The sequence below is a fragment of the Cloeon dipterum genome, chromosome 1 (genome assembly GCF_949628265.1).
Source record: "Cloeon dipterum chromosome 1, ieCloDipt1.1, whole genome shotgun sequence".
Lineage (NCBI taxonomy): Eukaryota > Metazoa > Arthropoda > Insecta > Ephemeroptera > Baetidae > Cloeon > Cloeon dipterum.
The window spans coordinates 42,683,574-42,823,285 of record NC_088786.1 but is presented as its reverse complement, the minus strand read 5'-3'; the positions used below and the strand labels follow the sequence as shown (position 1 = coordinate 42,823,285).

At 41.3% G+C, this 139,712-nt stretch overlaps 9 protein-coding genes and 7 long non-coding RNA genes across 18 annotated transcripts; 9 read left to right on the top strand and 7 right to left on the bottom strand.

The window, feature by feature from the left end:
• Positions 1-8,604: 8,604 nt before the first annotated feature.
• On the top strand, positions 8,605-11,609 carry LOC135934214 (uncharacterized). Its single transcript, XR_010574086.1, has 12 exons — positions 8,605-8,699; positions 8,810-8,831; positions 8,890-9,096; positions 9,427-9,674; positions 9,727-9,775; positions 9,834-9,904; positions 9,966-10,059; positions 10,136-10,359; positions 10,763-10,841; positions 10,898-10,947; positions 11,009-11,044; positions 11,130-11,609. It is a non-coding gene; the product is annotated as an uncharacterized LOC135934214 (long non-coding RNA).
• Positions 11,610-11,827: 218 nt separating this feature from the next.
• On the top strand, positions 11,828-12,937 carry LOC135934405 (uncharacterized). Its single transcript, XR_010574114.1, has 5 exons — positions 11,828-12,021; positions 12,079-12,138; positions 12,192-12,225; positions 12,281-12,342; positions 12,405-12,937. It is a non-coding gene; the product is annotated as an uncharacterized LOC135934405 (long non-coding RNA).
• A 430-nt stretch (positions 12,938-13,367) lies between these two features.
• On the top strand, positions 13,368-13,680 carry LOC135939125 (uncharacterized). Its single transcript, XR_010574719.1, has 3 exons — positions 13,368-13,414; positions 13,471-13,526; positions 13,587-13,680. It is a non-coding gene; the product is annotated as an uncharacterized LOC135939125 (long non-coding RNA).
• A 15,303-nt stretch (positions 13,681-28,983) lies between these two features.
• LOC135943593 (uncharacterized) lies at positions 28,984-31,342 on the top strand. Its single transcript, XM_065490225.1, has 8 exons — positions 28,984-29,072; positions 29,303-29,374; positions 29,451-29,525; positions 29,653-29,834; positions 30,166-30,438; positions 30,495-30,654; positions 30,711-30,887; positions 30,944-31,342. The coding sequence occupies exons 1-7, from the start codon at positions 28,984-28,986 to the stop codon at positions 30,802-30,804; spliced, it is 945 nt and encodes a 314-aa protein (XP_065346297.1). The 3' UTR covers positions 30,805-30,887; positions 30,944-31,342.
• A 14,093-nt stretch (positions 31,343-45,435) lies between these two features.
• Positions 45,436-47,852, top strand: LOC135947899 (uncharacterized). 2 transcript variants are annotated; one of them, XR_010575737.1, is made up of 7 exons: positions 45,436-45,695; positions 45,865-46,060; positions 46,202-46,351; positions 46,741-47,025; positions 47,081-47,239; positions 47,297-47,473; positions 47,527-47,852. It is a non-coding gene; the product is annotated as an uncharacterized LOC135947899 (long non-coding RNA). The 2 variants fall into 2 exon arrangements; XR_010575736.1 differs by having other exon boundaries at positions 45,865-46,351.
• Positions 47,853-49,612: 1,760 nt separating this feature from the next.
• LOC135936547 (uncharacterized) lies at positions 49,613-50,180 on the top strand. Its single transcript, XR_010574340.1, has 3 exons — positions 49,613-49,682; positions 49,734-49,769; positions 49,819-50,180. It is a non-coding gene; the product is annotated as an uncharacterized LOC135936547 (long non-coding RNA).
• Positions 50,181-50,255: 75 nt separating this feature from the next.
• On the top strand, positions 50,256-51,004 carry LOC135934670 (uncharacterized). Its single transcript, XR_010574133.1, has 4 exons — positions 50,256-50,397; positions 50,450-50,590; positions 50,648-50,750; positions 50,804-51,004. It is a non-coding gene; the product is annotated as an uncharacterized LOC135934670 (long non-coding RNA).
• Positions 51,005-51,099: 95 nt separating this feature from the next.
• On the top strand, positions 51,100-53,739 carry LOC135947864 (uncharacterized). The gene is made up of 14 exons (XM_065496836.1): positions 51,100-51,168; positions 51,225-51,258; positions 51,310-51,377; positions 51,429-51,815; positions 51,866-51,938; positions 52,004-52,059; positions 52,487-52,522; positions 52,576-52,690; positions 52,743-52,852; positions 52,905-52,973; positions 53,033-53,069; positions 53,123-53,196; positions 53,257-53,359; positions 53,415-53,739. Exons 4-14 carry the CDS (start codon positions 51,744-51,746, stop codon positions 53,660-53,662), a joined length of 993 nt encoding a protein of 330 aa, XP_065352908.1. The 5' UTR covers positions 51,100-51,168; positions 51,225-51,258; positions 51,310-51,377; positions 51,429-51,743; the 3' UTR covers positions 53,663-53,739.
• Positions 53,740-55,414: 1,675 nt separating this feature from the next.
• On the bottom strand, positions 55,415-56,255 carry LOC135948152 (uncharacterized). Its single transcript, XM_065497264.1, has 5 exons — positions 56,205-56,255; positions 55,856-56,155; positions 55,737-55,801; positions 55,646-55,681; positions 55,415-55,594 (listed from the first exon to the last, which is right to left on the bottom strand). Exons 1-5 carry the CDS (start codon positions 56,209-56,211, stop codon positions 55,460-55,462), a joined length of 543 nt encoding a protein of 180 aa, XP_065353336.1. The 5' UTR covers positions 56,212-56,255; the 3' UTR covers positions 55,415-55,459.
• A 2,470-nt stretch (positions 56,256-58,725) lies between these two features.
• On the bottom strand, positions 58,726-61,501 carry LOC135943583 (uncharacterized). Its single transcript, XM_065490215.1, has 16 exons — positions 61,390-61,501; positions 61,088-61,332; positions 60,967-61,032; positions 60,876-60,909; positions 60,755-60,822; positions 60,602-60,704; positions 60,251-60,547; positions 60,136-60,200; positions 60,048-60,083; positions 59,806-59,923; positions 59,644-59,753; positions 59,519-59,593; positions 59,416-59,452; positions 59,277-59,353; positions 59,127-59,226; positions 58,726-59,043 (listed from the first exon to the last, which is right to left on the bottom strand). The coding sequence occupies exons 1-16, from the start codon at positions 61,499-61,501 to the stop codon at positions 58,739-58,741; spliced, it is 1,848 nt and encodes a 615-aa protein (XP_065346287.1). The 3' UTR covers positions 58,726-58,738.
• A 26-nt stretch (positions 61,502-61,527) lies between these two features.
• Positions 61,528-62,388, bottom strand: LOC135943575 (uncharacterized). Its single transcript, XM_065490203.1, has 6 exons — positions 62,366-62,388; positions 62,243-62,304; positions 62,091-62,193; positions 61,761-62,041; positions 61,670-61,703; positions 61,528-61,616 (listed from the first exon to the last, which is right to left on the bottom strand). Exons 3-6 carry the CDS (start codon positions 62,155-62,157, stop codon positions 61,528-61,530), a joined length of 471 nt encoding a protein of 156 aa, XP_065346275.1. The 5' UTR covers positions 62,158-62,193; positions 62,243-62,304; positions 62,366-62,388.
• Positions 62,389-66,137: 3,749 nt separating this feature from the next.
• LOC135944512 (uncharacterized) lies at positions 66,138-73,693 on the bottom strand. 2 transcript variants are annotated; one of them, XM_065491518.1, is made up of 28 exons: positions 72,399-73,693; positions 72,293-72,341; positions 72,113-72,243; positions 71,944-72,055; positions 71,470-71,891; positions 71,367-71,414; positions 70,685-70,712; positions 70,574-70,632; positions 70,425-70,524; positions 70,090-70,373; positions 70,003-70,036; positions 69,884-69,948; positions 69,718-69,832; positions 69,011-69,255; positions 68,889-68,954; positions 68,784-68,832; positions 68,660-68,727; positions 68,494-68,596; positions 68,139-68,435; positions 68,017-68,081; positions 67,924-67,959; positions 67,653-67,770; positions 67,491-67,600; positions 67,368-67,442; positions 67,275-67,311; positions 66,995-67,062; positions 66,845-66,941; positions 66,138-66,695 (listed from the first exon to the last, which is right to left on the bottom strand). In XM_065491518.1, the coding sequence occupies exons 1-28, from the start codon at positions 72,543-72,545 to the stop codon at positions 66,400-66,402; spliced, it is 3,324 nt and encodes a 1,107-aa protein (XP_065347590.1). In that variant the 5' UTR covers positions 72,546-73,693; the 3' UTR covers positions 66,138-66,399. The 2 variants fall into 2 exon arrangements, with proteins under 2 accessions (XP_065347590.1, XP_065347599.1); XM_065491527.1 differs by lacking the exons at positions 66,138-66,695; positions 66,995-67,062 and having other exon boundaries at positions 66,904-66,941.
• Positions 73,694-76,056: 2,363 nt separating this feature from the next.
• LOC135944788 (uncharacterized) lies at positions 76,057-81,618 on the top strand. The gene is made up of 27 exons (XM_065491992.1): positions 76,057-76,091; positions 76,151-76,254; positions 76,311-76,425; positions 76,690-77,015; positions 77,071-77,118; positions 77,176-77,203; positions 77,268-77,329; positions 77,378-77,480; positions 77,529-77,809; positions 77,860-77,893; positions 77,947-78,011; positions 78,065-78,176; positions 78,239-78,483; positions 78,545-78,610; positions 78,674-78,707; positions 78,763-78,830; positions 78,881-78,983; positions 79,038-79,334; positions 79,389-79,453; positions 79,506-79,541; positions 79,661-79,778; positions 79,830-79,939; positions 79,991-80,065; positions 80,131-80,167; positions 80,231-80,307; positions 80,356-80,455; positions 81,131-81,618. The coding sequence occupies exons 4-27, from the start codon at positions 76,875-76,877 to the stop codon at positions 81,412-81,414; spliced, it is 2,589 nt and encodes an 862-aa protein (XP_065348064.1). The 5' UTR covers positions 76,057-76,091; positions 76,151-76,254; positions 76,311-76,425; positions 76,690-76,874; the 3' UTR covers positions 81,415-81,618.
• A 7,089-nt stretch (positions 81,619-88,707) lies between these two features.
• LOC135948153 (uncharacterized) lies at positions 88,708-90,673 on the bottom strand. Its single transcript, XR_010575780.1, has 5 exons — positions 90,378-90,673; positions 89,954-90,044; positions 89,782-89,896; positions 89,100-89,340; positions 88,708-88,895 (listed from the first exon to the last, which is right to left on the bottom strand). It is a non-coding gene; the product is annotated as an uncharacterized LOC135948153 (long non-coding RNA).
• Positions 90,674-91,615: 942 nt separating this feature from the next.
• On the bottom strand, positions 91,616-123,049 carry hwt (heavyweight). The gene is made up of 11 exons (XM_065496712.1): positions 122,951-123,049; positions 122,356-122,640; positions 97,475-97,582; positions 96,635-96,767; positions 95,290-95,678; positions 93,939-94,417; positions 93,714-93,881; positions 93,247-93,659; positions 93,012-93,180; positions 92,840-92,959; positions 91,616-92,344 (listed from the first exon to the last, which is right to left on the bottom strand). Exons 1-11 carry the CDS (start codon positions 123,026-123,028, stop codon positions 92,158-92,160), a joined length of 2,529 nt encoding a protein of 842 aa, XP_065352784.1. The 5' UTR covers positions 123,029-123,049; the 3' UTR covers positions 91,616-92,157.
• Positions 123,050-123,350: 301 nt separating this feature from the next.
• LOC135943570 (galactose-3-O-sulfotransferase 4-like) lies at positions 123,351-125,927 on the bottom strand. Its single transcript, XM_065490190.1, has 7 exons — positions 125,842-125,927; positions 125,624-125,787; positions 125,385-125,509; positions 125,128-125,328; positions 124,296-124,585; positions 123,976-124,137; positions 123,351-123,922 (listed from the first exon to the last, which is right to left on the bottom strand). Exons 1-7 carry the CDS (start codon positions 125,925-125,927, stop codon positions 123,784-123,786), a joined length of 1,167 nt encoding a protein of 388 aa, XP_065346262.1. The 3' UTR covers positions 123,351-123,783.
• Positions 125,928-139,712: the final 13,785 nt, after the last annotated feature.

Here is a 139,712-nt window from a genome sequence, read left to right as displayed (position 1 = left end):
ATTCAAAGACGAAGAATAGTTGGAATACCTGTTTCATGGAAATGTGAGTACGATATCGAAAAGAGTATTTTTCTCGCTTTTAAAATTCTCGAGCATTAACGTCACGATTTCCTTTTCATTTATTAATTGTCACTGACTCTAGAGTCAGCTGTTTTTAATAAAGTGGTTGCAACAATAAAGAGCATACCAAAATACGATTCGGTTTCTCGAGGCTTCCGTTGAAAAAAAAATAAATTAGTTGAGAAAATTTGTTGTGTTTATAAATGTTATTGAATTCCTATTGTTGATTATCTATATAAGACAAATAATACCATTTATTGGTATTTTGTAGATGTTTAAATGCAGTGTGTCAAATGAAATCAGTTTGTCTGCTTTCCACAGTCATAATTTAATCTTAAAGGGTTAAATTCTACATTTCTTTGGCACAAATTCCAGTTCTATTGCGATTTGCCAAAATTGGATTATGGTTCAATTTAAACTAATTTAATTGTGGCTTTTTATTGTCTTCCTATCTCGCTAACCAGATGGTCCGGGTATTTTGTAATGTGACGATTCTTTTCCAGGTACGCCATGGATATTTCGCACTTGCGGCATTCCCACTTTTCATCGTGGATGTTATATACGTGTTTTTTCAGCCGTTGCTCCGTTGAAAATAAATTTGGACAAAACTCGCATTTTTTTAGCTCAGCTGGAAAATGCTTTCCTATGATGTGTTTTTTTAAATCGTCCTTTCTGTACTTAAAGTATTCACAAAAATCGCAATAGTACAGCTTCAGTGGCGTTTCCTCGTGCCCATCGGGCTTTGCTTTACGTACCAATATTTTGACTCCGTCGATGATTTCAATTATGAATACCAAGTCCTCTTCTTGTTGGTTTTCCGAATTTAGTGCTTCAAACCTGTGCCAAATGCGGTGTCGATAAATGTTGCTGACATCCTCTTTTTTGCACACCTTGCAGACTCCCTTACATTTATTTTTGGTCTTTTCTTTCGGGTCTTCCAGTGCTTGAACCTTGTGCTGTTGCAAGGCAGGATTCATTTTTGTACTTTCCTCTCTGACTGCTGATGTGTTTAACTCGGAACTGCCATTTTCTTTCTTCTTCCCATTCCTTCCTTCTTGTTTGGAGGCCGCTCTCTTCCTCTCTTCTCCTGGATCAGTTTCAAGCTTTCTTTTCGTATTTTTTCGAGAAGAACAACTCGCTAAATGTTCCTTGACCACTCCTTCACATAAAAAACTGCTTTAGACTCTGGTTTCAATAAATTCTCTTAAAATTTCTTTTTCAGTCGTATAATTTCCACTGGACACTCACCTGCCGTTTCTTCCTTTTCGTTGCTCCCATCCATCTCTTCGGAATTCCATTTGCCAAACCTAGCCACGAACAGTGGAGCCCAACGTATCACGGGGGAAAAAGTGTGGAAACCGGGCACTAAAAATTTGAAACAACATTTTAAAGCAGCTTGCTTTTAATTTTCAGTAATATTAGAAATATAAACGGCCAAAATAAAAAATACCAAATCGTACAAGCCCCTAATTTACGAAGACGCCAACAGACGGCGTCATTGGCGCGCGTATACTGTAAAAATTAAATTGAATTTTAAGGCACTTCCGCTGCGATTTCAGAATCTTCACTTAATGGGCTTTCTTTTAGCGTTCTGAAAACCAAAATCAATCCAGCCACTCGCCGCATCGAACGTTGGAAATAATTTTATAAATTTCAAATAATAGTTTTTCACGATTCTATGGCAATTTGCTGAACCGATTTCCGTTGTCAGCATGTCAAGAGAAAGCATATATAATGAAGAGCTCACATTGGAAAAATCGAGTCTGAAATCGCAGCGGAAGTTACTTAAAATTAAATTTATTAAGAAAATGTACATTGTCACCGCATCTGTTGGCGGCTTCGATCACTAAAAGGGCTTATTTGACTAAAGTGCGCGTTAAGCATTATATTTTCAAAATTCATATATCAACGCAAAGACCGCCAAGAAAAGTATTAATTTGTCGCTAATTGAAAGAAAAAAACTCACACGCTTGATTTCCAATCCCCGAAACTGCGAATTCTGGACCAATTGTCGGCCTCGCAGGGCGTTCTTCCTGAGCCGGTTTGCTTCCTGCGTCGGAATTGTGTTCATCCGAAGCCCTGCAAGAAAAATGATGTCAGTGACGTGAAAATGACGAAAAATTTTGTATTTTCAAAAGGCTTTAAATTTTGATTTTGAACAACTAAAAACAAGTTTTGTTGGTTTTCCATTGAATTTTGAGCAAATTTGGAAAATTTTCACATTCCTTCAATGACGTCACTGTGACATCACTGTGATATCACTCACGTCACGGTTGCACTCCCGAAGAGACGAGGAATGAAAATGATGTCAAAATGATATCATATTGACATACCCACGGTGACCAAACGTTTTAATATTTTTCCGTTGATATACCAAAGAAATCAATATAATATCTCTAAAATTTTCCAATTTTGGAAAAAATTCAAAAAATTTAAAAATCAAAAAAATATTTTTTGTCATTTTTTCATACTTTTTTAAATTATATTATTGCAAATGGGGCCTACAATTCAGGTGTGCCGGGTCACGATTCGATGTGATGTCAAAGTGATGTCAAAGTGACGTCAAAGTGACGTCAAAGTGACGTCAAAGTGATATCAATATGACATGCTCAGCGTGATGATTTTTTGAAATTCTGGGGATGCGCGTGATATCAATGTGACATCAATGTGATGTCCCAAAAGAATTTGAAACAAAAAAATTTGAAATCTTTGCTGATCGTTAACATTTAAATTAATTAATTAATTTCATAATTTTTTTGTTTCAAATTCTTTTGGGACATCACATTGATGTCACATTGATATCACGCGCATCCCCAGAATTTCAAAAAATCATCACGCTGAGCATGTCATATTGATATCATATTGATATCACTTTGACGTCACTTTGACATCACTTTGACATCACATCGAATCGTGACCCGGCACACCTGAATTGTAGGCCCCATTTGCAATAATATAATTAAAAAAAGTATGAAAAAATGACAAAATTTTTTTTTTAATTTTTAAATTTTTTTAATTTTTCCAAAATTGGAAAATTTTAGAGATATTATATTGATTTCTTTGGTATATCAACGGAAAAATATTAAAACGTTTGGTCACCGTGAGTATGTCAATATGATATCATTTTGACATCATTTTCATTCCTCGTCTCTTCGGAAGTGCAATCGTGACGTGAGTGATATCACAGTGATGTCACAGTGACGTCATTGAAGGAATGGGAAATTTTCCAAATTTGCTCAAAATTCAATGGAAAACCAACAAAACTTGTTTTTAATTGTTCAAAATAAAAATTTAAAGCCTTTTGGAAATACAAAATTTTTCGTCATTTTCACGTCACTGACATCATTTTTCTTGCACTTAAGTGCAATTGTGACGCGAGTGATATCAAAGTGATGTCACAGTGACGTCATTGCAGGGATGGAAAATTTAATGCTTGAATAAGGAAATCAGTAAATATTTTTATTTTATAAAATGGAAAAAACTCCATGTTTTCGATTGGTTGGAAACGCAAATAATTTGCGATGGCTGGGAGATTAAGATTATTAAAATAAAAGTGGCAAGCGTGACGGGGCTACTTTTTCCGCTGACGCTCATAACGGTGGAGATTCCTTACACTCAGAATTATATTGTATGCGATGTATGTGACAATAAAAAATAATTCATATGCGTGTTCTTCGTTCCTAATCAAAAAATTAATTGAATTTTCCAGGAAAAAATATAACTGTGATGTCATATTGATATCACCAGGGTGACGTCAAATTGACGTCACTAAATGTCCGTCACAATGGGATCATATTGACATCATTATGATATCACGACCAAAAAATTTTTCCCAGAAAATTATTTTTATTGCATTTTTAAAACTTGAGGTTGAAAATGCTATTAAAATGATTTAAAGAAAATTTTCTGGGGAAAATTTTTTGGTCAAGATATCACCTCAAGTGACGTCAATATGACGTCATATTGACGTCACTCCAGGTTGGAGCTCGGAATACGGATCCAAAAACTGTCAGTTTTGAAAATGCTATTAAAATAATAGCATTTGGGGAAAATTTTTTGGTCGTGATATCATAATGATATCAATATGATCCAATTGTGACGGACATTAAGTGACGTCAATATGACGTCACCCGGGTGATATCATGTGACATCAATATGACGTCACAGTGATATTTTTTTTCTTGCAGGGAGGTGGCGGATTCTCAACACGCAACCGATGCAAGCTGGAACAATAATATCTCTGGTTAATTTATCTGGAAACAATTAACCCGTTACATAGTGTCTTACATAAAACATTCGAGGCAATCGTCTCCGTTTTTCGCCTCGCGTTCGCCGCATATTTCGCAAAAAATATTTTTTGCTTCCATTGTGGAGAGCCCAATCGGAACGTTCTTCCTTCAAAAGCAGCTCGTCTAAGAATGAACATCTTTGTCAGCAGATATAATGAAGATAAATTCTTGATATTTCTCTAAGGTTTGAAATTTCGACCCGAATTCCAAGAATCGTTCTGATCCAAAATAATTTATGTAGAAAAATTGTATCCTTTTTAACCTTTATTCTAAAGAATGTCATAAATTATGCTTCCTTTTTGTTCCGAGAATGATTGATGGAAATTTTTGTATATCTTTCAGTCAAAATTAATACTTTTTTAAGTAAAAAATAGAAGGCATCCTCGAAAATTAAAATTGTAATCATATTTTCTCAGATTTAAGTTAATTTTTACCGTTTGTAATCGGTGTAAATATTTTATGGTGCGTTCTGTTTAATTCTAATTCTTCAGACATTTAGAAAATTTATTACTTAAATAAATAGAATTTTAATGAATGAAAAGTTAAGGTTACCAAGCCCCTGCAACATTGACCTGTTTTCGGTTCAAAGAGGATATCAAAATAAAAACAGCATTTTCTGGCCTGTTAATGTTTGGCTTTCCTATTTCTCAGAATGATACGAGCGGAATTATCTTGCTTTTTAAGTTTATTAGACACATTTGTTTCTATCGACAATTTACAGGCAAGGAAATCATCCATACCTTTCAGTTACATGACATAAATGCATGTCACGTGACCTTTTTCGATTCTATTGGCAATCATGAATTGTGCTTAAATTTATTCCTTATCGCGTCGTTTGCTGTTAATCAATCTCGATAATTTCGTGGCTTGGGTATTTTTGTTTGTGTTTCCAAAATTTCAAGTAGGCCATGCTTCTTTTTGGAATGCACGAGCGGCATTCCCACTTTTCATCGTGGATGTTATATACGTGATGCTTCAGCAGTCGCTCCGTTGAAAATAACTTTGGACAATGCTTGCATTCGATTGTTTTTGGGCCAGCTTGAAGATGCTTTCCGTGTTTTTTTAAATCTCCTTTTGTGTACGTAAAGTATTCACAAAAATCGCAATAGTACAGCTTCAGTGGCGTTTCCTCGTACCCATCGGGCTTTGCTTTACGTTCCAATGTTTTGACTCCGTCGATGATTTCAATTTTGAATATCAAGTCCCCTTCCTGTTGGTTTTTTGAATTTAGTGCTTCAAACCTGTGCCAATTGCGGTGTCGATAAATGTTGCTGACGTCCTCTTTTTTGCACACCTTGCAGACTCCCTTGTTTCTATATTTATCCTGATTCTCAGTTGCTTTTCTTTTACTGTTTCTGGGTTTTTTCTTCGGCTGCGCTGAATCGGAATTCAGTTTCCTCTTCAGCTTCTTGCCTGAACGCCCACTTGTAGAAGGCTCTGAAATGTCAAAATTTCATAAATATATAATAATAATTACGCCAAAAAATGCTTTGAATTTTTTGTACACATTTTCATACATCAAGTGCCTTTTTGAGGCTTGAAAATTCTTTCTTGACAGAGAAATGCCACGAAAATATGCCTTACCAGGTTCAACGCCGCTATTAGCTAAGTTTTCCCATCCAACTTCTGTGGCGTCTGGAATTTGTGCTGGAATCTCATCAACATTTTGGCTCTCAGAAACTCGTTCTAAAATTTTATTTTCACGTGATTAATAACAAAGTCAAATAAATTACTTAACAGACGAGCTTACCTGGATCAGGACCAACTCGAAAGCAAGATGAACCTGTCGATTCCGAATTTTCTTCCAATTCCTTGCGATTTTCATTGGCGTCCAAGACAATCTCGTTTTCCCGCTTTTTGATCTGTTCGCCTTGCAACTCAGTGTCAAAGCTGCTGAGTGATGCCGAAATTTCTTTCTTCCTCAGCAGATGGTCCTCCGTTTGCTCTTCGGCTGTAATTCAACTCAGGTTAATTAGATACTGAATCGGAAAGCACATTTACCTAAGAATTTCGGATTGGTTCGTTCCGTCTCACTGGCTTCCGGGGCAGAAATGCTTGCGCTGAAAATTTGGAATCCTAATTTTCGGGAAATGGGGATTTGTGGAGAACTAATTTTTACCTTTGACTCGAACCTGAGAAGCAGCAGGCAACGCAGATGCGTTTTTTGCACTTGGCTCCTCTCGGACAATTCATTCCTTGAGTTAAAATCTGCAGGGTTAAGTGGAATAATTGTTGTTCGAGTGAACGCACCAAGTAGTACAATGAAAAAGACGCTCTTTTCTTTCCTTTTTGTACGCTTAGGGGGAGCTTCTCCCTTGAGCTAGGGTTGCGCGCCTTTTTTTAATTCAGGCCGTTACTCCCGCTGTACAAACATGCTTCGTGAACTTAAAATTATATTTTTTTTTCAATTGAACCCATTGTGCAGAGGGTTAATAATAAGTTTTTTCTTAGCTTTGAAGATGAGCCACTTAATTTTTTTAATTTATATAAGAGAATTAATTTACCAGCTAGAGGTCTCAGCCTCGGGATTTAAGTCAACGGCTGGCACGGCTAAGAATATTTGAAACGTGAATTTTGATCATGCTTAACGGCCCGAAGGGGAGGTAGACGCTGTTCTCCTGCACTTCTTAATTTTCACCCTTTTTCCCCGGCGCAGAGACTGGCAGAGACCTCTAGATTCTAGATAATGAAATGGAAAGGAGAGACGCGAGTGCGTGAAAATGAAACGCCAGCAAAAGTCGCAAACACGCAACCGGCAAGACACGAATGTTTTAAATTATTTAATTTTCTGATAATTAATCAAAAGGAATAAGTTAATTAATCACACACGTTTTTTACTTAGAAATTTTCAGCTTTTAAAGATTTAATTGCAGCAAAATGAAGGAAAATCACTTTTAGTTTATAGAAACAAATTTTAAATTTTCATTTCAAGCAGATAATCATTTATTTTTGACAAAAAAATGTTTAATAGCAGCTTTTGGGCAGTTGGCAAATGAAGCGGTGGACGTGTGTGCAGCTGTCGGACTGGCTCTTGACGTAGACGCACACGTTTTTGCCCTTTTTGGCGTCGTTCGGGTATCCGCCGGACCAGAGGGCGCTGTTTTCGGCCAGCACCTCGCCGTCGCCCCACCAGAACTCGCCCGACACGCGCGCGCCGTCCGACGCCGACACGGCCCACACCCACCAGCACGCTTCTGCTATTAATTATTATTTATTAATTGGGGGGGGGGGGAAATTTAAACTCACGGCGTAGCTCGTCAGGAATCCTCTTTCATGCTCGGAATATTGGTGTTTCGTAGTTGAAAAAGTCTAAAAGTTGGATTTTACCGAGCACACCTGTTATTTTTCCAGCATTCCTTGCTATCACCGCGCTACAAAGGGCAAAAATATGGAGCACGGGAAATTCACTTCCGTCGGCGTCGACACACTGGAAAAACGCGTGAAAAAGACGTGCAAAACTGAGCACCGACAAAACATGCATGCAACCTAAAGAAATTTGAAAATTCACAATTAATTTTATTTGATGCCAATGCGCAGGAACTGCTTTTAAATAATTGAGGATTCCAAATGTGCAAAAAATTTTTTAAAAAATTGGGACTTAATGGTGGGGTGCGTTATTTTAATTATTTTGCAATTTCTGAAAACATTTATGAAGTCTCAACCTGCATTGTCTCAATTTAATTAAACTATTTTATTTGAGCATGTTTTTGTTTATTGCTCTTAAGTTTTGAAATTCTGTGACACCGTGGAATTTGGTCGTGTTTCAAATTGACAAATTTTTCAAATAATTTCTACTAACTTGATATTTCAAACTCTGGATCTGATTTTGCGCGCCTGCTGTGACAGCTGGAACTTCCGCAATTGATTTGATGGATGGATGTACGTGCGTCATTCCATATTCCCAGCAGCGTCGGCTTTTAAAGTCACAGAGATTTTTAATGGTCGCTGAATAAAGGGAAAAACCACCACACGCGTCTCTTTGAAGGCAAAATCTTTGAAAAATATTTTAAATGACCCTTTTTTACTCAATTTCTGTTGTTGTCTGAATTGTTTTATTCCAAAGTAAATTACTTGCACTATATTTTAAAATTTTTGCACAAATAATTTTCGATATTTTACGCAGTTACGAACGAGAGCAGAGGCACGGTCGACAGGAAGTGAGAAACGCTATCAATTTTTGCCATTAAAATTGAGAGAGGCGCGAAACACAACTCGTGGCACGAACGTGTCTGCATCCTGTCCAGCCGGTCTGCCGCTCTAATTGCGACATTCTGCTCTGAAATGGACCCGCAATGGACGCGCCATTCTCTGTTGATTGCGCTAACATTTCTAGCCATCTGCATTGAACAGGTATCGAATCCATTTTTCATATATTATAAATAGTAAAATTTAAATAATTCTTTATCATTTTGTAAATTACTGCTTTTTGCTTTCTAAAAATAATTTAACGTGTTTGTCAGGTTGAAATGATCAGGTACAGAGGTTTGTGCATCGCCTCAACGAGCTATGGGGTTGATAATTGCATGAAATTCACATCTAGGTAATCGGAAGATCATCATAAAATGCTGTGGACGAAAGTCCTGCTCGAAATTGCCTCTGAAAAGAGCAAATCGAACAATTAGCACACAATCAACCAAACGGAATTTCATTTCCTCCTCAAAATTTTCGACCGAAAGCTCGGATGAAGGCGTTGAAAACCGTTCTGACGATCCAAAAGCTGAATTACAACCGGAAACAGTGATCATTCGTATGTATATATAGACATCAATTTTTTGTTTGAAAGTGAAAATTTTCAAAGGCAAATAAAAAACAATGGACAGTTTATTTATTTATTGGAACATCTCAATCATTTATTGAATTAAAAAATAAATTTTAATTGATAAATCTGTGCAAAATGACTCATTTATAAATCCGGCAAGCGTTAGGAAACGAATAACTTCAGAAATTATTTTTTTTAAATTAAATAGGAATTTTTTAATTAAGGAAAAAACCAATGCCCTGCGAGCTCTCTTATAGTTATTAGATTTTACTATTCTGGATTTTTCTAGTGACCAATAAAACCTTAATGCTCACGCAGACGAAAGCACGGAAATTTTCATCTCGACACATAATATGGTTGCGACGAACGCTGACAGTTCGATGAGCGTTGAAATAAGCACAATTCCATCATCTACATCTCCTCGTCCTGTAATTTATTTAACCAAATAAGAATTTTTGTCTCTATTGTTTATATTTTTTTGTTCAAATTGGGAAATTGAGGAAACGACGACGCCAGCTGCACGTTGTTTCGCTCCCGCCTGCCCTCAGGAAAATTGCACCAAAAATGTAAAATATATTCATTAACGGACCATTTTAATCTTTCCTGTTTTCACAAAAGGATGCTTTGTTCTCTCGTGGACTTGACAACGTCACCAAGTATCTTACAAGTGCGCGGGCGTTTCTTAAAGATGCGAAAATAAAAACAGTTAATTAAAATATGTACAGATCCTGCGCAGTACGGACTTTGGAAGAGCAGGAATTTCCGTATTTTCATGTTTAGCCATGAATTTCGAACAGTTAATTGTTCCTTAGAAAAATAAAGAAGAAAATAACATTTCGTTTTTATTCTTTTTGCAGTGGAATGACGCGAGAAAGACCTGTTGTTCTATAGGAATGAAGCTTTTGAGCCTGGATTTCGCTTACAAATACTCTGTCTTGTCCCAAATTCTTGGTAAATAATTTAAAGACCGTCACGAAATGCAGTTTATGACAATTATGTGTCAAATCTTTTGACGAAATCATAAAAGGGGATGATAGCGCTGCCCTCGAAGCGAAATTTTGGACTTGGGGCACAGATAACGGTTGCCCCGGAGCATTCGGCTGGTGCGCTGAGAACAAAGTGGTCAGGAATGCGATGTGGGCCAGAAACGAGCCTCGCGTCGGCGGCCACTGCCTCGCAGCGGATGTCAGCAGCAAAAACACGACACTGATGACTGCAGACTGCCGACTGGCTCTGCGATTTATTTGTGAAGTAAGTTCAGCGTTTTATACACACCAGTTGTGTTTCAAGCCTCCAACAGATGGCGCCACCGCGGAAACTTTCGTAATAAATTTAATTTTCCGGCACTTCTGCTGCGATTTCAGACACTATGTGCGTTCTTTCTTTTGACGTGCTGAAAACCAAAATCAGTCCGGCCATTCGCCGTAGAATCGTTGGAAAATATTTTTTATTTCTAACGATAGATTTTCACGATTCTACAGTGATTGGCTGAACCGATTTTGCTTTTCAGCACGTCAAAAGAAAGAAAATTAAGTGGAGAACGCACAGTCAGGGAGGATTGAGTCTGAAATCGCGGCGGAAGGGCCTTTAAAATAAATTTTATTACGAAAATATACGTTGGTGGCCTTATCCAACTGGTGAATTTTGAGAGCAGATCCGGGACACGAGAAATTCTACGAGCAAAGGAGAGGCCATGAAAGACGAGTGCGCAGCCAATTTGAACGTGTCAATCGGTTAAAATCAAAATTTAGCTTGGTTTCAAGCAGACAAATAATTAATTTCAATGCAGATGAGCAGGACAACATTTTCAACAGCTCATCTTTCAGCGCAAGGACCAAGGTTTGACTCGAATAAAAGTCTTAAATCTTCATTGATCGATTTTTTGTTGCATGCATTGCAGTGTTTCTTGCAATGTTTGGGCGAGAGTGGAGGAATTGTAAATATTTACAAAAATACTCATGTTAATTTTTATATAATGCGGGTGAAAAGTTTTCAAATTTGATATAAAATCCATGTTAAAGGTACATAATGGTCGCGTTGTGGACGAGCGCCTGATAAATTTGGCCAAAATCACATCACCCGCCGATGACGTCACACAACTGAACACAAATTTACAAGCTATCGACGAGTGCTCCAAATCCAGCAAGTTTTTAATTACACCGGGGGCTGGGTTGCGAGCTGATTTGGTTTTTCCGCCGGTCAGAAGTCAATATGGCGTCGAAATTTATAGTTGTTTGATTATACGCCCGTTTCGAAGCTGCGCAGTAAACTTGTGCGCATCTCAATCATGCGCAGTATGATGAGATCGCTTCTAAATATCTTTGAGAGGTCAAAACGCATCACTGCGCAAGCGTGACCAAAATCGAAACCTTCTGCGCACTCGTTATTCCCACCAGGGGCTGGATTGCGACCTGTGTTGGTTCCCGCCGGCCAGGAGTCAAAATTTCGTCGAAATAATGGAGGCCAATCAGGAGACAGTCCAGCAGCCAATCGGAAGCGTCGAAAAAGAAGCGTGCCGACCCAATAATTTCGTTCCCGCGTATTTTTGTTACATTTCCATTGGTCTGACGTGCCATCTAACGGTCGATTCGCCAATTACCGGGCTAATCAGCTGTTTGTTCAGAATTAACAACACATAAAGTATTCAATTTTCCCGCCATATCTGACCGTCACGTGAATCCGGCCCCCCGCGGTGTGTATTTCATTTATCACACTGCAGTGCAAAACAAATTTTCAAAACTTAAAATATTTACAAACAAATAATCGAAGAAAATTTATGTTTAAACGTTTTTTCTTCGTGCAGAGGGCATGGACGAGTGTGACACGATAGCCAACGTTTTCCAGTGTGGCCAGGAAAAGGCGCCAAACCTAGTGGCGAACGTGATCACGGCAATAGAATTCAACAGCACAGCAGTTGCGATAAATCAAATCATTATTTTTTTTTAATCTCACGTGACATTTTGTAACTAGGAAAAATCGCCTCTGCAACCAATTCTGGGCGAATGCGTTGATCATAAATGCATAATTCACGTGAGTTAACCAATAAATCAGAAAAAGTTATGAGAAAAATTAAAATCTGTCAGCCTCGCTGGAGCGACGAGTATTTGAACAAAAACAGTAAATTCGCGAAACGAAATTGTAATATTTCTTATTGCAGCTTACTTTTTTATAGCTGCGTTTGGAACTGTTCTGACTATTTGTAACAAGCGCTATTTGCTGGCGGGTTCGGAACGCGTAACAACTGAAACTTTAGTTCAAAAACAGAAATTTGACTAAAAAAATTAAAACACAAAAAGTTTTCATTCGACGGTGCCGGATCTTGGTGTTGCACTTACGGGGTTAAAATAGTTTCGATCGAGACACTGGCGGAACTGCAGTGCATTGTGGACTCACCCCTCGGCAGGTTTTCAAAATTAAACCGATGAACGGTCTAAAATATTTTTTCAGGAGGATTAACTAGACCTGCCGATATATGGACGTCGGCCTCGAGGAAAGGAACGGTCACCGGCTTCCGATGGTGCACGTCCAGAGAGCCGCTGAATTTCTCAATGTGGAAGTGGCACCCGGACATTGAGAAAAACCCAGAAAAGGAAATAATGACGCTGAATATCCAAAACACATTGCAAGATTCTTATTTTTTTGCAAGCTCTGCTGACACTGATGAAGCATTTACTCTTTGCGAACTGTAAATTTAGTAATTTTGGTATACGCACTAATTTGAAACTGCTCATTTTGGTTGTGCTGGCAAAATAAAATTGGGGAAATAAAAAAACGTTCCATTTTCTCCACGACCGACAGTATAGAATTATTTTTAGGGACTTAGGGATTCAAATGAACAAGATGTTTGAAATTTTCCTCAAGTTAATTAGAGCACTACTTGTTTTTAGCGGTTTTAGCGTAGCAGTGAACTTTAGTTGATCTTTTGATAATTGAGATAAACAAACAAGCCAAAAGCGACGAACATCAAGGGAAAGGTCGAGCATATTTTTTTAATTTACGCCTTTTATCTTTGACTTTTCACTTCAAACTCAAGCGATAAAAAGACAGAGAAGCAGCTTTAAATCATCATTTTCCTCCTGCTGCTTTCTTGGTAAGTCCTCTTTGCCCCTTTTTTCGTCTCTAATCTAATTTAAAATTTCTAGAGTTTAAAAATGCGGATTCTCCTAGTTGCTCTGTTTTTGGGAATTGTGTCTGCAGATGCAATTCATTTCACAGGTAAATAAATTCTATATTAAAAGATTTATGTTTTAATTTAAAAAAGCACTCTTGCAGCTGGCAAAAAAAAAACTGCAGTGCGAACCAAATCGTAAACAATAATTCAAATTCCACTCGCCTCGGATAAAATTTGTATTAAAAATCTAGCACTGAATTTGACCACCTTGGCAAACGGCAAGAAATACTTTTTCTCCGCTTTTGAAGTGGGTTTTTATTTTATTTAGAACCTGAAACAGATCAAATTTCAATATAAAATTCGCCAGGTGGATTGGTTTAAAGCGAGAAGCTTCTGCGAAAGCAACAAAATGCACCTGGCAGCGCCGAAGACCGTGGAAGACTCGTACTTTTCTTCGAGAAGGTCACAAGCCGTGAGTTTAAATTTCCCCGAGATAACTCCCCAATTAATATAATTATAATTAATAGCAGAAGCGTGCTGGTGGGTGTGGGCGATGGCGGCGTCGGACGGCGCAAGCTCGTCGGGCGCGTTCTGGTGGGGCGACGGCGAGGTGCTGGCCAAAAGCAGCGTCCTCTGGGTCGACGGAGCACCAGCATTCGTCAACAGGGCGAAAAACGTGTGCGCATTCCTCAAGAGCCAGTCCGACAGCTGCACACACGTCCACCGCTTCATTTGCCAACTGCCCAAAAGCTGCTATTAAACATTTTTTGTTGTCAAAAATAAATGTTTATCTGCTTGAAATGAAAATTTAAAATTGGTTTCTATAAACTAAAAGTGTTTTATCCTTCATTTTGCTGCAATTAAATCTTTAAAAGCTTGAAATTTCTAAGTGAAAAACGTTTGTGATTAATTAACTTATTTCTTTTGATTAATTATCAGAAAATTAAATAATTAAAAATATTCGTGTCTTGCCGGTTGCGTACTTGCGACTTTTGCAGGCGTTTCATTTTCACGCACTCGCGTCTCTCCTTTCCATTTCATTATCTAGAATCTAGAGGTCTCTGCCAGTCTCTGCGCCGGTGAAAAAGGGTGAAAATTAAAAAGTGAAGGAGAGCAACGTCTTCCTCCCCTTCGGGACGCTAAGCATGATCAAAATTCACGTTTCAAATATTCTCAGCCGTGCCAGCCGTTGACTTAAATCCCGCGGCTCAAACCTCTAGCTCCTGTAAATTAATTCTCTTATATAAATTAAAAAAAAATTAAGTGGCTCATCTTCAAAACTAAGAAAAAGTTATTATTAATCGTCTGCAAAATGGATTCAATTCCAAAAAAAAGAATTTTAAAGTTCACGAAGCATGTTTGTACAGCGGGAATAACGGCCTGAATTAAAAAATGGCGCGCAACCCTAGCTCAAGGGAGAAGCTCCCCCTAAGCGTACAAAAAGGAAAGAAAAGAGCGTCTTGTTCATTGTACTTGGTGCGTTCACTCGAGCAACAATTATTCCACTATACTCCAGAAAAAAATTAAATAATGAATTGTCCGAGAGGAGCCAAGTGCAAAAAACGCATCTGCGTTGCCTGCTGCTTCTCAGGTTCGAGTCAAAGGTAAAAATTAGTTCTGCACAAATACCTGTGTCCCAACAATTATAATGAGTCCAAATTTTCAGCGCAAGCATTTCTGCCCCGGAAGCCAGTGAGACGGAACAAACCAATCCGAAATTCTTTGGTAAATGTGCTTTCCGATTCAGTATCTAATTATCCTGAGTTGAATTGCAGCCGAAGAGCAAACGGAGGACCATCTGCTAAGGAAGAAAGAAACTTCGGCATCACTCAGCAACTTTGACACTGAGTTGCAAGGCGAACAGATCAAAAAGCGGGAAAACGAGATTGTCTTGGACGCCAATGAAAATCGCAAGGAATTGGAAGAAAATTCGGAATCGACAGGTTCATCTTGCTTTCGAGTTGGTCCTGATCCAGGTAAGCTCGTCTGTTAAGTAATTTATTTGACTTTGTTATTAATCACGTGAAAATAAAATTTTAGAACGAGTTTCTGAGAGCCAAAATGTTGATGAGATTCCAGCACAAATTCCAGACGCCACAGAAGTTGGATGGGAAAACTTAGCTAATAGCGGTGTTGAACCTGGTGAGGCATATTTTCGTGGCATTTCTCTGTCAAGAAAGAATTTTCAAGCCTCAAAAAAGGCACTTGATGTATGAAAATGTGTACAAAAAATTCAAAGCATTTTTTGGCGTAATTATTATTATTTATTTATGAAATTTTGACATTTCAGAGCCTTCTACAAGTGGGCGTTCAGGCAAGAAGCTGAAGAGGAAACTGAATTCCGATTCAGCGCAGCCGAAGAAAAAACCCAGAAACAGTAAAAGAAAAGCAACTGAGAATCAGGATAAATATAGAAACAAGGGAGTCTGCAAGGTGTGCAAAAAAGAGGACGTCGGCAACATTTATCGACACCGCAATTGGCACAGGTTTGAAGCACTAAATTCAAAAAACCAACAAGAAGAGGACTTGGTATTCATAATTGAAAACATCGACGGAGTCAAAACATTGGTACGTAAAGCAAAGCCCGATGGGTATGAGGAAAAGCCACTGAAGGTGTACTATTGCGATTTTTGTGAATACTTTACGTACAGAAAGGAAGATTTAAAAAAACACATCATGTGTCAGCATTTTCCAGCTGAGCTTAACTCACAAAATTGCGAGTTTTGTCCAAAGTCATTTGCGACGGAGCAACAGCTGAAGCAACACGTAAATCGCATCCACGATGAAAAGTGGGAATGCCGCTCGTGCATTCCAAAAAGAAGCATGGCCTACTTGAAATTTTGGAAACACAAACAAAAATACCCAAGCCACCAAATTATCGAGATTGATTAACAGGAAACGACGCGATAAGGAATAAATTTAAGCACAATTCATGATTGCCAATAGAATCGAAAAAGGTCACGTGACATGCATTTATGTCATGTAACTGAAAGGTATGGATGATTTCCGTGCCTGTAAATTGTCGATAGAAACAAATGTGTCTAATAAACTTATAACGTTGTATTGATTAATTGGCATTTGACGAAATTAACACGTAAATTATTCAAACAGACGAGTGATTTATTTTAATTTTTGTAATTTTCTTTCTCTCTTACTATCTCCCTTTTCTTCAAATTGCGCTTATCTTAATTTTATGTGAGTCAAACGACAAAATTAAAGTCATGTAAAAATCATTTACCGCATGCTGAGAACCCCAATTATTGCGATATTTGGGATACCTCGCAGGCGCATGAGGGGAGTGCAATGCGTTGCACTCACGGTGATTTAATAGTCAGAGGCCCGAAAACCACCAAAAGGCATAGCACGCAAGCTGGTGTGCTATTTGCCAACCAACGATCTTTGTCCGATCGGATTTCTTAACTCCCTTTTGAAATTTCAAACGTAAGTGAGTTTTTATTTGGGCTTCTACCTTATTTATGTGACTTTTGTGCACATTAATTTATCGGGCCATTATCTGACTATTTAATTCGCTACCCTCAGGTGCCCTGCGGGGCCGTTTGGTATTTCTAACACCGACGGCCTGCAGCGCCTTCCTGGGCATCGTACAGGAGAGGTACGGGCATCGCCAATTGTGTCCGCGTGGAACGACCAACCCAATTCCACTCTGCATGCGCCAAACTGACCATACCCTTTGAGCTGTGAGAAGAACGACGACAAGATAGACTTGTGATTAGAGACCCTACCGATAGAAGAATTGTTGAGTAGAATTTTTTGATAAGCGCAATTATTTCAATATCTAAACTTGTTACCCCTTTACTAACCCTTTCCTATTTTTTTATATATTTGTCGCTACACATTATCGCTACGCACATCACCATAGGTTTCGTAATTTGTGTAATAAATCCGACGAATATATTTTCTTTTTATCCAAAGTATTCGCCAATATTATTCATTTTTTTCGCCTTTTCAAAGTGAGCATATTTGTTATTTCCACGGAACCGAGGTCTGCACCGAACCCATCTTCTATTAATTAGGATTAATCTGGATTAGAATCTTGTGTTTTCCTCTGCTATTGGAGGTACAATAGCTGGCATCCCTAAATTCTTTAATAGAGCAAAGTTTGCGATAAACTTAAAAATAAGCAAGATAATTCCGCTCGTATCATTCTGAGAAATAGGAAAGCCAAACATTAACAGTCCAGAAAATGCTGTTTTTATTTTGATATCCTCTTTGAACCGAAAACAGGTCAATGTTGCAGGGGCTTGGTAACCCTAACTTTTCATTCATTAAAATTCTATTTATTTAAGTAATAAATTTTCTAAATGTCTGAAGAATTAGAATTAAACAGAACGCACCATAAAATATTCACACCGATTGAAAACGGTAAAAATCAAATGGCTAGACTTAAATCTTAGAAAATATGATTACAATTTTAATTTTCGAGGATGCCTTCTATTTTTTACTTAAAAAAGTATTAATTTTGACTGAAAGATATAAAAAAATTTCCATCAATCATTCTCGGAACAAAAAGGAAGCATAATTTATGACATTCTTTAGAATAAAGGTTAAAAAGGATACAATTTTTCCATATAAATTATTGTGGATCAGAACGATTCTTGGAATTCGGGTCGAAATTTCAAACCTTAGAGAAATATCAAGAATTTGTCTTCATTATATCTGCTGACAAAGATGTTCATTCTTAGACGAGCTGCTTTTGAAGGAAGAACGTTCCGATTGGGCTCTCCACAATGGAAGCAAAAAAGATTTTTTGCGAAATATGCGGCGAACGCGAGGCGAAAAACGGAGACGATTGCCTCGAATGTTTTATGTAAGACACTATGTAACGGGTTAGTTGTTTCCAGATAAATTAACCAGAGATATTATTGTTCCAGCTTGCATCGGTTGCGTGTTGAGAATCCGCCACCTTCGGATGAACACAATTCTGACGCAGGAAGCACAGCTGCTCAGGAAGAACGCCCTGCGAGGCCGACAGTTGGTCCAGAATTCGCAGTTTCGGGGATTGGAAATCAAGCGTGTGAGTTTTTTTCTTTCAATTAGCGACAAATTAATACTTTTCTTGGCGGTCTTTGCGTTGATATATGAATTTTGAAAATATAATGCTTAACGCGCACTTTAGTCAAATAAGCCCTTTTAGTGATCGAAGCCGCCAACAGATGCGGTGACAATGTACATTTTCTTAATAAATTTAATTTTAAGTAACTTCCGCTGCGATTTCAGACTCGATTTTTCCAATGTGAGCCCTTCATTAAATATGCTTTCTCGTCTTGACATGCTGACAACGGAAATCGGTTCAGCAAATTGCCATAGAATCGTGAAAAACTATTATTTGAAATTTATAAAATCATTTCCAACGTTCTCGATGCGGCGAGTGGCTGGATTGATTTTGGTTTTCAGAACGCTAAAAGAAAGCCCATTAAGTGAAGATTCTGAAATCGCAGCGGAAGTGCCTTAAAATTCAATTTAATTTTTAAAGTATACGCGCGCCAATGACGCCATCTGTTGGCGTCTTCGTAAATTAGGGGCTTGTACGATTCGATATTTTAAGTTTCGTTTTTCGTGGTTTTAAATAACATTAAAATGGTCTCGTTTTAGTGCTGACCGCCGTTTATATTTCTAATATTACTGAAAATGAAAAGCAGCTGCTTTAAAATGTTGTTTCAAATTTTTAGTGCCCGGTTTCCACACTTTTTCCCCCGTGATTCGTTGGGCTCCACTGTTCGTGACTAGGTTTGGCAAATGGAATTCCGAAGAGATGGATGGGAGCAACGAAAAGGAAGAAACGGCAGGTGAGTGTCCAGTGGAAATTATACGACTGAAAAAGAAATTTTAAGAGAATTTATCGAAATCAGAGTCTAAAGCAGTTTTTTATGTGAAGGAGTGGTCAAGGAACATTTAGCGAGTTGTTCTTCTCGAAAAAATACGAAAAGAAAGCTTGAAACTGATCCAGCAGGAGAAGAGAGGAAGAGAGCGGCCTCCAAACAAGAAGGAAGGAATGGGAAGAAGAAAGAAAATGGCGGTTCCGAGGTAAACACATCAGCAGTCAGAGAGGAAAGTACAAAAATGAATCCTCCCTTGCAACAGCACAAGGTTCAAGCACTGGAAGACCCGAAAGAAAAGACCAAAAATAGTGACAAGGGAGTCTGCAAGGTGTGCAAAAAAGAGGACGTCAGCAACATTTATCGACACCGCAATTGGCACAGGTTTAAAGCACTAAATTCGGAAAACCAACAGGAAGGGGACTTGATATTCAAAATTGAAAACATCGACGAAGTGAGAACGTTGGTACGTGTACCAAAGCCCGATGGGTACGAGGAAACGCCACTGAAGCTGTACTATTGCGATTTTTGTGAATACTTTAAGTACAGAAAGGACGATTTAAAAAAACACATCATAGGAAAGCATTTTCCAGCTGAGCTAAAAAAATGCGAGTTTTGTCCAAAGTTATTTTCAACGGAGCAACGGCTGAAAAAACACGTATATAACATCCACGTTGAAAAGTGGGAATGCCGCGAGTGCGAAGTAACCATGGCGTACAAGGAAAAGCATCGTCACATTACAAAAAACCCGGACCATCTGGTTAGCGAGATAGGAAGACAATATAAAGCCACAATTAAATGAGTTTAAATTGAACCATAATCCAATTTTGGCAAATCGCAATAGAACTGGAATTTGTGCCAAGGAAATGTAGAATTTAACCCTTTAAGATTAAATTATGACTGTGGAAAGCAGACAAACTGATTTCATTTGATACACACTGCATTTAAACATCTACAATACCAACAAATGGTATTATTTGTCTTATATAGATAATCAACAATAGGAATTCAATAACATATTTATAAAAACAACAAATTTTCTCAACTAATTTATTTTTTTTCAACTAAAGCCTCGAGAAACCGAATCGTATTTTGGTATGCTCTTTGTTGCTGCAACCACTTTATTAAAAACAGCTGACTCTAGAGTCAGTGACAATAAGTGAAAAGGAAATCTTGACGTTAGTGCTCGAGAATTTTAAAAGCGAGAAAAATTCTCTTTTTCGATGTCGTACTCACATTTACATGAAACAGGTATTCCAACTATTCTTCGTCTTCGAATAATTCCTCTTTTACTTTGAAAATTTGATCAATATCATTTAGGCAGTAGGCAATTAGGAAACCATCTTCTGCTCCAAAAAACTATCATAAATTTAAATTACAGTGTTTCACAATGTGTATAACTTTACATCTGATCGCAAAAATCAGGATTACACAGTGTTTTTTTCCAAACATATTAAAAAGGATATTTGATGCGCTGTACATTTATAAATTTTCGTGTGAAAAGAAAGAAATGAGCCGACGAACTACAATGAATAATTAAATAATTTCTAAAACATATTTTTGACAAATATTTAAGCTTTTTTTCTTAAAATAAAATGTTTTTATAAGGAAGGTGCGATTAGAGGCCAATTTCACACCTCTCTGGCGGTCGCTGACAATAGCTTTGATAACTCAATGTAAATTACCTGCACGCCGAGCCAAAAGCGGAAAAGTCGCTTATCTGCTCGCCGCGTCGCACGCACAACTCTGCCTTTTCTCTGAATTACTTCATTTGCAAACATTTCCTTATCTTTTTTTTTTCATTTTAATCAAATAAGCCTTGATTATAAAAACAAACCTTGACTGGAAAACTAAATGACAATTGTCTCCGGGCGATAAAACAATATTTTTCATCTCGCTTTTTTATGCGAAAATAAATAAATTATTTCACACGCGGCTACGTGTTTGCCAATTTTGCCATCGCACGCCAGTTTCCTATTAATTTTAAAAGAGTGCTGGCGAGCGCTCGTCATTGCAACGCAAGAGAGTCAAATGTGAGCATTTGCTCCGATTCCAACATTGAGAACTTTTATTCTAGTAAAATACGTAATTAATATTCCTTTGAAAACCAGCGCCTGCTGCGAGTGGATTTCTGCAACCGGCGTTGAGTTATTGCTTAGCGAGTTGCATACGTTCTCTTTACCATGCGTTGAAATCGAGATCTCTCTCTCTCAATATTATCCAAAGGCGCTCAGAAAAAGAAAACGCATGCAACCTGCGCCGCAAACAAGTCGAACCGGTTGCATAGTTTCAAGGTTTTATCAGAATGAACGTGCGGTGTTTTCTACTTTCCTCATTTTATTTCACGCCTCCAACTTAAACTATATAAAAGAGGATCAGTTCACACTTTTGCGCAGCTAAGGAGCTTTCCCTTCCTTTTTCCTTTTCCCTTAACCAAAAGTTTGTCGGCGTCCCAGCCATTTTTTCATAGTAAAACGCTTCCTTTATCTTCCCGTGTAAAAACTATGGCGAAAAACGTGAATTTCGGCCCGAAACGCAGCCAGTCAATGCGGGGAGGTGCCGAATGGTGTTTCCTGCAGTCAAAATCTCGATCCGGCCAACAGGACAATTGAGAAAAATATTAAACAAAAGTTGGCTTCTTTTTTTGTCGGATTTTTGGGGGAGTTGCAAGTGCCGGAGGTAACCGCGGAGGCGGCAATGGTTCCAGATTTACGCAGAATTTAATGGCGATTCTAGCCAACATTGATTTCGTCCTGTACGACCCATTGGAGCAGAGCTACGATTTTTTAAATGCAGAAAAACGCGATTTAAATATTTAATTATTAATTTAATGGGCCCAGCGATGCGCCTGCACTTACATTCATTGCTAATTAGAATTTTTCGCGTACAAAGTGCTCAGATAATCAGGGTAAAAGGGTAAAAAAGTTAATAAAGTCGAAACTCCCCTAAGAATAACACACACGGCTTCGTTTTGACCGTGCGCGAGGTCCCTAGCGGCCTTGAAACTCGAGATTCGGTTAGCGTTCGCCGAGACAACACGCTAACGGAGTTGTGACCGGAATTCTGGAGAATTCGGTCACGTGATCAGTCGTTAGTTGGCGCCAGCAGATCATTAAAACGTTCACGCCGGCGAGGCGTGAAGTGTCGAAACGAAAACAATCGCTTAAAAACAGTCGATAATGCATAAAACTGAACGAGCTGGCGAAAACATAAAATTAACGAGTTAGCTGGAAATGTAGAAAAGCATTGCTTGTGTGCGGACCCAAGTTGGGTAATTAAAACGGAATGGCTTGGGTCGAGAAATAAAAAGAGAAACAATGTATCAATATTATGTCTATGTGTGAAAGCATGTGCTTGCAATTAGTAGAGGCGTGGAAGGAGAGAGAGAAACGGGGTGACGACGTGGAAAAAGGACGGACGAAAAGGACAGTTCGGTCGGGTGCGGCCGAGGGTGCAGTTGAGTGAAGTGAAGTGCTACCGAGTGAAGGATTAGAAACTGTTGGTGTCTGGAGCCCAGGAGAAGTCATCATCAAGAGATCCGTTTGGAAATCCATCCCGTGGTCCTCTCTCTCTCTCCTGACGCGACCTCATCGTGTATTATCATCATGTTTGCGAAAATAAAGGTACGTGGTTGTTCCCAATGTTTGTCGTTTCCCTCCCTCACGGGTCTTCCCCGGGCGAGTTGTTAGGGCTTAGATTAAGGGTAGGCAGGTTAGAAGGGTAGAGTTAAGTTTGCGGAGCACAGGTGATGCGGCAGCGTAGCGGAGTGTCCGAGCGGTGAAGAAGAAGGGCGCTGACCGGCGGAAGGCATCCGCCTACTCAGCGAGACGAGGAATGCACCGCGAGCACGGCGACCAGCGAAAGTAAGTCAGGGGCGTTATAATTGAATAATTAACGCCTCACAGGAGTGCGGAAATCTCAGCAGAGGAAAAGAGCTAATTACGACAAACTGACGAAATTCTGAAGTACAAATTTTGTGAGTGCACGGCCCGCATTCAGCGCTTGGTAATTTTGATTGCCACGAACAGCGACCGCGAGCTGTTTCGTGCGATACGGCGTCCCTTTCGTGCCGTGCACTTGACCCTCTGACACAATTCTACGCTTCAATTTGGATAAAAAAATTAATTAATCAACAAGTTGATGGTTTTAATGGCGAAATTTGATTTTGCCGCGGATTTAGGAGCATCATTCGAAAACCAAAACATATTTGTTTGCTGACCAGCATGGACGGTTCCGCGCCGATGAATCCTTTGTCCAACCACATTTTTTTATTTATAATTAAAAAGATTGTTAATTAATTTAATAGGGAAATTATTGCGATGGGCCAAGGTCGAAAATCTCTTGGCTCTGCATTCGCCGAGGGTTTTAAATAATAAAATTAATTTTTTATCCAAGTATATAGTCATGAGATAATTAATAAAGGTGTGGAATGCTAGGAAAACATTATTGAAAACTATAAAAAGTATAGAAAATGTCGAAAACTCTTGCAACTTTTTGTCCTAATTAATTATTCAGACACCATAAAATATCGATTTCTTTTGCGTGTGAAGATTTTGACGCAGAGGAACACGCTGAAGATGTGAATGTGACGAGCGATCGCTGAAAAAACCACATCCCGAGATTAAATAGACCGCGAAAATCTTTATTTTATTCTGCTGGAAGAGCCAGTGACAAAAAGCAGCGTGTTATGCGTGTGTGACACGCACGCTATCGCAGCTTGTGCGGCGGCGGCCATGCCAGTTTTTCCTCCACCTCCTCTGACAATTTTTGAGAAACATTTTTCTATTATGTAGTCCATCTGACAAGTAAGTTTTATGATTAAAAAAATTAAAAGAAGCAAAAAATTGTATTTAAAAATATTGAGACACTTTTTCCAGCGTGAAAATGAAAAATATTTTTTATGATTTGTTTGTTTTTAAATTTCAAAGTTGAAACTAGGCGAAATTTAAAAATCCGATGTTTGCTCGCTGTTTTTCACCCTGAAACAAAAACACTGTGAAATTATTCTCTCCCGAGAGCCAAGAAAAAGCGGGTCTTTAGTAGTCGCAGTTGTGTGTGCGATGCGAGTCGTTCAAATTTTGATAAGGCTCTGTCGCTGTTAAATTCACGATTCACACACTCGCTCGCGGCGGCGGGCTCAATTTTTCGATCAAAAAAGCCGCAACACCAGGGCAAAAATGATCTAAAATCCTTAATTGGTTCCTGAATCATCATTATTTAGTTCGTTATCATCCCCCCGCCCATATCCAGGGTTCGCCAATTTTGCAACGCGCGAAAAGGTGCCACTGGAAAAATTTCACGCTAAAAAGTCAGCAATTTTGGAAAATCACGATGAGAGCTAAAATGTTAATAAAAAAGCTGTTAATTTAAAAGAAGTGAGGAAGGAGGACCAAAATTTATAATCTCTTGCGTGAAATTGGTGAAAATGGCATCCAAAATTATCGGATTTCCTGCAGACGCGAGCATTTTATCTTCGGCCGCTTTTGATGTTTCATAAATGTGATCATGCAAGATCCGACACAACTGCAAAATTGTAAAATTGTTCATATTTGAGTTAAATATTTAATAAGGCATTTAACAAGGCTGCACGCGCGGTCCTTCAGGCGCCTTCCGCCCTGCGGGCAACTGACCTGACCGTCGACACGCGTTGAGCCCTGAGCTCAGGTGGTGTGACCTGACGAAATCGTTGAAGGGCAGCATCCACTAATTTTTTCGCTCGAAATCGCTGAAAATGCATCAAAAACCGGCCTGGGTGCGGTTTTAAGGTCGGGGTACCCTGAAAAAGGTCGTCACGGTATGCCAGGTCGAAGCCCCATCAAAGACCTGTCCGACGAGGGATCTTGGTTGAAGATCGGATTAGCGGCCGAATTTCAACAAAAATAAAACCATTTTCAAATCTCCACGAGCGCAAAACCGAAAAAAACTCAAAAATTAATTTTAGCAAAGCCTCAAAGATGAAACTCGAAATTTGGGTTTATTTTAACTCCCCCGATGTGATTCAGTGGCTAAAAGAGAAAGAAATTTGCCAGGAGTGCCCGTTTACGCTGCTCGTTGATGTTGAGAGTGGAAAAATTTTTGGAAAAAAATCGCCATAATTCGTCTTTGAGCCACATAATTTTCAAACTCGGTTTCGCATTATTTTTCGTCAATTAAAAGAGGATAGGGCACTAATTGTGGCAGAATTAAAATTAAAGTAAATGATTTTCCATGTTATCCTTATTTTTAAAAGTCTCTCCTTCCTTCAGCCCTGAGGTGGCCGCACGAGTAAAACTTTTGTCAGGAAAGCCTTAAAATAGGCCAAATTAATTTTTGGAATTTGAAATTAATCTCGAAATCTCTTTAATCTAATGTTAGAGTGGAGGGATGGTTATTCTCAAGGGGAGTTTCGATTTTATCCAATTCTTTAGCCTTTCACCCCGACTATCTGCGGCGCTAATACCGTGCAAAGGCAGCACATTGTGTGTGTGCACTTTTGAATGAGAGCGAGCGGTGTGCCGGCGGGCCCGTACGGGCGCCGCAAAAACTTGGTGCGTCCAAACCGCGTTTTTCCGCCTTAAAAAAGTAATAACGCTGCGCTGCTGATATGGGCCGTATGTAGGGTAGAAAAGCAAAACCTTCTCAGACTCGGTAGGAAATTTATTCACAAATTCTACCCCCGTGAACGCCCGCAGCTCCCGAATTTCGAGCAAGAAGACAAATTTTCTTAATTCACCTACGGGCTGGATCGAGTATTATAGGCTTCAAGACACTTTATTTCGCACCGAGAGGCGTCCATTGACCGGATTTCAAGCTAAAATTGGCGGATTTGGTGAATATTTAATCCGGGAAGATAAGGAAGTGGTTTAATCACCCCTTGCAGGGCCACACGAAAAAACCGATCCACGTTTAAAACAAAATAAGTTATTTCACGCATGTGCGGCACACAAATTGCTGTGCAATTTTCCGCCTATGTTGAAAAGAAACCGCACGTACCGAAGAAAAATTGTGTGCTGCTATCTGACACGAGGTCATTGCTTTCCCATATTTCTATTTTATTTCTCTCTTCATGGAAGCGATAAAAAAGTTTTTATCGTTTCCACTCTACGGAAAAAGAGGACAACTAATGGCCTGGTGAAATAGCACTTCAATTTTTATCAAGACGGAAACAGGCCGTGATAAAATATTATTTCTTGTGGAATGACGTTTGTAGGTTTATCAATGCGGAAAAGAGAAAATTTCCAACGCGGACGAACGTGATTCGTCGAAATTTTCTTGCTATCTATTCAGTGCCTTCTTCTGTGAATATAAAAAGGGCAGAAAAGCGTTGAGTGGCACATACTGTCATTGGCACGATGCCCTCGACTAATTGTAAGGTGCTTCTGCTTTGTCAGCTGCTCGTCTCAGGTATGCGACTTTTATACTTACTCAGGCTTGGAATCGTTCTTTTTTCCCTATTTATTCTCTCAGCATTGAGAACGAACCACAAATTTTTTTACTCTTTCGTGCTTGATGTTTAAGGTGACGAGAAAATTGCTAGTGAACAACTATGTTTGATATACATTACGATCGATCAATAATACTGGTACCGATGTAATCGATCTATTGTAGTCGGGCACCCAGGGGAGAGTGCACAACACAATCAGGGAAATAAGCACCCCTCACGGAGGGGAGTGCTCTCTCTCTTTCTCTCCTTCTGATCACCTCCCTCCACTCTCCCCTTTGGGCGCCCAACAATAATTACTTGGACTACTTCAGTACCAGTATTGTCGTCAGATAAATCGCCGACACTGTTGAAAGGCGCTTGATATTTTTAAAATCCTTACCCCTAGCGAATCGATTGATTATCTATTGTTTCAGTTGGCTGGGGCCAGTCGATTGTTGACGTCAGCCCCTCAGAGTTTCCCTACGTCGTGAGTGTGCTCAATTAAATTCTCCGTCATATATGAGCTCACAAGCTTTAATTTCAGGTGAAGGTATCTGTTCTAGGAGCGTCCTACCCTTATACCGAAGCAGCAGCAGTCATAAGCAACAAATACGTCCTAGGCTCAATAGTCGTAGCCTCTCAATCCCGTGAATAAATACAATTTTAAAATTATTCGCGCGATGCTATTGACAATTTTTCCAGAGCATCGAACTTGACAGTCACGGAACAATCTGGAGTGGTTCGGCCTGTAGCCAGGGTGTATCCCATTGTGGGCGGTCTCGTGGCTTTTCTGAAAGTGTGCAAGGATTTTGAAGGGGCGACCATGCCGTTGACAAACTCCAGCTTCAACGACCTTTCTGCTGATGTCAATAGTACCGGACTTCTGCTCTTCTACAATGCGTCGTCGGTTAGTTTTGTCCTTTGCACGAAACCTCCTTTTTAATCTTTTTTTCTCTTGAAGCACGTCTTGAGAAAATTGCCTGCCTCCGCGATGAGCGATGCAAGCTGCCCTTTATCCACGGGAGGTTTTTTTCTTTGCATGTACCAGGATCCCACTCCAGGATTTTGCTCGGTGAGTTCTTTCTTGCTTTATATAATCCTCTGCGGACGAAGACTGACATTCATTTCCATTATCTGCAGTTTGTGAGTGATGTAGCAGAAACCTACTACAATCTGGCGCTAATTTCTTTTGGAACTCAAGTTCAAGGATTTTCGGTGGATATAAATTGTGATTTCGCGACTGGCACTATGAACGATACTTGGGCGTTTCTTAACTACGGCTTCCTCTACCCATATATCATTGCTGCAATTCCCTAGGTTGACATTAAATAATTTCTTTTGAAACTCTGTGGAATTTCATGCAATAAAGAAATCAACCCTCAACCTTTCAACACTCGTCTTTTATTTAAGTTGAAACGTATTTACAAATTCCTGTTTTTTTCCATCGAATAAAATTTAATTTTGCTTGTCAATTTAATTTGTCATTGAGATAAAAAAAATGAGCGACGAGAGACAGATGAACTTGCTGGCGGCGTTCAAACTGCTTCACCCTGGCAGACCTGAAAAAGCTGGTCGTCAAGTTTTAATAAAATAAAATTTTGCTACGGACGGCCTGCTGTCAGCTCGCTTTATATTTGTTCATTGCCAGGAGCAGCGACTGCGATAAGGCACTTGACGCTCTGACATATATTTCATGCTTTATTTTAAATTATATTAATTCAAATTGGTGGTTTTAAAGGTGAGATTCGATTTTCACGCGGAATCTGGAGCAATTAACCACCGAGTGCAGAACAGTTGCACTTGACCCTAGGAGACGAATTGCTTTAAAAAGTTCATTTCAATTCCACCTGACCAAAGGCGCAGGTTGCAGAGAGTCAAAGCAGAGCTCAATTTCATCCAGGAGAATTTGTAATAAAAAATATTATTTAATTTTTAATGCTTCATAACATAATAAATGTGCATGGTTCGATTCTGCGCGGTTTTTATATATAATTTTCACGTCAAATCCTCATTTCCTCTCGTCTTCTTTGAAAATTACGCCATCGACACGCAACTGCTGCCACCACATGCATTACAAAAACGTGGTTTTCGCGCCCAAAGTGATCGAATTGAGAGACGTCCAAGCAGCTTATAACTCTGGCAGTTGCTACGCGAGGGCACTCGGGCACTGCACCTCCGTGACCGCTTTGCTTTTTGATACCGGTTAGCAAATTATTAGAATATCCCCGAATAAAACCTCTTTTTACTAAAAATGATCATCAATCGCATTTATAAAGCAATAAATAGTAATTTTTTGAAATTTATGGTATTTTTAGTTTCAGTTTTTTAATTAACTGAATTTTTTACATGTTTTTAAACCGGTTTGTTTGGCCAACCAACCGGCACCTGGCACCTGGCACCTGATGATGACACAAACAAACACAAACGTCAAAAGGTAAACAAGCTGATTGAGCCGGCGGCCGTGTTTTTCTCGCGAATTGCGCACATTTGGCACGTTTTTCGCGTTTTGAAGACGATTGGCGGGGATGCAGCGGCTGTTGCACTCGTCGGCGCCGCTGTCGGCGCCGCCAAACAAGGCCTCGCTCGGCAAGCTGCGGAAAAAGAGCGGCGACACGTTCAGATAGTGCATAAAGGCGCTCAAGAACTGCGGAAACCACGTCGCCAAGGTACCGAAAAAAACCTGCAGAGGTGTAAAGGGTCCTCCGACCCTGCAGGGTGCACCTCCGAGGGAAATATTTTTTTAGTAGCAAATTTTTGAGAACCTTTAAATTTTTACCATAGGTTCCTAGCTGTCTCTCAGGGCATTCAATTTTTCCTCAAAATAGTTACTATTTGACCTTTCAGGTGGTATCGTGAGGACTGCGAAGAAATTGCTGCCGATGGCCGTCGGTCAGCGAATTCCCCTGGTACCACCAGGTCTCTTAAGAATCTCAAAGGTGCGTTTTACCCTGACCCTAAATTTGCGTTATTAATTTTTCAAAATAAAACTCAGGTTTGACTGGTGGGCCGTGGAAAGAATTTTGGCAGGGTGCAGGAGGTGCTGTCGTCCCAGGTCGACATCGGAAAGGTTTGAAAATTTTATTAAAAATCAATTTTCGGCTCTCTAAGTAATCGAAAACCGGTGTTAAATTGGTAAATAAAGAGCTTTTTGAAACTAAATATATAAATCGATTCTAAAAAAATATTTTTGGCAGGTACCTGTTGCGTGAGGAGCTTGCAGACCTGACGAAGGTTGGCAGAAGCAGGAGGTGCGGAGTAAATGGTACCCTGAGCAGCGACTCGCAGGTGAAGGCGGAGCAGCAGCACCGCGCGGCGGCTCCACCTCGTCCTCCGAGAGGTCGCCTTCGAGCGTTGAGCGGCCGCAAGTCGCGCTCTCGTAAGGTTATTTTTATTAAAATGTTTATTCATTAAGCAAACGCACGAAAATAAAATGCACAATCTGATTTTTAGCTGTAATTTGGGATCTTCTCATGAAAAATTGTAAAACGGCAAAATTAATTTAAAATTAAGAAATAGCCAAATAATGTGCTTGAAAACGAAAATAATTTGCATTTTGTTAACATAGATAATAGATATTTTACCCGAATCAAGGATAAATTTGCTTCAATACATTTTTTCCAGTCTGTTCTAGGCCAGAAACTCTAAATTTATTTCGATTTTACGCAATTCTGCGTATTTCTATGCAATTTTAAAAAATCTGCTTTCAGGTGGACCCTGTGAGCATCCACCTAATGTCTGCGGCGCCGGCTGGCATGCACACATACCTCCGGCGACGGCGCCGTTTCTCGCCAAGTGGCGCCGCGCCCACGAGCAGCTTGCGGGCCCGCCCGGCGCACCAAGCGGCCCACGTCGCTACTGCTGGCCGCCGGCGGCCAACAGGCCCAAGTACTCGAGCACCGAGTCGATGGCCACGAGCAGCAGCATGTCCAAATGTCCAGCATTGACTCGCCGCGCAGCTCCACCACCACCTCCGCTAGCAGGTTTTTTTATTTTTAAGAATAAAAATGCTTGGTATTCAACATTTTTTATTTTGCAGACGCAGCGACTCGCTCAGCTCGCACTCGTCCGGCCGACTCTGGCGGCGACCTCCGGAGGGCCGTGACTGGGCGGTGTCCACCCCTCGGCCTGCTCTCCAACGAACTGCCCATTTCGGACAAGTCGCACGAGCCAGCCTCCGAAACCTCGGACAATAACAGGTGAGTTTTTGAGAAATTAATTTCGGCGGAGATTTGAACGCTGGGTTTTTTTGCAGAAAGTGGCAGAAAAGGCGTCGCCGGAGGGGAGGAAGCGGCCGCGACGCCGGTGGCGACACACGAGCTGCCGTGGGACATGCCGAAAGACAGTAAAAATTGAACGTGAACCTGGGCTGCTCCGCCCTGAGCGCCAGGGGCGACGACGTCGACGTCAGCATCCCCCTCGAGCGGCAAGGGTGAGCTAGCCTTTCGGCTTACTCTAAATTTTTGTCACATTTTGCGTGTGACTCAGGTGGCCATCACGCGCGTCGAGGCTGAGGTCGAACTGCGACTGCACCCTGAGGGCAGCTAACTCGTCAGGAACGGCGACCAATCCCGATTAAGGCAATTGTTTAATCAGTAAATAATGGCCTCCATTATTCGGGCGAGATGCTGGCCAAAAAAGGTGTCCTCTGGTCCGGCGGAGACCCCAACGACGGCGAAAAAGGGCAAAAACGTGTGCGTCCACGTCAAGAACCAGGCCGACGAGAAGCTGAGGGACGAGAGCTGACGCTCCGACAACCACCGCTTCATTTGTTAACTGCCTCAATACTTTTAGGCTAAAATCAACAATAAAATCGATAATATCTCACGATAATTACTGTTATTCATTTTTTTGTTTTAAAATAAATGTTTTATTTGTTTAAATAATCTACAAGATGCGTGTATTATTTTTTTCTCTAAACACTTAATTATTTATTTGCTCTGAAAGCAGGCCAAGTGCTCGAGTAAAATTGATTAAATTCGCTGATTAGATAAATAAAAAGCTTTCCAGGTCTCGCCGGTTGCATAGTTGCGACTTTTGCAGGCGCACGGCAGCGGCGTCAAAGTGGACGGCAGCTGCACCCCAACGACACCCTCGAGTCGCCACCCTTCCTCCGACCCGATGTCCACTCGGCCCTCCCTCCTCAGGTGCCGCGCTTCAACCACCTCTGCAGCTCTGCAAATATATTAAAAAGTTGTCCATTTTTGGGATTTTAGAATGGAGTTTTTATATAAGTTTGCATTGGATTCTTCCTGGATTTGGCGGACCTTATGACAGGATAGGCTTCGGCATTCTTGAAAATATCCATGCGTCGCCAGGTCGCCACCCCAGTTCGTCTGGATGCTTGACAGATTCCAGTGTCCCTCTCAATATCAGGAACCAAATTTTAAGTTTTTTTTTTTCAAATACAAAGCTCGATAGTTTAAATATCCGTTTGTGTTAATTCAATTGAATATTATTGAAATTATCGTTTCAGCCAGGAAAAGCTAAGACCAAAGCAGAAAAATTAGAGGAGATAGCAAGATTTTTAATTAATTTATTTTCAAATGTTGCCAAATGAATTCTTATACTCTGCAAAGAAAGAGTTAATACTAAAATTAAAATGTGGCAGCGGCCTGCTCTCAGCGCTTGATGCTCGCTTTTTGTTTTTTCATTGGTACACCGCAGCGACCGCGAGCTGTTTGCTGCGATAATAAAAGGCGTCTCTTTCCTACTGTGCAATCGACCGCCTCTTACACAGATTTTACGCCTCAATTTAAATAATAAATTAATAAACAAATTGGTGGTTTTATTAGCGAGATTAGATTTCCCCGGGGAATTAGGAGCGTCCACTATTCCACCGAAGTGTTTTCATCTTTCATAAGAATGCACGTGTTTCGAAAAATGCTTAAAATTGCAGAAAAACCCGCAAAAGACATGCAGTTGTTTTTTCCGGAAAAATGTGGGTTTTTGCGAACCCTGCCCATGTCGCGATATCACGAATTAAATTAATATTTTGCTACTCACCAAGAAGCAGCAATATTAAATTAAATGGCCACGCTGAGCAAAAGCGATCATCTGTCGATCGCCCTTGCACTCGCTGACGCCGTTTTCTCCACATTAAAAGATTATGAAAATTCATCTTAATTTCAAGCAGATTCCCTAAACAAGCTGTCAATTTAAAAGAATAGTGAGAAAGAAGGAGGAAAATTTATAATCTCTTGCGTGGAATTAGTGAAAATATTCAGATTTCCTGCAGACGCGCGAGCATTTTTTCATCTTCGGCCAGATGATTTGTCATAAACTCGATCGTGCAAGATCTGCCAGCACGGCGAGCGTAAAATCTTTCATAATTTGAGTTGAATATTTAATAAAGAATTTATTAACAAGCGGTTGGCGCGGCGCGCGCCGCGACGGCTGCCCGCGCTGTCCTTCAGGCGCCTTCCGCCCTGCGGGCAACTCACCTGACCGTCGAGACGATCGCGCCACACGCGTTGGGTCCTGAGATCAGGTGGTGGGACCTGACGAAATCGTGCAATCAAATCGAGCACATCAAAATCCGGTCTTTGGGGCGGAACTCAGGTCGAGTGCCCTGAAAAAGGTCGTCAGGGTATGCCAGGTCGAAGCCCCATCCGAGACCTGTCCGATGAGGGGTCGTGGACGACGATCGGATCAGCGGTTGAATTTAAATAAAAATAAAATCATTTTTAGAACATTTCGACTTTTTCGAAAAATCGGTGGAAAAATTTGTAGTAATTCGAAATATGATCCGATTTTGGAAAACCTTACACGGAAGAATGTGCCCCATCTAGGGGCATCGATTGGTGCTGAAATCAGTGCCGTCCTGACCTCAGGGCTCCAAAAACTAAAGTTTTAAATGTCACATTTCGCGTTTGTTCGACTTAAAAAATTAATAACTTTGTTTCAATGGGTCGCAAAGTAAAATAAATAGAGTCGCCGTGAAATTGTGCGTCTGTTTTTCATAAATTTGCTGCTCCATGCTGGAGGTGCGCACCTGGCCCTGGCGCGAAAGGTTCGACTTGCGGCCGCTCGACACCGACGCCCGCGTGGAGTCGCGGTGCTGCTGCTCCACCTGCGAGTCACTTCCCAGGTCGTCCTTTTCGCCGCACCTTGCTACAAAATACCGGTTTAAAAAGTCGCTGAATAGAATATTTTCAGTTTCATTAGCAACTGAAACCAAGAATCACTAAAATTTATAAAAATTATAATTGTTTTATTGCTTTTAATGCTTAATCAGGGCGAAAATAGGTTTATTTCGCGAGTTTTGGATCATCTTGATTGCCGGTATTCAAAGCAAAGCTTCTGCTGCGGTGAAACAAGTGCTGGCCTCGCGTAGCAACTGCCACAGTTTTCTGCTGCTTGGAAAGAACTCCAGGACGCCTCAAAATTCGATCATTTTAGGCGCGAAAACCACGTTTTCTCTGTGGGAAGGAAACGGGAAGGAATTGGCCAGCAGGTCGGCGCGCGGCGCCCGAATGTGTGCTCATTTACGCTGCTTGTGTGTGTGTGTGCGCGCCGAGAGTGCCAAAACCGACCATTGAAAATAAATCGCCGTAATTCGCCAATGGGCCGGAAAATTCTCAAACTCGGTTTCGGATCATTGTTTGTCAATTAGAAGAGGATAGGATAGTAATAGTGGCTGGATTAAAATTAGAACTAAATTAATATTTCCCATTTTCATTTTAAGGGAGTTTCGATTTTTTTGCAGTTTTTCAAGCTTCCAACCTGAATTTCAGCGGCGCAAAAAACGTAAAAATTAGGCATTTTTGTAGCTTTTTGGATGCAATTTCATTTGAGAGTAAGCGCCGGCTCGGCGGGCCCCGTGAAAAAAAATCTATTACTGTCCGAACCGCGTTTTTTGGCATTTAAAAATTAATAACTTGGCTCCTATTGGTCGTAGAGTCAAAACCGAATGTTCGCTGCACTCGCCATTAAATCTCGCGTCTTTTAGGCACCATCGCCGTGGCTTCCAATGCCCTCTAAATTCGCGCAGAATGTCACATTCTCTTTTGAATTTTTTCTAAATTATCCTATGGACTGGAGGTCGATTTTGACTGCTGGAAACTTGATTAGGCTCCAAGATTGGCCGGGTTTCGAGCCAAAAATCCCATTTTTATAAAGAGGAGAATTAGGAGCAATGCCCAAAGCCCCTTGCAGAGGCCCCAAAAGGTCCAAGGGGTTGCGATGACCGATTCAATAATGACGATTGAGAACGAATGAATTGTTTGAAACCATTTTTGGCCTCTTGCTGCAGCTGCCGTGTTTCTGATGGACAAATTTTGCTGCCGCCGCGAGTCGTGAGTGTGTGAGTTTAAACGCGACACGCACGCCTTATCAAATTTATTGCGAGTCGCATCGCACACACATGACACTTTTTTCTTGGCGAATTTTTCTTACAGTTTGCATAATTAACAACGTGCAAAACCTACCGACGGGAAATTCACCGACTAATTCAAGTGTTCGACAGACACAAACGAAAAGAGGATTTTTATTTTAAGGTTTAATGGTTCCTAATGCAACGATCCCAAAATACAAATCCGTTTGTTGGAGGGAATATTAACGAGAAAGAAAAGTCATTGCGTTCGTAATTAATTTTAATAATAACGTAGAGCACCTTGAGATTAAGAATTAATAAGGTTTTCATATCGGGGTAAAACCATCTGATTTTAAAATTCGCATTGGAAATTTTTCAAACACACAGAACACGAATGTACATTTTTATTATCGCAGCTCAAAAGGTATTTAAAAATTTGTAATATATACGATCAATTTAATTTTAATAAAACTTTCCTAATAAAAATGCTTTTATAAAATTGTCGGAGGAGGTGGAGCAAAAACACGCATGGCCGCCGCGCATCCTGATTGGCTGACCAAAACACGTGGGCCACGGTGGCTTTCAGAGCAGAATAGAAAACAAATTTTCACGCGTGGTTTAATATTTATTCTTTGGATTTGTTGTTAAAGCAAGCTCTACTTTGATTATTGACATGGCCAAAATGATGTTCAGCGTGTTGCTCTGCTTCAAACTCCTCACGAGGACTCTTATACTCGAGAAAATAATTCAAATTTTCTTTTTAAACCCCTTGGAGAATTCAGCGGGATTTCCTATTCAATTAATTAATTGTCTAGGGTGCGTGCGCATTACTTGCTGCTTTGCACCTTTCCAGCATGCGTGATTTGGCTTCACCGAACGAATGTCTAGCGTTTCAAAAAAAGGCCTCGGTGCGGAGGCAAGTGGCCCTTGAGTGCAAGGCTGGGTCCCTGTGCGGCAAGGTGCGCCTATTCAATCCGTTCGCGGTAATATTCGCACGAGGGTGTGAGCATTCGTGGCAGTGCAGTAAGCGCCCTTCCCGCTCCGAGAGGACAGGGATACAAAAAATTAATAAATAAAATGTTGTTGTGGACGGCCTGCATTATTAAAAGCGCTAAATGCTCAATTTATATTTTTGATTGGCACGAACAGCGGCCGCGCCAGCTGCTAGCTGCGATAAGGCGTCGCTTTCGTGCCGTGCACTTGACCCTCTGACACACATTTTATTTTACTCTGCACTTTAAACAATATTTAAACAAATTGGCGTTTTTAATGGTGGAAACGCGGATTCTAAAGCATTTTCTCCGAAGCCAGAACATATTTGTTGCTGACCACCATCGCCGGTTCAGTGCGTGTAGAATTAAGAAGATTGTTAATTAATTGAATAGGGAAATAACGATTGGTCGAAAGCCGCCGGGCTGCATTCCACGAGGGTTTTAAATTGGAAAATTAATTATTTCGAGTGTGAACTCCTCAGAAAATTAATAAAGATGTGAAATGCGGGGAAAAGATTAAAAAATAATAATTAAAGAAAATGTAACGAGCGCCAAAAAGGTTAAAGCTTTTAGTCCTAAATAAATATTTAAGTCAGTGAATTATGCGAGGGCAAATCCGAAGAATAAATAGACCGCGAAAATCCGTTTTCTATTCTGCTGCAAGAGCCAGTGCGGACCACGTGACAAGGCCAGCCAATCAGGTCGCGCGGCGGCCATGCGTGTTTTTCCTCCCGCAGCACCTCCGACAATTTTATAAAAGCTCACTGCTTCAAACATTTGTTTATTAGGAAAATTTTGTAACAATTAAATCGGATCATGAAGCGAAGTAATTATCGTAATTATAATTAAACATTTTGAGATACTTTTTGAGCTGCGAAAATAAAAATATCCATTCGTGTTCTGTGATTGAAAAATTTGCAAAGATCCAAACTAAACGAATTTTCAGGGCATTGGAAGCCACGGCGATGGTTCCTAAAAGACGCGAAATTTAATGGCGAGTGCAACGAACATTCGGTTTTGACTCTACGACCAATAGCAGCCGAGTTATAAATTTTTAAATGCCGAAAAACGCGGTTCGGACGGTAATAGATTTTTTTTCACGGGGCCCGCCGAGCCGGCGCTTACTCTCAAATGAAATTGCATCCAAAATGGTACAAATGAAGAATTTTTACGTTTTTGGCGCTGCTGATATTCAGGTTGGAAGGGTGAAAAACTGAAAATAATCGAAACTCCCTTAAAATGAACATGGGAAATATTAATTTAGTTATTTTTAGTTTTAATTTTAATTCGGCCACGATTACTATCCTATCCTCTTCTAATTGACGAACAATGATCCGAAACCGAGTTTGAGAATTTTCCGGCCCATTGGCGAATTACGGCGATTTATTTTCAATGGTCGGTTTTGGCACTCTCGGCGCGCACACACACAAGCAGCGTAAAAGAGCACACATTCGGGCGCCGCCGACCTCCTGACCAATTTCTTCTCGTTTCAGCGATTGATTATCACCGGGGGAGATTAAACAAAGTCAAATCTCGAGTTTTATCTTTGAGACTTTGCTAAAATTAATTTTAAGCGTTTTTTCGGTTTTGCGCTCGCAAAAATGGTTTTATTTTTGTCAAAATTCGGCCGCTTGGCCGATCGACGACCACGAACCCTCATCGGACAGGTCTTTGATGGGGCTTCGACTCGGCATACCCTGACGACCTTGTTCAGGGTACCCTGACCTGATTTACTGCCCGTAGTGCGTTTTTAAATGCAGTTTCGGCAGTTTCGTGCAAAATGGTCGATATACTTTTTCACCCTCACCTGTCACTCATCATCCGTCAGGTCACACGACCTGAAACCGGATAATGTCGGTTTATGCCGTCACTTCTTTTTGACAAATTTGTTTACCACGCCGCAATAATTCAACGAGTTGGTTGAAATGAGCACTGCCTGAGACGACCTTTACCAGGGTAGCCCACCCTGATATCGGTCCCGGAGCCACTTTTCGAGATTTTTCCGTCGCCACGCCGACCACTTTGACGGATTCCGAACTTTCGGCTTTTTTCAACACGATTCTCGCAAAAGCAGATTGGCTCGATGGACGCCGCACCCAAAGGGTCCACTTGCGCTTGATAATAAGATTTATTCAATTTTTTCTTAACAGGCACAAAATTCTGTGCCAATTACCAATGCCGACTCGCACGCGTTGAAATTTCCACTACGCATGCAGTTGTGCCTCGGCCTTTTCACCTATTTTATTTTTGTCCTATCTGAATATTGATAACAATCCTCGCTTTTTTATCATAAAAAGCAGGCCGAACTGCGTTTGAATATTTTTTTTCCATATTTTACGTCAGAAGCGGGGACGATAAAATTTAACGAGCTCCGTAGAGTTATCAATTTAAAAAATAAAAGAGAAAAGTGTTCGAACGCGGACGAACGTGATTCGTCCACGATTTATTTGCTATCTATTCAGTGCCTTGTCTGTGAATATAAAAAGGGCAGAAAAGCGTCGATTGGCACTGTCAGTGACACGATGGCGTTGGCTGCGCTTCTCCTTAGCGGCCTGCTCGTCTCAGGTACGACTTCCTCACTCTCTAGGTTGCATTCGAGCTTTTTTCCCCCATTTATCCTCTCAGCATTGAGAACGAACCTCAAATTTTCCTATACTGTTTCGTCTTAGATGCTTTGAATCACCAGGGCATTAAGGCTTGACATGTTTGAAAAATCCTTAACCTTCACGAAAGCTTCAAATTGTAGTAAGAATTAAGTTGATCGTGTAATTAACCTGTTGTTTCAGTTGTTTGGAGTCAGTCGGTGATTACTGATGCCGGACCCAATGAATTCCCCTACGTCGTGAGTGTCCTCGACTCAATTCTTTACCAAACTTGAACATCCAAGCTTTAATTTCAGGTGAAGATTAATCATCAAGGTTCGGGTTACCCTTACACCGAAGCTGCAGCAGTTGTCAGCAAGAGATACATACTGGCCTCAGGAAACATAAGAAATTTCTCGTGAATATAAATATAATTTTAAAATCAATCGCTCGACGTAACTGACCATTTATTTTGCAGACCATCAAATTTGGGTGTGACGGATCAATCAGGAAAGGTTCGGCCCGTAGCAAAGGTTCTAGCCTTTTTGAGCGATGCCATGGCTTATGTGAAAGTGTGTGACAAATTTAAAGGGGCAACCCTGCCGATGACGGCCTCCAGCTTCAACGACCTTTCTGCTGACGTGAATAGCACCGGTTTTTTGCTCTTCTACAATGCGTCATCGGTTAGTTTTACCTTTTTACATTGAAACCTCCTGTTTACTCGTTTTATTAAGCACGTCTTGAGAAAATTGCCTGCCTCCGCGAAGAGTAATGCAAACTGCTTTTATTCCTTCGGAGGTGCATTTGTTTGCCAGTACCAGGACTCCACTCCCGGTTACTGTTCAGTGAGTTCTCCTACTATCTATATCTCTATACCGAAGACTGAATGATTTATTCCGTTATTTGCAGTTTTATTCGGATTCAACGCCCACCTACACCAATAGGGCGTTAATTGCATTTGGAAGCCAGGTTCAGGCACAACTGTATACCATTTTTTGTAACACCACGATTGGCCAAATGTCTGATACATGGTACTTTCTTAACTTCGATTTCTACCGCCAATCAATCATTGCTGCAATTCCCGAGATTGACATTAAATAATTTCTGACGAAACTCTGTGCAATTTCATGAAATAAAGAAATCAATTCTCAACCTTGCAAGACTCGTTTCTTTCATTAAAAGTGCAACACATTTACAAATTCCTGTCTGAGATGAGTTTTTTTTCTTAGAAATGTTTTTTTTTGCGAATTAAATGTAGTTTTGCTTGGGTGTCATTATTATTCTTGGAAAGGTCAATACAATAAATACATTGAATAAAAAAAATGTAATAGCAAGAAATGGCGAACAGTACTAGCATTAAAAGCAATAAAACAAAATATTATTAATAAATTTGAGTGATTCTTGGTTTCAATTGCTAATAAAACTGCCAACTTGTTAAACCGGGACGACCTGGGAAGTGACTCGCAGGTGGCGCAGCAGCAGCAGCACCGCGACTCCACGGGCGTCGGTATGTCGAGCGGCCGCAAGTCGAGCCTTTCGCGCCAGGGCCAGGTGCGCACCTCCAGCGGCTACTCCAGCCACATTTTCCATTTTTTTAAATTTAGCATGGAGCAGTTAATTTATGTAAAAAAGACGCAGAATTTCACGGCGACTCTAATTTTTTACTTTGCGACGCATAGCAACCGAGGGATTAATTTTGTAAGTTCAAAAAACGCGAAATGTGACGTGTTAAAACTTTTTTTCGGGGCCCAGGTGGGGCCCTGTGGTCCTGACGGTGCTGATTGTAGCACTAGACGATGTCCCTAGATGGGGCACATCCAGCCGTGTTCAGTTTTCCAAAATCAGACTTTATTTCCAATTGTTTTCGAAAATGTCGAAATTTTCTTAAAAATTATTTTATTTTATTTAAATTCGGCCGCTCGTTTGATCGTGAACCACGGCCCCTCATCAGACAGGTATCGCGGACGGGGCATCGACCTGGCATATCATAACGACCTTTTTCAGGGTACCCCGACCTGAGATCCTCTCCGAAGCCGGTTTTTTACGCTTTTTCAGTAAATTCGAGCATATTTGGTGATACTCGGCGAAGATTCTCACATTGATACCTTTTATTGTTGCAAAATGCGTAATGTATTAATTATTCCTCTGATAACACGCGCCTGCAGCAATTGGAAGTATGCAACCGGCGTTTTTTTTTTGCTTTGCAAGTTGCTTATTCTCACAGGTTAAAATGAAGACCTCAATCTATGCCTGAAGATAACTCGTATAAAACGACGTAATTTCGATTCCCACTTTCCTTGTCCCTATATTTTTTGATAAATGCGCCGCGCGTGCAGCGACTGTGAAATAGCGAGTGCAGCAAAAAATCCTGTTCCAACGTGAGAGTGTTGATTGCCACGAACAGCGGCCGCGAGCTGTTTCGTGCGCGATAAGGCGTCCCTTTTGTGCAGTAAACTTGACCCCGTGACACACATTTTACGCTTCACTTTAAATAATATTTAGACAAATCCGCGGATTCTGGAGCATATTCACCGAAGCCAGAACGCATATTTGTTGCTGACCAACATCGCCGGTTCCGTTACACCTTTGTCCAGTCACTTGGGTTTTTTCCACGAGGGTTTTAAATAAGAAAATTTTTCAAGTGCACACAGTTCTCAGAAAATTAAGAAAGGTGTAAAATGCGAGTAGAACATTAAAAAAAATGTAAAAAAAGTTCCGAAAAGCTCACAACTTTTTGTCCTAAATAACTATTTAAGTCAGTGAATTATACGAGAGCTTGCTAAGAACAAATCCAAAGAATAAATAACAAATCACGCTTGAAAATCTGTTTTCTATTCTGCTGTAAGAGCCGGTGCGGACCACGTGACATTGCTTTTTTGTCAGCCGATCAGGTTGTGCGGCGTTTTTTAAAAGTCCATCTGACGGAATAATTTTAATAAAAAAAATTAAATCGGATAGCGAAGCGATAAAATTCTATTTAACTAATTTGAGGTACACATTTTGAGCTGCCAAAATAGAAATGCTCATTGGTCCATTGGTGTTGTGTGCTTGAATAATTTCCAAAAATCAGATGCTCTCACCCCGACATGAAAACCTTATTAATTCTTAATCTCAAGGTGTTCTACGTAACAATTTTTCTTTCTCGTAAATATTCCCTCCTACAAATGGTTTTGTAAATGGATTTGTAAGTTGGATTTGAAACCATTAAACCACAAAATAAAAATCCCCTTTTCATTTGTGTCTGTCAAATATTTGGAATAGTCGATGATGGCTACAAGTTGTTAATTCTGCAAACTGTAAGAAAAATACGCCAAGAAAAAAGTGTCATGTGTGTGCGATGCGACTCGCGGTAAATTTGATAAGGCGTGCGTGTCGCGTTTAAACTCACACAAAATTTGTCGATCAAAAACACGGCAGCTGCAGCAAATGGCCAAAAATGGTTTCAAACCGTTAATAAGTTCTCAACAATCGTCATTATTGAATTGGTTAACAGCACCCATTTGCGCGAATTTTCAGAGCATTGAAAGCCACGGCGATGGTGCTTAAAAGACGCGAAATTTTAAGGCGAGTGCAACGAACTTTGGGTTTTGAATCTACGACCAATAGGAGCCAAGTTGTTAATTTTTAAAGGCCGAAAAACGTGGTTCGGACATTAATAATTTTTTTCGTGGGGTCCCGATGGGAACACCGATCTACCACTTACTCTCAAATCAAATGGCATCCAAAAAGCTACAACTGCCGAATTTTTCACGTTATTGGCGCCGCTGATATTCAGGTTGGAAGCGTGAAAAACTGCAAAAAACCGAAACTCCCATAAGAATTACACGGGAAAAATTAATTCAGTAATTTTTTTACTTTTAGTTTTAATTCGGCCACGATTACTAGCTTATCCTCTTTTAATTGTCAAACAATGATCCGAAACCGAGTTTGAGAATTTTCCGGCCCATTGGCGAATTACGGCGATTTATTTTCAATGGTCGGTTTTGGCGCTCTCGGCGCGCACACACACAAGCAGCGTAAAAGAGCACACATTCGGGCGCCGCCGACCTCCTGACCAATTTCTTCCCGTTTTAGCGATTGATTCACACCGGGGGAGATTAAACAAAGTCAAATCTCGAGTTTTTTTATCCTTGAGACTTTGCTAAAATTAATTTTAAGCGTTTTTTTTCTGATTTGCACTCGCAAAAATGGTTTTATTTTTGTCAAAATTCGGCCGCTTGGCCGATCGACGACCACGAACCCTCATCGGACAGGTCTTTGATGGGGCTTCGACTCGACATACCCTGACGACCTGGTTCAGGGTGCCCTGACCTGATTTACTGCCCGTAGTGCGTTTTTAAATGCATTTTCAGCAAAATTTTCTAGTCCGAATTAAAATTTGAGATTTTGGTCAGTCAACGCGCAGTGAATTTTATTTTTGAGAGGTCGAGTAGGGGTGAGAGGGGCGAATGATATTCAATGGCAAGACGTTGATTTAGAAGGTGGTGATTGTGGTGCGCGCGAAAGGTGGCACTCTCGGCTTCGCTCAGGTCGCGGCGGTGCGAGTCAGAGAAGCGGCGCGACGCCACTGCTGCCACCTCTCGCACGCCGACCACAACACTGCAACACGAGTCCAAAATCCGCACGGCACTCGCTCTTTCTCCGACCTACTGAAAAATATAGGTCAGTGTGACAAAACCAGTAGAAGAGGGTGAGTTTTCATCAAAGGCGGCTTTGAGGGCAGCAGCTGCCGGAGGACGAGTAGAATTTGGGAGAAATGAAAAAAGGTCCAAATCACCCGCTCTCTCATTGCGTGTCCTCATCACCCACTTGTTAAATTTCACTTGCAGTCAACATTTCCGGAAACAGCGCGTTTTATTTCATTTAGAAATTTCCCAAGTGTTCCTGAAAATTGGTCCGATAATCTCTGACTAAAATTTAAGAGGAAAATGTTAAAGAGTGGACGCTAAATTATTCCATGTTTAACAATTCAAAAGAAAAAAACCGGAGTCAATATTATATATATATGCGTTTAGTAAAATAGTTAATTAAAATAAATAAATAATAATATTTAAACCGCCCCGCCGCACGCCTGAAGCACTCGTTCGAACCGCGCGCCGCCCGCGAGGTGTGCACGGGAGCGGGCCGTGCTGCTGCCGCCTTTCACACGCCGGCGAGCGCAAATACTTAAAAATCGAAATAAAAAATTCAAGCGAAGCCACAACGACGAATCTCAAGATTTGAGTTTGTGTCAACGCGCCCGGTGCTCAGAATTTGATATAGCGGGATTATAATGCCCAGAGGGTCGGTGGCGCCCTGTGCCCATTTTCTCAATTCGTGTGCATAAGGTTAACATATGGGAGAAATCGGCGGAACGGCCCGCGATAATTACGCGATATTTAGGAAGCATTCAACAATTTTGTAATAAAAAAAAAATCGAAAAATCCGAAAAAAGTCGACGCGCCGGTGTGCAAGTTGCCGACTTCAGCGCACAAATGAGCATTTGCGGAACTCATTCAGCGAAGCCGAAAAGAAGCGTTTGCACCGGCAAAAACACGTAATAGCAGCCCTGAGGAAGGTCGGTGGCGGGCGAGGGTGAAAAATCGGTGCCAAGTACCGCCGACCGTGCTTGAAAGTGCAGAAAAAAGCACGAAAATCACGCTTCTGTAGTGATCTCAGGTCGGGGAACCCTGAAAAATGTCGTCAGGGTATTTCTCATGAAAGCCGAGCTAAATACCTATCTGAGGTCCAGGATAGCACGAGCGGTCGAAATTTGCGGAAAATAAAACCATTGCCGGCCGTGGACTCGTCGCAAGGGACCGATCAAAAACCCGAAAAAAATAATTTTAATTTTTCGATGGGTTTTAAAAATCCCAAATTTGGTACGCAGACGCGTGTTTGTCGTCCTGGTTTGGTGGATCAGGCATATCCGACTAAAATATTGGTCACGGTGGAAACAAATTCCGAAAATTGTGATTGTTTTGAAAATTTGGCGAAAAAAATTCACTTTATTTCCAAAAATGGTCAAATTTTGAAAAAACACACTCGGGCAGACACTTACCTACACGAAAGACGAATCCGCGGTGCCAAAGCATCGCCGCACAATAATGAGAGCTCATCTCCGCGTGTCGATTTGCCTTTCGCCTCCATTCACGAAATTAATTCTCAGATTGTGCACCGCGAGAGAGTCGAGGAACCGCATTCGAGTGTCGCAATAAAATGCATTTCTTTATTTCCGTATTTTCAACCTTCCTCCACCACTGTTTCAACGAGCATTCAATTTGCGTTATCTGCCGCTGGCCGTTGATAGAAAAATAAACGGCATAGTGAGTGTCGGTCGGTCAATTTCCTCTGCTGCATTGCGTTAAAAAAGGAATTGCCCTCTTTAGTAATAAAGTCAATTAATAAATTGACTCGATTCCAAAAATAATAAAATTATTGTGGCTTATAGCGCTTGAATGCTCATTTTTATTGTTGATTGCCAGCCACCACAGCGACCGCGAGGTGTTTGCTGCGCGTTAACTTTTGTGCTTTGCACTTGACGACTTGACCCTACGAGACGAATTTCGTGCTTCCCTTTAAAAAGTTCATTTCAGTTCCACCTGACCAAAGGCGCAGGTTGCAGAGAGTCAAAGCAGAGCCCAATTTCATTCAGGGAAATTTGTAAAAATTATTATTAATTTTTTAACGATTCATAACATAAAAAATGTTGCACATTGTTCGATCCTGCACGGTTTTTATAATTAATCCTCACTTCCTCTCGTCTCCTTTGAAAATTAGGCCGTCGACACGCAACTGCCGCACCTATTCCAAGGAAGCAACGTGGTTTTCGCGCCCAAAGTGATCGAATTGAGAGACGTCAGAGCGGCGCGGTTGCTACGCGAGGGCAGCACCTCCTTTGCTTTTTCATACCGGTTAACAATTCGATAAAATTTCCACGAAATAAACCTCTTTTTACCAAAAACGTCCATTTAAAGCAAATAAATGGTATTTTTTTTATTAAAATTTTAGTTTTTTTTCAGTTTTAGAATAAACTTAAATTTGTTATTTGACATTTATTTAAACCGGTTTGTTTAACCGACCAACCGGCACCTGGCACCTGGCACCTGATGATGACACAAACAAACACAAACGTCAAAAGGTAAACAAGCTGATTGAGCCGGCGGCCGTGTTTTTCTCGCGAATTGCGCACATTTGTCACGTTTTTCGCGTTTTGCAGACGATTGGCGGGGATGCAGCGGCTGTTGCACTCGTCGGCGCCGCTGTCGGCGCCGCCAGACAAGGCCACGCCCGGCAAGCTGCGGAAAAAGAGCGGCGACACGTTCATATAGTGCATAAAAGCCCTCAGGAACTGCGGAAACCACGTAGCCAAGGTAAAAAAAAACTGCATAGGTGTAAAGGGCCCTCTAACCCTTCAGGGCGCGCCTTCAAGGGAAATATTTTTTATCACCGAAATTTTGAGAACCTTTAAATTTTTTACCAGGCTCCTGTCCCTCAGGGTATTCAATTTTTCCTCAAAATAATTACTATTTGACCTTTCAGGTGGTACCGTGAGACCGTGAGGCGCCAGGTCTACTTAGAATCTCAAAGGTGCCTTTTACCCTGACCCTGAATTTCCAGATTAAAGTTTTTAAATAAAATTCTGGTTCGACTGGAGGGCCGTGGAAAGTATTAGCGGAGGGTGCAGGTGGTGCTGTCGGCCCAGGTCCAGTCCCAGTCCCAGGTCGACGTCGGGAAGGTTTTAAAGTTTTATTAAAAAACCAGCAAAACCAATTTTCGGCTCTCCAAGTAATCAAAAACCGGTGTTAAATTGGAAAATAAAGAGCTTTTTGAAACAAAATTTAAAATATCGACCCTGAAAAAAATATTTTTTTTGCAGACCCTGTAGCGTGAGGAGCTCTCTGAGCTGACGAGGGTTGCCGATTATTGGCAGAAGCAGGAGGCGCTGAGAAAATGATACCCTGGGCAGGGAATCGCAGGTGGAGCAGCAGCACCGCCACTCCACCTTCGAGCGTTGAGTCGCACTCTCGTAAGTTAATTTATTAAAAATTGTGCTGATTAAAATTACGCACGACAGCAAAAGGCACGATCTGATTTTTAACTGTAATTTGTGATCTTATTGCTTCAAACAGGTGAATTACCTGCATTATTCACTGTAAAATGATTATCAACAATTATGTAATATTTGATGTGATCGCGAAAATAGCAAAATTAATTTCAAAAAACACCAATCTCAAAAATAAAATTCAGAATTTTGTGAACATAGATAATCGATATTCTACCCGAATCATGGATAAATTTGCTTCAATGCATGTCCAGTCTATTTGTAGGCCCAAAAAATCTATAAAAATGGGGATTTATTTCAATTATACGCAATTCTACGTGTTTCCATGCATTTTTAAAAAAATCCGCTTTCAGGTGGACCCTGTGAGCATCCACCTAATGTCTGCGGCGCCGGCTGGCATGCACACATACCTCCGGCGACGGCGCCGTTTCTCGCCAAGTGGCGCCGTGCCCACGAGCAACTTGCGGGCGCCCGCCCGGCGCACCAAGCGGCCCACGTCGCTACTGGTGGCCGCCGGCGGCCACCAGGCCCAAGTACTCGAGCGCCGAGTCGATGGCCACGAGCAGCAGCAGCAGCAGCATTGTCCAATTGTCCAGCCCCGACTCGCCGCGCAGCTGCACCACCAGTTCCACGAGCGTGTATTTTTTTATTTTCAGGAAGAAAAGTGCTTGGTATTAAATATTTATTTTGCAGACGCAGCGACTCGCTGAGCTCGCACTCGTCCGGCCGACTCTGGCGGCGACCTTCGTAGGGCCGTGAGCGGCCGGTGCCCGCCCCTCGGCCTGCTCTCCAACAAACTGCACATTTCGGACAAGTCGCACGAGCCAGCCTCCGAACCTCGGACAGTAACAGGTGAGTTTTTGAGAAATTAATTTCGGCGGAGATTTGAACGCTGGGTTTTTTTTGCAGAAAGTGGCAGAAAAGGCGTCGCCGGAGGGGAGGAAGCGGCCGCGACGCCGGTGGCGACACACGAGCTGCCGTGGGACATGCTGAAAGACAGTAAAAATTGAACGTGAACCTGGGCTGCTCCGCCCTGAGCGCCAGGGGCGTCGACGTCGACGTCAGCATCCCCCTCGAGCGGCAAGGGTGAGCCTTTCGGTTTGACTCTAAATTTTTGTCACATTTTGCGTGCGGCTCAGGTGGTTGCATGGCGCCATCACGCGCGTCGAGGCTGAACTGCGACTGCACCCTGAGGGCAGCTACCTCGTCAGGCACAGCGACCAACCCCGATTAAGGCAATTATTTAATCAGTAAATGACGCCTTTTATTATTCGGGCGAGTTGCTGGCCAAAAACAGCGCTCTCTGGTCCGGCGGAGACCCCAACGACGGCGAAAAAAGGGCAAAACCTTGTGCGTCCACGTCGAGTACCAGTCCGACGAGAAGCTGCTGCTCCGACACCCACCGCTTCGTTTGCCAACTGCCTCTCAATCCTGTTATTAAAATAAATGTTTTATTTGTTTAAATAATCTACAAGATGCGTGTATCATTTTTTTCTCTAAACACTTAATTATTTATTTGCTCTGAAAGCAGGCCAATTGCTCTAGTAAAATTGATTAAATTCGCTGATTAGATAAATAAAAAAAGCTTTGCGTGTCTTGCCGGTTGCATAGTTGCGACTTTTGCAGGCGCACGGCAGCGGCACGTCGTCAAAGTGGACGGCAGCTGCACCCCAACGGCACCCTCGAGCCGCCACCCTTCCCCACATTTCCATTTAACTACTCTGCTCTTGGTGGAAGTGATAAAAAGGTTTGTATCGTGCATGTGCTTCGTCCTTCAGGAAAATAATTTCCTGGTGAAATGACGTCGGCAGCAGGTGAAATTTATCTTAGATTTAAAAATAAAACGAGAGCCGAGAGAGACGTTCAAAAGAAGCAGCTAAGCTACATCCCAAAAAATCTGAAAGTGTTAAGCTAGCCAATGGACTCGCCGATCCCAAAAATAAAATCAGAACGCGTAATATATGCAGGTGTGGCCACTCGGCTCAAAAATTGAGTTACAAGCCAAACAGACTGTCAAATTAATATTAACAAAATCGATGCAATTTTTCTGCGGCATATTTAAAGAGCAAAATATCAGCATTGCCAGCTTTGTCAGCTGCTCGTCTCACTCACAATTCACAATCAGGTATGAATTACTCACTCGAGGTTGGATTCGTGCTTTTTCCCTATTTTTTCTCTCAGCATTGAGTACGAACCGCAAATTTCCTTACTCTTTCGTCTTAGATGTTTTAACTGGCGAGAAAATCACTAGTGCGTTCAGTCTTTTATTATTTTTTTTTTTTGCAATCCTGGGTCACATAAATTTCTGCCAGTTTCAATCAGTCGGGAAATATTTTATTTACAGGGGAGAAAAATATTATTTTCGTAGACACAATAATTTATTTTATATCTCAATAATTTAGATATTTTATAAAATTCGTTTGAAAACACGCGCCTGCAGAAAGTGGAAGCATGCAACCGGCGTAGATTTAATGCTTTGCGAGGTGCATATTCTCAGGTAAAAGATAACACTATTGTGTTTGTAGAAAATATTTCCAACGGGCGGAAATACACACTGCAAAAACAGGAAAAAATAGGCTGTTGGTTACTTTTCCAGATTTTCATCCATCCTAGCCAGAATAACTACCTTCGCCGCTTCCGTGTGTCTATGAAACCTGTGAAATTTCGTATTACAATTTTCCTGTCAGTTGGATTAACTTCCAAAAATGCTGAAAGTGATTTTAAATTTAATTAAAATTTTCTATTATGACTTTTAATGAGTGTTTGGTGTCTTCAGAGGTTGTATATCGATTTACTATCGGAGTAACCCATTAAAAGTTTGATTTGCACCTGAAAAAAAAAACAGCAAAAATCCGTTTCTTGAAGAATCGTCGACGCTGATTGGCTGACAACGCGCATGTCACATTCTCTAGCGCAATTCTAAGCTGTTGACAAGCGCGTTGCGTCAGCCAATCAGCGTCGACGATTATTTTTCGTGTTTTTATTTGCAATTAAATCAACTTCAAATGTGTTTCTGCGATGTTAAATCGATAAAAGCACAAGTAGTACGATAAATAGCACACATGACGTCAAAAAATGATTTCTGATTTGAAAATGACCAGTCTTTTCAGGATGTAACTTTTCGTGCAGTTTCGCGTGCTGGGCTTCATATATCACGTGCGCTACTTCCTGTTGCGGTTGCGAGTTTTCAAACAGTTTCGCGCTGTGTGATTGCAACAGCAGTAAATTGACTGCACGATATATTATGGACGTTGTCAGGATCTATCTCCTCTTTTGCGCAGCTCTTTTCCACTGCGTATTTCAATAATTTTCCAATTTTTAGGACACTGATTATTCTTTTCTTTAGACGTACTATTCAGGTGTCGCAGGGAAACACGCAAAAGTATGGAAATAGAGTGTAGTTTTTTTTCTTTGATAATTTTTTGTTTTAGAAAATATCCGTAAGAGGCGGCGTTCCAAACGACAGTGGACACCAGGCTAACAGTAAATTTATAAAAATGTCTTTCTTAAATGCTTTAAAAATTTATAGCTCGAAAATTGCGGATGACGAAATGGAATAAAAAAAGGCGGAATTTGATAATCAAGTGCTGTGGTGGCAACTCGTGTTTGGACCCACCAGACAAAATAACCAAATATCGACAGAATAAAACCACAACACAAATAACTCGAAAGCCAGGCCCTATCTCGACTAAATCGGCAGAGACCTTAAAAGAAATAGCCGAAACAAATTTGAAGAACGCGCCGACTGAAGCCTCTGGCCAAATCACGAATGGCAATGATCAAACTCTGGAGGATCAAGGTTTGACTAGGTATTATTAATAATCGAGATCTAATTTGATAAAAATGCAGCTGAAACTGCTTCTGCAATTTCTGAGGCGACTGCTCGAATAATTGCTGACGAAAGTACAGTGACATCAACAATTGAGCCAACAACAACAACAACAACAGCTAGTACTACAGAAGCTGCGCCAACCTTTTTCTGCAACTGCCCCACCCAATGCGATTTATCGGTGAAGAAATAAACTATTTGACAAGCCTTCTCATGGCAATTTGTTTAAATAGGAGAGCACGAAAAGAAGAGAATTGTTAACAAGTATTAGAATTAATATTGAAATTTAATTAAATCTTGAAAATATAGACCCGGAATCGTTTGGAGAGTGGAGAAGCCTGGGAAAATATTCCTACTTGCTTGGAAATGAAGCTGTTTGATAACAATTTTTTTTTTGTAAATTACAATTTGTACTAAAGAAAAATCTAAAGGTGTTGTGGGAGAAAATTTGGCCGAAATGTTGTGCTTTGGGAATGAAGCCGATTAGTTTTGAATCAGTCCAGAAACTGCAATCAGTTGGAGAGTTCTTCAAAGGTTTTTATTCTCCTCTTACATCGCAATTGATCTCATTTCAAATTCTAATAAAGACTGGACTTTCAACACTAAATTTTGGACCAGTGGGACGTTCACCGAATGCAACGGCACTGCTCTGTCGCCGTCTTTAATTTGGTGTTCGATTCCGAGCAATAATTTCGCCAAAGAAATGTGGCACCCGAATGGAAATCAAAAGGATTCACCTGGAACCTGCGTCAGCGCGACGGCAGAGGCGGGAAATCAATTTTTATTGAGGCGTGAAGCGTGTGCGAAGCGGTTTGCTTACGCGTGCGAGGTGTGTTCTGATAGACGGAACACTTTTATAAAATTCATTTCAATTTATTGTCAGGCTGGGATGGAAAATCCAGGGCTGTTGCTTGAAAACGGATGTCCGTCGCAACAGAACTGCGTCAAAAACGTTTGATTTGTCTCTAGTGAAACGTTTGACGTGTTACACTAAATTCTCGTTTTCAGTCGGCAATATATACTGGCATCGATTTGATTCAAGGTTTGATAAGAAGAATTAAAGTTCCCAATATTTATAAAAATTAAATTTCAGAGCCAAGTTCGGTGAAAGGTACTTTCCTCGAGAGTTGCGGCAGAATTTTTTATTTTTCGAGATTGAAAGTGAAGTTAAGAAAATTTAAGATATTTTAAACCTTCAGGTAATTCTCACAGAAAACCTGGTCAAATGCGAGGAGTTACTGCTGCAGTATCGGAATGGATTTGGCCAGTTTCCCACTGGCAGTGAGGAGTGATTGTTTGGCCAGCCTCTACCAAAGCAAGTCAAATTTAAAATGAGGGAAAATATTATTTTTAATTAAATCACTAGCATTTCCTTCTCGCCTGAATGGAAGATACTGGACTTCTGGCCGATCAACCAAAATATCCGGCAAGCTTTACTGGTGCTCGGAGGAATCGTACATTTACCCCAGAGAAGTGATTTGGGAGGCTGGATTCCCGAAGATCGAACACGGTTGCGTTTCAACGGCGATGAACCAGAGCAGCGGAAAATTGGAGCTGAAAACCGCCGATTGCGAGCAGGAGCAGCAGTTTATGTGCTCGGTTCGTTGATCAATAAAGTGCTGGTTTTTATAAATTTATATTATTTTTAGGCTTATCATAAACATCATACACGCGCTGTACAAATTTGGTGGGACTGCCTCAAATCTTTCGGACTTAAGACAGGTATTTTTTTAACTTATTCCATATTTTCAATTTAACTGTTTTAAATTGTGTTATTTATTAAATAGATGATGAAGACGCGCTGCTCAATGTTTTTGGGCCGCCTCCAAGCTCGACATTGTTGGTGAGAACTCTGCTTCACCTTAAAGACCGTCTTTGACCGAGTTTCCGAGCCCACCAATCGATTTTTAAGGGTCGAATTAGGTAAAGGGGATGTTTTTTCCGATCAGAACGTCCAGCGATTTTTTTCCCGCCAAAACAATATGAATGCGAGAAGTGCGCATGCGTCAGAGCTGACAAAGAAGGGATTCGTCCAGGTGGTCTCTCTGCAAGTGCTCAGACCGGCTGCTCTAACGCATGCGCACTTCTCATAAAAACGTTCATATTTTTTTAGCGGGAAAAAAATTATTCATTCACGCTGCACTTTTGGGACGGTAAAAATGTCCATTTTACTTAATTCGACCCTCAGGAATCGATCGGTGGGCTCAGAAACTTCGTCACAGGCGGTCTTTAATAGTTTTAAACAGACATCATAATACATATTTTTACAGTGCTATGGAAGATGCATGGGCCAGAAATATCAGAAGGTTTTTTTTTATACAATTAATTTTCAAAATTGCTCATTGGATCTTTTTTGCAGATTCTAGACAACACGGTAAACACTCAGAGCGTGCTGAGATATTTGGAGGATCAAATCAAAGACGAGAAAGTGTTGCAGGACGCTTACAAACTCGTAGAGCAATGCATACATTTCAGTAAGAGAAAAAATTGCAAGAGACCAATGAAATCAATAAATTTATTCCATAGATGAAACGAGGCTTTGTGAATTTACGTACTTGGTTTTGAAGTGCATCATGACGAACGCATACCAGCTTGTGCAGGGTTTGATGGCCAACGCCATCAGTAATTCTGTCATGGTTTGCACGGACTTACCATAAAACGTGAAATTCTAATTTTAATTTGGCTTAGATCCCACCGCCGATTATGTGTCTTCCAAACTACCACTTTTGCAATGAGACCTCCGACTGCGTCGTAAATGTAATGAAAAACATGCCATGATTTTGATGAAATTAACTAAATTAAAACGAAAAAAATAGAATTCACTAACGATCCAGCTAACTGCTTCAGGGAAAAGTAACCAGAATAATTTTTAAACCACATCCCATTATAATAATTTAAATTCTAAGCTGATATCGGAGACTTGGTCACTTTGCCCAGCAACAAAGCGTACTTCATCGGCAAGAGGCTTCCTCTGAACTTTGTCAGGACATTAATTATAATTACAATTCATTAATCTGTCTTGAAATTTATATAATCTCAGCTTTACCAAGACGCGAAATCATACTGCTGCTCCGTCGGGAAGCGTCTTTTGGAGCTTGAAAGCGCCAAAGAGCTGCAAGAAATTTTTCTGTTCGATACCTCCAGTAAGGAATTTAAATTTTGTGACAATTGATAGCATAAAAACTGGATGAAATTTAGTTACAGCATTTAATCGAACTGTAATCGGCCCGATGGCGGAGGACGGAAACGGCGATTTGGTCGCTTGGTGCTCATCCGGCGCTCCGATCCCAAAAGAATTATTTCCAAATGCAACTGTCCCCAAAAATCCATGTTTTAAAATTTCCAACTGCCCCTTTTTAAACATTCAAAACAAATCTGTTCCACCCGTCGCCACGATTGCTTATTATGACTGTTTAACCACTGTCCCATTTTTTATTTGTGAATAGAAAATGTTTCCCACCTTTTTAAATAAATATAATTTGGAAGCTGGTTTCGGAACTTTCGCTCTTAATAAAAATGGTGGGTTGTTAAAAGTTTAGTTTTCTTACAATTATAAACCAAGGATATCTAAATATTTTTGCCAAAAGGCTTGAAAAAGGGTTGTTACTCCGAGCGAAATGACCACTCGACTCCGGGGTTGACACCCATCCGATGGCTGTTTTAAAAAATGCAGAGCTCGTAGGAGATTTAAGCTGAAAATTCAAAATTTCGACTTTTCAATCGTTGCAATCCTCTAAAATTGCTGTACAGCCTCGAAAAATATTCGGATTTTCACAGAGAAAACTCAGCCTAGTAGAACCCCGTGCGGTCCTGTGAAATTGGAACAAATTTCTTCATTTCAGCGGCAACGAGCGTTCATAATTAAAATAAACGCTCCCTGGGCAGAGATAATTGTGGGAGATATGCAACCGGCGCGTCACGCACGCTTGGCAAAAAGCCGAACTGCGTTTTTGGCACTCGATATCATAAACATGTCTTTTATCTCCGTCGCAAGCTTACAAATTATACTTTATTGCTCAAGAAAAATGGGTCGAGTTAATTTTTCTTTTATTTTACAGCAGAAATATTAAATTCTTGTAAGTTTTTGATAAGTCTTAAATTCAGTCGCCACTACTCTCGCTACAGAGAAAAATCAATTCTCTTTTTAACGTAATTATTTACAGATTTTTGAAATAAATGATTTAATAGCTCGCAGCCAATTTATTTTAAAACAAACACGCGTACGTTTCAAAATGCAAACAAAATTAGCGATCACAGTTGCTCGCATATAAACGATTTTAAAGGTGACAACCAATTAGTAAAATTGTAGAACATTTCGTGGATGTTCGCAGTTGGCAGGTTGACCAAGAGCAGTTTGAGAAGGTTCACGTGGAACGTGACGACGCATTCGGTGCACGGATACCTGAATATTCCGGTTGAGTAGCCGTAGATATCCTGAGGCAACATCTTGCGGCTGCGACACCACACCTCGCGCGTCTGGTCGATCGATTCTGTTTCGCCCAAAAGTATGTTGAATGGGGTTTTTTTGTCTGCAAAGGCGAAATTAAAAGTGCCTTAATGTCACCTCCATCTTCGTATTTATTTGACAGCAAAGAATAATTTGTTTACTTGATATTTTCAGGGCCAATTGCAGGTCTGCCAGGGTCGCTGGTTCAAAGAGTTTCATTCCAAGAGCGCAGCAATGATTGAACGCTGCAATCGCATGCTGAACACAGATTATTCAACTCGATCAAAAGGTCGAAAACATATTTGTGAAATCTCCCACCGTGTTGCCAACGGTACCGAAAAAGTAGGTCCTTCCGTTCACAATCACCCTACTGCCGAATTGGTCTGCGTGGAAAATTAATTCGAATTTTGGCTTTTCACATTTTAATCTAATTACCTTTCCCCTGGCTGTTGAAGGTGTTGATGACCGTTGCCTTCAATTTAAATAAAATTATTTAAAGAAATTAAAAAAAATAATGCATACATTCGAAGTACACGGATAGCGATCAGACATCCAGCAACTTCGACGCTTTGGAACACAAGGAAGGGGAGGGGGTTGCTTTAAAAATAATTTTAATCCCAGAAAAAAATAAAATCTTTTGAATACAGCGACCACTGATGACGCGTTGTCACTTTGAGCACTATTATTGGCGATTTTCGCGACCAAATCTGGCTCATTTTTCAGACCGCATTTGTATGTTTCGTAGGCAACCACGCACTCGTCGTCAGATTCTATGAAATCATAATATAATATATTTTTAAATAATTATCAAACTTTTGCTGCTGCATCCGTCATAAGCAGTGAATCCGTGTTCCATCTTGACGGGATCGTCTTCAGCGGCGATTTCTACTTGACGCAGCATTTCAATGCTGCTCACTCCGCCGGATTTAAACTGTTAAAATAATATTAAAAATGGTCCAACGTGGATTTTCCCCTCAAATACCATTCCAACCTCGGTGCCAACGCATTTCAAGAAGCACTACAATTAAAAACTAAATTATATTTAACCAAAATATAAATTTTGTACCGCGCACCTTCAGATTTAACGAGACATTTGCTGAACTTAAACCACTATCGTTCGAAAGCAAGTCAATTTCATCTAAAAAAAAAAATTATCAGCTTTTTTAAATATAAAAATAATTCAAATCTGTACAGCTGCTAATATTCCAAATTTCTGCGCATTCAGATTGGATCTGGAGCTGAGACGAGGCCGCACTTTTCCCAATATCGCACAAAAAATTCTTTTCCGCGGCGCAGTCGGCGGTGGCGAGAAGCGAAGATGCGTTTCTCGCCTCGAGATAAACGCAATTTAGGCCTTTCACCGGGTGTCCCTCCTTCCACCTGAGCTCAGGGTTGACGAAATCGCGGTCTAGGGTGCACCACCTGAAATTTGAGGTGCACCCCAGGTTCGTTCCGGAAAGCCAGTAATCGCCCACGGTCAAAGACGCGAATTCTTCGAATTAAATTTAATTTAAAAATTAAATAAAAGGCTTCCGTTCTACTTGTCATCAGTTTGGAAATGCAATTCAATTTTCCAGACGACTCTATAGGCGTTGAATTCAATCCAATAGCGCAGCACCGATCCCTGGATTTCTTCCAGGACGACTATTATTTGATCAATTATAGATGTGGGTATGGATTTTTAAAATTTTTAACCTTAGTTTTAGTGTAGGTCAAAATACTTCGGCCACAGCCATCGTACCACTCGCCGTATAAGGGGTAATCTATATCGGGACGGGAATGGCTCGGGACTCCCGGAATCTTCCGGTTCCAGGAGCCGTATTAAAAAAAATTAAAAACACCACCGTAAGGTAATTTACCGCTGATTTCGCGGCTGAAAGAATTTAAGAGAAAAACAAAACAAATCCCTATCTTAATATGGATTTATTTTACTTGAAAGAATCTAACAAAAAATAAAATATACAGATACCGTTGCGGAAAATCATTCAATTCACGATCAAAGGTTCTCTTCGGAGTAGTGCTGCCAGATCCAGGACACGATCGCCCGCAACAACAGGTACGAGTTATACCTGGCGCCGAACCCCACCAGGTGACCAAACCGCAGCTGCGAGCCTAAAAAAAAGAGGAAATATTAATTTTCATGGATGCTGGATTTCATTTTTTGTAATTATATTAGATATTTCACGAAAGTTCACTGGTATATAAGCGACGGCGTCGGTAAACCAACAAAAAATAGTCTTCAGGTCACACGACCTGACGAAAGTTGGTGACAGTCAAGGGTAAAAATCATCACCGAGTAGCTCAAAATTACTGAAAAAGCATTGAAAACCAGCCTTGGAGCGGATTTCAGGTCGGGGTACCCTGAAAAAGGTCGTTATGATATGCCAGGTAGAAGCCCCGTCCGATACCTGCCTGATGAGGGTTCGTGGTTGACGATCGGACAGGCGGCCGAATTTAAATAAAAATAAAACCATTTTTAAAACATTTCGACTTTTTCGAAAAATCAGCCGAAAAAAAATCGAAAAATAGACCGATTTTGGAAAACCTTACACGGAAGAATGTGCCCCATCTAGGGGCATCGATTGGTGCTGAAATCAGCGCCGTCCTGACCTCAGGGCTCCAAAAACTAAAGTTTTAAATGTCACATTTCGCGTTTGTTCGACTTAAAAAATTAATAACTTTGCTTCAATGGGTCGCAAAGTAAAATAAATAGAGTCGCCGTGAAATTGTGCGTCTGTTTTTCATAAATTTGCTGCTCCATGCTGGAGGTGCGCACCTGGCCCTGGCGCGAAAGGTTCGACTTGCGGCCGCTCGACACCGACGCCCGCGTGGAGTCGCGGTGCTGCTGCTCCACCTGCGAGTTGCCTCTCAGGTCGTCCTTTTCTGCGCACCTTGCTACAAAATACCGGTTTAAAAAGTCGCTGTATAGAATATTTTCAGTTTCATTAGCAACTGAAACCAAGAATCACTAAAATTTATAAAAATATTAATTGTTTTATTGCTTTTAATGCTTAATCAGGGCGAAAATAGGTTTATTTCGCGAGTTTTGGATCATCTTGATTGCCGGTATTAAAAGCTTCAAAGCAAAGCTTCTGCTGCGGTGAAACAGGTGCTGCCCTCGCGTAGCAACTGCCACAGTTTTCTGATCCTTGGCAAGAACTCCATGAAACCTCTCAATTCGATGATTTTAGACGCGAAAACCACGTTTTCTCTGTGGGAAGGAAACGGGAAGGAATTGGCCAGCAGGTCGGCGCGTGGCGCCCGAATGTGTGCTCTTTTACGCTGCTTGTGTGTGTGCGCGCCGAGAGCGCCAAAACCGACCATTGAAAATAAATCGCCGTAATTCGCCAATGGGCCGGAAAATTCTCAAACTCGGTTTCGGATCATTGTTCGTCAATTAGAAGAGGATAGGCGAGTAATCGTGGCCGAATTAAAATTGGAACTAAAAAAATACTCTATGACTATCACCACAGGGGTGGAGCTGGTCACCCTCGCTGCTGGAAAAGAAACGCGGATGGAGGCAAACTCTGAGAAATTCTCTGTTCAATCATTCACAAAATTTTAGAAATCTCGTACTACTACATAGGGGAAATCTGGAGGATTGACATCAGTTATCACCTGGCTCACAGAAACTGAAAAAAGAAATATATCAGGGAAAACCAAAATTCAACAAAGAATTGTACGTGAGGGGAGCTTGAAGCAAACAAATACGCTGAGGACAACCTTCACCGACGGCATTCTGCTGGCGAATAAATGAATATCTTTTTCCCTCTTGCTGGCATTGAAGGGAGCAACAAGGAAAATGTGATATTTATTATAATACACACAATAACAATCGCACCTTTGCTCAGCTTTGAAACTCTTCGACTCATTTTGTAATGATTAGATTTCTTAAAAGAAACACCGTTCCTATGTTCAATTTAACCATTTTTATTAAAATCAATTCAAAAAATCATCATTACTAATTTAAAAAGAAATATTGAATAAACATTTTTTTAAAAAGAGTGCAAAACTTATCCCAAAACAACCCGAATTGTTATTCATTCCAATTTTACCCTGAAACTTTTTCCATATTTTAATCCATTGGTTCACAAATAAAGCTCTGAAAATGATAGTGTTTATTCGGATACTTTAGCGGATTAATGTAGTAGTCGTGAATGTCCAGTAAGTCCCGTTCATCCGATCTTGAAAACATTTGGATTGTTCCTGCACCTCTATATTCGAAAACGCTGACGATCGACTCGATGCAGGGATACCTGCGGGCCGGATCAGGGCTGAGCATGTCGTCGGTGAGCAGGGTGCGGCTGCGACACCACACCTCGTGCGTCCTGTTGATGAACTCCGTCTCTCCAAGTATCAGTTGGGGTACACCGGTACTCCCTAAAAAACATCGAAGAGCAGAATTAAAAGGGAATAATCAGAAAATGGTTGCCGCATATCTTTGGTATTCAAGATTAATTTACCGGTTATTTTGTCCCTAGCGTTAATATAATCTGCAAGCGTCTGAGGCTCGTAAAGCCTCATGCCGAGTTCACAGCACCGTTTGAATGCCGTCACAGGGTTCTGCAAAATTATCATGTAAAAAATTAAAATTTCATTGCAAATTATCTTACGTGGGATCCATAAGTAAGGTCGTAAATTCCATAGTAATAAGTCTTGCCTGTAATGGTCGTCTTGATCCCTATGTCGTCTTACAAAATCAATGGAAATAAATTAGTTTCGTTAAATTTATAAATCGTCGGGTCTACACACCACTGCCCTGGCTGTTCAGTAAATCGATAGCTGATTGCTGCAGAAATTTTTTTCCGATTTAAATACGATAAATATATTCCCAGAAAAATTTAGCAATGTTTACATTTCTAACGCATGGAAAATTATTCGAGAGCCAACAAGTCCTGCGAATCGGAATGCATGGAGTAGGAGGGTAAATCTATGTGTTTTCCGTTTAGTATTATTAAGTTAAATTAATTTAATTCTGACCACAGGACCGCTGCCTAGGTTATTCGAAACCATGTTCGCAACCAAGTCTGGAGTCTTCTCCAAGCCGCATTTGTAAGTTTCGTACGCAGTCACGCACTCATCGTCCGCATCTTAAAAAATTTTAGTTAAAATTTGGTCGGTTATTAGAAATTAAAAGTTGACTTTTTCCACTGCACTCGTCGAAAGCAACGAATCCCTGCTCCATTTTCTCAGGCTCCTCCATGGACGCGAGTTCCACTTGTCGCAACATGGCGATGGAATTGAATACTCCGACAGCAAACTAAGAATTAATTCAGTAAATCACCTGTACAGCAATAAAAGCTACGGTTTTAAGTTTTCTTTTAAAATCCACCAATTATTTTTGGCATTGAAAACTAATCAGGCTTCAAAAGATGAAAATTTACCAATCCAAAGTTGACTCCAATGCATTTCAAAAAGCACTAAAAAAGTCATTAATCAACTCTTTAATTCAAAATAAGAAAATCAATGCACCTTCAGTTCGATAGAAATGTTCGCAGTCAGAAATGCAGCGGCGTTAGTAAGCAAAGCAAGTTGAGCTAAATAAAAATACCAATAAGCAATTAATAAATAAACTAATGAATTATACCATCAGTGATTTGCCAGGTTTCAAGGCATTCGTTCTGCAAAGCGACCTGGCTGGTGCCCTTTTTGCGCACTTCACAAACGAACTGCTTCTGTTCATCGCAATTCGCGGTGGCTAACACCACCGATCCGTTTCTTGCCTCGACGTAAACGCAGTCCAGTCCTGCCTTCGGGTGTCCCTGCTTCCACCTGATCTCAGGGTCGATGAAATCACGGCCCAGAGAGCACCAACGAAAGTTCGAATCGCAACCTAGGTCGGTTCCAGAAAGCCAGTAGTCGCCAACAGTAAAGCGGGCATATCCTATATTGATCGTTATCAATTGGAATTTATTGGGAAAGCTAAGAAAAATCTTACTTGTGACAAGTTTAGAAAAGCATTTTGTTTTATCTTTGGACTCCAAGGAGGTCAGGGTCAAACCCAAACTGCAGCAAAGGTCCGATGCACTGCCCCAATCCAACTACAGTTTTATATTTATGTTTATTTAATTTATTTCAGTTAAATCAGTACTCTAGTCATATCGTAGAACAAGAAATGGCGTCCGCATCCGTTAAACCAATCACCGTAATAGGGATAATCTGGAAAATACTAATTTTAAGGTCTGCTTGGTAAATATGAGGTTATATCCTACTGAGCAGTTGATTTTCAGGGCCAAACAGGGTGAGCTTGTTGCATAATTTTTATTTTATTAATATTTAGCGTATTACTTATTAAGTTTTTACGTTTCGCTGACACGGCTTTTTTGGGCACGAAGCTACGCATGGTTTTGGAGTTATCAAAATGGGCATCTAGGATTTTCACAAATTAATTACTAAGTTTTTCACTCCTTATATGGTCCCGTACCTTGCAGGCGTAGATGTATTTTCTGGCGCAATTTCGGTCCGTCAGGATAGTAACAGTCGAGTTCAAAACAAAGCGGAAGTGGATGCAGCTTTCGTTTCCATTCTTGTTGTCTGGTTGGCCGCTTTCCCACGTTAGACCCTGGTCGAGGATGGTGGGCCCGTGGGGCTCGCACCACGACCACTCGCCAACCGGAGCCCCTTTCCACTTACCGCTGGTCCAGTAGTTGAAATTCGCTTTCCAGTCGTCTGAATGTGTAATATTATATTTATCGAGTTAATTCTTATAAGATCATTGGTTTATACCTTTAAAAACGACTGTCATGTTTGTGAGGCCTGCTTGCTCCTCTGTATCGTCAATTTTGAGAGTCTGCATTCCCAAAGCGCAGCACTGACGCCAGCTCGCCTCCCAACTCATCTTTATCCAAATAATCTTTATTTTTGTTACAACTTATTAAATGAATTTACTGGTTTGTTTCCCAGGAGGTACGTGTATTTTCCAATATCAGTCCAAATTCCATACGATATTTTGTCTAATATATTAATTAAATTATTGACTGAATAACTTATCAAAGTGTTCTCTTACTCATCAAGTTGCCAGCCGTGTCAAATAAAGAGGTCTGACAGCACAATAATTAAAAGAAATAATTAATCATTTAAAAAATTAGGATATTCACGTTTTTGGTGCACGTCTTAGGACAGTCTACTGCGAACTGGCAGATGTAGGGCAGAAGATCGTCGCAATTCCTATGCACCATCCCCTTCTTCTCAGGGGACGAAACTAAAACAGCCAGACAGCTTTCTAGACTGGAAGGAGGGACGTCCGATGGCATCCAGAAGTTGGACAAAGAGACCAACGCCGAGGACATGATGTGGCCAGTCGAGCACCACTCATACTTTTTTCCGGATTCGCATTTCTCGTCGACATTCGAGCCACCCGTCCAGAACGAACCAACAACTGTTTTTAGTTAATCGATTTCAATTTTAAGACTTTGGTTTAATTTTACCTTCCTTCAAACTGGCAAGACAGCTCAGTTCCTCGAGGGAAGTGACAGCCAAGAGCGACATGTCCATCGCCTTGCAACGCAATCCGGCTTCGTTTCTCGCCACCTTTAAGGGATTAGTGGATATTTAGATTTTTAAGTCTATTTATTCTCACATTAACACTAGAAACGAAATATTTTTTCTTGCACAAGGTTGCGGATAGCACTGAACCCTCCGCTGAAAGTTAATGTCGATTTTTATGTATGAATTGTTAGCCTATTTAAGTTCTATTTTCTACCTGACGAAGGCTTAGATATAGGTTTTTCCTGCGTTTATAATCAATATTGACATTAAAATCATATTTTAGAGGTTTCAATTACCAAAACAAATTCCTCAAAGTCTGTGCACGTCATTGAACAGGATTTGAGCTGAAACCCCAATTAAGTTTCAATTTATATATGAGTCGATTTTTTCGGTTTTTGTCCTACTGTCCTCGAAGTTGTTGTTTGCACCTCGATTATGGCTGAACCAGTCTCCGTTGGAGATGTTCCAGATGTCTTTTTAGTAGTTGGAATTGCAGAAGTATTACTAGTGCTCTTAAAAATGGGTGGAAATTTTGATACAACAACGGGGGTTGGTGAGTTTGAGATGGCCGAGACGATAATTCTTTCGGTTGTAGGGATTTCTTTGATGTCAATCGACTCGGTCCTTTCAAATAAATCCGAGCCTTTACTCGAGATGTCCAACTCTTGATCTTAAATTTAAATTCCAAAGAAAGTCAATTAAAATGCTTCGATTCATTTAATTAGGATCGAATGATCAAACTTTCAAATTTCCCAACGCTACACATTATGAGAACTGCACAGAACATTTACCCGTCATTTCAACGTTGGCATCCGTGAATGATGGCGCAACATTGACGTCATCAGAGCTTCCTGTCAAAGCGACTGTATTGTTCAACGAGGCTGACTGGCTGGCAAGCTAGGAGAACAAAATTGTTGCTAGATTGTTCGAAATGACTGGGAATTTTAACTCACTTTGCTTGATGTCGTTCTTGCCCTTTTGGACTTTGGCAGACATCTTTTGAATCTGCAACACTTGATAATTGCGATCCTCCGCGATGATTTCGGATAATGAACAGCTTCCAAATTTGTTAGATAACATTATTTTTAAAATAATGAAAACCGTTTTTGAGCCTACCAGAAATTTCTTTAACACGTCTTGAATTAGGTTTTTTCCTATTCTGTGAGTGAGCAATGGAAGAAGAATTTAAACGTCTACGCATGAATTTTAAACTCACGAGAGAGATGGCTTCTCCAAAAATGATCAGTAATGAGGAAAATACGACGCACATGAATAGAAAATTCATGTTTTCCGAGCCGACTCTGCAGCTGGACTGCGTCGTACTAATGGGGGAATCACATTTTCATTTACCAGCAACTCGTTTTAATGGTATGGACGAACAAATGCATCCGGTCTTCCTGCCGTCTGAGTGCTCTTTTCCATGATGGCCGCTCGCTGCACTAAATTGTCGATGCGCATCAGCTACAGGCTGCAGGTATTGTTTGATACAAATTTGTGTGCAATTTAAAGGTTTTATATTTTTTTATTTAGATTGCAAAGTAATTGTTTTTGATAAATTTGTAAGATCCAAAAATAATTAAATGAAAATCAACAACTATACAGAGATATAATTTTTCTGTTCGGCACAGTGACAACCTTTTTCAGGGTATCCTGGCCTGTGATAGTGTCCACCGGTTTTTATAGCTTTTTCTTTAGTTTCGAGCTCATTTGACGATACATGGCTACGATTTTTCACCACGTCACCTGTCACCAAACTTCCTCAGGTCACGCCAACTGAGTACAAATTTTATGTGGTTCTTTTCGGCTCCTATGAGTTCCTCAGACTTATTCGATTATGCACTCGCGGAGAACTGCTACGTGCGCACAGGTCGCGCCACCTGAGCTCATTTCCAGTGCTCACAGGCGTCTTTGGGTACTATCTTTACCATTCCTGAAAGATTACCGCACGATTTTATGGCCACTTTCGGCCACCTGACCAGCGCCGACCTCGTGACAATTTTTAGCGATTGAATCATACCGGGGGGAGTTAAAAGAAAGTCAAATCTCGAGTTTGATCACTGGGACTTTGCTAAAATTCAACTTTATATTGATACACGAAACTCCAGAAAAAAATGCATTGCGCTATTCGATTATGTATTCAAAACTGACAGTTAGAAATCAAACAAAATATTGTTGACCGGACCAACACAATAAGATTCACAGAGCATGAGCAACCAAAATAATAATTCATCTCCCTGTGACTGTTACTTGTATGAAAGTACTAGTTTTATGAACTGAGCATTAAATAACCGCAATATTTTTTATGTCAGAAAATACAAACAGAGACAGGTCAGTGTGTTGCAAATTTTTTGGAAGAGGAAATAATAAACAATGGACTGTAGCACACAGGAAGTTACATTTCTGTCAAATTCTTTTTATTTTTTTCCACTATCTGCCTAAACTCTAAAGAAAACAATGCCATATCAGTTTATTTTTTAAATTCGTCCGTAAATCTGCTCACTAAATCATTTCATTAATTGTTTTCTACCATTAAATAGAATATGGCACATTGGTGCACTTTAATACCTGAAATTTATTAAAATATAAGTTAGGTATAAATTTGGGCCACACCAAATATTTATGATTCTGTTTTGTGGTTGGGTTGTGGTTTTATTGGCGAGAGTCGGCTACGATTTCGGTTTTAAAATATATAGTAGAAGCGGTTTCCTTATTGAATATTTCAAATTATAATATTTTTATCTTTTTTCGGATAAAGTTGAGAATTGTGTTGAACGGCGGGTGGTTAGGGGGACGTCTTTTTCTTTTGAGCATGCCCGTGGATTGTCTGAAGAACAACAATCACAAGCAAAGTCCAGAAACAGAAATTCATTGCTTTGCGCAATGATTGCTTTTTCCGAACTAAACTTTATAATATTATTGCTCGGCAGAGAGTGATCATACCTTTTGCGAATCAGTTTCACTGACGTCCCATCCTGTTTCCTCTTTCTGTATAATAATTTTTATCATATTTGCGCTATATAATTCTTCATATTTGAAAATGTGCATGATGGCTAATATTTCAATTTTCAGCACAGGATCATTAAATTTTTATAGAATTATCTGATGTGCATTTTCTACACTTTTAATAAATTAAAATTTACGTATGTTGAAAATTTTTAACATCTTTTAAAAATTCGAAAATTGCACACAAACATATTGTCTTCTTTTTTTTACATGCTTTAGTTTTCAATACCAATTTGGGCTTGATTTTTTTCAATAATGCAGAAAATTGTTGCTGTTTCTCTGCAGCTGACATCCGTTGGCGAAGAATCGTCCCCGTCAGTAGAGTGCGCAGTGCTTTCCAGGCCGTTGGTTACACCGGAAAAAGGCCTCGCTGACGTATATAATTACTCTCGGAAAATTGTCTGGCGTTGCTTTATTGACGTCATTCTTGCAGCTTTCGCAATTTTTATCAAAGAGGGATATTATTTTGTTTCAAATAACTAGCGTGGTTTTTTTCCTTATCCAATCTAGTCGAAATCATAAGAGAATGTTTCGTTGGCCGTTACATAATGAAAATTGCTCACGTATCATACGCTACGAGTCCAACTGTGGTTAGTTTTTTCAACTCTAATGGTTAGAATCCGAGATTTTGAGGCACAAATTTAAGGAAATGTGAAAAATGTGCTACTTTAAGAGTTTATTATGTGTTAATTGCACCACCAAATCTCGGAACACATAACCACTAACGAATGCAAATTTCAAAAACTACCCACCGCTATGGGCTTGTCTCGATCTCCACTTTTGATGCCGAATACCTGACCGGTGAGTTTAACAAACTTAACTCATTTTTCATTAATTTATTTGCGTCAATTTTAATCACGAGGAAAAAACTTTCGTCTGATTAATTTTGACTTGTTGCCAGCAAAAGTGTACGGACATCAACGTATACGCAAAGCCTAAATAAGGTTTGGAAAAGTAATCAATAAAATATATAGCAATTTCAAGCCTCCACCGTGAAATTAACTATTTATTCTCAACATACATATCAGTGTTCAAACATGAAGTTTGTTAAATGTGAAAATTCTTTGACAGGACAGAATATAGCATATTATAATGAAATGTGCAGTCAAATAAATTGATTATTCAATATTACAAACCGAACACATGTATATTGCGTTCCAAAAGAGAAAAATCGATCAAAAGTAGTCAAACATTTTTAGAACAAACAACGTGCGCATCTTGATTGCATTTTAGATTCAATTTTTGCTAAGGTTGCTCGCAGACATACCGCTTAACCTTCGAAACAATATCTGTAAAAGCAGGGTACACTGCTCCAGTGGCTTCTACTTGTCGACCGGTCTTGGGATCAGTTATGTTAAGTCCGCTGGATACAAGATTATACCCATAATAGAATGGGACAATACTGAGGTGTGATGGATTGCACTGGTATCTCAATAGCGGATTGTACATGTCATCTGTCAAAACGGTGCGGCTGCGACACCAAACCTCGTGCGTCTGGTTGATGAATTCGGTATCGCCCACCATAATTAAAGAGTAATAGTCTGCACAAACCAAAGGTGGTGTTTATTAATTTTTGCGTTTACTTTGTAACCAATTGTTTAAAAAAGATGGAATCATTTTTGTAAAAATGAAATATTCGCTCCATGTAATATTTAATAATATTTTAAAGGAAATATCATTCAAACCATACCAAGAGTTGTTGATATTATGTAAATATCGAGTTTTGTCTGAGGTTCCATGAGAAACATTCCAAGCTCGCAGCAGTGAGTGTAGGCATCATGTGGAAGCTAAAATTACAAGAGCGTTTAAATATCAATTGTCAAACATGGTGAATATTTACTGTATCTATTTTTTGTTTGGTATAATAAAATATCCTATCTTCAGTTGTCACCATGCATCCGTAATCATCTATATATATAATGTGGATTTGTAAAACATAATTTTTCATAAGCTTCAAGCATCACTAAAACCACATTTTTGTAAGATCTAATCATTTTCTGAGGTTCGACAGTCGACAAATAGCTGGGGTTAAAATTTTTTCAACTATTTCGACCCTCAGGAATATCGAAAGTAATTTAAAAAAATGGGATTTCAGTGGGATTTTAGATAAGCATAATTACCGCATCTATTCTTATACAATAAGTCGATTGCGGTTTGCTACAATAAAAATAAAATCTATATTAATATGTCCTGAAAACCAACGACGATGTTACGTTTTTTACGCAAGGAAGATTTTTTGAAAGCCAACAACTTCGGCGGGAATAAACACAAGGAGTTGGTGGGTACAGCTTTAAAAAGGAAAAATAAAACCACATATGCCATTTTTTTAATCAGACCATGGTATCGTTATCGTAGTGGTTGGTGATGATTTTTGAGACCAAGTCAGGTGCTTTTTGCTGTCCGCACTTGTAAGTTTCGTAGGCAATCACGCACTCGTCGTCGGAATCTATTCAAAAATTAATTTCTAGCAATTAATTAAAAAAAAAAAGAAAACAAACTGATGCCGCTGCATTGATCGTAAGCCACAAATCCCGTCTCCAGTTCTACAGGATCCTCTTGGGACACGAGTTCGATTTGTCGCAGCGTTGCTAACGCGTCCAATCCCCCAACGCCAAACTTCAGAATAATAATTAAATTGAGGGTTGTTTTTATAAATTTTATATTTTTCTATTAAAATTATTATTTAGATTGTTCTTTTGTGAAGGTGAATTTCAAATAGAAATTAATCAGGAGGGGGATTTAATCCAACTTTTATCTTTCTTTACGTACCAATCCAATTTCCACTCCGACGCATTTCAAGAAGCACTATAAAAATGAGAATTTTTAATCAGGTCATGAAGGGAATATAAATTCCCGGCCAACCTTCAAATTTAGCGTTATAGTTGTCGTGAGAAAAGCGCTGACATTCAATAGCAGATCGATTTGGTCTGCACGATATTAATTTTCCGTTTAGTCATTCACACCAGGATGGTTTTGGGCCATACCAACGGTGATGTCCCAGATATCTGCACATTCGGACTGCATGGCCCTTTGGAAGGTTGCCTTCTTTCTCACTTCGCAGAGAAAACTCTTCTTTTGGGCGCAGTCATCGGTGGCCAGCAACTCGGATCCATTCCTCACTTCGAGATAAACGCAGTCCAGGCCGGGTTTCGGGTGTCCCACCTTCCACTTCACCTCAGGGTTGACCAAGTCCCGGCCCAGGGTGCACCACCGGAAGTTCGAATCACACCCCAGATCAGTTCCGGAGAGCCAGTAGTCTCCAAAGGTCGCCGGAGCGAATTCTCGAGTTGATTGTTTATATTAAGTCTCTATTTCGTCACTATCACATTATTTACTTACTTGAGACTATTCTGGAAAAGCAACTAGACTTCCCAACTGATTCCATTGAGGCCAGGGTCAGACCAATATCACAGCAATGACCACGGGCGGCAATCCAGTCTGCCTTTTGGTTATTTTTTATGTTATTTTTTTTTTTGGTACTCCATAATATTTTTTGATGTCTTACTAATATTGAGGTGTAAGTCAAAAAATTGCGGCCACATCCATCGTACCAGTTTCCATAAGAGAAATAGTCTGGACAACAGTAGAGATCATTAACATCCATTTGAACATAAAAACTATTTACAAACCCCGTAAAGTTTTCGCATTAGTATCCGGCTCTGTGACAAAGAGGTTGTTCTAGAATTCATAAATGCCACATTTATCGATTCATCTTTCATAACATTAGATTTTACATTTATTTCACAGCTCTCTGTTGGGCAGGATGCAACGCAAGGTTTTGGGGTGGTTTGCAATGCACTCTGAATTTTCAATTTATAGTTATATGGTTCCTCTATAAATTTCAAGCTCTGTATACCTTGCACGCGAATATAAATTTATTCGCGCAGTTGCGGTCTGTCATGATGGTGCCCGTCGAATTCAAAGTAAAGCGGAAATGCACGCAGCTCTCGTTGCCTCCTTTATTGTCGGGCTGCGGGGATTCCCAGACAAGACCCTTTGCGAAAACTGTGGGTCCATTGGGCTCGCACCAAGACCACTGGTTCTCAGGTGCACCCTTCCAACTGCCACTGGTCCAATAATTGAAATTTGCGGTCCAGTTGTCTGAAATTTTAAAATATCTCCTAAGAATGTGCGGGGGAGGCTAAGGAATAATGCGAGGGAGGTGCTATCGATTTTAACCACCGTGCGCGCATCATCGAGAAACGATGACAGCTACGAGGCGACGCAAACGAACGGCACCAGCGTCTGCAGCCGCCGCCAGTGCGTAGTGTTTTCGGCCAGCGGGCCTTTTCCTTCAGAGTGGTGCAACCGTGGAACGATCTGCCACCTGAACTCAAAAGAGTGCACCGTGGCCGATTTCCCCTCCCTTTGCAAAAAGCATTTGTGGAAAGTGAATAGCTGTAGTAATTAATCGTTTTGGCTCTATTTTGCCAGCATTGTTCGCCAATTCTGTCCAAAAACGTTATGTGATTTTATATCCAATTATTTTATGTATTAATGACGAGGCAGAATAAACATTAATAAAAAATAAAGTTGTTTGTTTTTAAAGAGATGATTAATAACCTTTATTTGCTCGCCCGGTCATGGCAGTTAGCCCCAACTGCTCAGCTGCGTTGTCGATGTTGAGCGCCTCCATTCCCAAAGCGCAACACTGGCGGTAACTGTCCACCCACGTCATCTATCAGACCAAAAATTAGACTTTGGATTCACGAGAGTCTCGGATACGAACTGGCTTGTTGCCCAAGAGATACGTGTAGGCACCGATGTCAAACCAAATTCCGTACGATTTTTTATCTTCATATGTATTTAGATTTAACTATTGATAATTCTTCTAATTTATTTACATACCTTTCAAAAGTCCTGAGGAGTCAAATAGGGAGTTCTGAAATGGGATAGATATAAACTTAATGAAATGGTATGTTTTCTAGAAAGAACGTTTCGGTTGCAGAGCTTTGGGCAGTCGACGGAATACTGGCAGATGAAGGGCAGGGCGTCGTCGCACTTTCTCTGCACCAGGCCCTGTTTCGAAGAAACTGTGGAAATAGAAACGGCCAAACAACGCTCCGTGGCAGAAGGGATCGTGTTTTTGGGCGGCAACCAAAGTTTTTCCGATTCGATTATTTCTTTCGACATATCGAAGCCCGTCGAGCACCAAGCGTATTTTTTTGCCAAATACAATTGATCATCTTCGTTCGAGCCGCTCGTCCAGAAAGTGTTGGCTTCAATGAGAATATTAGTACTGGTCATATTACTAAAATTTGAGTTAAAACCTTCAAAATTGTTCACGCATTCCAATCCCTCAAGAGAGGTCACTGTCAAAAGGGTCATGTTTAGCGCCTTACACTGTATTGCTGCCTCGTTTCTCGTTGCCTGATTTAGTATTTTAATTTTTTCCAGAATTAGAAATACGAAATCTTACTGTAGAGGTGGAAACAAAATACTCCAGGCCACAATTTGATGTTTTCTTCGTGCCTTTGGCTGAGATGAATTTAAAAATATTCATTATTCGCTATTTCATAAAAAATCTTACTTTGCAGTGCTCCTGGGGTTGGGTTACTCTAAATTATATACACACATTTTAAAATAGCTTGTTTTATGCTGGAGGCTCAAATATGGTAAGGTAGCTGATTTAATCCAAACGAAAATTTTACCTACCTTACCGAAAATTCGCGGAAATGTAATCACAGTTACTTTTTGATCTGAATAAACTAGCGAATTTAGGGAATTTAGCATACCATAGGGACGACTCAATCAGAGAATAAATGTAGTCCTGCCCAAATGATTTTGATTATCGATCATGATCGTCAGAAATAACATCGTTTATAAAAATTGAGTTTTATATGAATATTTCTAGGCCACATATCTATATATCTTCTGAAAACACGTCGATGGTAAAATCCAGGTGCGGGTTTTTTAGCTTCACCTTTTTACACTGTGCAATGCTATCCTTTTATGCCCCCAGCAATGCCATTTTCTTTCAAGGTTACGTTGCCGTGAATCACCCCCAGAATAAACATCGTCATTAAAAATCGATTTTAATTTTGCCATGTCTAGTTGTGGCTTTGCTTGGTTTAGACCAAAATTCACCAATTGTTTTATCAATTTTTTATAATTCGCCATGTTGAGTAAATCAGCCACCTAACCTAATTCGATCCTAAGGAGTCGGTTAATTGTTGATGTGGCACAAAAGAAGAATAAAGAATATTACATACCGCAAGAAAAGTGTTGTAAGCTACACAAGATAAAGTGCGCGGAATTGGCTGTAATTTTCATCCAGTTCAATTTCCATACGGTTAATACAATTTATTTACGTACTGTGGTTGTGGTTGTTGTCATCGGGGATGTAGAAGTTTTCAGTGCCGTGGATGTAGTTGTTTTCAGCGTTGTAGATGTAGTAACTGTCGTCACCGTTGGCATAGTTGTTATCATCACGGGTGTAGTTATTGACGTCAAAGAGGGTGCGGTTTTTGTCATCGCTTGCGAAGTTGTTGAAGATAACGTTGATGATCGTGAAGTTGTTCCATCTTTTGATGGAATCGCATCGATTGCAGTTGTCTTCTGGAAAACCTGCGTGGATGGAAAGGCCGCAATGGTCGAAGTGGATGTCGATTTGGTGCCATATTGCGCCGTTTTGGTTGCTTTCGTCGTGATGTCAGTTTTAAGGTCAGTTATGACCTCACCCGGAACGTCAGTTGGAACTTCTGTCACATCAAGGGGGCTAGGAGTGGAATCGTAACCTGATTTTTCGACCGCTTGAGCATCGATTTTTATTCGCAATTTTCATTTTACTCTCTATAGTGATGGCTTCAGTTGGTTCTGATGCTGATGATTCATCAGCGGAGCTTATTCCTGCTTTGGTTGTCGATTCCAACGTGGATGTTGCTCTTAGTTTGCTATTGGTCTTTGATAAAACGCAATTTTATGATGATTCGAAATTTCTAGTTTAAAGCATATATACCGAGCTGGTTGGAGTTGTCTTTTTTACCGTAACATTTGCATTTGCTAGACATTTTTTAAACCCGCAGCACGTGATGATATAATTTCTTCGAAATTTGTTTTGCCGACGAATTTTGAGGATTTTAATAGGGCCTGAATGAAATTATAGTTACTACTACTTCTTTTTCAAGTTAAAACCTACCATAGTTATGTTTGTTATATGTGATTTTGAAGGTTTTAATTTTCTTTCCCTATAATTCATTTCAATCAAAACCTGATCCCGATAATTTATTAAGAAATGAACTTACATGATTTTTGGCATGCACGATTGTTTGAAGAATCACAATCACAAGCAATGTCCAGAAACCAAAATTCATTGCTACAATGCGCAATGATGGATTGTTCCGAACTAAAGTCCATATAATATTGTGGCTCGGCAGTGTACGTGCGACCATACCTTTCGCAATCAGTTCGAATGACGTCCTATATCCTGTTTCCTTTCTGTTTCTCTGCAGCTGACATCCGTTGGCGAAGAATCGTCCCCGTCAGTAGAGTGCGCAGTGCTTTCCAGGCCGTTGGTTACACCGGAAAAAGGCCTCGCTGACGTATATTACTCTCGGAAAATTGTCTGGCGTTGCTTTATTGACGTCATTCTTGCAGCTTTCGCAATTTTGATCAATGAGGGATATTATTTTGTTTCAAATAACTAGCGCGGTTCTTTTCATTTCCAATCTAGTCGAAATCTCTTTTTTTCTCGTCAAAATGTTTAGGAATTCCTATCCTTACTAAATACTAATAAGCGTGGGTGTGGCGATTTTCGTTTCCTCTGTGACGCGCTTTTTGCTCGCATCTGAAAGGGGGCTAACAGTAAGAGATCGCCTTTTTCACCTCCAAAAACACATGAACCGAATTTGGATTAAAAAACACGCATTCGCGATTGATCTCTTCATGACGAACCGGTTTTTTCGCATTTTCAGTTGCCCGCGGGGCCCCTATGACCACTAATCGGGTCGGTTTTCGCACCGTTCGACGCGGAATTTAGTGAGCATCAATTTTATTTTTATTGTTGCCTTGTCAGACCCACAAGCACGGAGCTATTATTTACTTTTAAGTCCCGAAAACGTGGTTTTTGTCAATTTTTGGGCCGCCATCCACTGACATTTTTTATCGACCTATAATTTGTATTCGCTCGAGACCCGACCAGCAGAACTTAAACGTCAATACACATGAATTTGAAACTCACGAGAGAAATGGCTTCACCAAAAATGATCAGTAATGAGGAAAATACGACGCTCATGAATAGAAAATTAATATTTTCCGAGCCGACTCTGCAGCTGGACTGCGATGTACTGATGGAGAATCATTCGAGTGCGTGTTTTTTTATTCAAATTTGGTTCATGTGTTTTTGGAGGTGAAAAAGGCGATCTCTTAATCCCCGTAAAACTGTCCCTTTCAGATGCGAATAAATAGCGTCGCATGAACCGAAAATCGTCACTCCACGCGTTATAGTTTAGTAAGGAAGGAATTTACACAAAATTGGAAATGAAAAGAACCGCGCATGTTTTTGAACCAAAATAAGAGCCCTCTTTAGTCAAAATGCGAAAGCTGCAATAACGAGGTCAATAAAGCAACGCCAGACATTTTTCTGAAAGTAATAGTATACGCCAGCGAGGCCTTTTTCCGGTGTAACCATCAACGGCCCTGAAAGCACTGCACTGCGCTGACGGGGACGATTCTTTGGCACGGATGTCAGAAGCACTGAGCGAGCAACAATATTCTGAATTATTGAAAAATTCTAGCCCAAATTGGCATTGAAAACTAAAGCCATGGTTATATAAAAGAAAACAACGTGTGCGTGTGATTTTCGAATTTTCAAGATGCATTAATTTCAATTTATTGAAAGCGTGATGCTAAAAATATACAAAACGCAAATCAGATAATTAAAAGGCCTGAAAATTTTAATCATACTCTGAGCTGAAAATTGAAAAATCAGCCATCCCATTTTCAAATAATATAAAGAATTATAGAGCAAATAATTATGATAAAAATTATTATTCAGAAAGAGGAAACAGGATGGGACGTCAGTGAAACTGATTCGCAAAAGGTATGATCACTCTCTGCCGAGCAATAATATTATAAAGTTTAGTTCGGAAAAAGCAATCATTGCGCAAAGCAATGAATTTCTGTTTCTGGACTTTGCTTGTGATTGTTGTTCTTCAGACAATCCGCGGGCATGCTCAAAAGAAAAAGACGTCCCCCTAACCACCCGCCGTTCAACACGATTCTCAACTTTAACAGAAAAAAGGTAAATATTCTAATTTGAATTATTCAATAAGGAAACCGCTTCTACTATAGATTTTAAAACCAAAAACGTAACCGACCCTCACCAAAAAAACCACAACCCAACCACAAAACTGCATCATAAATATTTGGTGTGGCCCAAATTTTTACCTAACTTACATTTAAATAAAATTCAGGTATTTAGTGCAACAATATGCCATGTTCTAGTTCATGACACAAAACAATTAATGAAAAAAATTAGTGTTCATATTTACGGCAGAATTTAAAAAATAAACTGCTGGCATTGTTTTCTTTAGAGTTTAGTCAGATAGTGGAAACATATATTGAATAAAAATTTGACAGAAATGTAACTTCCTGTGTGCTATAGTCCATTGTTTATTATTTCCTCTTCCAAATAATTTTGCAAAACAGTGACCTACCTCTGTTTTAATTTTCTGATATAAAAAACATTGCGGTTATTTAATGCTTAGTTCATAAAACTAGTACTTTCATACAAGTAACAGTCACAGGGAGATGAATTGTTATTTTTGTCGCTCATGCTCTGTGAATCTTATTGTGTTGGTCCGGTCAACAATATTTTGTTTGATTTCTAACTGTCAGTTTTGAATACATAATCGAATAGCGCAATGCATTTTTTTCTGGAGTTTTGTGTATCAATATAAAGTAGAATTTTAGCAAAGTCCCAGTGATCAAACTCGAGATTTGACTTTCTTTTAACTCCCCCCGGTATGATTCAATTGCTAAAAATTGTCACGAGGTCGGCGCTGGTCAGGTGGCTGAAAGTGGCCATAAAATCGTGCGGTAATCTTTCAGGAATGGTAATGATTGTACCCAAAGACGCCTGTGAGCACTGGAAATGAGCTCAGGTGGTGCGACCTGGCGAGGTTGATCGATTGGCAGGAGGCCGCGGAGCCGAACCGCGCCTGTGTGCGCACGTAGCAGTTCTCCGCGAGTGCATAATCGAATAAGTCTGAGGAACTCAAAGGAGCCGAAAAGAACCACATAAAATTTGTACTCAGTTGGCGTGACCTGAGGAAGGTCGGTGACAGGTGACGCGGTGAAAAATCGTATCCATGTCTCGTCAAATGAGCTCGAATCTAAAGAAAAAGCTATAAAAACCGGCGGTGGACACGATCACAGGCCAGGATACCCTGAAAAAGGTTGTCATTGTGCCGAAAAGAAAAATTATATCACTGTATATTTGTTGATTTTAATTTAATTATTTTTGGATCTTACAAATTTATCAAAAACAATTACTTAGCAATCTAAATAAAAAAGATAAAACCGTTAAATTGCACAAAAATTTGTATCAAACAATACCTTCAGCCTGTAGCTGAAGCGCAGTCCTCTCATCAACGATTACATCTCGACAATTTAGGGCAGCGAGCGGCCATCATGGAAAAGAGCACTCAGACGGCAGCAAGACCGGATGCATATGTTCGTCCATACCATTAAAACGAGTTGCTGGTAAATGAAAATGTGATTCCCCATTAGCACGACGCAGTCCAGCTGCAGAGTCGGCTCGGAAAACATGAATTTTCTATTCATGTTCGTCGTATTTTCCTCATTACTGATCATTTTTGGAGAAGCCATCTCTCTCGTGAGTTTAAAATTCATGCGTAGACGTTTAAATTCTTCTTCCATTGCTCACTTACAGAATAGGAAAAAACATAACTCAAGACGTGTTAAAGAAATTTCTGGTAGGCTCAAAAACGGTTTTCATTATTTTAAAAATAATGTTATCTAACAAATTTGGAAGCTGTTCATTATCCGAAATCATCGCGGAGGATCGCAATTATCAAGTGCTGCGGTTTCAAAAGATGTCTGCCGAAGTCCAAGAGGGCCCGAACGACATCGAGCAAAGTGAGTTAAAATCCCCCATCATTTCGAACAACCTAGCAACAGTTTTGTTCTCCTAGCTTGCCAGCCTGCCAGCATCGGTGAACAAAACATTCGTTTCGACAGGAAGTTCTGATGACGTCAATAGTGTTGCGCCAACATTCACGGACCCACACGTGCACACGACGGAGCAGGGTATATTATTTTGAAAAATTTCTGAAGAACAGCGCTTTGCTACAGCTCTCAGAATATTATAGCGTTAGGAATGCTACGGTTTTTTTCCAAACGAGTTTTAACAGATATATTAATATGACGAAAAAATGCTTGGATTATTTGATGTAACATTTTTTGTCTTTTTAAATATTTTATCATTCAATCCTAATGAAATAAATTGAAGAATATTGCTCTTATAATTTCATATTAAAAATGATCGTAAAAATTGAAATTTACATTTTTAAGATCAAGAGTTGGACAGCTCGAGCAAAGGCTCAAACACATCTGAACGGACTGAGTCGAGTGATATCATAGAAATCGTTACCACCGAGAGAATTATCGTCTCGTCAATCACAAACTCGCCAACTTTTCAACCCGTTTTAAAAAATTCTTTGGGCAAATCAGCATCTTCATCTGAATCAACTTCGAAAATGACGACAACTACAAAATCTCCAACGGCAAATGGTTCAGCCAAAGCCGAGGAGCCAACAACCACTTCGACCATCAATAGTGTATCAACAACTACGAGCACAACAACAACAACAACAACAACAACAACAACCATTACGACAGTAGGATAACCTATCGAAAAATTAACTCTTATATTTGAAAATATTTGTTTTTCAGCATAAATCCTGTTCAATGATGTGCTCAGACTATGACAAAAAACTTTTGGTAATTTAAACCTAATCTTCATATGATTTTAAGATTAACTGTCAATCATATATGCAGGGAAAACCAACATCTAAGCCTTCATCAGGTTAAAGATAGAAATCGTTGGGCATATGCGTATAAAATTAATTTAAAAAAAACGTCACTTTCAGCGGAGGGCTCAGTGCTAACCGCGACCTTGTGCAACAAGAAATATTTCGTCTCTAGTGTTAATGTGAGAAAAACAAACTAAAAAATCTTCAAATCCACTAATCCCTTGAAGGTGGCGAGAAACGAAGCCGGATTGCGTTGCAAGGCGATGGACATGTCGCTCTTGGCTGTCACTTCCCTCGAGGAACTGAGCTGTCTTGCCAGTTTGAAAACAGGTTAACTTCAACTAATCTCAAAATAGAATTCGATTTCAAAAGACACAGTTGTTGGTTCGTTCTGGACGAGTGGCTCGAATGTTGACGAAAAATGCGAATCCGGAAAAAAGTATAAGTGGTGTTCGACTGGCCACATCATGTCCTCGGCGCTGGTCTCTTTGTCCAACTTCTGGATGCCATCGGACGTCCCTCCTTCCAGTCTAGAAAGCTGTCTGGCTGTTTTGATTTCATCCCCTGATAAGAAGGGGATGGTGCATAGGAATTGCGACGATCTTCTGCCCTACATCTGCCAGTTCGCAGTAGACTGTCCTAAGACGTGCACCAAAAACGTTCTTTACTTTTAAATAATTTTTACGCTTATAAATAAATACGCTTTCAGACGTCCTTATTTGACACGGCTGGCAACTTGCTGAGTAAAATACAACTTTGATAAGTTATTCAATCAATAATATAATTAATTCTTTAGAAAAAACATCCTACGGAATTTGGATTGATGTAGGCAAATACACGTATCTCTTGGGAAACAAACCAGTAATTATTTTATATCATAAGTTGTAACAAAAATAAAAATTATTTGGATAAAGATGAGTTGGGAGGCGAGCTGGCGTCAGTGTTGTGCTTTGGGAATGCAGACTCTCAAAATCGACGATGTTGAGGAGCAAGCGGGCCTCACAAACATGACAGTCGTTTTTAAAGGTCTACTCCACCTGATCTTAAAAAAAATCAACTCTATAAATATAATAATATTACAAATTAAGACGACTGGAAAGCGAATTTCAACTACTGGACCAGCGGTACGTGGAAAGGGGCTCCGGTGGGCGAGTGGTCGTGGTGCGAGCCCCACGGGCCCACCATCCTCGACCAGGGTCTAACGTGGGAAAGCGGCCAACCAGACAACAAGAACGGAACCGAAAGCTGCATCCACTTCCGCTTTGTTTTGAACTCGACTGTTACTATACTGACGGACCGAAATTGTGCCAGCAAATACATCTACGCCTGCAAGGTACGGGATCATATACATATAAGGATGGAAAAACTTAGTTATTAATTTGTGAAAATCCTAGATGCCCATTTTGATTACTCCAAAACCATGCGTAGCTTCGTGTCCAAAAAAGCCCTGTCAGCGAAACGTAAAAATTCAAATTTAATAAGTAATACGCTAAAAATTAATAAAATAAAAATTATGCAACAAGCTCACCCTGTTTGGCCCTGAAAATCAACTGCTCAGTAGGATATATACCCTCATATTTACCATGCAGTCCTTAAAATTAGTATTTTCCAGATTATCCCTATTACGGTGATTGGTTTAACGGATGCGGACGCCATTTCTTGTTCTACGATATGACTAGAGTACTGATTTAACTGAAATAAATTAAATAAACATAAATATAAAACTGTAGTTGGATTGGGGCAGTGCATCGGACCTTTGCTGCAGTTTGGGTTTGACCCTGACCTCCTTGGAGTCCAAAGATAAAACAAAATGCTTTTCTAAACTTGTCACAAGTAAGATTTTTCTTAGCTTTCCCAATAAATTCCAATTCATAACGATCAATATAGGATATGCCCGCTTTACTGTTGGCGACTACTGGCTTTCTGGAACCGACCTAGGTTGCGATTCGAACTTTCGTTGGTGCTCTCTGGGCCGTGATTTCGTTGACCCTGAGCTCAGGTGGAAGCAGGGACACCCGAAAGCAGGACTGGACTGCGTTTACGTCGAGGCAAGAAACGGATCGGTGGTGTTGGCCACCGCGAATTGCGATGAACAGAAGCTGTTCGTTTGTGAAGTGCGCAAAACGGGCACCAGCCAGGTCGCTTTGCAGAACGAATGCTTGGAAACCTGGCAAATCACTGATGGTATAATTTATAGATTCATTTTATTAAACGGTTTAAAATCTTATTTTACCTTAGCCGAACTTTACTTGCTTACTAACGCCGCTGCATTTCTGACTGCGAACATCTCTTTCGAACTGAAGGTGCATTGATTTTCTTATTTTGAATTAAAGAGTTGATTAATAAATGTTTCAGTGCTTTTTGAAATGCATTGGAGTCAACTTTGGATTGGTAAATTTTCACCATATAAAGCCCCGATTAGTGATCAAAGCCGAAAATATTTTAATGAATTTTTAAACCCATAGATTAATCAACCACTGTATAAATGGATTTACTGAATTAAATCTTAGTTTGGTGTCGGAGGATTGAATTTCATCGCCATGTTGCGACAAGTGGAACTCGCATCCATGGAGGAGCCTGAGAAAATGGAGCGGGGATTCGTTGCTTTCGACGAGTGCAGTGGAAAAAGTTGACATTCATTTTCTAAACTTGCGAAATTATAAGCTTTAATATTTAAAGATGCGGACGATGAGTGCGTGACTGCTTACGAAACTTACAAATGCGGCTTGGAGAAGACTCCAGACTTAGTTTTGAATATGGTTTCGAAAAACCTAGGCAGCGATCCTGTGGTTAGAATCAACTTAATTAATTTTATTAAAAATACAAATTAAATCCCAAAGATCGAACCACCTTCTCCGTGCATTCCGATACGCAGGACTTGTTGGCTTTCGAATAATTTTCCTTGCGTTAGAAAAGTAAACATTGTTAAATTTTTCTGAGAATTTAATCATCGTATTAAAATCGAAAAAAATTTCTGCAGCAATCAGCTATCGATTTACTGAACAGCCAGGGCAAAGGTGCGTGTAGACCCGACGATTTATGAATTTAGCAATATAAAAAACTTTCATTGATTTTACAAGATGATATGGGGATCAAGACAAGTTATGCTGGCAAGGATTATTACGTTGGAAATTTTGATACTGTGAAAGGAAACACCGTAAGATAATTTTCAATGAAATTGTAATTTATTATGACATTTTTGCAGAATCCTGTGACGGCATTCCAGCGTTGCTGTGAACTCGGCATGAGGCTTTTCGAGCCTCAGACTCTTGCAGATATTAGTAACGCAAGGACAAATATTGTTGGTAAAAACACGCCAATTTTTCTCGTAAACAATTTTTTTTAAGATTTTATAAATTTGAAAAAACATTAGAAGTCCAGCCAATTCAGGACGAATTTTTGGCTGGTGCTCGCTTGCAGCAGCTCTTTAACAAAAATAAAAGTGTAAAATCATTTAATTTATTTATTTATAAATAATAGTGTGCAATAATAAAGTACAAATAGTTAGTCACACGATGATCATCAATTCTTTACTGCATTTTCATCTCTCAGGTTTTTCAATTCGCGTGTCAGTTGGTTCCACAGTCCTGGTAATGCGTTCAAGCAAAATATTTACCATTATTTATTGGTTCAATGACATGGTTTAATTGAATCAGTCTTGTACAATATTGGTGCGTTCGCTCAGTGCCAATGACGCCATCAAAATATTTCACATTTATTAAGCAAGATTTTTAAATTTTATCGTCAGGCATGCCGTTCCGAAACTAAAAAAATCACTTAAATTACGCTTATGTATGTTTCAACTCATATATTTTGTAGAACACTCTTTCTAGCAGATTTTTTAGCATCGATCTGACAAGATTTAAATAAAAACTCTCAAATTATGCTTACGTTCAGTTTTTGATTGAATATATTACGAAATAGTGCGGTGACCAATTTCAGAATAATACTATTAAAATTCAATATATAATGATTTTCAGGGCGTTATTTCAACATGATGTTAATTGGAGAGACGGAGTTCATCAACAGGACGCACGAGGTGTGGTGTCGCAGCCGCACCCTGCTCACCGACGACATGCTCAGCCCTGATCCATCCGCTAGGTATCCCTGCGCCGAGTCGATCGCCTCCACGTTCGGCTTTACAGTACCAATAATCGACATGATTTCTAAATTTGACCTGGACATTCACGACTACTACATTAATCCGCAAAAGTATCCGAATAGGGACCAAAATTATGAGACCTTTTTGTGTGAACCAATGTAAAATGTAAATTTTTCTGGATAAAATTGGCATGAGTGATTAGACCAATTCACGTCATTTTGGGAAAGAATTTGTGCTCTTTAAAATGTGTTAAATTTGATTTTTGAAACAAGAATAACAAGATCAGAGAATAATTCTAGAAAATTTCAATTAAAAACTATGTGATCAACTATGTTGAAATTATTTTAATAAAAAGAATTAAATTGGACTGAAGAAGTGCGTTTCTTTAAAATATCTAATCATTGCAAAATAAAAAATTGATACATAAATCACAAGGTGGGCCTCAAATTGAAGCTGACGTCCCCCTGATCACGTGACTCTGGTCACAATCGAGTTCGGACAATTTTACCGTTGGCGAAAGAGTCCGGTGGACTCTATTGCTGCAAAGTGGCCGCAGTTTAGAGATCAGACTTTTCCGCGGCACGAACGATATGCAACTCGCTAGACAATAAATCAACGCCGGCTGCATACTTTCACTCGCTGAAGGCGCTTTTCAAAGGAATATAATATACGACAATTTCGTAAAATGTATTTAAACATAACAAGTAGCCTGCGTTTCTCCAGACGAGTGCTTCGGGCAAGTATCCATCGATGCGGTAAATTGACCAAAAGACTCAAAAAAGATTTTTTTCTAATTTTCCTATAAGCTGGAGGGTGATTTTGACTGCATGACACTTCACGTGGCATCGTCTCGCGTCGATCGGCCGGGTTTGGAGCCGAAATTCGCGATTTTGGCAATATTTTAACCCAGAAAAATAGGGATGTGTTTTACCTAGGCAGCCGCTATGGGACCCCTGGATTTCCCGGACAGCGGGCACGGGCGCTAGATTATTACGTACATAAAGAATAAAGCTGCGTTTCCAGAAAAGCAGACTTATATTTAAAGTTGGAGAAACAGCGAGTGCGTGTGCACCCATGGGTTTTCGCGAATTCTTGCGAACCACATCGATGCAGCCCAACTCCTGCTTCCATTTTTTGCTTTGGACCCGCGAAGTGATCCACCGTGTTGCACAAGCACACCGGCATTCCGCGTCGCAACGACAATTTTCTTCGCTTTTAGAATTTTCCGCACGCACGCAGCAAAGAAGGAAAGGCCTCAAATCGATGCAAAGAAAAATTAAAACTGTTATTTTGTGGTTTTGCCAGCGCTGTCGGTTTGCAATTCTCTTTTTATGACTATTTTGCCCCCTCGGAGAGCTGCAACGAGTACTCGGACGGGATAATGCACCGCTTCATCGGCTTTTTTCTCTCCTATCGCAATTTTTTCGTCAATATTTTTTATGGTCACAGAATCACCTTCCTCGTTTAGCCATTATTTGAGTGTGCAGCGTTTTTTGCCGCTGGCCGTTGATAAAAAAAAACACAGCAGTGAGTGTCGGTCGGTCTCTCGGTTCCTTCTTCTAGCCAGTTGCGTTGCATTCAAAAAAATGAAATGCCTCTTTCGATATCTAATTGGTTTCATGATGGAATCAGCGTTAGCTTAAATGCAGATTATCAAAATAATTAATCAAAAATCGTTAGAATAATTTTAACCCGCAAAAAAGTGATAGAAAGTGTGCAAATTTAAATTAAATTTACCTACGTAATTTTATTTTATTATTTCTAATTAATACTCTGAGTGTGCACGGTAAACGCGTATGTGTGACAATTCTATCTATTTGTCTCGCTTTCAGGGTGTGCGTTGGCTGCATTCGTTAGTTTAAAAGAAAAATGTATCAAAAAATGTTAAAATCGAGAGAATGTTTTAAACTAACTAAAATACGGGGAAAATACTTGGCAAAGGAAGGGATAATTCCTAAAATAATCAGGTATGGACGGTCTGCTCTTAACGCTTGAATGCTCACTTTTTTCATTGCCGCCACAGCGATCGCGCCAGCGAGCTGTTTGGTGCGATAAAAAAGGCGTCGCTTTTGTGTTTGTACACTTGACCCTGTGACACGTATTTTTCGCTTCAATTTAAATAATATCTAAATAAAGTTGATTTAATGGTGAGATTCGAAATTAAAGCATCCACTAAAGCCAGAACATTTTTGTTTTGTTGCTGTTGACCACCAACCTCATGAAACGCAACTGTTTAAATTTAAAATTAAAAAAAAATAATTGATTAGGGAAATTACGATGGATGAAAGTCAGAAAACTCTTGGCTCTAAAACGCTGCACTCTCCAAGAGTTTCAAATAGGAACATTAATTTGTTTTCTCGAATTAACTTAAGAGAAAGGTGTGAAATGAGTCATAAAGCAAGGAAACATTACTAAAAATGGCAATTCTTGGTAAAAATAATTAGAAAATCTCAAACAGTACCAAAATGCTTGCGAAATTTGGCCACAATTCATGATATTTATTCACCAGGATTATCAATTAATTAAGTGTGAAGAGTTTGACGCAGAGGAATGCGTTGAAGATATTTATGACCACGTGAATTTGAACATCTAGAGAAAACATGGACCGTGAAAATCTGTCTTTTTATATTCTGCTGTAAAATGCACTGGTCTGCATGATTTTTTGCGTGTGTGGCAACAAAATGCTATGCTATCTCTTTTTGTCTGGCTATCAGGTTGTGCGGCGGCCATGCGTGTTTTTACACCGCACCGCAACCTCTTACAAATTTTTCAAAGCACTTCGAGCATTGTTTTTTTATATCAGTGCATCTGACAGAAATAGCGAATTCTTTAAATTCCCGCATCGGAAATCGATTTTATTTACTTCAGTTGGTCCAATTAATTATCTTAGACACGTTCCCGTCGAGAAAATCGTGTAAACTAGTTCCCGTGATTTTTAATTGCGACCCTGAGTACAATATTTTAATTTAAAAAATTAAATGAGGGTAATTTTTGAGCAGGGAAAATAAATGATATCCTTATTTAAATTATGTGTTTATATATTTAATTTCCATTAATACGAGCTAGTAACCTTACCCTGACCCCCGTAGGGGTCACGTATGCTAATTAACTCTTTGAGGTCGGAAACCTTGCCCTCGCGCATACGATTAATAAATTTACGACCAATTTTCTTGATATTTTTGGAGCCTCTAAAAGGGGCAAGGTTTTAAAATTCTTCTTCATTTCTGGTGCAAGACGGAGAAAGCGTGATGAGGAGGGCAGAGCGCGGCTTCAGCACTCGGTTCGGGGCGTCGGCCACCTTTTTCTTCGGCACCTGACAATCAGCCATCAGCATCGCCGAGCAGAGCAGAAAAATGAGCAGTCCGATTTTACCCTGACGTTTTTAATTATTTTCCTACATTGGTTCCTACAATGTCAGAGATGGCAAAAAGTGGTTAGTTTAGTGACTCGAAATGCTCATATTGCTCAACGGGCTGGTTCGTACCTTTCCAGCATGCGTGATTTGGCTTCACGGGACAAATGTCTAGCGTTTCAATGCAGTCCTCGGTGCGCCCATGTTATCCGTTCGCGGTGTTATTGGCACTCGGAATTCAGCATTCGTGCTAGTGCAGTGCGCGCCCTTCCCGCTCCTCCGGTCCTCGGACAGAGATAAAAAGAGCAAAAAAAAAAAAACCGGCGATGGTGGTCAGCAACAAATATGTTCTGGTTTCGGAGAAAATGCTTTAGAATCCGCGTTTTTACTATTAAAACCGCCAATTTGTTTAAATATTGTTTAAAGTGCAGAGTAAAATAAAATGTGTGTCAGAGGGTCAAGTGCACGGCATGAAAGCGACGCCTTGTCGCAGCGTAGAGCTCGCGGCCGCCGTGAGGCGGCAATAAAAAATATAAAGTGAGCATTTTAAGCGCTAAAAATTCCGTAAAAATATTTTTATTTATTTTATTTGCGTTTTTTTCATCCCCGTCCGAGGAGGGGCGAGGGCGCGCACTGCACTGGCACGAATATCACCGCGAACGGATAACTTGGGCGCACCACTGAAGCCCTCTGAAGGGCCGCTGGCCGCCGCACCGGGCACTGCATTGAAATCACGCATTGCGAATTTGCAGGGAGACAAATATTTAATTTCTCCGCGGAGAAGCTGCAGAGGAGAGCAGCAGAGAGAGAAGAGCCGACGAGCCGGAAACGGAGACCAACTCGGCGTCAGCCTCTATAGACACACGGAGAATTGCGGAATTTTATTTTTTGATCGAAATATTTTTGTTAAGGAAAATTAGGTGGTTAATCTTGTTTGCTCTTGGGTGCTGATAGGAGAGAAATTGAGTGTCAATGTCAAGGCCGCATATTATTTGTGCTATCGGAGCGGAGGTTGGCTCTTGGCAAGATAAAAAAATGAGTAGTGAAGTGGCTGGGATAAAAAGCAGTGACGAGAGGAGAGACCGCATAGCGCACTGTTTTGATGAACAAATTTAAAGGAAGCAAACAGGCAGCTGTTAATTTACTTATTTTTTTTTTATTTTTGCATCGCTCTTTAGAAAAATCTAAACACCAAGGTTTTTTGGAAGAGGCGGCGAGTCAAACGAAATGGTAAATTAGCTGAATTAATTGTAAACTGAACTGGGATTCGACAGAAGGCGCCGAGAGGTCAATTAATGAAAAGTCCAACTCTGCGGCTGCCGCCTGGCAACAAAAAGCTTTTTGCTGCGGTGAGATTGAATAAGGCTATACTGCGTCCAGCGTCAAATCTTGTCACAAAAGTGGAGAATTCCTTCATTTGTTCTCCATGACCGCGGCACGCCATAGAAATACAGAAATTCTATTAAATTTATTATATTAAAATGGAATTTGTGATCCGTTCATAGAAAAACAAGTAGTGTCACTCGCAGGCCAAGGGAATATTAAAATTATTTATCAATCAAACAATTGCTCAGCTGCAGCAACTGTTTTCTTCATTTTGTGAATTTCCGTCTTGGAAGTAATAAAAATTACGAGCGAGGAACCATAATTCATGCAAAATAGATACGATTTTATAAGTGCAGAACATTTTTTTAACTCTAATTCAGAACTAGAACAGTCGAGGAAAAGCACATTTCCTCTCGAGCCATTAATTAGACCTTTAATGATTTTTATCAATTTTATCTGGCTGCTATTTATTTTTCAATTATAAACTTAGTTTGGATGCAGCAGAAATTATTATTATTGCTGTGACATACGGCATGGTGAACAAATGGTTAAAAAGGCAAAGAGTTGCTGCAAAAGTGCAAAGAGTATTTGCAGCGGAAAATGGAAATTAACAAACTTGTCTAGAAATAGTTGACTATTTTTCCGAAAATAACGGCCTAAAATTGACAGCCATATAAAAATGTGTATATTGAAAGTAATCGGGTTGCGGGCTTCGGAGGCAAGCTAGGACGCCGAGCGAGCACACCTGCCAGCAATTTGAAGGAATCGGCTAATTTCGATGGGCAACGAACCCTTTTAAAAATGGAACTGGTACAAAATAGGCAATCAATGGATCGAAGCTGAAATTGGGAATAGGGAATACGCGACTTATTGCGAGCGAACGCGTGCGTGCGAGGTGCGCACAGCGTGTCATCGATCCACAGCGTTTTGTGAGTGTTCAGGGCGGTCCTGGCGACCTTTGGGGGTCCAGGAACCCTGAGCGACTAAGGCGAGATTAAGCGGTTAGCGGGATTTTGGTGGATTTAGTCGAGAGAGCGAAGTGATTCGCACGCGGGATAGAGCACGCAAGTTGGGCTTGGCGTGGTCCCGCGTGATTCGGTGTCCTCAATTGCAGAAGGCAAGACTGAAAAACTGACTCGATCGATTACGGTACGGTTAAATTGCATTTCTGCTTTAATTTTTTCATAAATTTGCTGCTCCTATATGCTGATATCTATGTTAAAAAAAATAAATTTCATTTCTTGGCTTATGACATATTTTAGCTATTTTTTAAATTTTAGTTTCAAAATCGATGCGTTTTTGTAATTATTTTTGCAGCACATCTCAGTCTTTTAAATCGCGCTGGATCAAATTTGAGATCATTTTGACAGATGAAAATGGAGGATAATTGAGAAAATCACAAATTACCCAAATTACAGCTGAAAATCAGTTTGCGCAGCGTTTCATGTGTACTGCGTTCACTTGATAAATAAAATAATATTAAATTTCTGTATTGTACACCTCACTTACCCATTAGAAAATCTAAATTTTCTATTTTTTTGATCATTTTACCATTTATATTTGACTCGTGCAATGTGAACGTTACATTTGTTTTAAATAAAAAATAATTAATAATTGAGGTACATGAATGCGGATGAGTGTTCCTGAAGGTGGTGTCGTCAGTGCAGCTGGAGTAGCCGCTAGAAGTGCGCACCTGGCCCTTGCGAAAAAGGTACGACTTGCGGCCGCTCGACGGCGACGTCTCGGAGGACGAGGTGGAGTCGCGGTGCACGCGGCGGTGGCGGAAAGATCCCATCTCCTGCCCCACCTCCGAGTCGCTGCCAAGGGTGTCGTACTCAGAGGATGGGCGCAGATGCAGCGTCAGGATCTTCTTCACCTCCGAGTTGGTGCTGCCCAGGTTTTCCGACTCCTCGAGATGTTCACTCGCTGGCAATTTAGCAACACGTATTTGCAACGTCGGTTACATTAATTTGAGTGAATTGTATAAAAAAAAATCAAATAAACGATTTCAACGCCTGCACAACCAGTATTTAGCGCAAGAAATGTGCGTCAGACGTCAGTAACTATAAAAAGCGCGTAATTTTACCCTGGGGAGACATTCAATTTTGAGCACGTTAAATTGTTTTGCCGTGCATTTTCTAATCACTTAGGAATTTTACTGTTCAATAATTCAGAGAATTTTGCTTCTTCATAAATGTAATAAACGATAAAATTAAAACATCGCAGATAAACCAAGCACAGAAAAATGCAATAAATGCCGTCCTATTTTGCTATGTTCACAAAAATTGGCTATTTCTTAATTTCTATTCCTTACTATTTCTAATTAATTATTTTAAAGAATAATACGTTTTGAGGCAATTTTAAATAAAATAGATCAAATTTAAGTTGTAAAATAGGTTTATTCTTCATTTTTTCATGCAGAAGTTTCAACTAATTCAGTCTGAGACCAGTGTGTTGAATTTTAGGTGATTTTTAGGTTGTGGCTCCACCTTTCCTGGCAGAAAGAAGACTTACACTTCCTCCGCTCGAGTGCTGATTTGAATTCTCTAAGTTAACTTTGCAAAAAGATGAAAGACTCTCATTCGTGCAGGGATTCTCTTAATTGTAATACCCAATACTACGAATTCTTAGAAAAAATGTCAAAACTTTAGTTAATTTGCAACCGCGGCTTCAGCGAGAGGCAGTGTTGAAGCAGCGCAGGCGAGATGTTTTTAATTTTTTCATATAATTTAAATGAATAGTGGATTGAAAAGAAAGAAAAGTCGACATTTTGGTCCATCAACGCAGTGAATTTATTTTTGAGTGGTGCATTAGGGTGGGAAGGGGTGAATCACAGAAAATGCTAGACGTTGGTTAGGAAGGTGGTGTCCCTCTGGTGAGGCGACGCGACACTCGGCCTCGCTCGGCTCTCAACTTGTGGCCCAAGTCGGAAAAGCGGCCCGATGCTCACTTCGACGCCACAAAACTGCAACACGAGTCCAAAATTCAGAGCAAAACCACCCAGAAACCAGGCGGGGACTAAAATGACGTTAAAATCCTATCTTGGCACAGGTTATTCAAAGGTTGGTTCTTTCGAAGCAATATTTTTTTTTAAAGAATAGAAAAAATTATTAAGTTTACAAACTAGGTTGGAAACCTTTTAGCTTGAAGTGACTTTGAATGAGCATACCTGAAGGTGGTCTCGTCAGTGTGGCTGCTGGTGCGCACCTGGCCCTTCGGCGAAGGGTCCGACTCTCGGCAGATCGACACCGACGTCTCGGACGACGACGAGTTGGAGTCGCGGTGCTGCTGCTGCTCCACCTGCGAGGTGCTGCCCAGGGTGTCTTTCCTCCGCACTTGCTGCTTCTGCCAATCAGGGTCAACCCTCAGCAGGTCCACGAGCTCCTCACGAAACGGCTTCACTCACCCTTCTGCAAGTAAAAATATTTTTTCAGGGTTGATTTTTCATTTTCGTTTCAAATTGCTTTCTTTGGCAAATTTAACACCTAATAAATCTGTTTTAGGTTAATTAGAAAGATGAAAATCGGTTTGGCCGGAGAAAAACACCCTGGGATTACCTTCAGAAGGTTTCAACACTGTCAGGTTGTTGTGAAAAATTTAATTCACAGTTGAAAACGGTGAAAAATGAGTTTTTTCGCCTCCATGTGAACCAAATCAGCGTTTATAAACCCTCATAAGAGTGGCCCTGAGAGAAATAGAGGTCTGAAATTTGGGAAGAAGGTTAAGCTGCACCCTGATATCGGTTCAAATGAGTTTAAGCCGACTAGGTACTCTGATTTAATTAAAATATTAATTTCAAAAATGCCAAAAGAACATTTTTTCCTAGTATATTCAAATAAAAATACTCTCACCTGAACACTGCCGCCTTTTTGACTTCAACGACCCGATGCTGCGAGCCGTCCCCGTCTCCTCGCCAGTGGAGTTATTCATCCAGCACAAATACTTTCCCTGGTCCTCAAGTCGAACCTGAATTTAAATTTTAAAAAATAAATTGTGGAAATTCAGGGGCAGGGTAAAGCGCACCTTTGAGATGAGAGACCTGCCGCCAGGCCAGAAGGAGCCGCAGTCACCAGCCACCGGCAGCAATAATTGCTCGCGGCTCTCAATGTACCACCTGAAAGGCCAAAAAGGGTCTTTTTAAGGAAAAACTGTAATGCCCTGAGAAATTGGAGGTTGGAACCTGTTAGAATCAGGGTTAATTATAATGGTTCTCAAATTTTCAAATATTTTGAAAGAGGGCCTTTCAATATATGTATGTTTTTACGTGAAACTCAACTAAATTTTAAAATGAAGGTAATAAAAGAATATAATTCAAATTTTTTAAATTCTAAACAAATTGCAGCTTCATATTGAATCATCGCAAAGCCCTGAATCAGTTGGAAGGTGCACCCTGCAGGGTCAAAGGGCCCTTTATACCTCTTCTGGAGCGTTTTGAAGTTTTTTTTACCTTTTGGCGATGTTGTTGTCGCAGTTCTCATTTTCGAGCGCCTTTTAGCACTTGCTCAACGTGTCGCCGCTCTTTTTCCGCCGCTTGCCGAGCATGGCCTTGTCCGGCGGCGCCGACAGCAGCGCCCGCAGCGGTGCAACAGCCGCTGCATCCCCGCCGATCGTCTGCAAAACGCGAAATTCGGGAGAAAAGCACGGCCGCCGGCTCAATCAGCTTGTTGTTTGTTTGTGTTTTTGTTTTTTGTTATCGATCAGGTGGCAGTTAGTCGGTTAATAAAACCGGTTTAAATAAATGTTTAAGGAAAATATTAAGTTTAATCAAAAGATGAAACTAAAAAACACCATGAATTCAAATTAAAAATACGATTCAGTGCTTTAAACGGAAATTTTTGGCAAAAGAGGTTTATTTCGGGATTATTCTATTAGTTTGTTTACCGGTATAAAAAAGCAAAGGCGTTTTAGAGAAGCGGTCATGGAAGTGCTGCCCCTCGTAGCAACTGCCAGAGTTATCTGCTGCCTGCAAGAACTATGGCGTCTCTCATTTCGAACACTCTAGGCGCGAAAACCACGTTTCTTTTCTATGGTAAAAGTGGCGTCGATGTCGATCGCATCATTTAAAAAACAAGGGAAAAGAAGAAGCGACTGTTGCAATTAAGATGATCACAATAAACAACAGCTGAAAATCAGTTTGACTTGCGCGGCCGCTCGACACCGACGTCTCGAACAACGAGGTGAAGCCGCGGTGCTAGCTGCTCCACCTTAGAGTAGGTGTGTTGCCCAGGTTGTCCGACTCCTCGATATGTTCACGTACTCAACACTGAACCACAAGAAATCTGCAAGGATGCTATTTTAGTTAATTAATTAATTAGAGTTTTTAGACTAGTGAATCGTATGAATAAAAAAATAAAATAAAATATTTCAACGCCTGCAAAACCAATTTTTCCCGCCAGCAGTGCTTCAAACGTCAGTAACTGAAATGAAATGCTTAATTTGACTCTGGGGAGGTAACAGTGTAGGTCTCGCTCGAGCAACATCACATTATTGATTTGCCGTGCATTCAGTCACTTAGGAATTTTTATTTTTATTCTTCAATAGTTCAGAGCATTTTCTTTCATCTTTAATGTTTATTTGTAAATAAAATAAAACACGGTTCAATTAATACAGTTCTCTATTTTCCAGTTTGAATTGCACTTATACCATTTAATATTTAATGGATTTGTTGTTAGGGGAGAGGAAATAAAACGACATTTTGCTCGCTGGTTGACGTGTGTGTTGCTATATTAAAAATGCTTCGTCTTCAGTGTACAGTGCGATGTATATATATTCAAAATATTTGGCACCACTGCGCGCGCGCACTCGCCTCAATCTTTTGCCGGGGAAAACGCGACCAGGGAGAGAAATCAGGGGAGGGGAGTGGAGGGGGAGGGCCGCCAACGGAATGAAGAGGGAAGACGATCAACAAATCACAACCGAATCAGTCTCCGATTCGACGCCGCAACAATCGAAAATAACAACAGGGGGCGGGGGCAGGGTTTGGCCAGTGGTGTCTTTTTTGCTTCTCTTTTTTCCTTAAGCCTAGGCAAGAGAGATAGTGGACAACAATTAATTAATTTCGCGATTCTCGGCTGATTGTTTCCGATTTGTACCGAATTTCTGCTCGAAATCCTACAGAGCAACGAGAGAGCGACGAGACGAGAAAAAGAGCTTTGGCAAGAATATATATATCATATCGGAGAGTCACAGCTCGGATGGGGGGCGGGGGGCACAGGGGTAGGGGGTGACTAGAGCAGCTGCTCGATGACGGGGTGGAGCAGACACATGTGCTCGGCGCCGCGGATCGGCAGCCGGTTGACCGAGTAGTAATGCACCATCCGAGGGATGCAGGCGAACGGCTTGCTGAACTGGCCCAAAATGTAGTGCCCGCTGCCCTCCTGCTGGATCCGCATGTGCATGAAACCCCTCGCACTCCTGCAAAAATCAACAGTGAATGAATTAAAATGCGTAGAAGCCAATAGACTTTATGAGAAGTTTATAAAAATCACGTAGAAGAGAATACAAGCCGATGAAAAGGGAGGAAAAAATAAATATTGTTAAAAACGGAAAATTAGTTACAAATATTGCGTGGAATTCTGTAGATGTAGCGTAGAAGAGGCAAATTCAGAGGCATACAATTGCGTAGAACACCTAAAAATCCCGAAAATGCAAATAATTAATTTCAAAAATCATCAAAGCGTTCAAATACCAAACTATTTTTTCCGTAGAATTGAGTAAAAATATCCCAAATCAGTAAAATAAAAAATAGCTCGCGCAGAAATACGTAGAATAAAATATTTTGGAAATAAATTCCGATACGGAACAATTAAAATAAAATTATCCCGTGTAGAATTGCGAGTAGAAGTGCAGTAGATCCCAACAGAAATGCGTAGAATCACATTTAACTCAATTTTCGATTTTCAAACTCACTTGAGCGAGAGGGAAAAGTCCTGTCTCGAGGATTCGCTGTTCCTGACGAGGTAGCTGCCCTCAGGGTGCAGTCGCAGTTCGGCCTCAGCCTCGACGCGCGTGATGGCGCCGTGGAACCACCTGAGTCGCACGAAAAAGGTGACAACGATTGAGAGTAAACCGAAAAACTCACCCTTGCCGCTCGAGGGGGATGCTGACGTCAACGTCGTCGCCCCTGGCGGTCAGGGCGACGCAGCCCAGGTTCAGGTTGAGCCCCGCCGACCTGGCCACGGGCCGGAACGCGGACGGGCCGCCGAGGTCTAGGCTCGGAGGCCGCAGGGGGCCACTCCCACCCGCCGAGTCTGCAATAAACACTCGGTAGAAGGCTTCTAAACCAATGAAATCGTGGAGGGGAGGGTTTTCCTCACCTGTGGCGTCAGTGGCGGGGAGGGAGGGGGCGGGGTTGAGGGCGGACGCGGGTCTGGGCTGGCGGCGGCGCAGTTTGGGCATGTCGAACGGCAGCTGGTCGAGCTTGTGCGAGCTGCCGGCGACGGAGGCGGCGCTGCTTGAGGTGGCGCTGCCGCCGGCGACGCCGAGCGGCGCCACCGGGGCGGCGAGTCGGCGCCGCAGCTTGGGCATGTCGAAGGGGAGGTCGTCGGCGAGGTGGCGGCTCTCGATGGAGATGCCGCTGTCCGAGCCCTGCAGCGCCTCGGCCACCTGCACGCAGGCCACGCCCCTGTTGGCCGCCCCCCGCCGCCGTAGTTTCGGCATGTCCCACGGCAGCTCGTCCGTCGCCACCGGCGTCGCGGCCGCCTCCTCCGGCGACGCCCTCTGCGATTTTCTGCAAAAACCCAGCGTTGAAATCTCCGAAATTTACGGGAAATTTTTCAGAAACCTGTTATTGTCGGAGGTTTCGGAGCCTGGCTCCTGCGACTTGTCCGAAATGGGCGACAGAATGTGCAGTTTATTGGAGAGCAGGCCGAGGGGCGGACACCGGCCGGTCACGGCCCTCCGGAGGTCGCCGCCAGAGTCGGACGAGTGCGAGCTGAGCGAGTCGCTGCGTCTGGAAATTAAAATATTTAATTCCAACGAATTTTCTTCTATTAAAAATAAAAAAAACCTGCTGGCGGAGCTGGTGGTGGAGCGGTTTCCCTCACTGGTGGAGCTGCGCAGCGAGTCGAGGCTGGACATGCTGCTGCTGCTCGTGGCCATCGACTCGGTGCTCGAGTACTTCGGCCTTGTGGCCGCCTGCGCCGGGCCGTGGCCGCCGGCGGCCACCAGCAGCGACGTGGGCCGCTTGGAGCGGCGGACCTGCAAGTCGGGCATGCTGCTCGTGGGCGCGGCGCCGGCCGGCGCCGCCCCTGTCGCCGCCACGGCGTGGAACTTGGCGGGCAGCGGAGCCGTCGACGGAGGCGTGTGCGTTGCGGCCGGCGCCGTGGGTGTCGCGGACACGCGCAGGGCGGCCAGCTCGGCGGCCAAGCGGCCGGGCGCCTCGGCCGCCGCCTCGACGCGGGCCTCCTTGCGGTGGCCCCGCGGCGTCAGGCCGCGCGCCGCGCGACTCAACATCCGTAGCACCGGGTGGTTGCTCACCCGGTCCACCTGGAAGCAGGACATTTTATTTAAAAATGCGTAGAATGTGAATGCATCTAACTAATGATGGTTTATAGGATTAGAATGGATTGGGATATGAATTAAAACACATTTATCCATGAATCGGGCAGATTGAAATTCAGTAGAATTGCGTAGAATTGCATAGAATTGCGTAGAATTGCGTAGAATGGGAATAAATCCTGATATTGACAGTTTTTGATCTAGAATACGCTGGAAAAAGAATTAAAGCAAATCTTTCAATGGTTAAGGTAAATTGTGATTCCGTAGAATTGCGTAGACCTGCCTAGAATTTAGTAGAATGGGATTAAATCCGGATATTGATGGTTTTTAGGACTTGAATTGACTGGGACATGAATGAAAGCAAATTTATTTATGATTCGGTTGACTGAGCTCTGTAGAATTCCGTAGAAATGCGCAGAATGGCCGTTAATTAAGACGCAGAAGGAGTTGAAGATGTTTTGTTAGGTTTCCAAACTTAATATTAAATTTAAACCGCGTAGAATGAAATATAAACTAAAATAAGGATCCTTAGAAATGCGTAGAAATGAGTAAAAAATTCAAAAAGATCTATTCGATTGAATAGACTACTAATAGGTAGGATAAAATTAAAATTAACTACTTATCCTGAACAAAAAAGAAGATGTAAAGCCAAATCACGTATTTAATTGAGAATTGTTTTAACAGTAGTATCGTAAGGTGGAGTCTACGCGTCGAAATAGGCTTAAAAGATACAAAACCGTTGAAAACAAGTAGAAAATCAAGATGATACGAACAATTTTCCTTTAAATAAAAAAAAACATCGTTTTTAAATAGACGTAAGGTCAATTCTACGCGTAGAATTGCGTAGAAAGGGAAAGCACCTCATCGAGTTCATCCTCAGACTTGGAAACGCGGCTGTCGAAGGCCGTCTCGTAGATATGCTTGCGCGCGGCGCGTCCCGTCATGGCGTCGGGCGGCTCAGGGTCGTCGTCGGCGGCGACGGCGGCGCGGCACGGCACGCAGACGCTGCTGCGCGACCTCACGAGCGCGTCGCACGGCATGCTGTGGGGCTGGCGCCGCTGGCGGCGCCCATTCGCGGCGCGCGGCTCGCTCAGCGGCGACTCGACGTCCGCATCGTAGCTCCACGCCGCATCCGGCAACGCCCCTCGACGCTCCTTGTTGCGCTTCGACGCGGAGCCTCGCGCACACGCTGGCGCCGACGCCTTCGACGCTCGTTCCCGCACAGAACAGTACACCTGCTCCTCGCGCTCTGAAAAATATGAGACACGAATTAACATTCTGATAAAAGGGAAATTAATATTTAAAAAAGAGGCGTGGCATGTGCCATCATGCGCGGGAAATACGAAAATTTGACATTCTTTATGAAAGTGGGCCTGTTTAGCGGTTCAATAAAATATTTAAATATTATTTTTCTGTCAGGAGCTCCGTGAAATTCGAATAAATTTTTTCTTTTGAGCCGCAACGAGCGTTCATAATTAAAATAAACGCTCCCCGGGCAGAGATAATCGTGGGAGCGGCGAGTTATGCAACCGGCGCGTCACGCACGCTTGGCAAAAAGCCTAACTGTGTTTTTGGCAGTCGAGATATTCACCAACCCTTTCTCTTATCTCCGTCGGGGTGCTGTCCAAATCATATTTTGCTCAAAAATATTAAATTCAGTCGCGGATTTTAGCGTTTTTGAAGAGGAGGCTGGTTTTTGGCGGCTTAGCGCAGGTGCAACCAACTCAGGCACTCAGCTTAATGGCCGTTCCGCTGATGCTCGGGCACAAAATTTCCCCGCAGTCCGATTTTGCTTTGTTTCCATACGCTTCCAGTGAATATTGCATCTTTTCATTCCTCTCGTTTCGTCCCCGGAGACTCGCCGCGGCCGGCAGCATCAATTTTCGCCAAATCTCATTTTTTTTTCTCCGAGAATCAAAAGAGCGCGAGGGGGATTTTGCGGTAAGTGATTGAAAATGTCGCGACAAGACGTAAACACACGAGACAAGCCGGAAAATGGCTTCTCCCCCTCCCCTCCCCGATCGATCCGAAAAACGTGGCTCTGCATCTGCACCTGAGCTCAGGGTTATTCCATTTAAAAGCCACAGTGAATTGCTTTGAAATTTAAATATTTAATGCAGCGCAGGAATCGGGGTTTAGAAAAGAGCGTCGCGGTGCAGATGAAACGAAAAGCAAGAAAGAAAGGAAAGAAAGAAAGTAGGGCACCTTTGGGCGGTCGGTGAGGTCTGCTGTACTTGTCGGCGTCTGGGCTCGCGTAGACTTTATTGCAGGCCGCCTCGCCCGGCTCCAGGTACGCTTTGCAGTCGCGGGGGTCGCTGTAGCCCGCGAGCACTTGAAGCTGCAATAAAATCAGATTTATTTAAATAGAAAAAGTGAAAAATTGGAGAGCGATTTAATATTAAAATCAGTTTAGCGGCGAGGGTAGCAATGCAGTGGAGCAGAAACGACATTTTCGGCTGGTCTGGTGCCAAGAGCAGAGCAGAGTGCAATTAAACCGCGCGCTCGCAGAATCAATTCTCGGCAGAGGCGAAATTTGCCCAATAACCGCCGAGAATATGGCGGGGAAATTCCTCATGATGGATGCGACGAGACGCCCCACAGCGAGAACCGAAATAAATCACTCGGCTCTTAATCACCGCCGACGTGTGCAGCTTCTTTCGGCTCTAAATCAAAATTGGCTGCCCACACTCCAAACGAGAACGCAATTTACAGGTCTTTCTGTCTAAAGACCGTCTTTGACGAAGTTTCTGAGCCCACCAATCGATTCCTGGGGGGTCGAATTAGGTAAAATCGATATTTTTTTAGTTAAAAAAGTCCTGCACCACGTGAAAACCGTTTTTTCCCGCCAAAAAATGAATTCGTACAAGCGCATGCGTGCTCGCATTCATTTGTTTTAGCGGGAAAAAACGGTTCGCACGTCGCGCTCGACTTTTTGGAGGGAAAAACATCAATTTTACCTAATTCGACACTGAGGAATCGATTGGTGGGCTAATCGTAAGAAAATTCATCAAAGACCATCTCTATCATTTAAATTGTCCAACTCACGTTTTCTCCACTGGGACTGGGCGTCCAATTGGCCAAGCCGGACGCAAAACTGCGGGTGCGTCTGTTGACAAAGTCTACTGGCAGGCTGTATTCATCACAAACCGACACCTGCAACATAAAAATCACAAAATAATGTTTAAGAGCTTTGCACTGCAGGCAGAAACAAATCTTTTGTGTTCAAGTGGTATAAAAGATATATGAGCTTTCTCGCAATTATCGAGCGGCCGCGAAGACGATTGCAAAGCGGCGTGCGGCGATAAAAGTTGCAGCAGACGCTACGCTAGCAAAGATAATAATTTTTGGTCCGCGTGCGCGCATCGTAAAATGTTTTATTCCGCAGTAAAAAGCCATTCGGCGATGAAACAAGTGCAGCACAAAATTGGCTCCTACTTCACTCGATTTTTCGTCCGAACATTAATTTCTGATAACGTGTGACCTTTTAACCTTTTCCCTTGACTGTTAATTTCATTTTCAAGGAGATTCGAGGAAGTTAAAAATTAACAAATTTAATTATTTTTTTAATTTATAGAATTTTTATTTATCTAACGAATAATCTTACACGTCTAAGAAATTTTGAACCTGGTCTCAGGATGTAGATGTACCAACCTGGAAATCTAGAATCTCCTAGGTTCACTAAGGGATGTTTTATCATCGGTCAAAATTGCCATATTGGGAATTTTTTTCATTTGTTTGGCACTTTTCAACACTTAAATTTTAAATTTAAAATTATTAATCGTTTTACAGCTTTAAAATTTTCTGAGTATCATCTCAGGGTATACCTGCGCTACCCTGAAAAGTTTCAAAACTTAGAGATTACTAGGGGATGATTTATAGGGGAGCAAAAATGCCAATTTGACGAAATTGACTAAACACATTTTTAAACCCAGGAGGTCTGAAAACCTATTTCAGGTACAGAACGGACGTTATTAAAGTATTTTAGCGTGATGCGACCGGAAATAATTCGATTAATAAGCGAGAAAGGATTAATTAGGCGGTATGCAGGGCGGAGTTTGACGCCCAATTGGCACGCGACTGGCGCCGCACGCGAATCAGAAAATTAATCCAAAGGTCAATGGTGAGCCGGAGGCGTCGATCCGCGCCGAAAGGTCACCCGCTGGTGTAAACAAAACGCGTAGCGAAGAGCCGCAAACTACAGACGCCGCGGCGCCAACGAACCGATTACGCGCGAGAAGAGATCCATAATCACACGGCGGCGGCGGCGGCGGTGGCGAGCCCAATGCAAACAAACAATAATTATTCGCCGCTGCTGGGCGGTGCCGAGAGCCGCAAAACAAACACCAAACTCTTAAAGGCAGCATTAATTAGTTTCAGGGCGTCACCTGACCCAAATTTAATTAGATTATTCGAATGTTTGGCAGTCAACAGACAACTGACGCCATCTTGGATATTTTTTGTTATTTGTGCCGCCATTTTTCAACATGGCTTCCAAGCGCAAGTGTTTCTTCGCGTCAATTTCAAGTCTTTTGCAGAAAATGACGATATTTAATCTAATTTAAAACTATTTATGAGGTTTTTCTTGATTAAATTGCAAGCCAAACAGAGTTTTTGCAAGAATAGGCGGCTTTAAAAAGGCATTAGTGGGCTTTTAGCATATGAATGTGTGTCGGGCACAAACAAACACACAACCAACTTGAGGCAAGAGGACTAATGGCTTCCGCGCCGATTCAATTATGTCGGCAAAGGAGATTTGTGGCGGCGGATATTGCGACACAAGCCCTGTTTGCTCCTCTTCACGCCAAAATGAAACTGTTTTCTTCGCAATCTCTCCACAAGCAAGATAAAAATACCCGAAAATGTTATTTTAAAGTCTTTTCAGTCTTCAGGTTGTCATCGAGGGTTTCTAATTTAAAAAAAAATTAAAAATCTAGCGCAAAAATAGCAATTTTTTCCGATTTTTCCCATTTTTCACGGATTTGGGGAAAGGGGTTCTTTTGTCGCCGGCAGCTCAAGTGCTCTCGCAATTATCTTCATTGTGAAGGGAAATGAGTGAGAAAAAGTGGAGAAGTCGGAAAGTGCGGCTGAGCATCGATTGCTCCTTGCCGCTCTCACACAAGAGGGTGGAAATTGATGGCCGCCGGGGGAGCGAGTAGCAGCCCCAATCTCGACCCAAACAATCGCTCCTCTCTGCCAAATTAAAAAGCAGCCGCTGTGCAGTACTTATTTTTTAAATATCGTTTTCCCATTAATTTCATCGGAAAGGCATCAAGATTTGTGCGTGTTTTGCCAAAGTCGCTCTCTCGAGGTGACACTTTTCCCTGCAAACTTTTCAAATAAATTCTCGGCCGCCGTTATTTGCGGCCCGGCGAAAGATGCGATTAATTTCCGCTGCGCAAACTTTTGATGTGCATCAAAACTTTGCTCGTAATTATCAAGACACCACTGACGTGAAATATTTCACTTAAATATCCCTTTAACGTATAAATGGCAGGAGGGAGCTCCTAATAATTTAAATATTCAAAATATTTCTGAGCCTGGACAGTTTCAACCTACACGAATCCGTTGCTGATTTTTTTTTCAAATTTGGTAAAATATGATTTTTTCGAATTTTCAGAACCTTTTAAAATTTTTTTTTGTAGCCTGACAGGTTTAAAACTCTCTTAACTTCATCTCAGGATACAGTTGTGTAGCCCTGAGAACTTTCAACCCCAAATTTACACTGGGGGTTGTTTTATTAAGGGTTGAAAATGCCATATTGAGTTAATTTTACTAAAATTGTGATTTTTGGGAATTAATTTAAAAAAATCCTTTCACACGATGGACATGCAACCTTCACAATTTGTTTTCAGGGCTTAGGTGTATGGTCCTGAAAATTTTCAAACCCTTTAATTGTGCAAGATGCTGTTTTATTGGGGATTGAATTATTCAAATTTGGTAGAAAATGAATTTATTTGAAACCTTGCAACTTTCAGAATTTGTTTTCATGACCCTGAAAAATTAGCAACGCCCTGTTTCATAAGACAGGCTTAATAAACACAATTTTTGTCACTTATCAATTTCTTTGCGAGAAAATTCTTTTTAAAAGGAAGTCGGCAAGCAGTGCAAATTGAGTTTACGCGTCGGAAAATGAGCTTTCGGCGCGTTTCTCCTCGGGGCTAATTCAATTTCGCGCGAACTTAGCGAGTTGCGACGAGTCGAGTGACAAAGCTGGGATTTGGTTTGTGCAGATTTTGACCCAGATTATCACGCCGACTGGCTGGCCTAGAGAAGAGACGGCAATGAAAAGCAGCAGCAGCAGCAGCAGCTCCCCTCGCGCGCGTCAAAGCCGGCTTTTTCTTTCCGTCTTTTGCTCTGCTCTGCAGCGCAATTCGCGTCCTCGAATCGTCATCAAAGCGCCGACTCCGCGCGCCTCAAACGCTCTCGGCCCTCAGCAGCAAAGTGCCAATTCCGAACACACTGAAAATTCTAACCACAGAAAGGCGCTGTTTTTTTCCTAAAAAAATAAAAATTTTTTCGATACAAATATTTTTTTAAATAAATAAAATTTATAGCAATATTATTTAATTTAATTTCGGAAAATAAAATAAAAAGCAGATCAGTGCCAAATTCAACCAGCAGACACTTCAAGGGATGATTTTTGGTTTTATTGTGAATTAATTTTGCACACTGTGATTTTCGGCCCGGTGGTTGCGTTTGGCCGGGGATGAAAGAGTGAGCGGCGGGGGTTGCGGCTGGGAACGGGGTTGCTCGCTCTCTCGGAGACGCGCGCGGCGGCGATGACTCATCCCGCCCGCCCGCCCGCCTGCCTGGCCGCTCGGTCGCGCGGTGCCGATCGATCGCGCACGCAGCACCACCACCGCCGCCGGCTGCGCGCGCCCCCAACCGGTTTTTCCCGGTTTTCCACCCTTAACGCAACACCGATACCGAGCGCAATTGCGCAACATTACTTTGCAAAATGTTTTTGGCAAGTTTTGGGCCTCAAAAATCAATCCCTCTTTAAATTTAATGCGAAATAAATTATTTTAAAGTCGAAAACTGTGTTTTTTCTGCTTCTAATACAACAACCCCGAATTAAAATTGTAGGGGTTGGAAAAAAACAGTTTTTATTGGATTATTGGGGGTGATAATTTATTTCTTTAACGAATTTAAATAATTTTAAGTCTGTTCTGATGAGAACAGAATTTTAAATAAGCAATCATGATATTTTTCAATCCCTAAATTATTTTTCAGTCTCTTTTCCAGCCTTGAAATTTAAATTTTTGTAAAAAAGTCGTCCTACTTTATTCAGAGCAGTTTGATAATCCTTTTCCTTTTATTCAAATTTAAACCCGTCAATAAATTACCTGCAAAAACTTTACTTTAGCTTTTTCTCTCATCCGAACTTGTGACTTTTAATCCGCAGGCAGCTCATTGCTATGCAAAGCTTCTTTTTTCTCATCCGCGCCGACAAAAAGTTTCTTGCCGTGACAAAGGGACGTCTCTGCTCTCATTTGCGCTCTTTCATTTTTGCGAGCGTATATATTTGTGAATTTGTGACTTTACAGTCGCAACGGGGGAGCAAAAATGGTCACATAAATCATGTTTTTTTCGTCCCTGGGTGCTATCTCTCGCACCCTCGATTGTCGACGCGCATCGATTTAGCGCGCGGCCCAGCGAATAAACAACTCTCGCCGTGCGCGCCGATGACAGACTTTGGCACCGACAAATTCAATTTATTTATGCAAAACCAACATTCGGTTAGTCATTCCCAGGGTGCAAATTGGCAAATATGGATTCGAATAAATTATTTCATTACAAATATTTGAAATACTACCCCTAAATAATCTATAGGGTTGAATAAAAGTCATCCCCTGAGAAGTAAACCTTCATTACTGATAACAAAAAAATTTGAACAAAATCACCAAACTAGCATTTTCAACCCTTAATAAATCATCCCCAGAGTGTTCTATAGGGTTGATATTTACCATGGTAATAAAATTCCACCCTGACTAAAGGTCTAAATAGTTTTCAAGTCACTCAGATCAACATTCCCGTTTTGAGCCGCTTCTGAAAATTCCAAAAAACGTTTTTGCTACCAAGTTATTTATAGCGGCCATTTTGTTTGTTATTTTTGCAATCGATATCAGGACGGTTTTAATGATCAATTTCCCGGCGTCGAGCGTCAAGGATGATTATATTCGAGGCAGGAGGAAATTGGCAAGTGGGCGAGGGCTTTTCTCTGCACCTCGGATCTCGGTGCCCGGCGGCGAAAATGATTTACGATTCGACGCCGCGTGGATCAAAGTGTCGACGCGACGTACGCTTCTGATTACTCCTCCTGCTGCGGCACACACACACGGACAAAACTCGCACAGTCCGAGACGGCGCATTTTTAAAAATTCATGCCAACAGACACGAGTTGCGAAAAGAGAGTCAGTCCCCTTTGTCTCGCGAAAATCGATTTTTGCATTTTTTTTCCTACCCCTCACCGTAGCACGAGTTGCAGATTTTGTTCTTGTATAATATCGCTGTTTATGTTTGAGGTGATCGGAAAAGCATGATTTGCCGAGGGGAGAGCACTGGAAACACGCGCAAATGGCTTTTAAATCTGACCGCGCTGATCCGTTTGAGCCGAAACCGCAGCTCTCGCTCTCGCGTTTGACAAACACACAACACAATCGCTCTCGCTGTACCGCTGTTTCCGCCGATCGCTACAAAATTCAGACAAGAAAAAAGCAATCGATTCCTGCCCTCGAAAATAATAATTTTTTTTTAATGTAAATAACATTTTTATTTGAATTTTGTTGAGGCGTATTGCGGCGCAGACAGGCTCAAGTTGCGCCTCTTTATCTCAAATCCCGCGAGCACTTTGGCCGGCAAATTTACGAGCACGCACCGCTCACGTCTCGCCGCGCGCGCGGCTGCCTCGCCTCCGGAGACGTGTAAAAACACATCTTTTCCCTTTTTGACATTGTTCCGCACGCGGATTTTTTGTCATCATTCTTCTAGAATTGTTACCAAAGGAAAAATAATGGTTTATTACAGTTAAATCAGGTTAACATTTAAAAATAAAACTCTTCACCGTGAAGGAGGAAAATAAGAAGCTGCGCATCAACAACAAAAGCGGCGGCGGAGGACGGCAGAGAGCGCATCGTTTCCTTTCCTCTCTGCTGATGCTTTTTGTCCGCGCGTTTCCTTAATTATTCTCGGAAGAATGGAAATAATTAAGTGGAGGATGAGGAAGGGGTGCGCCCGCCCGCCCGCCCACCCGGCTGTCACAAACACGCGACCAAATGCAATTATTATTTTTTTCTACATTTTATTCGCAGACACGCAGCAATTCTCTATTTTTTACTTTTATCGGATTATTCGTGCGACTTTGCCGGTTTCTCGCTCTGCAACGAAGCCGGAAAAGCTCGATTGCAACCCTTGCGATGCTAATTAATCAAGCAAAGATCACATCGGCATTCCGATTTAAATAAAAATGCCGTTCAATAATTATTTCTAGGATTTTTTTGCTAAACATTCACAAAAATTCTCATTTTGCAAAAAAATCAGCCAGGGTATTTTTGTTTAATTTGGAGAACAAAATTTTATCCCTAAAAACAGGGCCAGAAATTAGTACCCTGAGGAATTTTTAAATTTAAACGCCTTTGAGCTGCTTGGATCTCATCACGGATTAATTTAGCGGAAAAATGTGTTTCTAATGGAGAATGCGTCCATTTGGCACTTTTCAAAGTCGTTTTGAGCTCGTAAATATATTTTTGCTACACAGCGTGCATTTGAATTTTCCCCTCTTTGAATGGACGATTAAAAGTGAGTGCGGGCTCGCGGTGCAGGGAGAGCGAAAATTACTTTTGCCGACGGCGACAGACGCGAATTGCTAAAAGCATTCCGCTCTCCGCGCGGACAAAAGAATTCTAGTGCGCGACGCATTAAATATCTCGCTCGAAAATTCCCAAATGAATTTTTAAAAAATGACAGAAAAAAATCAATGGCAGAAAAAGGAATCTAGAAAAGGAGGAAGAATCGGGAATGTGGGTCGCGGATTACTTTGATTGATGGCCGAGAGGGAAAAAGAGAGAGAGAGAGAGAGAAGCCTTTGCAAAAGTGCACACGGCTCCGACTCATCCCTCTGCATTTCCCACCCCGTGCCTGCACCGACGCAACAATTTTATCAAAATTAAATTTGCAAAAAGCCTCGGAAAAGCGAAATTCCTTAATGTAAAAAATCTGTCGTTTTAAATTCTTACAATAAGGGCTGTTCCAACCCCTTTAACAAGAAAAAGATTGGTTTTATTTCCGAAATTTTAATTAAAAAATATTCTCAACCCCTAAAATTAAGGGTTGGATAGCCTCGGATGGAATTTAACGACCAAATTTAACTCTTAAACACATTCTTACTGGACTCCTGATGACATAAATAAAATGCATTCGGGCACTGCAACCCTTAAACAAGGGTAGTTTACCCCAAAAAATAAATGCAACCATTTAATAAAGGTCTCTCAACGCCTGACGCGAAAATTTCAGACTTTAAAAATTTTTTAATCAAAACCCAACCCCTAAATAAGGGTTAGGTACCCTCGGAAAAAATCTAGAACGTGGAAATATCCCCCTTTCAACCTCCAAGCAAGGGTTTCCGTACCCCCGAGACCTGGAAAATCGGCTCGCCCGGCACCCTTTGCAAAGGACCTGGGGGTTGCGGACGTGCGAGTCGGGGGTTGCGTACTCACCGCGGTCGGCGGACGGGCAGGCAGGCAGGCAGGACGGACGGGTGCTCGTGCGGCGAGGGCCGAGGCGCGAGTGCCCGGCCGATGCCTCCCGCCGGCGCCGATCGATCGGCGCCACCGCCGCCAACGCGCACCCCCCACCACCGGCTCTGCGCACCCCAAAACAAAAACAGCCCCTCGCACACCACACAGACACATACTCACTCCTCGCCCGAACTGCTCGCGTCTTTCCAAAAGGTGTTTTTATTTTTTAGGGATGAAATTTTCTATTTAATTAAAATCAGTTTTAAAAACGTTTAAAATTTATTTTTAAATTAAAATGGGGGTGATTTGCAAAATTTAAGTATTTTTTAAGAGGATAATCTGAAAACTAAAAATAAATATAAATAAAACAAAAAATACGAGAGCAACGCGTGATCCGTTTAATTAACTTTGAATTTTGTGTCAGGCTGGGTGCAAACTTTGGTTTTGGGGCTGAGTTGGGAGCGCTGGGTGCGAGTGGCGTGCGTTTCAACCCTCGTCACACAAGCGGCAGCACAATTTATTTGCACACACACACGCACGCCGCGTCAGGAACAATCGGACCGCACGCGAAATTAACGCCGTCAATCAAAATGCGCGGGCGGAAATTTCATTCGCAGCTGCAAATTACGCCGGCTTTCTTGTTTTGTTTTGTTTGTTTGATGTGGTTTCGCGGCTAATGCGTCGGTGCATTACCTGCTTTTTTGCTTTAGCCAGACGGAGCGCGGCTCAAGAACAAAAGGGATTTGCGTTGGAAATGGATTAAAAGCCGGTTTTATTGCATTAGGCTCGAGACGCACCACGGACGCGCTGTCTCCTGGGAAGCGAAACTCGAGCAGAACAAAGTCTCCCGAGTGCTCCAGAAAAAAGGAGACTCACAAAAAAACGCCGGCTGTTTTCCGGCATCCGCAGGAATTAAATAAACGAGAATTCGGGGCCGGAGGATAAATTGTTATTGGATGAAGTGACAGCGACGCGTGTAGATGATGAAATTCGGACAGGTGCACACTCAATTTGCGTAATCCGCTCGGACAGCGACGCGCCACGAACGTCTGTTTGCCGCCCGTGATTAATGGATCGTGCCACTCTCTCCACCCCCTGCAACCCCCGACACCAACAATGACCAGATCTCTCAACCCTTCTGTGTTTGTTTACTCCGACAGTTACAAAACAAATTCGATCCTAAAATTAGCAAAAACTTTGGGTTGAAAATTAGGGGTGGATTTTAGGGGTGGAAATGATAATAAGTAACGATTTCCAGGAATAAATTCTGATTATATCGGTTTGAAACTTTTTAATTATTAATTTTACCTGAATTGTATATTTTAAGGGTTAAAACCACCCCTTTGATTTAACTTGTAGGATGTCACAGGTCTGAAAATCACTGAACCTGAGCTCAGGATAGAAGAGAACTAAATTAAAAATCAATTTTGTAAATTTTTCATTTCTAATTTTAGAAAATTTCTCATTTTCAACCCCTAATGGACGCTAAGGGGATGACTTCCGGGAGCAGCTAGTGTTTCCGATTGTCTGCCGGGAAGAAGGAATTCGCAAGGGCGGAATTTGCAGGGGCTAATTCTGGCGTAATTGGCGCAGCACAAAAGCAGATTTCAATTAGGCGGAGAGCACAATTAACCCTTGCTTGCGCTCGCCCCCGTGCAGCACTGGCTCGGAATGCTAATTGCAAACGATGCCACCCCCAGCCACCCCTTTCACCCTCACCTGCCTCACAATGCCGCAATTTGAATATTTGCACGCATCTTCATGCTAGAAAATCTATATTATTCATCCCCTAAAATCATCCCATGTAAATTTTTTACTTCTCAGGCTGTTTAAGGATAAGGAAATACTTTCTCCCGTTTGCAAAAGGTGTTTTGACGGAGGGTCGTAAGCAAATCCATCATTTTCCGCTTCGGGGTGGAAGGGCAGGGGGTGAAAGTGAAGAAAAGGAGGCAAAGAAGTGTCACAGGTGGCTCGGCTCGCAGCGGTTTTTCGCCTGCGTGACTAATCGTTCGTGCTTGGCTCGCCACAAGGACCAATTTACGACTTCAAAGGCCGCCGAATCTCAAAGCGCGGCTCTAAATTACCAAAAAAATAAATAATCCACCCCTGAGAAAATTTCCAAATGGCCGCTAAAATAATTTCTCATCGATTTTTTTTAAGTGCATCCGAATTGCAAAACAGACTCTGCAGGAGGTTGCAATATATTGTTTGGCGTCTCCAGTTTTAACGAACTTAATTGCTGTCGGGGTGATAAGGCACGCACACCCCTAACGATCATCTCGAGGGTTGCAAATTCACCTGGCAGGCGCGGAATTCCATCGTTGTTTCGTCTCTGGTGCAGACGCAGACGCGCAATTTGGCGCCGCGCTAATTAGATGCGGCCCCGCGCTCATTATCATCCCCCTTGCCGCGCGCCCCGACTTTCCTCCTTTCCACCCCGGCTAAGAGCACTCGAAAAACTCCGTTACCCAGCAGCACACACGTGAACGCGCGCGCGTGTGTGTTTGTTTTGTGCAACAACTAGCACAAACCCTCTCCGCAGCGGCCCGCACCCCGCCTCCGCCTACCCTCGCAACAAAATTTAATTACAACTACCTTGTCTTGTCTGCGCCTCCAATTTCTCCACGTTTTCACACAATTTTGTTTAATTGGATAGGGGTGTTTGTTGCTGCAGCGACTAAAACTACCCTAAAATTAGTAATCAAATAATAAAAAAAACATTTTTTTAATTTTTTAGTGTTTTACTAACAGCCGATCAGCGAATCGACCGTTATATGGCACGTCAGGCTGATGGAAATTTTAAAAAATACGCGGGAATGAAACTAGTAGGTCGGCACGCCTCTTTTTCGACGCTTCTGATTGGCCGTTGAACCGTCTCCTTTCATTTCGACGCCATAATGATTTCTGACCGGCGGGAAAACCAGCGCAGATCGCAACCCGGTGGGAATTACGACTGCGCAGAAGGTTTTGATTTGGGTCACGCCTGCGCAGTGATGCGTTTCGGCTTTCCTGTGGGATTACGAAGTGATTTGAACATACTGCGCATGCTTTACATGCGCACAAGTCAACTGCGCAGCTTCAAAATAGGCGTATATTAAAATAATTTTAAAATAGTTTATTTAAGCAACTTGAAAGCGTAACAAAATACGCGGGAACGAAATTATTAGGTCGGCACGCCTCTTTTTCGACGCTTTTGATTGGCCGCTGGAATGTCTCCTGAATGGCCTTCATTATTTCGACGCCATATTGAATTCTGACCTTCGGGAACCAACACAGATCGCAACCCGGACCCCGGTGGTGAAGAGCTAACCGATTTACAAGAAAAAAAAAATCGTTTGTGGCCCGAGTGGCAGTTGTCGCCGCTCGGGGTGAAAATTCGCAAACGCACGCCGGCTCGTGGGACTGGTGAATTATTCACGAGGCGTCGAGCGGGAGCGAAAAAATTCGCGCAGCTGCTGACGTCAGCGCGCGCGCGGCCTGGCGATGGCGATATTTCGCTGCCAGCGCTGAATCGCTCTCGGAGGCTTTCCAAATCCGGTTTTCCGCTAAACGGCGCGCGCCCTCCCACAGCAAATACACTTCTAGATCAAAATAAAACGATGAAGACTGCTGCTTTTTCTCAGAGAAGGAAAATTGATTAATCGATGCTCTTTAAAAAGATAATACTTGCTGCCAAAGTGGCAGGAGAGGAAAGCCGCGTGTATGTCAGAGGTGAAATTCGCAATCAACCCTTTGCCCGGGGATGCGTTAATCGCGTCTCGTGCTGAACGTTTGAAAAGTTTTTGCGGGCAGGAAGCGGAAGTGGTGGCGTGCGAAACGCAACTTGTCAAGACCAGCTTGAGGCGCTGATTGCGCTGTTCGCCGTTCGTGCGAGACAAATAAATAAGAAATCATCGGCGGTGGCACGCGAGCAGCTAATTGATTCTCTAAATAGCAGCTTCTCCCCCGCAGACAACGCAAAATAACGACTCAAAGGGAGAAATTTTAATTTACTTTCCTTATGAGTTTGGTCTAAATCGCAATTTTCATTTAAGAAATATTTTCTGAAGGAAAAATCCTCAACAATTTTCTTCAAAATATGTTTTTTAAAAAATAAAGCAGAAGGAATTCGAAATTGGGAATACCTGTTTCATTGTATATTGTAACTGGGAATCGAAAAAGAGAATTTTTAGATATCAAATGATTAATAGCCATGACATTTCGTGAATTTCCTGTGGCTTTTAATAGTCTCCAGTTTTATTTAAACATTATCAAGAATACCTTCATGTATATAAACAAATGTCATTTGGATATACTTGTCCAAGTGTTCAAAATAAGCAAATGATGGCTTAGATTTTCTTCGGTTTTGAGATTCCGATTAAGTGTCACACTCGACTACTCTTTCCTATCAGACTAAACATAGCAGGATTTTACTTGTAAATTTTGTCTAAATTAAACGTTCTTAATGTGAAAATTTGCCATCTCATTTGGGAAATCCCACTGGAAAATTGGTTTTACCCAACAGAATTCCATACCATTGTCTCGATTGCTCTAAAATTAAAGTTAAAATTCAGGTTCACATATACAAAACTGATCAGCTCAACAGCAGAGTAGGGGAATTGTTCTTAGGATAGTATAGGGGAAGAAGGTGATCGAGAGCACCTCCTGGATAAAGGAGGGAGAACAGTGCTCTCTGTACGACAACGGCTCAAACAGATCGTTTCCTGCGCTTGGGGCAAGAACCTCGTCTGATATTACTTGAAAAAGATTTAAACATTAATCGTTGGCGATTTTAGCTGTCAAGGTTTTTATTGAAAATGCAGAACAATTCATATAGTTGGAGTGAATCATTCTTGTTTAGCCAGCAATATGAGTCATCGGGATCAAACCACAGCCTCCTAGGTGCAGTATTCTTTTTTAGTTTTGTTAGAAACTCGTTGACACATCTTTTGTATGTAGTTGTTGAGGATTTCATCCGTACATTCTCAAGTCCGGAAATTCCTGGAATTGATGATGAAATTCCTCCGAAGGGTAAGAATTCCTGAAGAGCGCAAGAGGCTTAAAATAATATTTTGAATTCCAGACCATCCAGAAGAAACAGAAGTTCATCCCTTGGAAATCAACTTGAGCCAAGTGGAAGGAAAGGGGAACGCAGGTATTATTTTTCAAAAAATTTTATAATTTCAGTTTGTTAAAATATAATCTGTCAAAGAAGGTCAGAGGAAGAGGAAAATAAGTTCCACTCTGGAAGGAAGCAAGAAGGCAAAATACTCGAGAAAAAGTTCTCCTTCAAAGTTGGGGCCAAAGGCAGAAGGGAAGAGACCGGATAGAAGCGGTGAATGCTGCGATTGCAAACAGCATTTCACCTACATTGCAAGACACAAATCAAAGCACCCTGAAGGACTGCGAAAATGCACTGTGCGAGGTTGCAAGAAATATTTCGGCTGCGACAACTCAAGACTCGAGCACGAGCAAAAGGATCATCCTCCAGTTACCATTCGGAACAAATTCTTCTGTTGCGAACATTGTCGCTACTCGTCTGAAGTGAGGAGTCATTTTGAAAACCATCTCTTAAAGATTCACATGGAGAGGAGATTCAAATGCAGTCAAGAAAATTGTGAGAAGAAATTTGCAACTGTTGGACATATGAATAAACATGTCAAAGTCACTCACAGCTACGTCAAATGTCCTTCTTGCCTCAAGCTGAAGACTCTTGGCTCAATTAAAGGACACGTTCGTAAGGGTAAATGCTCCAAATAATTTGAAAGGAAGTAAGAAAGCCCCGCACAGATGGCGCCACAGTATATTTTCGTAATTAATTTAATTTTAATGCACTTCCGCTGCGATCTGAGGCGCAATCTTGCCACTGGGTACTTGATTTAATACTTTTTTGACGTGCTGAAAACCAAAATCAGTCTAGCCATTCGCCGTAGAATCGTCGGAAAAGATTTTTTATTTCAAGAAATAGTTTTTCACGACTCTACGGCGACTGCCTAAACCGATTTTGGTTTTCAGCACGTCAAAAGAAAGAAAATTAAGTGAAATATGCACAATTAACCGGATTGAGTCTTAAATCGCAGTGGAAGTGATTTAAAATTAAATTTATTACCAAAGTATACGGTGGCGCCATCTGTTGGCGGCTTCGATCACTAATTGATCAATTTGACGAGAAGATATAATTAGAATATATTCTGACTGACGCCGCATTTGTATTTTGATAAACAAATGTAAGATCTCTAAATGAATGAATAAATTGGAACAAATTTGACTTTTTATATGGCGCATCATTTTCGTAAACGAAATTAATCCTTTAAAAAAACATCCGCTAGTCAATTAAGCGCAAAATACTTCGGCGCGTTTGTTTTCATTTGCGTAGATTAGCCGGCGCGTGCAAAAAACAACAGCATTCCGAAGCGCGGCAGCGAGAGAGTGTCGGCACGCGGGGCGCGCATACGTAGAACGAGGGATGATTCACCCCGGCTCGCCACCCCCGGCTCTCATGCCTGGCCGCAGAGTAATAATAATTCTTGCGTGTGCTGCGCTGCCAACCCCTCGGCCGGGCCGGGGGATGCAAAGCAAGGGATGAGGGGCTCAGCCCCAATCACACGCACAGCCGGGCACTAATCATTTCGAACACGCCAAACGGTCACTTTAACCGAATTCCACTGCTCCTGCTCATACTCACCCCCAACAACTAATTTTCGAGTTTAAATTTTAAAATTTTCATTTCCTAAAAAATAAGGGGCGTGTTTCATTTAATTTTTAACAACTTCTTTTCAAGTAGGAACTGGGATGCTAGACTCTGACCCTTTTGTCCTTTGATCGACATTTTCCAATAATGAAATTGCTTCTGATCCTTCGTTTTATTTTCTTTTCCCTTCACTTTTCTCGGCCCTTTGGCAGCCCCCGCGGACCACTTATTAAATTTTCAGCCCTTGCAGCTCTGCTGGACACTCCGTTCGGTCCCGGGAGTCGGAAGAAAGTTGGAGTGCGCGCGTTTATAAAAATCGACGAGTGCGCGTCGTTTTCAATTACGGACCGGTGTAATTGGCGGGAAAAAGCAAGGGGGGCAATAAATCTGCACCCGAGAGGCAATTAACGCGACAAGATCGACCTCAAGCACGAAATTGATCGAGAAAAGGACGTGGGAAATTTGTTCTGTTCGAATAAATGTTCAAATCACCTGGAATTTCTATTTTTCTGATTTAAACAAATTTTAGACGTCTTTAGGACATCTTCCGGACGTCTTTTTCCCGTCCAAACACCCTTTTCATACTAAAACCAGCACGCCCGTCGTATTGAAACTCTGGGCAGTCGTAAAAGACGTAAAAACAACTTGTCGTGGAAATGGAATTATTCGCGCCAAGTCGAGGGAGGAATAAAAAAGCAGGTGGTGTCGCGTGACGTGCTGAAAAATAGCAAACTTGGAATGCATGAGAGGCGTTTTGCCGGCGACTCAATTTGTCTGCGAGCTGCTCGTGTTTTAAAGAGCGCGCGCGAGTGACAAGGGGCTGACGCCTCGGGGCCACCAGTAAATCGACTGACTCGGCACTTTCCGCTTTTCCACGCCGCGCGAGTAAATAACTAAAACACGCTTGCTCGCATAGCCTGCCAATTAAACCAAACAAATTGATGGGGTGACTCGACACTCTCTCGGTTAGTAAAAAAAAATTAAAATAAAAATTCTTTATGAATTGTCGCGAGGAATACACATTTGCATACTATGCTCTCTTCTTGTATTTTTTCTCTGGCAAGACACGGAATTGCGAGTTTGAGACGTGCCTTTTCGTGGGGCGGGCAAAAAAGTGTTGAAGGGCGTCGTTAGTGCGTCGCTGGCCGCCGGGCCGGAACGCGGAATAAAACGTTTCCCTGCTTTTGTCCGCGATGAATCAATCACGGCGCTCTGCTCCCGACGGCCGCTGCTGCCTTTTTCAGCCGAAAATCGAAAATAAAACACCTGCTCGATCAAACTGTCTCCTTCTCAAAATCCTTACGACCCGTCAATAATCGAAAATTAAGCTTTTACCCTATTTTAAATAATAAATCAACCCCTGATTGAATTCAAAAGCTCCAAATTTTCAGGGCTACGTATTTGCACCCTGGGAGATGATATTCAGCAAGTTTGGAACCGCCGACTCTCGAAAAATCCGAATGAAAAAACGAAAAAGCTTTTGTGTTTAATCGAAAAGTCGCAGACGCAGGGGATGAAAACTCGGCGTGCGGGGGTGAATTTCGCTGCATGCGGCGCGACGAATAAAGAGCAGAGAGAGTATCGACTGAAATGCACCGAAAAGAAAGAGAGAAAAAAGGGTTGTCTGCAATCGGAGAGTGGAAAAAAACGCTCGACGTCGGGCGAACAAAGAAAAAGAAAGAAAGGCCTTGTTTCGCCATTTTTTTTAATTTCGGCTCGCGAAAATTTCGAAATTTGCAGACGCGAGGTTTTTCCCTCTTTGCCGAGAAGGGATATTTGTTTGGAGCAAATCTGTGCTGTGCGCGCACGAAAAGCAGCAGGGACAGTTCAAAGAAAAAAAAAGAAAAGGAGCCGAGCGAGCGAGGAGGAGGAAAAGTCCTAGGCCGTGTGCGCACACAAAAGGGCAAATCCGATTAATTAGGACCGAGATGGAGAATTCGAGAAAAGCGTTCGGGGGGAAAAGAAATTGCTTCTCGTCGGCAAAATTGCAATTTCCGATCCTGTTCAATCTGAATGCCGGCGAATTGCCTGTTTCGTGTATTTCGTCAGCGCTGCATGTCCCTCACAATTTCACGAAATTAGATTTTTCTGTTGAAAAATTAGCCTGTACTCGTTACATTGAGTCAATGGTAATTTTAAAAATTCAGTGAAAATCTTTCACCTAATTGCCCAAACTAATTTTATTTTGTTAAAAAAGGGGTCTAAAAAACCTGCTAATTCATAATTATTTATATCTTGATATTATCTTCCCTTCAAGGTGAACTTTCTTTCAACCAGCCTAAAAAATATCTGGCGTAGACTTTTAAAAATGCGATAAATTTGGGAGAACTTTCCGAGGGTGTTTTTTTCTCGGTGAAAAAGTGTTTGAGGGTGTCAGGTGTGCGTGGCGTCGAGCAGGGCAATCTTGCCCGGGGTGCCACCTGCGGCCTCTCTCGCTTATTTACGCTGCCACCCCCCCAAATCTGCCAGCCAATTTCCCTCGAAACTTGAACACATTTTTCAAAATGAAATTTAAAACAAAAATTAAAATCCTAATTTAAAAATTTCGCAGTGTAAAATCTATGAAATAAAAATTTAGATTGAAATTAAAAATTATTGCAATATTTTGTTTTGGATGATTTTTGTTATTTTATTTTCATTTTTTTTTGTGTGTATGTGAGGAACTGTTGCGTTGAACCGTGCGAGTCGCGGCGAGCAGCGAGTGAAGAGCAGGAATTTCTGGTCGACTGGTGCGAGGGGCCACCTGCAGGCCGCTCGTCGAACTGCGCGACGTCAGCTCGGCTCGTCAGATGTCACGTTTTCGCACTCGACCTCAACACTCGACTCGACATCAAGTCAAGTAGTGTCGCCTGCTTTTAATTTTCCCGAAATTAATGACACAAAATCTTTATTAAGCAAAACTACCAAAACATGTAAATAATTTATTTCAGAGGTAAAAAAAAATAATAAAATTATTTTAAAAAGTCGGCTGCTCTGTCTAATTCGACAAAAAAAGGAAGAGGAAAAAAGGCGCGAGAATCGGGCCGATCGAACGGCGGAAAAAAACAAACAAAGCGCGATTATTTTCTTTTCAGCTCGTCTCCGGCCGCGACCGATGAGTCTGTTTCTGCGTTTCTGTGCTGTGCAGTGCGTGTTGTCGAAGGCTGCGCCGAGATCGATGCGAAAGAAAGAAAGAAAGAGTTTCTGCTCACGCAGCCGATGGCGAAATTCACGTTTTCCCCCTTCGCACACGTGACGGGCCACAACAACACGGGCCCTAGCCTTACAAGCCAATCAAAATAGAAAAAAATTAATTCCATTCAACGGCACTATTTTTCTACAAATTAATTCTTCCAATTATTAGATTGAAAATTAAAATAAACTCATGCGGCCCCAAATTTATATTTTAGTCAGACCAAATGGGTTGGCAAAAATATATTTCAGATTTTTTTCTAATAAATTCACGGTAACTCAATCAGCACAAAAGTTTTGTTTTCAATTATTTTCGCTCAGTGTTTGTTTCGAGCCCGTCGAGGAGTTGTTCCCGTTTTTCGGGGGAAAAGCGTGCGTTGGCGACGAAAGTAATCAATCCGTGCGTCGCTCTGCTCTGCGAAAGGGTGAAATTCACGCTCGCTCTCCGATTCCCCCATCCCGCTCCCCCCGCCAAAAAAATACACAACTTGCCGTGCACGAGAAAATTAATTGGAAATCCAAGAATCCGCGCATAAAATTAAATTCATCCACCAACCAACCACTTGGCAAATCCACAATTTGATCTCAAACATTTTGGCCGCATTATTTATTTTTCAGAGGCATTTCGGTGTTAGTTGGCTTTCGTGTCTCGCTCGTCGGTAATAATTAGCAAAAAGAGTTTGGGTCAATATTGGAGCGCTGGCTGGCTGCTAATTAACATAATTACCGCCGCGAGAGTTCCCACAAAAGCAAACAACGCGCGAAAATTTCCGCCGCCGCCGCCAATTACGTGTGCGTTCTGCTCCGCCTTAAAAACTCTATTTCCTCTCGGCCGCTACTTTATTTTATTTTCACTCCAGAATCGCACAAAAAGCACCAAATTGTGAAGCATGAACTCATTCGAGAGTCTTTAGCTGCGTTGACGAATTTTTTTATCCGCAGTTCTCTGCAAATTGATAGCGAACGAAACCGGTTTTGCTCCAATTAACCGTGACCGAACGCGATGAGCATGTCCCCTTTAACGCGTGTTTTCGCACAATTGCGCAAAATATAATAATAACAACTTGCAGCGCGCACGACGTTTCGTTTTACGCGCTTTCCGGCTTTCCGGCCAGCTGCAAAATGTGCCTCTTTCCATCTCCATTGCCCATTAAAACTAATTGAAGCGACCAGCGCGCAAAAATTTCCATTCAGGGTGAAAAATATTTTATTTTTTAATTTTCTATTTTTAGCCACCTTTACGACGCCTGATGGGTTCTGCATCCCAGGTCAAGAGCTTTCAGAATATGACCCTTTCGAAGCTGTCTCAGGGTGTTCAGGGCCGAGATTTTGGACACATTAGGGAGTTTTTATGGGATTTTACATTGGGCCCGTTTTGAAGCTGCGCAGTAAACTTGTGCGCATCTGAAGCATGCGCAGTATGTTCAGATCGCTTCTCCATCTCTCTGAGAAGCCGAAAATCGTCACTGCGCAAGCGTGACCCAAAATAAAACCTTCTGCGCAGTCGTAATTCCCACCGGGGGCCGGGTTGCGATCTGTGTTGCGGTTCCCGCCGGTCAGAAGTCAATATGGCGTCGAAATAATGGAGGCCAATCCAGTCGGCCAATCAAAAGCGTTGAAAAAGAGGCGTGCCGATCTTATAATTTAATTCCCGCGTATTTTGTTACACATCCATTAGCCTGGTTTGCCCTCTAACGGTCGATTCGCCAATTACCGGCCTAATCAGCTGTTTGTAAAGAAATAACAACAAAAATATTCACTGTGTAGAAGGCATTTTCATTTAATTTTACGTTTGTAACTTCCCGCCATATCTGCGCGTCACGGGAATCTGGACCACGGTGACCCTGACAATGAGATAAATTACTGTTAAGTTGGTAATCTATCTATTAAAAGACAAATTATTTCAAATTTATTTCCTTACATTTCCATCCTGAGGTCAAGCGAAACGACCTTTAAAAATTTGCATGTAAGTTTTTTGCACAATTCCCGCCGCGTTTAAGTAAAGAGCTTTCGAGGCAGGGTCGATTTTGCCAGGGTTGTTAGCTGTGTTGTGTGCGACAGTTGCGCAGAGAAACGCACGTGAATGGCTGTGTAAGTGCGTTCATTAGCGGTGAATTCGCATTGTTCGGCGGGCGAATCGCTAATTGCGCCGATCGATTCGCATAACAAGCGCAGCGAAAAAAGGGACAAATAAAATCCAGTAGCTGCAGATGCTGCCGGAGAAAATGATTGCGAGGAGTGTTTGCGTCTGCGTGTCGCGTGAATCAACCGCAGTTCATTCATGGCACGCGCCAGCTAGACCGCGTGTAGTCTCTCTATTAAACGGCTCTATAATTACGCGCGCTTGTCGAGCAACTCTCTCCCCTTTGATTCCGCCGCGTGTGCGATTATCGTTCATCTGTTTACATAATCGCATCGCATCGTTTGTCACAGCATGCCGCTAATTCATTCTTTAGACATGTTAAACTCACTCGTCTGCACAGCAGATTTGATCCAACTTTATAGATCCTGCTGTGAGTGAAAGTGCATAATTATTTTGACAGTATAATTACTGTCGGTCATCTTGACCGCACGATCCGTTAATTTGTCACTCTGGAATTTTTATCAGGGAAAGTCACGGCGAAAATCTCTTACAAGAAATGATAGGGCGCAGCCAAAAACAATTTATCACGAAAATACCATCAGCACAATGAATATTTTTGTTGTTATTTCTTTACTAACCGCTGATTAGCCCGGTAATTGGCGAATCGACCGTTAGATGGCACATCAGGCTGACGGAACTGTAACAAAATACGCGGGAATTAAATTATTAGGTCGGCACGCCTCTTTTTCAACGCTCCTGATTGGCCTCCGTTATTTCGACGCCATTTTTACTTCTGACCGGCGGGAACCGCAACACAGTTCGCAACCCGGCCCCCGGTGGGAATTGCAACTGCGCAGAAGGTTTTGATTTTGGTCACGCATGCGCAGTGATGCGTTTCAGCCTCCCTATGAGACAGAGATCCGATCTGAACATACTGCGCATGCATGAGATGCGCACAAGTTTACTGCGCAGCTTCAAAATAGGCGAATATTCAAATAATTATAAATGACCGGTGTTGGGAACCAAGCTGGACCTCATTTCCCACGATTTTGCAGTGAAAATTCACCTGAAAATGTCTAGCGATCGTGATTTAGCTCTTGAATTTCGTAAACTTTTGCGCGCTGTCTAATTTAGTTGAGTGAAGAGCGGCGGGCGGTGAAGGAGTTGGAAATAAGCCAAGGAGGAAAGTACATGCTGCTGAGGGAGGTTTATTGATTACCACGAAATAAGAGACTGCAGAATGTATGTTTTTCTTGCAAAAGGAGCCATTAAGAGCAGGAGGAATGTTGACCCGAGTCGTTCACGTTGTTGGCGTCGTCGTCGGCGCGAATCAATATAATATACTCAGCAGTCTCCTCCGCAAGCGAGCGATAAAAGATTTAACCCCGTCCGTCCGTCTGTCTGTCCGTCCGTCCGCCAAGCAATCAAACAAATTTAGTGCCGCAGAGTCGGTCAGAAAATGAAAAATTTAAAATGAATGCGAGTCACGGAAACTTGCCCAGTGTTAATGACACATAATTGATTTTCTCTGTTCGGACGTAATTTTAATTTCATCTTGGAATGTTTTATATCTTGGCCAACGCACAACGCAGGGTTTGTGACGCACAAATGAAGGTTTATTACTCTTGGAAAAGAAGATTTACTGCTTCGAGCTGATAAAACGGTTGCCCTGGAAACGGGTGCTCTTCAATAAAAAACGTGCTCTTAAAAATTTTGTTCAAAGACTGCAAACTGGGCCTGGAAAATCATGTAAAAATGTGCAAAAATGTGTTTTCAGTGAAAATTGTAATTTGGGGAAACTTTTATCCCCTTTCTGAATCTCCAGGATTTTAATTTTTCAGTTAATGTGATTTATTAAATAAATTTAACTCTGCGCCCTGAAGATTTCATTCCAAAATAAATTCGAATAAAAACACGCTCAGGGCTTCTAACGTCTCCACAAATATAATTTCGGTTATCAAAATTTATTTCCAATGTTTAAATTCCCTGAATTTGTTCTCAGGGTGGAGGAGAATGTTCCTCTTGCATTAATTAATAATTCAAGACAAATCGGAAGGCAGTAAAAAAGAAAAGAAAATTTGGTGCGTGCGCGTCGACTAACTTGTTGCACTTTTTGCTGCTTGGCGGAGGCCATTTTTGCCACTGTTCTCGAGTTCCGGCCGCCGCGGCATTGTTTGCATTGTTGCGAGTCGTGGGAGAGGCGCACTCGAACGCAAATTCTCTTGGTCGCGCGCGTCGTGTTTCTTGGCTCGCCGGCGTTAAAGTGCGATGTGCCGGAGACGCGGAGACACACGCGCGGCGCCCGCGCGATCAATAGTCGCCGCCGCCACCGCCGCCGCAGCGCCGAAACTCTTTCGGTCTCGGCGCGCGCTTTACCCCCGTCACGCCACTTTTCCTCCACCTCCTCGCCAATTTCAACCCCGGCCGCATCCCGGAATTTTCGCAGCACTTCTGGCATGAAAAAGGGTTGACACGCCGGTCAATTCAGCGTTTTCCACCCTGCGGAAATCATCTCCTGAGATGAGTTAGGTGAACCTGAGAGATTGGTTTTTAAATTAAAATGTTTTTTCTGTGTGAATAGTTAATTTCAACCCTTTGTAAATCAACCCCTGATTAATTTTCAGGGTTACAAAATTAAAGTCTTGTACTTGATGGGTAATACATAAGTTTTTGGTAGTTTAAAACCTTTCAGGTACATTGCAAAAAATTTAAAAAAAATCTGAAAATATGGAAAAAATGTGAATTTATTGTCAATTCAACCAAGATGATAGTTTTAACCCTTTGCAAATCAACCCCTGTTTGATTTTCAGGGTAAAAAATTTATAGCCTTGTACCAAAAATGCCACATACAAGTTTCAGGTAGTTTAAAACCTTTCAGGTACACTGTGATAATTTTTAAAAAATTCCGAAAGTCAGGAAAAAATGCGATTTTTTATCTCAATTTAACCAAGATGGTGACTTTGAGCCCTGATAATTCCTCCTGAAAATAAATTCAGACAGTTTTTAACACTCAGGGAATCTAACCTGCACACGAACTGCCAGGTGTATTGATATTTATACCTCTCAGGTTGAAGGTGATCTTTAAATTAGGCCCTGAAATACGGAAAAAAGTGAAATTTTTTCCTTTTTTTAAATTTCAAGGAGTAAAATCTGCACCCTGATATCAGGTTCTGGAGGCTAGAGATTAATTATACCGTCTCAAAAGTTGCAAAAAATCGATTTAAAAATCGGACTAGAGCTGAAACTGGTTTTAGGATTAATTGGCTCAAGTAAATCGACTCCGGATGCAAAGGAGCAGAGCAGTGTTCGCATCGTTCTTTCATTATTTCTTTCTTTCAAATGCGCAGCGCAGGCGGCAGAGTTTGTAATTGCGTTTGTGCGAGCGCGCAGAGCGGGCGGGCGGGCGTGCGGCCGGGCGGGCGGGCGGCCGAGCGGCCGGGGTGTGACTCGACGCAACTTTTTCCACCCGCCGGAGCAAACTGAAAAGGCCGCTTCATTAATCCGCGGCGGCAACAAGGGTGTGAACCAACTATGTTTCGCAACGCTCAAAGTAGTCCGCTTTTGCCTTTGCCTTTGCGCCGCGGCTAAAATCGTTACCAACCTCGCGACACATTGCAGGTTGCAGGACGCACCGCGCTTTCCACTTTTTTTGAAAAAAAAAATAATATTGAACCGCAAACTGCGTAACTATGAGAAGGAGAATGGATTGTGCGAAGCGCCTGATGTAAATTAGCCTGGCTTTTTAAGCGGCCGGAGCGGCGAAAGAGCGGATTTCGGTGCTCCACTTGTTGCGAGTCGTCCGACAACTTTTATAAAACGTCCAATTCGATCGCGGCTTTTTATACGCATTTCGCGAGCCATCCGAAAAGAGTACTAGAGTACGCGTTCCAACTCTTTTGTGACAAAAAGTAAACATTTTTTGAAATAATTCTCGAGGTCCGGCTCGGGAGATGAAGCGAAAGTAATTTTTTGTATCTATGGAGCAACGATTTGGTCTATGTGAGTGGCCCATGGCCCAGTTGAGGTTGAGAAGGCCGAAAAGTGGATTTCCAACTCGTTCCAGTGCCTTACGCAACACCGATCTTTTTTATTTGAAAACGAAGCACCAGCGACAATATTTGTCGTTCCTGATACCGACTAATTTATTTTAATTAAATATATCCCTCAATTCAATATTTTGAATAATATTATTCGGAGCGTCGTGGGTTGTTATTTTGACGCCGGAGGAGCTAGGCAGCCGCGGGGTTCGTCACGCGATTGTTTGCACAGGAAGTGCGAGCGCGAGATAAAAAATGAATTAATCTGTTGCTCGCGCGCGGCCGAGGAGAACGAACAGGGCAAGGGGGCTGTTTCGCGGCCGCGCCCCCTCGTACCGACGCCGCGGCAAGCAAATAGAGATAAATGAAATGCTCCTTCATGAATTTTCATCTAGAATTATTTTCGGTGACTTTCCATTTCGAAGTAATTCGGATGCGGTGAGAAGCGGCGCCGAATTTTTAATTTAATTGCTGAGAAAATAGATTCACGCGCGCCGCGGTTTATTGTTTTATTGGCCGGGCGATGGGAAAAACGCTCTTTGACATGGGAAACACCACACTCGCGCTGCTATTTCGAAAGTACACACACTCACATAATACTACTTGCTCTCTTGATTAATTTTTGCAACAGGCGAATAAATTCTGATACGGAAATTTTTTGTCAATTCAACCAAGATGGTAGATTCAACCCTTCGTACATCAACCCCTGTTTGATTTTCAGGGTTAAAAATTTACAACCGTGTACCTGAAAGGTTAGATATAAGTTTAAGGTGGTTCAAAACTTTTCAGGTAGACGGCAATTATTTTTAAAAAATTCTGAAAATCAGAAAAAACGTTAATTTTTTGTCAATTTAACCAAAAAATAATAATTTTACCCTGAAACCCTTTCAGGGTGCATAATAAAAAGGTGGGTAACTTCGATTAACTAAGAAACCCTGACAGGTTAATTTATTAAACAATATTTTTCTAAATGAACTATCTACTTTAAAATAAAGTACGAACGAACACGGCTCTTTCTTGCATCCTTGCAAACACAAATCCTTTCAAAGGTTGCAAAACGCGACCCTGGCCTCAGATCTATAACAGGTGCTGACCCTGACAGGTGGAGCGCGATTGCCACCGAACACCGAATTCGAAACTAGTTAATCAACACGATTTTTTTTAACAATAAATTATATAAAATCTCCTCTCCCGCCACACTGGTATTAAAAAAATCAGGGTAGCCTTACCTTTGGGTCGATGAGGTCCTCGTCAGGTCGGTGGTACTTCTCGAACCTGAAGCTGTTGCTGCGGTAGAGCTGATTGTCCTGCTTGTGTTTGTCGCGGCGGAAGAGCCGCCTGGTCAGCGCCCTGGCGTTCAGGTCCAGCTCCAGCACGAAGCCCTTGGGCCGCGGGGGCAGCTCGGGGGCGGCCGGGGGCGGCGACGCGGGGCTGCTGCCGGACGTGCTCGACGCCGTCACCAAATCGCACCACATGAAGTCTTTCGGCACCTTGGAACCCTCGCTCGGCGCCACCTTTGGCCGCACAAACCGCGTTTAAAATCACTCGAATGCCCACTCAGGGTCAACCTGACGCCAGGGCCCATGGGAAAAAATTGTAAAATGTGGAAATTTAAAATTTCTGTCGGTTTGTAAAGGTTTAGAAACCCTGGACTGTTGGAATGACCCGAACCTGAATTCAGGATAAATTAAATAAATTGATAGAAAATTATAAAAAGGACGTGAAAATGTTTTCGAATGAAATTCCTGGATTAAAACTGTTCCGAACTGAGGTTTGGGCAGCCTGGCGTCAGGGTAAGGCGAGGGAAAGTGGGAAAAGAAGTGCCTTCTGCTTGGCTGCGGGTTTGTAGCACAGCTGCTCCTTCTTCCTGGCGAGCGCCACTCGCTTCCACACGCGCTCCATGGCAGCCGCGCGCCGACTAAGACTCGACGGCGAGAGCGAGCGAGCGAGACTGCCGGCCGGGCGCCGCACCCAGAGCCACCTGAGCGACGAGCGCGCCAAACTGTCGCCAGCCAATAAATCGAAACAGCCGACAGCCCGACACGCAGCGCTCGCTTTCGTTGCTCCGGGCTATTTTTTTACTAATTATTTTGGGCATCTCGCTCGGTTCAGAGACAATTTTTCTATATTTGATAATTTATTAGGATTAACAATAAAAACAACAAGTATGGTAAAATTAGGAAATTGTAACACAAAATTAAATGTATTGCATTTTAGATGGACAAAAAGGAAAGGCTTGAAAGCTGCGGTGAATTAAAGATGAGCTTGACGTTTTGGTGTAAATTAATGCGGCTATCACACGAGTTGCGGCGGTGCTTCCGCGAGAAAATGCGACAACAGTTTCACTTTTATGCTAATAATCATACATTACGCATGAAAATCTCTTTTTGGATGCACAAATTGACAAACTGAATTGAACAGCGGAAAATATTTAAAAAAAAAAACTTAAAAATCAACCACTGCAAGAATCAGAAAAATTGTATAATATACTGTCAGGTCAAGGCTTAACAAATTTTATGAAAAGATGAATTTAATAATTCATCTCCTCACCCTGTACCTGAGACCAGGGTAAACCTGTTGACAAGTCATTGGTTGATTTGCTAAGGATTAATCACTATTTAAAAATAAATTAACTATTTCGAGCGCAATCAGAACTTTCAGGTGTGCAGCAGCAGGTCCAGGTCGGCCCTGAGAGCGAACCTTTTGCGCTGCAGGTCACGCAACATGTCGGTGAACTTGAGCTCGGACAGCACCATCAGACGGCAGTGCTGCGGCGCGTCGTCGTGTAGTAGATACCTGGAAAAGGTTATTTTTAGATTCTCAGGGTCGGTAGGGGAAGCGCGCAGGACCTGTTCACAGGGTAGTAATGCATATTTTCAGTGTTGTTCCCGGGGGCAACCGTCACCTCGACGCACTCGTTCAGCAGCGCCACGTTCAGGGTAGCCAGCCGCGTCGCCTCCGCCATCATCCGCTCCACGCCGAACTCAAGCACCTTCTCCTTAAGCCTCTTCCTGAAAAACAAAATTACCCTGTCCTGAACCTAATCTCAGGGTACACTAGTACGATCCTGATTCATTTAATTATCAATTTAATAAAGCTGTTAACAATTTATTTTCTGTTTAATTCCATTTTTCCCCTCCCAACCTGATTTCAGGGTAGATTTTGATACCTGAAGTGGTCGTAGATGCGTTGGTCGACGTTGTTCAGCGCCATGAGTTTCTTTTTCTCCTCGCCCGAGAGACTGGTGCGGTACATCGACTTGGCCGGCCGGGCGTTCAGGGTCTGGAAGGTGACCTGCTCGAGGGGCCAGCACATCAGGTCGGCCAGCAGCACTAGCGACACCTCCATGTACTCGGCCACCATCACCAGGTCGAACTCGGCGTCGATCATTCGTAAAAGCTCGTTGATTTTGGATTCGTCCTTGAAATTCCTGCTGCTGAAGCCAAAATCGAAAGCCATCTGAAAAAAAATCAGATAAAAATAGAAAAAATAATTCTTGTCCCACATATATATCTTTTTATCTCAAACACACGTGAATGTGTAATAACGAGAAACACTCCCCCGAGCTCTTATCTGTGTTTTGATATTTTAATCTTCAATTGCTTTTAGCTGTGATTTTCAACGCGTCAAGCAATGCTTTTGTACCGAGATTACGCTTTGACATTTTAATGCCAATCATTTTGTGATTTATTACTCACTAATTATTCTTCAAGTGAAACCAATTGAAACGAAAAGTGCGATTACAAGATGAACATTTCGGTACTTGCATTTTAATTAAAAATACCTGTACCCTCTCTCAGGGCGTACAAACCTAGCCAAACTTTAAAATTTAGTTAATCAGGGTTTAATTTATTGAATTTAAAGTTGATTTGCCCCCGGCGGCAAGAAATGGGACATCCGGGGATACCCGCGTATTGACATAGACTGTTTTAAAGAGCATCTTTTGGGCATCGGGAAGGATGTATCTAATATCTTGCTGGAAAACTAATGAATTTTCAGACCTGGTTGAGTCCGATGCGCAAACCGAGTCTGGGGCCCATGAACATCTGGTCGATCTCGTCGAGAGGAAGTGCCAGCAGCGATTTCAGGGTGAACTGATTTTGGAAAAGGTGCTCCTGCACGTTGTAGTAGTTGAAGAGCGACTCGAACAGCGCCCACGGCTCCCGCACGATGCTCACGAACCTCGTGTCGTCCGGCATCACCTGAAATTTTCAAAATTGAACCTATTTTTGGAATTAAAAATTGAATTAATTTCTACCTGGTGAACCGCCGGGGCGTTGAACCGCGAGTGGTGGGCGAAAATGTTGAATGAGCCGTACGCGTCCATCACCTTCGGGTCTATTTGCCCAATTTGGAACGGCTCAGGGTGGCCCAGGTAGTTATCTAAGAATAAATTGGATAGCCGAGGATATCTAATTTGTTGCTTAAATCCAAATGGAATATTATTGAAATTTCTGCTCTTTTGTAAAAATATAAAATTAATTAACAATTCGTTACAGGTTTCAGGGAGGACGAAGTTGAGGCCGAGGCCGAGTCCGCGGCGCATCAGAATGTTCTGCACCGTGGAGCTGCCGCATTTGTGCGTCTTGAGGAAGAAAATGTTGTCGAGCGGCTTGCATCGCGGCTGCCGGAGCGCCGCCGCCGCCGCCGCACTCTCCGAGCTGCACCCTCAGTTTTAACTCTTTTCTCGCAGGTCGAATAATTCGGGGGCTAACCTGGGGCCGACGACCAAGAAGGAGACGAGCAGGCCGGCGGCGATGAGCAACAGCAGGAGGTTTCGCGTCGTCAGTCGCCACGCCATGGTCATCGCTGCCTCTCTAGGAGACAGACAGAGAGAGAGAGAAAGGGCCGGAGCAGGGAGACAAGTGCACACACGGCCGCCCGGAAGATAAGATTACGCTGAATTATCATACGCTATCGCACACCTAGGCCGCGCGCATCCGCATGATTTACGCCTCATTGTCACACCAACGCACAGATTCCACCTACTGTGCACTCGTAAAAGACACACAAGCACCTCCAGGTTGACAGCAATCAGCTTTTTCAAATGACGCAAACATCCTTCTTTTAGTAAATAAATATTATTAGTAAACATTTACGAAAAATGTTGATTTTAAATTTAAATTTGAACAAATTTCATTGGAAAATTTCAAATTTATTTAAGAACCAAATGAAACCCACCGGGATCCGGATTGCGATTTGTGTTGGTTTTCCCGCCGGTCAGAAGTCAATATGGCGTCGAAATGATGGAGGCCAATCAGAAGCGTTGAAAAAGAGGCGTGCCGACCTAATAATTTCATTCCCGCGTCTTTTGTTACATTTCCATTGGCCTCTGATGTGCCATCTAACGGTTGTCCGCCAATTTTTCGGCGCAATCAGCTGTTTGTAAAGAAATTACGATGGGCCCATTTTGAAGCTGCGCAGTAAACTTGTGCGCATCTTAAGCTTGCGCACTATGTTCCGATCGCTTCCAGATCTCACAGGGAGGCTGAAACTCATCACTGCGCATGCGTGACCATAATCAAAACCTTCTGCGCAGACGTAATTCTCACCGGGGGCCCGGATTGCGATCTGTGTTGGTTTACCGCCGGTCAGAAGAAAATTTGGCGTTGAAATAATGGAGGCAAATCAAGAGACAATCCAGCGACCAATTAGAAGCGTCGAAAAAGGGGCGTGCCGACCTAATACTTTCCTTCCCGCGCATTTTGTTACATTTCATTCAGCCTGATGTTCCATCTAAAGGTCGATTCGCCAATTAACGGGCTAATCAGTTGTTTTTAAAGAAAAAAACAACAAAAATATTCATTTTCATAAAATTTCCAAGCCAATTTAACTGTTCGTTTTTCATCTTTCCCGCCGTACTTAACCAGACGACAATATTTGCGCGTCGCGTGAATCAATTCCCTGGTGATGAAACATGAAACCAACAATAAAAGTTTTGATCTCCGCTCATATAGTGTCACAAAATTTAAGTTAAAATTTTTAGATTGTCATTAGGCCAATTAAGACCGCATTTTCTTCGAAAAGCTAAATAAATTTTGCTCGAAAAATTGATCCCAAAATAATTGGCGTGTTTGTACGTGCCTCATTAATTTTCAAAAATGGATTCTTTAAGTTTTTTCATAACCATTACGCTTTCATGGATCCGCTCAGACAACATTGAGCCCCTGCGCTTTTGTGCTGCGGATATTTTTGCTCTTTCTCTCCGTTTCTATAAAGAAAATTTAATGATTGTGCGGCTTTGCTGTGGCAATTGAGCATCTATTTGAGAAAACTGTCTAATTGCTGAATTTCCTAGAACGACGGAAATTAAAATAAATCCTTTGGTCGATCTCTTTGACTGACTGACAATGAGAGAGACTGCTCCCTCTGTTTTCCTACAAAGACGCTCAAATAAACAGACGATCATTTGCGGAACACAATTGACACAAAAAGCCAGACGCAATTTGGCATTTTTTGCGGTGTTGCGCACTTCGCAGTTCAAACCTATATAAGCACGTGAGCGGCACTCGGAGGGCATCACAATTCGCCCGACCGCTGCGCGAGGCTGCCTGCGACTGCCCGACTGCCTGTTGCCGCCGTCTCCAGCTCTCCACTCACCCCAACCTCTCAAAGGTAGATCTTTCATTTTTCCAATATCGGACACGCTCTCGAAATGGAGCTAAATCGCTGTTTTTGGATTTCCTTGTTTATAGATTTCTGAAACGCGACACACGATGACTAAATTTATTGTAATCGGGCTCTACTCGATGGCTGTCCTCTCCTTCGTTGCGTCGCTGGTTTTGCTCATCACGACCGAAGTCAACACCTCGTCTGATGAGAATGAAGTGAGTGTAATTGTTTTATGAGCAGGCCAGTCAATTTTAGATGATTGACTGATTTTTTCCTGGTTGTGAGCGGGACCATCCAATGAGCACTAATCGCATGCAATTTTATGCTGTTTGAACCTCTTAAACCATCTTGTCTGACTATTTCGTGGTAAAAAAACTTGAAAATGATATCATTTAATAAAATTTGAAACATTAATTCGTATTTTTCGGCCTCAATCTTTCAAAATCATAACGGCCGAGCTCAGAAACAAATAGGAATTTTTCAAATATCGTTATTTTTTATTTTTGCAAACCCATATCTCGGTTTCTAACCATCAGAATTGCAAAAACTACCCACCGTTGGACTCGTCTTAACCTCTTTTAGATAGCCAATGGAATTTGGGGTAGATTTTTCAATTTAAGAGCGTTTTGAACGGTGAATAAAAATGCTGAAAGTGCAAAACGACGTGATTTTTCTCGTTATTTTAATAAACGGGGTGGAAGGGGGATGAGGGTTGATCCCCTTCAAAGCCTTTTAGCTATCTAGGGTAGGCTAAGACGAGTTGAACGGTATGCAGGTTTTACAATTCTGATAATTAGAACCCGAGATTTGGTGACTACAACATTTGGCTAAAAATTTCGTCGCATTTATATAAAAAAACATGAAAGATATAGATTGCGAAAAATACGGTTTAAGGTCACGGCGGAGTGGTCAAAAGAGGCTTGGAAATATTTTTGTAAGATTTAATCGTGCTTGAAGACGAGTTTCATGCCGTTAAACTGTAAAAGTTGCTTTGCTTTCAACGTATTTTAGTCACTTTTAGACGATTTCAATGGATTTAAATTGCATACTTAAATTTGAAGCTAAGAAAATCTTGGTCGATCGTTTAAAATTAACAAAGGGAGGATATATTAAATAAAAAATTCCTTTTCAGAGTGCATAAAAATGTTAATTCCCACAGGTGAACATTCCTGCTGCTGACTACCCGGCCACGAAAGAATTTTGGATCCTCTTGGCAATTTTCCAGCTTTTGTTGCTCGCAGTTGTCGGAATCATCATCAAGCTTGTTTACTTCCCCAATTATTCCGGCTGCAAACGCTCTATGGTACGTGATTAGTCGATTAGCATGGATGTAAAAAAAACGAGGATTGGAGGAAAATTGTGAATATCAGAATCGTTGGTTCGGTAACATTATTTAAATCATTGATTTTGGCCGTCTCATCTAAACCAAAATATTCTCAATTTTAAGCAAAAAAAAAGATTCTTAGCTTTGACCCTCATTTTATTATTTAATTATGATTACAAGTAGCAACTCATTTGATAATTTTGTGTTCGATCGAAAAGGCTCAGCCCAGACCTGGGCAAATGAATGATCCGCGCATATAATTTGCTTATTCTAAATCAGATTTGACAATTATTCCAATTAGGAACGAACAGTTTCTGATCTGTTTTAAGTCAATTATACATATTTTTCAGCAATCTATGATTTTTGGCGCCGAGAGGCTGCCAGAAATCCGTTAAAAATCGGTCTGGAAACCGACTCTATTACTCGCCATCAATCCAAATTAGTTAAAGACCATCTTTGACGAAGATTCTGGTCTTCAGTTCACAAGGTTCGAATTAGGGAAAGTGGATATTTTTTCCCTCCAAAAGGTGCAGCGCGACGTGCAAACTTTTTCCCGCCAAAACAATATGAATGTGAGAAGTGTGCGCATGCGTGAAAGCTGGCTGGATCAGACAAAGAAGTCATATTCGTACAGCTGCGGTCTCTCTGCAAGTGCTCAAACCAGCTCTCACGCGTGCGCACTTCTCGCATATAAATTCATAATTAATGTTTTAGCGGGAAAAAAGTTTGCACGCCACACTGCACCTTTTGGAGGGAAAAAATAAATATCCACTTTAACTCATTCCACCTTCAGGAATCGATTGGTGTGCTCAGAATCCTCGTCAAACGCGGCCTTGAACTATTATTTGTCGAAAATGAACAGTCCTACTACGGTTAACATTGGTTTCTCGATTCTTTTCGATGAAAAAATCGAACAAATATAAGCTAAGCTAGAAGGAAATCCCTAATTTTCAAGAGCTGGCTCTCTTCAGGTCAGGGTTAGGTGGTTTTACTCTAGAAATGGAAGAAATATTTTACATTAAACAAATTTATCATAATTATATATGGCGACTTCTTCGAAATGCTATGGACATCGAGCGAGTGGTGAGATGTTTAGTTCGCACCAAACTAATCATAGCATGGAACCAAAAAATCGGCTCATCTTGGACTTTCTAGCCGGCGGATTTTAGCATGGATGCAATAAGGAATAAAATTAAATGATTCGTGCTCAATTGATGGGCCGGAAAATGGTGCAGGCAAGAAAAAAGTCATACAATCGATTGTCTAAACTCTTTAGTCGTAATATCTGCATAATACTATATTATGCAATTACCGTTTTGTATTACGAGCTTGCGTCACTTGGCGCCACAATTTTCTCATTATATGCCTTCTGAGGCTTTCAATAAAGATTTCACTTGACGTGCTGAAAAGAAAAATCGGTTCGGCTATTCGTAGAACAAACGACAGCAAAACGATGTCTTGTTTTGAAAAATTGTTTTCACGCAATCGTCGTCTGAACCGATTTTTGTAAGTGGTGCCATCTGCTCGCGGAAGATTTTGAAAGAATGGATTTTGTGACATTTTACAGAAAGACATTTTGTTCCAAGGAATTGTAGAATTGAGAAGACAGTTTTCAGGAAATTGGAAGTTGTGAAAAATATCATTGGTGTATATTCAAGCTGATGTAATTGTATTGGATTAAAAAACTATTCGGTTCAAAAGAAATTTCCACTCATCTTGTTTTATTCTGATGTGTGTCCCCATTCAATTAATAAATTCAAAGGTTTTCTCTGCCACGCCAGACGGATAGCTGTGTCGGACCATCGAGCCACCGCTGAAAGCCAAAATTAAGCCACGGCCGTCTGCAATGTGACGCAAGGTGCATTCGAGTATTTTTCTTATTCTCTCCTCTTTTCCTTGATTCTTCGGTGCCTGCTCGTAACAAGTACTGAGAATTTGAAGAAAAATCTAAAGTGGGCGTTTTCTTAATCGAACACACCTTTTTATTGAACTTTAGTTGAATGATAACCAAGTGTGATACACGAGAGAGACGCACGGAGAAAGCAAATTTATTTACAAAGCATGGCGGTTGTCATGTCAACCGTCGGTTCAATTGAATCTATATATATAAGCAGCAGCAGGTGGATTAAATACGAGCAGAAAGCAGACACGTGTATATTTCCTGGAGTTATTTTCTCTCTTAGCTTCAATCAACTGAAATGAAATGGAGTTATCCTTCCTCAAAGATTAATTATGATTGGTGAGGTGTCGAAACGATCATTTAGTTGAGAGTAAGCATTTAAATTTAGAGACAATTCGGTGCGCATGCGATGTAAAACACTATATACACACATGTATTTTATTTTCAACTTTTTCCGCCAACCCACGCACACATGGCATATACTTCTGCGATATTAGCTATTAGCAATTATTACGGTCGAGCTGGTCGGGAAGCTGGACATCATGAGAAAAATGACCGCAGCAAGGGTCATTTTTAAAAATACTACCGTGTATCGCACATCTCTCGTTTCCCGTTCAATTAAAAAAGCAAGAAAATTAGCTGCGAAATCCCCGACTCGTGGCATGCAAATGCACCTCGACTGTAATAATTGCTAATAGCTAATCGGCAAGTTGGCGGAAAGCGAGCGGCGGCAGCAGGATCACGCAGACTCACTCGTCAAATCGGTGGTCCATCGGAGCATGTAACGCAGCCACTTGCAAGTACAGTCTCACTGCAGCTGCCAGCCACCTCGCATTGCAACAGACGCAAACAAAAATATAGGTAAGTCACTTTTTAAACATTTCTCGCAAATATACACTGATCGTTAGCAGTCCGGTTCAGAGCATCCGCTTTTAAAATTGTTTGTAGACTGCGCAATGGCCGAACCGATTGTCGTTGCCCTCTACCTCATGGGATTCGTGCTCTTTTTTGGATCTGTCGCTGTGCTCTACGCCACTGCTTGTTGCCTGTGAAACGCGCACCTCACAGTAGTACACGCATGTTCGAATTTCGTTCCTCATTGACAATAATTTAATCAAAATCGACGGCTCGTATGATACTCTTAGCTATTTTAATCACATTTAAAACCGCGTCTAAACAGATAAGTTTGGCATGCAAAATGTTCCAAAAACATAATTTTCCCATGCCGTGAAAAATATATGTATTTATAACTGGTTTGGTCAAAATCCATTAAATCGACACCAAACTTGAAAATTTTGGCAATTTTTTCCGCAATTTGACCCTCAGGGCCAGGTCAGGGATGGAGCCTGAGGGTCGGAATCAACCTTAGGCGGTTCAATTTTGATCGCCAAAGTGCGTTGAAGTAAACAGAACACGGAAAATCGATTTTTTTTTTTTAAATGACGGGCACATTTTCTAATTAAAGGTCATGCTTGGGAGAACAGATTCGAACCGTTGTTTCAAAACTTCTAATTTTGATTGCCACGAAAGTGGCATTCTGAAAATTTGTTTACTCGCACAGAATTTCACCGGCTACAATTTGACTGTGTTCCTAACAAAATCGAAACCATTGCCGCTTTTCTAACGACATAAGCGGATTAACAAGTGCGTGAGAGGGAGCAAAAATGGCATTTGGCGCTCCTCCCATATTGCGCCCGGAAAGATTTCTTGCCTGCCGGGACACACTTCAAAATGCAAAATAATTAGCCGGTTAAAATCAGTTGCAAACTCACGCCGGCAGTCGTCGTAATTGGAAATAGCAGATACTTCCATATATATCGCGTCCCTCTCTGCGGCTACACTTGGCGGAAAAAATGAAAATCACGGAACGCGGACTTTTTCTCTCAATCATTTTCATCGGGGGATGAGTGTGCGCGGCAGCAGGCCACGTACGCCTCTTGCAATTAGTTTACTGGTACGCGCTCTATAAATCGTTTTTGCCAATTTTTCTCGTATGTTAAAACGTGTGCGAAGGGAAACGCAATATTTTTTCTTTTTTTTTATCACACGTTTGTTTGCACACTAAAAAATTAAAACTGCCTTTTTCCGGTTCATTTCAACCACTGTTAACGAACAAATTAATTGATAGATCTATTACGGCTGGATTTTATCTAATTTTTAATTATTGCTTTAAGACTGCTTACTTTTTTCGAGAGAGCTTCTAGAGGAAACTATGGATAGCCCGATGATCATCTTCTACGTGCTGCTTGCGGTTGTCGTTTTTGTTGGAATCTTGATCGGTCTTCCCATCTTTCTAAGCTACATCTGTCAGAAGTTCTCCAAGGTTCGTTTCGCACCACTGATATGTTTATACCAAACCCGAAATTATTAATGACTTTGTCAACATTTCAATTCCTTTTTTTTTTTATCGAAACGGTACCAAAGAAGCGAGTGAATCTGATCTTCTTTTATTTTAGTCACCTGAACACGAACTCGAGCAGATTTACGTTGAGCAAGAGGATGAGTCAGTGGGGAGCATCAGGGCTCCCCCACCGTCCCCTGTTGACATGGTATAACGCAATATTTAATTTCTCAAAAAATAAAAACGAGTTGAGATTAGGAATAGAATTAAAATAAAATGGTATCAAAATATGTTTCAGGGATCTCTCTATTTTTCGGACTGAACGAGCGACCGGGTTGTTAGACGCACATGCGTAAGGAAACACGTACGAGTTGGATTGGCAGACGTGGAAATTAAATTACAATTGTTCATTATTCATTAATATACGTATTACGTGAATTGACTTGGTTTGTAGATGACACGTACGATCCATACTATAGTAGGCACACTTTTGTGGGTGGCAAAGAAAATGAGATTTATCCGAGGTGTCTCTTGGAAAAATGCCATTTTTTGGGCGGTCGAATTAAAAACTTTTTGTTGAATATATAGGGAAAATATAAACGCATTCGGTGTCTAAAATAATCTGTATAAAATAAATTGTCCACGCTGACCGACTTTGTGTAGCTCGAAATTAAAGATTACGCAAATTGGGTCAAGCATTACAAAAAACCGGGCATATCGAGGAGAAGCAAAATTGAAATTATGTATTTGTGATGTCCTAAATGTTGCTCGTTTACAAAATCGTAGCATGGCTTACGCTAATTTTCGAACAAATTTGAATCCTGCGAAATAAGAGAACACGTGTTCTATCGAATCCCAAAAAAAACTAACTGCTGGAAGGCCGGAAAAGTTGTGCTTCAGTGTTGTACGTATGCAGGTATAAAATGTTGCGTGTCGTGTAAAATACACATTTGTTTAAATAGAGCATGGGTATTTGGGAAAGCAAAATGGTTTGTTTAAAAACCGCAGCTGGAACGTCAAACACAAAAATTATTCATTATTTTCGGGGGGTTCTCTGCCCCTCTGTGGAATTCGCGAAAAATTTATTTCACAATTTGCTGCACTTTTTGCACTCTATTCCTATGCATAAAACAATTAATTGTTGTAACGCAATTATTAATGGCACACACATAAAAATTAATGTGAAATTCCTCATTTGTGTAAACAGACAGACAGGGCCGCTGCGCGGGTACAATTTTCTTAATTTTCTACAGCTAATTTGGCAAAATACGACCAAAGAAACAAGAAAAGATTGGCTTTTCTTTCACAAAAATGAACTAAAATAAAACGAAATTTCCACCAAACATAACAAATAAAACGGATCGAATAACAAAATCAATATTCATGCTTTATATTTTTATTTGTCAAAATTCAGTCCGAAAATAATTTGCACTGTTTACGCAAGAAACAGATTTCGACGATTTAAAGATTTTTTCCTTGGGGAGAGTAAATAGTATTATTAATGTTATAACATCTGATTGCAAGTCACAATGTATATGCCGTCGCTATAGAATAAATAATTGTCGACCTATAATTGAAAAACTTGTAGTGTCATTTAGCGGTAGATCCAAATTATAAAAAATACTGGCGTTGTAACAAAAAGATTTGAAAATTTTCACAACATTTGACCGGTTTTTTCTATAGTATGAAAGTTCTTGAAAGATTTTTCCTAATTGCGAAAACGGCATAAAGTATTTAAGTAGTATTTATTCTGATCGCAAGCATTGTAAGCACGTGGCTCGCACGCTTCGAGCTGCAAAAATGGATCGATAGCTAGCGTCAGCGAGTTCGCCTGCCGGCTTGCAGATGGCATCAAGAGCCCCTCCGCGCGCGTCTGCTCACTCATCTCATCCGACGACATTCATTCATGCCGACTCCAGCGGTGAAGGATGACGGCTGTAAATGTTTGTAGCCTTTTTTCGAGAGAATTAAATTGTTTCTTTACATTAAATTCATTCAGATATTTTCTAAATCAAATTCGAGTGTGTTTTCATTGATAAAACAAGTAGTATATTAATTGCACCGATATTCCGAACTAAAACGAATAAATTAAGGAAATGAAATTGTCTATTGATATAACTTGGAAAGAACCGCAAAATAGTTTCAATTTTTTTCTCTTCTTTTAATTTAAATATCTATGTTTCATCGAAATTAATTGAATTTTAATTTGAAGATATAGGAATTCTACAAGCGCTTCGCACTTGATCTCCGTTTTAAGGGTTGACTCGGGGGGCGGGGGCCAACTCGGAGTCGCCTCCGAACCGGATCGCGCGCGGCGGCGCCGGAAACGCGGAGATATCCGGCTCAATGAGAGATGTCGGGGCGGCCACCCTGAGAAAGGTCGCCAGGGCGATTGGGGGGCTGCGCGCGCCGGCGAGACGCTTCCGGGGAAGGGTCGCGCGCGAAAATCGCTCCGCCGGTCCGGTCGTCGGGCGGCGAAGACCGTGGTTCTCGGTTCGAGGGTTTCAGGTCGGGGGACCCTGAGAAAGGTCGGCCGGTCGCGGCGGGTTAAAGCGCTCGGCGGGCGCTTTCGAATGAGGGGTCGCGGTCGACGCTGCGGCGAAAACTCGAATTTTGGCAAAAATAAAACTGTTTGGCTCGATGCCGCACCGCTCGCTCCTTTTCTGCCGTGCACGCGTTTTGCACACCTAAAACCGAAAATCGCCTATAAAATGAATTTGGGCAGAGCTAGACCGGTCAAAATTCGGTTTCAGACCCCCGCGCACTCAGTCGTGTGGGTCCGATGGTCAAATTCGAGATTCAGCGGCAGGCGGCTCCGCGGCGCCGCTGCGCGTATTTTCAGCCTGAGCAAATCGCGGATTTTCAATGCTCCGCCGTAATTCGCCTATGGGCCGGATTTCCGCCAAAATCGGTTCGCAGGGACTGTTGGCCGAGCGGAAGAGTATGGTACAGCAGTCGCGGCCGAAAAGAATTATTTTCTGCCCGAAATGGGAGGCGAAAAACCAACAGTACCGTAGAATTAATCTCTTATTTTTTAACAAACTATATGGATGCCGATGGTAAAATATTTTAATTCATTATCGAAACAAAAATTCCTTACATCGAGATTATAAGCAAACAAATTGCCCCACGAGAATTGGAGAGGCAGAGAGCGGCGGCAAGAAGTAAATTGAAGAGTGAGCCTTCACAGCGTTGTTGTCATGGCAATCTGTCCGGTTGGAGCTCGCAATCACACAAACAGGTGATACACTTTAAACAACAGCGTCGGCTGCATATCGATTTTCGTCCTCAAAACTGACTTTGACAAAACAATAAGCAAGTTTTATGTATATTGGATAATTTGTAGTAAATTTTCCACGAATGTAAAGTACATTGATTAAATCGTGATTAGACATCTGAGCCAGCCGCGCCGCGCCGCGCCAGCCGACTCAGCCGGTCCTTTTCTCGAGCCGCCAGCCGCCGACCTTTTTTATCGGCTCAGCCGGCTGACAATGAGCCCCAGCCACTCATAATTTTTATCTTTATCATTTGTTCATTTCACGGGCCCCCAAGTTAAAAAATTTTGCGCCGCGTTCTCTGTTTCACGGAAATTTTTTCTCAAGTAGTTCATATTCAATGAGTCGATTGTCTTAAAAAAAAAACGATGTTGTTCGTGTCAGTTGCAAATTTATGCAGCTCGCAAGCAGGGTTCGCAAAACCAATTTTTTTTTTTCAGAAAACTCCCACTGAAGTGCAAAAAACTGTTTTCAGCGGCTTTTTATGCAATTTTGCGCATTTTTTTCAAAACATGCATTTTCATGAAAGATAAAAAATTTCCATGATGGATAACCGAAAATAGGAATTTTTACAAAATCAGTATAAAATCCACTGATGGTTTTACCAAATTTTAACTCTTCAATCATCATAACTTTCCAAAATTTCAGATTTTTACGGCGTGAAATATGGCTTTTTCGGGGTGTAATTCGGAAAAAGGTGGTAAACCCCAAAACTAATGGTATTGCCAGCTGATTTTTAGTGTACATTGCGAAATTGACGAACCCTGTGACTTATGAAAACCGATTTCCCACCTAATATTCACTTCTTTTATCTGAAAACATCATTGCTCCTATTCTTAAAATATAAACTTCAATTATGGCCATTTGAAAGGAAAAACATGCAGTACAGAAAACTTGAACTTAACTTCGTCGTCCATATTAAGGCACAAAACGCAACTAACAGCGTACTAGGGTTCCCCAATTTTGCAATTTGCAAAAATTAACCACTTATTTTGCGTATAAAACCATCGGGAAAATGCACCAGGTTGAGTTTTTCTGCAATTTTCTGAAAACCCCTGAAAAGGTCATAAGTTTGCGTGAAAAGAGTCAGAAATTTTGGAAAATTACGATGACCGCAAAGTGTTAAAATCGGTCAGTGGCTTTTTATACTAATTTTCTAAAAATTCCCAAGTTTTTTTGTTATCCAGCATCATGAGAATTTTATATCATCAAAAAAATTCGTGTGTGTGTCCGAAAAAAATGCGCATAATTCCAGAAAAACTCGCAAAAATACAGCTTTTCTGCAATGCAGTGTCTTGTGTGTTGTGTGACATGACATAATTATTTTGTCTGAATTTTTTAATGGGTCGGAAACATATTTTTTCGATTTTGATTTCCAATGCACCTTAATACTTCTATAAAATAAATAATTATTATTAAAGTTTAAAATTAAACCTCACAGGGACACAACTCAAAATGCAAAACAAACTATTTCCTCAAGAATCGGTTCAAATAAGCGAAAATAAGTCATGACCAGACATACAAATTAATATCTCCATCCCCCTCCGAGGCTACACTTGGGTTGAAAAATTATTTGCAAATTTTGAGGTGGCGAAAAAATGAAAATCGCAGTGGAGTGCGTACGTATGACACTTTCTGTCAATAATCATCGTCTAGGGTTGTGCAAAACCGATTATCGATTATTTTTTCTTTTGCCTCTATGATGTCCGGACTATCAAATGAGTACGAATCATCAATTTTTAAGCATTCTGACCAATTTTCGATTATTGCTAGGGATTTGTAAAAAAGTCGATTTAGCAAAGAAATAATCGATTAATATAGTCGAAAATTTAGAGGCAAATAATCGGTTTTATAATCGGTTTCTAGGCAAAAAAAATCTATCAAATAATGGGTTTCATATGTTCCTAAAGGCAAAAAATCGATATTTTTTTAAGCAAAGGAGTAAAATTGATAAAATTTTGCTGACAACCATTTTTAATTTTTAGATCATATAAGATCAATATTAGCTCTTGTGGAATATTGTAAACGTGTTTAGTTAAAGTATTTTAGACAGCTAAAATTTAATCAAAGTCGCAGTGATAGGTCAACACATGCATTAAAAAATCATTGATCGTTAGTTAAAGTAGAACTTATCAGTCCGCTAAAGATAAAAAATGTTTTTGCATTTTTGGCTTTAGCAAGTTGTTAATTGCCTTTTAATTAAGCAAAAATTTAATTCTACAAGAATCAATATCCAAATCAGGTCTGTCAAACAATTATTTAAGCTGAGATTTTAAAAAAACGCTATTATTAAAAAATAATCGGTGCATTTGAAAATTTTTAAAAAATAATAGAATTTAAAAAAGTGCTATTAATCAAGACCGAATGTTTTTTTTGATAAAAGTAAAAATATGTAGTTATTAGTTACGACTGTTACTTTCGTGCTATTTTGAAAATTTATACAAGAAATCTTTAATTTTTGCTTCCAGACACCCAGTTTCATTACCTTTTTCGAGAGAGCCTCAAGGAAACTATGATGGAACACTTGTACCCGCTGCTATGGAATTTCGGCAGTGTTGGAATCTTGATCGGTCTTACCTTCTACCTAAGTCATTACTGTCGGAAGCGATCCAAGGTTTGTTTCGCAGCGACTAATCTCCACTACAACTGATACTGACCCCAAATTAATAATGACTATATTTCGAATTCGTTTTTTTAAATCAAAACGCAACTATTAAGAAGCGTGCCAATCCGATTTAATTTTGTTTTAGTCTGACGAACACGAACTCGAGGAGATTACCGTCGAGCACAAGGATCCTGGCGGTGATTCGGTGTGGAGCATCACGGCTTCCCCACCGTCCCCGGTTGATATGGTATGACACGCAATATATAATTTCTCAAATAGTATTTATTTAAAAAATTGGCATTAGAATTAGATAAAAATATTACCAAACTTTGTTTCAGGGATTGTTCGGACCGAATGAACGACCAGGTTATTAGACGCGCATGCGCAAGGAAACACGCACACAATTTGGCAGCAAGGTGGATTGGCAGACGTGAAAATGACAAAATTCATTGTTTATTAATGTGCATTTAATGTGGAGGTGACCAAATTGAAACGGCACTTTGGTCGACAAAAAAAATGAGATTTCTCC

Coding starts and splice junctions, on each gene's coding strand:
- LOC135948152 (XM_065497264.1), bottom strand. Junction 55,682..55,736: donor ATGTCTCGTTAAATCTGAAG/GTGCGCGGTACA, acceptor TTTTAATTGTAG/TGCTTCTTGAAATGCGTTGG. Junction 55,595..55,645: donor TTGGCACCGAGGTTGGAATG/GTATTTGAGGGG, acceptor TTATTTTAACAG/TTTAAATCCGGCGGAGTGAG.
- LOC135943575 (XM_065490203.1), bottom strand. CDS start 62,157: ATGGACATGTCGCTCTTGGCTGTCACTTCCCTCGAGGAACTGAGCTGT. Junction 62,042..62,090: donor TCTTGCCAGTTTGAAGGAAG/GTAAAATTAAAC, acceptor AACTAAAAACAG/TTGTTGGTTCGTTCTGGACG. Junction 61,617..61,669: donor CACGGCTGGCAACTTGATGA/GTAAGAGAACAC, acceptor TTAATATATTAG/ACAAAATATCGTATGGAATT.
- LOC135943593 (XM_065490225.1), top strand. CDS start 28,984: ATGCAGCGGCTGTTGCACTCGTCGGCGCCGCTGTCGGCGCCGCCAAAC. Junction 29,073..29,302: donor CGGAAAAAGAGCGGCGACAC/GTTCAGATAGTG, acceptor TTGACCTTTCAG/GTGGTATCGTGAGGACTGCG. Junction 30,655..30,710: donor GAAACCTCGGACAATAACAG/GTGAGTTTTTGA, acceptor GTTTTTTTGCAG/AAAGTGGCAGAAAAGGCGTC.
- hwt (XM_065496712.1), bottom strand. CDS start 123,028: ATGGAGCGCGTGTGGAAGCGAGTGGCGCTCGCCAGGAAGAAGGAGCAG. Junction 95,679..96,634: donor ACCTCACCGACCGCCCAAAG/GTGCCCTACTTT, acceptor CATATTTTTCAG/AGCGCGAGGAGCAGGTGTAC. Junction 93,181..93,246: donor CCCCGCCACTGACGCCACAG/GTGAGGAAAACC, acceptor TGTTTATTGCAG/ACTCGGCGGGTGGGAGTGGC.
- LOC135947864 (XM_065496836.1), top strand. CDS start 51,744: ATGAACCAGAGCAGCGGAAAATTGGAGCTGAAAACCGCCGATTGCGAG. Junction 52,853..52,904: donor CCATCAGTAATTCTGTCATG/GTTTGCACGGAC, acceptor AATTTGGCTTAG/ATCCCACCGCCGATTATGTG. Junction 52,974..53,032: donor CCTCCGACTGCGTCGTAAAT/GTAATGAAAAAC, acceptor CGAAAAAAATAG/AATTCACTAACGATCCAGCT.
- LOC135944788 (XM_065491992.1), top strand. CDS start 76,875: ATGACGACAACTACAAAATCTCCAACGGCAAATGGTTCAGCCAAAGCC. Junction 78,708..78,762: donor CCCTGAAAATCAACTGCTCA/GTAGGATATATA, acceptor AGTATTTTCCAG/ATTATCCCTATTACGGTGAT. Junction 79,542..79,660: donor TTGGAGTCAACTTTGGATTG/GTAAATTTTCAC, acceptor ATTAAATCTTAG/TTTGGTGTCGGAGGATTGAA.
- LOC135944512 (XM_065491518.1), bottom strand. CDS start 72,545: ATGGTCGCACGTACACTGCCGAGCCACAATATTATATGGACTTTAGTT. Junction 72,342..72,398: donor TCGTGCATGCCAAAAATCAT/GTAAGTTCATTT, acceptor AATGAATTATAG/GGAAAGAAAATTAAAACCTT. Junction 67,312..67,367: donor ATCTTCCTTGCGTAAAAAAC/GTAACATCGTCG, acceptor TTTTTATTGTAG/CAAACCGCAATCGACTTATT.
- LOC135943570 (XM_065490190.1), bottom strand. CDS start 125,927: ATGGCGTGGCGACTGACGACGCGAAACCTCCTGCTGTTGCTCATCGCC. Junction 125,788..125,841: donor TTCTTGGTCGTCGGCCCCAG/GTTAGCCCCCGA, acceptor CTGAGGGTGCAG/CTCGGAGAGTGCGGCGGCGG. Junction 125,510..125,623: donor CTTCGTCCTCCCTGAAACCT/GTAACGAATTGT, acceptor ATTTATTCTTAG/ATAACTACCTGGGCCACCCT.
- LOC135943583 (XM_065490215.1), bottom strand. CDS start 61,501: ATGAGTTGGGAGGCGAGCTGGCGTCAGTGCTGCGCTTTGGGAATGCAG. Junction 60,910..60,966: donor AAAAGCCGTGTCAGCGAAAC/GTAAAAACTTAA, acceptor TTATGCAACAAG/CTCACCCTGTTTGGCCCTGA. Junction 60,705..60,754: donor TGTTCTACGATATGACTAGA/GTACTGATTTAA, acceptor ATAAAACTGTAG/TTGGATTGGGGCAGTGCATC.